Source organism: Phocoena sinus, chromosome 13 (genome assembly GCF_008692025.1).
Source record: "Phocoena sinus isolate mPhoSin1 chromosome 13, mPhoSin1.pri, whole genome shotgun sequence".
Taxonomy (NCBI): Eukaryota; Metazoa; Chordata; class Mammalia; order Artiodactyla; family Phocoenidae; genus Phocoena; species Phocoena sinus.
In genome coordinates, this window is record NC_045775.1 from 30,778,920 (window position 1) to 30,923,098 (window position 144,179).

General features: G+C 41.7%; 1 protein-coding gene and 1 pseudogene across 4 annotated transcripts; one reads left to right on the forward strand and one right to left on the reverse strand.

Annotated features, from left to right (window-relative positions):
• Positions 1-16,663: 16,663 nt before the first annotated feature.
• LOC116764002 lies at positions 16,664-32,173 on the forward strand (annotated as a pseudogene).
• A 4,146-nt stretch (positions 32,174-36,319) lies between these two features.
• Positions 36,320-100,187, reverse strand: ATL2 (atlastin GTPase 2). 4 transcript variants are annotated; one of them, XM_032653167.1, is made up of 13 exons: positions 100,041-100,187; positions 69,348-69,592; positions 52,514-52,648; positions 52,115-52,219; positions 48,759-48,809; positions 48,403-48,459; positions 46,857-46,949; positions 44,635-44,773; positions 43,737-43,864; positions 42,398-42,454; positions 41,398-41,469; positions 40,284-40,715; positions 36,320-38,139 (listed from the first exon to the last, which is right to left on the reverse strand). In XM_032653167.1, the coding sequence occupies exons 1-13, from the start codon at positions 100,156-100,158 to the stop codon at positions 38,020-38,022; spliced, it is 1,752 nt and encodes a 583-aa protein (XP_032509058.1). In that variant the 5' UTR covers positions 100,159-100,187; the 3' UTR covers positions 36,320-38,019. The 4 variants fall into 4 exon arrangements, with proteins under 4 accessions (XP_032509058.1, XP_032509059.1, XP_032509060.1 ...); XM_032653168.1 differs by having other exon boundaries at positions 36,320-38,628; XM_032653169.1 differs by lacking the exon at positions 100,041-100,187 and adding an exon at positions 99,507-99,648.
• Between the last annotated feature and the right edge of the window lie 43,992 nt (positions 100,188-144,179).

Sequence of the window (144,179 nt, forward strand, 5' to 3'; positions counted from 1 at the left end):
AATTGAGGATGCATGGAAGATTCACAGAGTAAAAGAATGACAAAGATCAAACGGGTTCAGAGCTAGAAGAGACCTTAGGATTGGTCATTCGTTCATCACATATTTATGGGACGCTTGCAGAGTGTCACTCTGTGTGAGGCATGGCAAGTTCAACGAGAAGAAGACGGCCCCATCGCAGTAGAGTACTAAGTGAACAAGGTCAAATTATCCCATTTTGATACGTGTGTGTGTGTGTGTGTGTGTGTCAGGGGTGGAGGAGAGCTTAGAGAGGATGGTCACTAAGACAGTAACAGTAGTTATTTCTGGATGGGCTTTATTTCCTTTTACTGGTTCATCTCATTTCGTAGTGTTTCTATGATACGCATGCTTTGCCGTTGTAATAAGAAAATAAAATAATAAAAGTAATTTTTCTTTTATTCTAAAGATGCCACTTTACAGAATACTCCCAGGCAAAGGTGAATTTGGAGCCAGGATTGTGAAAACATACGAATTGGAGTGGGGTGAGTGGGTGGGTGGAGAAAGGTCATTTCTTGCAGGGAAGGTACACAGCGAGAGCCCTGGTACTGCACAGAACTGTCTTTGGTGGCCCCAGAGGACAAGCCCAGTGGCTTCTGCAGTGGATTTCACTCAGTGGCAGCAACCCTTGACCACCACTAACCACAGCCAGCTTTGTGATCCTGAGAGTTTTTAACACTTGATAATTTCCACTGAGTTTCCTCTACCCGTGTTTTCCAAAGGGTGTTTCACAGAAAACTAGTCTCCCAGGTATCAGTAGGTGGATTTCCATGGTTAGAGGCTTTTGATAAATGCTAGATCAAACAAAGAAGAGCACAGTTATTGAGAGCAGAACCTATCAAAGCCCTTTTTGTTCTATGATACAATATGTAACTCCAAAACAGAGTATACAGTATTTCCCAAATTTATTTGAGAAAAAAATCACCCTCTCTGCTTTGTGTGGGGGCAAGAGAATTTTACGGAATGGGCATCATCATTTGTTACACGCTTTGAGAAGTGTTAACCCTGCCATACGTCACATCAGTGATTCATGTGCCATGATTTATCTTCTTTGTCTCTATATCCCCTAGTACCTTCAGCACCAGGCACAGCAGCTAGTACACAGAAGACTCTCAAATATTTGTTAAGTAAGTGAATGAATGAACTTCATTAAGAAAAATTGACTTAACAAAACTCTACACCTTCTGTTTCCCTTCCAGATTTTACTTACACTTCCCTACAGAGACCATCCCAACTGGAGCAATCCACATAGGCGTGGAAGAATTAAAAATCTAGACCCTTTCATCAGGACTGTCTTTCCCAAGTGTTTCTGTCCCTGACAAAAGAAATTCTCTTCCCAGCTGAGAGTTACGGACAAATCAAGGAAGATGGGTCTGTGGTTCATCTTACTGCTCCCCCTTCAACAAATTCAACTTGCTTCACAAGAGTCAGCTGGGAATGGCCTCCAAAGAAAACAACCAGTTGGATTATATGAATTCATGACTGTCAGAGCAATAAAGCCTTGCTCTTTCCCCATCTCCTTCAAAAGTTTAGCAAGGATACGATTTCCCCACATAGCCTGCATAGCCTCATAACAGCTGTCCCAGAGGATGGATTGCACATGGATTACAACTAATTGGGGTCAAGAAGAGATTGCCTACAGTTTTGCCCAGAGCTCTTCTTGGGCTGAGAAAGTGTGTGCTCCCTCAGATATTTTCCTACCGCCTATGGTACTAGTTCCTACCTTCTATGGATTTCTGTCATTGAACAACTAAGAAGCTATTAATTTTATTTCTTCTAAGGACTGAAGGAGCTCCTTAGTCCCTCAAAATACAACAGAGGAAAAATCTGTTCAGCCAAAATTCAAGCCTAAGTTTAAAATCCAAATATTTGAAGTGATCATGATGTCCACATGCTACAAAACACAACTTTCTTTTAAAAAGAAAATCCTGGTGATTGTACTATTTTATGTAGAATGCTGTTCAGTCTAGAGCCATTTCAAACTCTCAAAACTTTATACATGCGCAAAATGAAAGTGAAAGTCACTCAGTTTACTCTTATTTCTAAGATTAGTTTCAACCTCCCTGGTTTTCAACACTCATGACAGTGTCCAGACTACTAGATGCAGCCACAGCAAGGGATTTCCTCAGTCACAAGAGAACCTGGAATAGATTACTCTGGAGGAATGGGTGCCATTTCTAAGTTTGTGGTCGGCTTCACTGTATTTAAAGTAAAGGTTATTAGACACTAATGCTGCACAGATTTCCTAAATACTTTGTATTGCCAATGGCAGAGCCAGATGTGAACCATATCAGGAGAGACATGCATGACAGCGTTTTCCTAAATGCCCGTGATGAATTATAATTTGCAAAGGGGAAAATTGCAGCTGTGTGGTGCCAGGGTAATTTCCTCCAAATACCACTCCCATCAGGTCATTTTCTCATCAGGGAGAGCTAGGGCTCTCTTTTGTGTGAAATCTAACGGCTGGTATTAAAGACCTCAGTCGTCTGCCTGCCCTACCTTGAGACCAGCCAAAAGGATCCCTACACCCCAGGACGACCTCTTTATTCTCCTCCTATATACTCTGCTTGGGTGGCTCCCTCTGGAATCCATAGCTCCAATGTCCATCAAAACCTGGCTCAAACCTCATTAATGTCAAGGCGCCTTCCCTATCCAGCCTGTCTCCGTGTTGATCCTTCTCCTGTACTTGGCATTCCCGGTAGTTATCTGTAAGTTGTCACTATGACTACTGGTGGGGCCACTGGAAAGCTTAGCATGGAATATGTGCCCCCTTAAGGCAAGCGTGTGGAATGGACTCTCTGGTGTGCATTTTTCTGCACTTCCTCCTTACCACCTTCACTGTAAGCCTCACCCTTGATTTTGCTTTGCTTTTTCATCACTTCTAAGTTGTTACTTTGCTTGCATTTATCTATTTTATGTGGTGTCTTCAATCTTTTCTGGATCAAAGCAGAGTGTCAACGTGATTTTTTGGACCTTATTAGCATGTGCTTTTCCCTTAGTACATGTCCTCTTGGAGGGTCTTACCTCCCACTACATCATATGCTCCTCTGAAGAAAAAATGATCTCATAAGCAATTTATCATCTTTTGTTATAGTTTTTTGTTTGTTTTTTTTCTAAGCATGTTAGACACGAGGTTTATTTTAAGTACGAGTGCACTATATGCTATACCGACAGTAGATACAGGGCCAGAATAAGTTTGTAAATATTCATACACGTGTAAAAAAGACTACAACTTACACATGCTTTATTTACTTGACTGAAAGCCTTATTGGTACGTAAAATGCTTTCTATAGTCGATCTCAGCTTTGTTCCCACGGAAGTGAGTTGCGTCTGGGTTTTCCGTACTCAAGGCTGCTGAACTGCTGCTGCTGCCGCCATTGTTTTCTTTCAAGATCAAGGTGGGTACTTTCATATAAAATCTTGTTTTTAATTCCTTCTCTGGCAAGTCTTCCCTGGATTCTTAGCTTTGCATAATTATACCTACAATGGAACCAGCGTCCTAAAGTCACCAAGATAAATCCTCCTACTCCAATGTCACATGACGTAACTCTACCTTCCCCGTCCGGGGCTCCCCGGGCTCCGGCGCAGCCGCCATGGGGATAATCGGCGCCTCCGCCCCACCCCGGCAACGCAGCTCTGTTCTAGTTTTTTGAAACTAACATTTTTTTTTTTGTTCTTCCTTTGATTAAAATATTATATGTACATGGGCTTCCCTGGTGGCGCAGTGGTTGAGAGTCCGCCTGCCGATACGGGGGACGCGGGTTCGTGCCCCAGTCCGGGAAGATCCCACATGCCCCGGAGCGGCTAGGCCCGTGAGCCATGGCCGCTGAGCCTGCGCGTCTGGAGCCTGTGCTCCGCAATGGGAGAGGCCACAACAGTGTGAGGCCCGCGTACCCCAAAAAAAAAAAAAAAAAAAAAAAAAATTATATGTACAAGATCCTTTAAATATATTATCTGAACCCAGAATTATCATCTTTTGTTATACCCGAAGAACCACGTAATCAGGAAAATTAAATGGTTGGCCCAAGTCACCCAGCTAATAAAGACTCAAGACTCAAACCCAGGTCTGCCTGACCCCATATCCCTTGGCTCTGCATGCCCTGAAACTGCCTAGCCCCACAATAGGCACTCAGGGCTCTGTACTAATTGATTTTTGACGTACCACCAGGAAAACATGGTCTAGAAGGCAAAGCTATGGAAAGTTGAACTTGTAAAACTGAGTTGTAAAACAAATCAGCTTCATAAAAAGACTGAAGAAACCCTAAGCAGGTTTCTCTGGGAAAGACAAGTCAGACCTATGAAGGTAACCAACACGTAGGCTGTGGGGTGAACATAATACTGAAAGAGATACCATGTGCTGATGTCCAGGTTTGGATACAGAGAAAAGAAGGGATGGGGCATACTCGTTTGGGTTTAAGTCCAGGGCAAACTGATCCCACCGTGCAACCATCACAAAATTTCTAGGGTTTCAATGAGGGTAACCTTGGTGGTTATCTCCTGAGGGGGTCTGACAAAATGGGATAGACAGACTTTTTACATCTGAAGCCAGAATACAGAATCTTTGTTCGCTGAGAGCCTTCACATATGTTATCTTCTCTATAACACTTTCCCTAGCTCCTCCTCTGTTTCATGTTTATATAATATTTACCACATGGTATTATACCAATGTGTCTGTGTCTGTCTTCCCCACTAGATCATCAGCTATTCAAGGACCATAATATAATCTTTTGGAAACCTCATACATATGCACTTCTCCCCAGACTGCTCTAATGATTGGATACAATGCCTGTAAAAAAATTCAAATAGAATTGTTGAGGAATTTGACCAATAATTCTCAAATTTATGTGGAGAAGCCAAGATCTAAGAGTAAACAAGGCACTCCTGAAGAGAAATATCAAGATTTATTACAAAGCTGAAGTAATGAAGACAGTGTTTGCTGGCACAGATATAGACAAACTGCTCACTGGAATAGACTAGAGAACCCAGAAACAGCGACAGAAAGAGGAGATAGGGGTGGGTGCTTGAGATATGATGGAGAAAGCACTGCAGATCACTAAGGAAACAACGAATTCTTCAGTAAATGGTACAGGATCCACTGGTTACTATATGGAAAAAAAACCAAAAAACCTGTAATCAGATCCTGCTTCACACCATACAGAAAAATCAAATCCTGGTGGGTCTTCAGACTCAGATGTAAAAGGCAAAACTCTAAAGTATTTGAAGAAAATGTAGGCGAGTATCTTTAGGACCTCACGGTGGCAAAGATTTCTTAAAACATGAAAGTACAAACTACAAAAGAAAAAAATTATAAATTTGGCCTCTTTCAAATTAAGAATTTCTGTTTCACAATAGATCCGTGATGAAAGTGATCAGAAAAGCCACAAACCAGGAAAAGATATTTGCAATACGTATGACCAATAAAACATATGTAAAGAGGATTTCTTTTAATCTTCAAAGTCCAATAATTAAATGAATAAATACAAAGCCAACAGCCCAGTAGAAAAATGGGCAAAAGACAGGAACAGGTAGCTCACAGAGTAGTAAACTTGAGTCGTCCATAAATACATCAAAGAACACTCAATCTCATTAGTAATCAGGGAGACAAATTAAGACACCAGTGAGATGCCACTTTTCGCCCACTGGGTTGGCAAAAATTAAGAAGTCGGACACTGTCAAAATCTTGGAGAGGGTGTGAGTCAATCGGAATTTTTATACGCTGTTGACAGGAGTCTAAACTAGACCAACTCCTCTGGAAAACATAAATTGAACGTTCACATACTTTATAGCCTAGTAATTCTACCCTAGAGAAACTCTTGCACACGTGCCTAAGGTTCGTTTGATTCTACTTCTTTCTCAGTATAAACTCTAGAGAAGCTTTTGCACAGCGCTTATGTACAGGAACATTCACAGCAATATTGTAATAACAACCAGACAACCCTTGTCCAAAGTAGCTGGAGAATGAGAACAATTATTTATTCATACTTGTGCAATAAAATGTTACATACCATAGCGAAAATAATGAACTCCTTGCCACATGGATGAACCTTAGAAACATTAATACTGAGTGAAAAAAAGCAAGTGAAAAGAAGACTGGGTATGGTATAGTATAATATCATTTTTATAAAGCAAGCAAAATTAAATAGTATATTATTTGATGTTGTATATGTATGGGCTTATTTTTTAAAACCAGGAGTTTATAGAAATAAATTCAGAATGCTGGTCACTTCTTGGGGTAGGCAGGGCGTGGTACAGGAAAGGAGCCCACAAGCTGAAGCAATGGTATTGGCTGTGATCTCTAAGGCCCACAGATCTTCCTGTTGCTATTCTTGTTCATCATTACCTGTGTGATAGTTACGTTCTTTTGCCAATATCAACTATGACGTAATAGTTATAAAAGGAAAAATCAGGTGGCCAGGCTTTTCTGAGAACACGGAAACAAGATTCTTCCAGTAGGGCTTCCCTGGTGGTGCAGTGGTTGAAAGTCTGCCTGCCGATGCAGGGGACACGGGTTCGTGCCCCGGTCGGGGAAGATCCCACATGCCGCGGAGCGGCTGGGCCCGTGAGCCATGGCCGCTGAACCTGCGCGTCTGGAGCCTGTGCTCCGCAACGGGAGAGGCCACAACAGTGAGAGGCCCGCGTACCGCAAAAAAAAAAAAGATTCTTCCAGTAACTGATGATTTTGCCGGTGCCCACAGGCTTGCCAACATATAATGTTAGAGGTGGACAGGGCAGCAAGGTCATCTAGGCCCATCACTAACTTTACAGATGAGGAAACTGAGGCTCAACAACCATAAGCGACTGTTCCGTGATCACCTGGCAGAGGCAGGAGCCACATCCAGCTCTTCTGACACTTCCTGCCTTGCACCAAGTCCCCAGGCCATTCCTTTGGTCTGGTGGATAATAAAAAGAAAAGGAAGCTCTAATCTTCTTCATCTTTGTCTCTCTAAGACCTGAAACAAGGCCTGACAATTTGTTGGCTCTCAAAATATCTGTTCACTGGATATTACGGAATTCTTGATGGATTGCCCACAAGGTGTCTCTCAAGTGGTAAAAGGTAATTCTCTTTCCTGGTTCAAGAGCTTCAAACCAAAAAAAAATTCCTGGAAGCAAAACAGAAGAAACTCTCAGGCCTGTCATTAGCAGGCATTCCCGGAACTCACATGTGTGGGCACACGGGAGGAGGCATCTGAGGGAAGGGAGGCCAGAGATCTCAGCAGTAGCCATGGATGGATTTCCCAGCTGGTCCCAGCAGGCTAGCCTCGCGTGACTGACTTCTGTAGCTTGAGGTGTAGATTTCAGAAGAAAGAAGCCAAGCCCTGTGAATGTGTCTTTGTTGCCTCAGAGGCAAGGAGTTGCCAGGATCTGTGGTTTGGCTGCGGAATGAGCAGTGGAAGCGCTTTCTCTTCCATTAGATCTGCAATAACAGCCTGGCTGATCGCAGTCCTGTAAGTTCCTGGCAAGGCAAGCGTTTTCCATCTTACTTCACTGATGGCTTCCCTGAACCTCGGGTTTCCCCAGTCCCAGAAGTCTGTGTGGTGAAAGTCCCCTCAGGTATCATCATCATTATACATTTTTTTTTTTGGAAAAGGTTTATTGAATACTCACCTTTTATTCATTCACTTAAAATATTGTTGGAACCCTACTATGTTCTATATGTTTTAAACGTTCATTTGTTAACATGATTACAACCTCAAGTTGATTTTACCCACACATTACAGACGAAAAGGCTGAAGGCACGTGCGTTTTGATAAGAAGTCCGCAGTTGCAGAGTTGAATCAGTTACTCTTGCTGTGGAATAAACTGCCCCGAAATACAGAGTGTTAAGATCATAGAAACACGTCAAGCTTAAAATTCTGTGCATCAACAGCTTAGGATGGTTTCACAGTGTTGGCTAAGTTATGTTGTACATTGGTGGTCAGCTCTGGGTTGGTTAGCCAAGAAGCTGAATGGTTGGCTGGTAACTGGAGTCCCTCGGGTCTCCTCCACAGGATCGCCTATCTTCCAGGAGACTGACGTGGCCTTGTTTTCACTGTGGATGCAAGAATCCAAAAGCAAATCAGCCCAATTCAAGTGTCATTATTCTTCCTCCCCTGGTTTTCCCAGACCTTTCCTATCACCAGAAGGCTGAGACAGGATCCTCGTTTGTGGGGACTTGGCAGCCTCCTGCTCTAACTCAGCAAAGGCTCTTAAAGGCTCTAACTTCCCGTGAATCTTATTTGGTCACTTACACCTGTTTACATTTCAGCAACTTTTGTCATTGCAGCATATTTCCCCCGATCTTTTGTATCTCTACCTTGGGCTCTTGATTACTCTTGAAATTAATTCCAAAATGTTTTGTCATAATTGTTTAAAATAGACTCTATTTTTTAGAGAAGTTTTAGGTCCACAGCAAAATCGAGTGGAAAGTACAGAGAGTTCCCTTATACCCACTGCGCTCACGCATGCGTGGCCTCCCCACTGTCAACATCCGCAACCAGAGTGGCGCATTTGTTACAGTTGATGAACCCACCCTGACACATCATTATCACTCAACGTCCTTAGTTTACATTAGGGGTCACTGTTGGTGTTGTACATTCTATGTGTTTTGACAAATGAATGATGGCATGTATCCACCATAATAGTATCATACAGAATAGTTCCACCACCCTAGAAATCCACTGTGTTCCATCTATTCATCCCTCCCTCCTCACTAGCCCCTGGCAACCACAGATCTATTTTTTACTCTCACCACAGTTCTGCATTTTCCAGAATGTCATAGTTGGAATCATACAATATGTAGCCTTTTCAGATTAACTTCTTTCACTAAGTAATAATATGCATTTAAGGTTCCTCTAAATCTCTTCATAGCTTAATTGTCCATTTCCTTTTAGCACTGAATAACATTCCATTGTTGGGATGTACCACATCCATTCACCTACTGAAGGATGTCTTCATTGCTCCCAAGTTTTGGCAATTATGAAAAAAATCTTCTATAAACATCAGTGTGCAGGTTTTTGTGTAGACATGCGTTTTCAACTCATTTGGGTAAATACCAAGGAGCACAATTGCTGAATCGTGTGAAACTGACAAACTGTCTTCCAAAGTGGCTGTAGCTAACTGAGTCACCTTGCTGTAGAGCAGAAATTAGCACAACATTGTAAATCAACTATACTTCAATTAAAAAAAAAAAATGGCTGTACCACTTTGCATTCCCATCAGCAATGAATGAGAGTTCCTGTTGCTCCACACCCTGTTCAGCATTCTGTACTGTCAGTGTTTCGAATTTGGGCCATTCTAATGAGTGTGTAATGTTGTTTTAATGTCATGATTTTATCAGCTAGACTGTAACATTTCTCTGGAGCTTGTACTTTCCTTGATATTTGTTTTTCCTGTTCCTTTCTTTCTTTCCTCTTATAATATCTTTGTACTTTACAAGATGTTATGGTGGTTCCTTTTTAATTTCTTTTTATAGAAGCAGGTGATATTTTCCTGTATTAGATTTTTGCTTTCTTACGTTACTTGCCTGTGTTAGTCCACCATTTACGCTGAAAATGGTGACGCAGAAGGAAGGGGAGAGATAAGGCACTTCCATAGTTCTTTTCCTTTCAGTCCTTCCTTACTCATCAGGAAGTTGAGAGTGTAGGTAGAATGTGTGCATATCAGAAGTAAAGTGGGGTACTTCCCTGGTGGCGCAATGGTTAAGAATCCACCTGCCAGTGCAGGGGACACGGGTTCGAGCCCTGGTCCGGGAAGATCCCACATGCCACAGAGCAACTAAGCCCGTGTGCCACAACTACTGAGCCTGTGCTCTAGGGCCCGTGAGCCACAACTACTTAAGTCCACGTGCCTAGAGCCCGTGTTCCACAACAAGAGAAGCCACCGCAACGAGAAGCCCGCGCACCGCAACAAAGAGTAGCCCCTGCTTACCACAACTAGAGAATGCCCGCATGCAGCAACTAAGACCCAATGCAGCCAAAAATAAATAAATAGATAAATAAATTTATTTTAAAAAAAAGAAGAAGTAAAGTGAAAAGAGCTGAACTCATTGTGTGCAGTGTTTCTACTGTTCTGGTAAAGACCAAATATATCTGCATGTGTGAGCTACAAAATATGAATTGTGTAATTTCAGTGATTGTGCATATAAGTTAAATGCTCTTATATTTAATAACTTAAAACAGGCATTGCACAACATAAGGATGAATGGTAAAATTCACGCTAATATTAAATTTTAACTTTACTTACGAAAACATTAGTAAATAAAAAAATCATAAGTCGAAAGAGAACACAGGAGAAAGGAAAAGCTTTGTATTTTAGGACCTTTAATGGCACTTTTCCCCTCATTTTTGAACAAGGGTCTTGCATTTTCACTGTGCACTTGGCCCAACAAATTAGGTAGCCAGCCCTGCATAGGAGGTCAGTGCTGAAAAGACCCTACAGATGATCTAGCTCAATCCCTTCACTGGACAAGGAAGATGAGGCCCAGAGAAGTGAAGGGACATCTTGCTCAGGAAATGAAAAGAGAAGGGTAGGTTGGGAGGAACTTCATCCATCTTCAGACCTTGAGGAGTGAGCTAGGGGTTTACTGAAACGCGCTAAATCCAGAGGGACCCACATCTCCCGATCTGTCCTTGTCCAGGTTTCCTGGCGCCCACCGGCTCCCACATGATCCGAGGGTTCCCAGAGCCAGCCTTGTCTCCAGGGTTCAAGGGCAGTGGAGCCAAGCTCCCAGCATTCTTTGCAGCTCTGCGTATTTTGGCCACATTCTGACCATCCTTGATTCCCCCGCTAGGCATCACTCCCACACATTTAATGGCCAGACAATATCTTACACCACCAATTATGTCCCGCCAGCCCTGGGCACCTGGAGACTTTCAACAGACATGTGTTCTGTTCTTGGGAATGTTAGGCTTCTAGTAAGTCCATAAGGCTTTTAAAAGTTTGGGAAATGCTGTATAGCACAAGGAACTCTTCTCGATACTCTGTAATGACCTATGTGGGAAAAGAAGCTTAAAAAAGAGTGGATATATGTATATTTATAACTGCTTCACTTTGCTGTACAGCAGAAACTAACACAACATTGTAAATCAACTATACTCCAATAAATATTTTTTAACATCTTTATTGGAGTAAAATTGCTTTACAATAGTGTGTTGGTTTCTGCTGTAGAACAAAGTGAATCAGCTATACATATACATATATCCGCATATCTCCTTGCTCTTGTGTCTCCCTCCCACCCTCCCGATCCCACCCCTCTAGATGGTCACAAAGCCCCGAGCTGATCTACCTGTGCTATGTGGCTGCTTCCCACTAGCTATCAATAAATTTAAAACAATAAAATAAAATAAAATGGATACTTAAGAAATGAATTGTTCAAGGTGGGGTTTAGGGGAGAACAGGAAGTCCTGATGCAGTGTCCTGAATCCTCCTCCCTTGGACAAATGTCTTCTTTTCTATGAAGAAAAAACAGCAGGGGAATGAAGAGAGTGCTAGGAGGACTGAATTGGGAAAGATGTGAAGTCTTTTCCTGTTTTTCTGGTAAAACCCTTGCTGTGAGGCTCGGAAATGCTGATTTTGAAAGATTTAACAATTACTTTGCTGGCAACTGATTGAATAACACATGTAACAGGAGTCTTTTATCAGCTGTCATGTCATATGATATTCCAGCCGGCACCACACACACACGCACACACGCACACACACATTTTGTTTTCACTTCTACAGGGAATAAGAAGAAAATGGACACTTGCCCTCAAATTACAGTGAGATATTTTTACCCTCCCCTACATCCCTAGAGCCCACGTCATTCCCAAAACACAGCAATGTTTGAAAGGACACCATGTACCATTTCATTCCTTTGGGGGGAAACATGGTTTTGAACTCCACCCGGCCTTCCCTCCACCTTCATTAAAACTCTAGAAGTACATTTTCTTCGAATGATATGTTTTCTGGGATTTCTTGATGTTGCCTGAAAACTACTTCTTTCAAAACATTTTGGCCCAGGCCACGGCTAGCATGCAGTGACAAAGCCAACTGGGACTGGGGTTGCGTAGAAGGGAAAAGGGCCTCCTCAGGGGCCATCACACGCTCTCTCAGCTTTCAGGCTGCTCATACTTTCTTGGGGAACGCCCTTTCCAGCCACCACCAGCCACAGGGTTTACAAACAAGCTCACAGCCTCTGGCTTCCATGCTGGGGGGATCGCTTCAGGCTCCACCCCTGACCCTCGGGCCCTGCCTGGGTCGCACCTCTGCCCCGCAGCCCTCCCGCCAGACCCCTCGCTCTGGTCGGGCTCTTTCTGTCCACCGGCTCCTGCGTGCTGGACTTCAGAATTCTCACTCACTTCCTGAGCTTCCTCACCAGGACTCAGAATTCAGTCCTCCGCCCAGTTCTCCTCGTGCTCTTGCAAGAACCAGTTCGAGGGAATTCCCTGACTGTCCAGTAATTAGGACTCGGCGCTTTCACTGAAGGGGGCCCAGGTTCGATCCTGGTTGGGGAACTAACATCCCGAAAGCTGCCCAGCATGGCCAAAAAAATAAACAAAGGAACCAGTTCAAATGCAATGGCCCCTCCAGGCCTCCCTCATTGCTCCCAGAACCATCCTAGAGCATCTAAGCAAGGCCAGGATTCTAGCAATTATCTTCGCCTCATCTTTGCTTCTCCCACTCCGGCGCAAGGACGTATTTTTCTCTGCCTCCCCGTCCACCCCAATGCCTAGCTCAGAATATGTATGTAGGTGCTCAATAAAGACTAGCTGTACACTACCAAATGTAAAATAGCTAGTGGGAAGCAGCTGCATCGCACGGGGAGATCAGCTCGGTGCTCTGTGACCACCTAGAGGGGTGGGATAGGGAGGGTGGGAGACGCAAGAGGGAAGAGGTATGGGGATATATGTATACGTATAGCTGATTCACTTTGTTATACAGCAGAAAGTAACACACCATTGTAAAGCAATTATACTCCAATAAATATGTTAAAAAAATATATAAAAAAGATAAAATAAAATTAAAAGATTAGCTGTACAAATTAAAAGTTCTCCACTGCAAGCGCAGAGTTCTTTAACATACCTGCACAAAAACTCAGTAAACATGCGTGGTGGGAACTTCGATTTCAGTTCGATAAATGTCTCTCAGTTGTGTTCTCAAACGTGCCCACCCACTCCCCCCAGCATCACTGCGAAGGCCATCAGGGAGGTTGTCACACCTCTGAGATCTGAAAAGTCACGTGGGCCGCTCTGCCCAGCTGTAGGGCGCTCAGGGCTGCTGGTGAGCTTTGAACAAATCCTGGGATTATTTATAATTGAACATCAGTCTCCACGAGCCTCCAGAGCCATGAAGGAGTTTATTATTCTCCACCCCACAGGCTTCCCTCTGTCCTCTGGCCTCCCCCTCCGGCCTGACATCCTGCCGCACTCACAGCAGGCTCTCTGGCTTGCGGGGGCCTCAGGGCACCTGGGCTGGCCAGCGGCCACCTTCCCGCCGGATTGTTCCAGGAGTCCGGAATCGCAGACCACCCGGGACGCCCACACATACCCTTCCGACTGGGATGGGGCATCCAAGGATGAGAATGTCTAGCTGAGGCGGAAACTCCACAAGACTGACTTACTCCAGGTTTATCTCGGCGGGGCCTGCAGAGTCGTGACAGAAACGGACGCCGCTGGGAGGGCCTGGGTGGGAGCTCGCATCCCCTGGGCCTGGGCCTACCCCGCCCGTGAACATAGCAAGCTCTTAGGCCTGTAACGTGAATCATGCCCAGGCCAGGGGACTAGGAAAGTGAAACCATAAAGAACATTAGCCCTGGAGAGGCAGGTAAAGATCCTCTAAGAGGGTGAACGTAAAACTATTCTAAGCTGCAGAGCCCTTTCTTCAAAAGAATCTTACCAGAAAACCCAATGAGCAAAACGGATGAAACCCCAAGAAGAAAAGCCCTCCGCTTTCGCATCTATGGAGCCCAGGTGTTTTGATTTTATCTCCCTTCCATCTTGACCAGCTGGGGCCCCTGACATCTTGGAGCCCACCTACGGTGTGCCCTCAGAGACTCTAAAGCCAGGCCGGCAGGCAGCCTTCTCTTGCCCGTGCAGGAATGGTGTTTATGGAAAGCCGTGGAAGATGGGCACATTGATGAAAGCGTTAGAATGTTCTCTCTTGAGAGTGGTAGAAGCCCAGTACAAACAAGCTTAATTAAGATGCAGCTTCGTTGTAAAGATCCTGGAGCGTCCAGACACATGTCTGGGCTCTCAGTGCCTAGAATTGGGCCTCGACGCCAGGAAGACCCCTCTCTCTCCGCCTCCCCTCTCTCCCCGCCTCCCCTCTCTCTCCGCCTCCCCGCTCTCCTTACCTCTACTCAGCTTTATTACTCCAGTGAAGATGGATTTTCTCTGCGCGACTGAAAACATAGCCTGGGGGGCTCTAGATTCCCAAACATCCCTCCAACCTCCCTGAGTTAGGATGACTTCACCACTAGCTCTTAGAACGGGGCCTCCGATTGGCCCAGATTCTGCCATCCCTGAACCAATCACTGTGGCCCAAGGGATGGGTACATGCCTAAGCCCTGGCCAAGAGCGTGGAGTTCTGGGATTGGCAGCCCCTCAGAACCACGGGGAAGGGGGACTGGGAGAAATAGTTCCCCAAAGAAAGTGGGGGCCCCGTTAGGTTAATGATCGTGAACAGCCCAGATTCTCAACATTTGTGGCAAAGACTCTCTTGGAAACAGGGCCCTAACCCCAAGGAATGATCCCCATGAGTTGAACTTCAAGCATTAGAGACCGGGGCAAAGAGAGCCTTGCAGAGCCCCCGGGACCACCCACAGAGGGAGCCCTCTACCCTCTCTGCCCACACCACCAGCGCTAAACCCAAGCATTAGCTGGGAGCATGTGTGTTACTTTTCCATTTAAACTTAATTCAACTTGAAAGGACTCTTCATCATATCTTGTGCAAGTGAGCAAGGGAGAGTGTTGGTTCAGTGGTGCAATAAATAACCTCTCGTTACGAGACACACGATGCCTCAGTCCCTAAGCCCTTTGGTAACCATAATCTGATATTACAGAAGCTTTTCTTGTGAGACCAGAGATATCTGAGCCACTTCCCTTTTCAAACAACTTCAGCTAATGGCTTTCCATGCTACTAGTGGAATGAGTCCAAGCTCTGTTTGATTTGTGGTCACTTGTTTGGATCCTGAAAGGGGAGGCTCAGATCTGCGAGCAGGGACGCTGCAGAGTTATACAATTCCTGTGGAGTTGGAGGAACCACTCGTTTGGAGAAACCTGACTCCTCTACAGAGATGAAAATATTTGTCAAGGTTTCTCACTCCCATGCTGGCCCCTTCCTCTCTCTGACAGCTCACTTCAGCCCTCTCTCTCTCTCTCTCTCCCCAATGCCCCTGATGCTGAGAATGTTTTCTTAGAAAGGAGGGGGCTCTTCTTGGATCCTACTACGCAATGCCAGAAGCCATTTAGGAAGTGATGCAGCCACCGTACCCTTAGGCAAATGTCAGTCCTGCGAGTGCGCCTAGAACTCTGCCTCTGAATTTCAAACTCCGGTCACTGTAGGGCAGGTAGAGTGGGAGCACAGCAGTGTGTGTGGCCATTAAACAGAGTTTCTCTTTCTAGTAGAAAGAGAGACGCCATTTTGTAAAGTTGCCTGACCACCTGCATGCTTCCGGGCTCACTCACAGGCCCATTTTAGGAGCGCTTGTTCCCATCTGATCTGAAAGAAGATGATAGTAGAACTTGATCCTATACTAAGTACACTTCACAGGGCGGGAGGGAGAACACCAGTGGGACAGCATTTGTTTTGACATGAGAAACCTGCCTTCATTTTCTGAACCATAGCAGCCAGAGGTTATCTCAGGCCTGGAAGGGACTTTTTCTTTTTAATAAGCTTTTGATTTTGGAATAAATTTAGATTTACAGAAAAGTTGCAAATGTAGTGCCAACATTTCCCACCATATACCCTAAGCCCAGTGTCCACTAATGATAAAATCTTTCCTGACCGCGCTGCATTTGTCCAAGTTAAGAAATTAACATTGGTACCCTGACAGCTACACTCCAGACATTAGTCAGATTTCACCCATTTCTCCATTAACGTTCCAGAATCCCACATGGCATGCAGTCATCATGTCTTCTTCGTCTCTTCCAATCTGTGACCGTTTTTCTGTGTTTCCTTGTTTATCATGACCTTGACCATTGTGAAAATTACTGGTCAGGTATGTCATACACTGTCCCTCGATTCAGGTTGTCTGATATTGTCTCAGAATAGACTAAAATTATGGGTTTTGAGGAAGAGACCCAGAGGGGAAATACCTGGGAGGAATTTTTTTAAAGAACAGGTAGCTCAGAAGTTACAAACGAACCCGCCTTCAAATCAAATCATGTTTTGCTCGTTCTATCTGTATCTTTAAGAAATTTTCTGCCAATTTTGTGCCGAAGTTTTTCAATTTAGATTTTCAGCTTCTCTTAAAAAAATAGAAAGAGCTGGTGACTGCAGGCTTCCATGACGGTTAGAGGTGGGTGCCAGGAAGCTACGGCCCGCCGTGGGATGCGTCCTCTTCAGGCGCCATCAGTCCTGTGGCTTCCCCAGCTCTGAGCCTCAGCATCAGCTGCCATTGGTCATCATGTCCACGGTGTTGATTTTCTTACGGTAAAGAGGAGGCGTCTATGTTTCTACTACAGCAGAAATGAACCCAGATGGCCCCATGCTTCAAGAGAAAGAAGGCAAGAGCAAGAAACGTGGTGAGTCGAATCTCAAGGAAACTGCATGTTTCCTAATGACAGGAAAGGGTGTGAATGCACACCCTGAAAACTGCCTGTGATCCTCTGTGACTATCGTCACAGCCCTCACCACTCATTTGGCAGCAAAAAGCAGGGGTGTGGGTCAAGAGGGAAGCCAGGGCTTCCCTGGTGGCGCAGTGGTTGAGAGTCTGCCTGCCGATGCAGGGGACGCGGGTTCGTGCCCCGGTCCGGGAAGATCCCACATGCCACGGAGCGGCTGGGCCCGTGAGCCATGGCCGCTGAGCCTGCGCGTCCAGAGCCTGTGCTCCGCAACGGGAGAGGCCACAACAGTGAGAGGCCCGCGTACCGCAAAAAAAAAAGAGGGAAGCCAGTCAAAAGGGAAGTAGATATATGAAGGGAAAGGATGCTGCCCTGGGTTCCCTTCCCCAAGGTCAAATTCATGTCACTGCCCAGGGATGGCTCTGTTACCTACTGGACACGGCCATGCAGTAGGGTCTACGCAGCTGGGCCTACCCTGGGCAGGAATTTCCAGCACTGCCAATTCCACCTCAGAAGAGGTCCTGCTAGCAGAGAGAGGATCTTCCACATCTTTTGTACCCTCCCTAAACTATGGGCCTGCTGGAGGCACAGTGAGGGTCTGTCTGGTTATCCTCTACACCCCACCCTGCTGTCTGTGAGTCAGACATCCTCTGGCACATCATCTAGAGTTCTGAGCCCCAGCCTTTCCTGCCCCGACAGGTCCCCCAATCCCTCCTGCTTCTCCTCCTCCCCTTTCCTGTCCCACCCCGTCACCCCAGCCTTGAAAGGCTTTAGGATCTGAAGAGTGTGACCACACCAGGTGTTGAGGTGGTGACCAAACCAAGTCTCCAAGCGCTCCACTAATGTGCTGAGTCCTACCTGCTGCATCACCAAAGCAAACCTGGGGGGAGCAGGACCTTGAGTGAAAGGAGTGAGCACTGGACCAGGAGTCAGAGGATCTGGATCCAGTCTTGATTCCAGTGCTGTGCAGTGTTGGGCAAATCACCTAACCCCTCTGAGCCTGAGCTATCTCAGCTATCAAGTCCAGTGACATTTCTGTGATGTATAAATATGATCCAGGAACTTCCCTGGTAGTCCAGTGGTTAAGACTCTGTGCTCCCAATGCAGGGGGCCCGGGTTCGATCCCTGGCCAGGGACCTAGATCCTGCATGCCACAACTAAGAGCCCTCATGCCACAGCTAAAGATTCCACATGCCACAACTAAAAAAGATCTTGCATGCTGCAACTAAGACCCAGCGCAGCCAAATACATAAACAAACAAACAAACAAACAAATAAATAAAGATGATCGAGCCACAGAGTCAGTTTCATGACTTGTTTCCTTTGCTCTCAAGCCCAAGTTATACCTTTCTCTATATGTCCAGAGCAGCCCAACTTTCTCCACCAGTGCCCCAACCTCACATTCCCTGCACCCCTACTCCTAATAGAACTGCCTGAGGACAACATACTCAGATTGGAACATGGGGCCCAGCTCATACATGAGGACTTGCCTGAGGCAGGGGTAGGTCTGAGGGCTCTTTTGTGGCCCAGGACAGACCCTAAATCCCAGAGTTGACAGTGGGAGTGGTGTCTCCCTAAGCTGACTCAAAGATACTTCTCTCAGATGAGCAGAGAAGACTGAGCCATAGGCTTTAAAGATGTTCCAGAGAAATAAACCTTCATTGTTATCGCTAGAGCCGAGGCCCAATAGTTAGTGGCCAGATCAGGAGGCCTCCCAGGACTCTCCATGGACATGGGCTGCCTCTAAAGTGCTGGGAACTTACCAAACCAGGAGATGGCCAAGCTCACAATAGGCAAAAGGGCAAACAAATCATATGAGCAAAGTGACAAAACCAAGAGAGGGAGACAAAGCCCACTTTGGGACTGGCCAGTGGGATCCTGGTAAGAAAAGATTCCTCGTCCAGGAACTCGGATGGTGTTTGTCATAAGATTATGAAACACTGTGGAACTTGTTGTTCCTGTAATTTGTCTGCTTCAGAGGAGCTAATGTTTATTGATTTTCTTCTGTAAGAGGCAGAATCATCAATTTGGGTTGCCACTGTTGAAAGTTCTCAGGTTTCTGGAAGAAGCTTGAACAAAAAGAATTAGGCATCTCTATACTGGTTTTATTCTTAATCACAGAGGTTGCTATCGTGACAGGCTTCGCAGACATCCAAATCCTTATTCTTTTTCAAATTCTCAGAGGTTGAAAGTGTCAGAAGGAATGGACATTTGTGGAACACCGAACATGTGTCAGGCACTGAGCTGGGCCCCTTAACAATACCGCAGGAGGACTTCCCTGGTGGTCCAGTGGGTAAGAATCCGCACTCCCAATGCAGGGGGTCTGGGTTCGATCCCTGGTCAGGGGCCTAGATCCTGAGTGCCGCAACTAAGACTGGCACAGCCTAAATAAATAAATATTTAGGCACTCGGGATCTTCGCTGAGACATGTTTAGTTGCGGCATGCGGACTCTTAGATGCAGCATGCATGTGGGATCTAGTTCCCCAAACAGGGATCGAACCCAGGCCCCCTGCATTGGGAGTGCAGAGTCTTACCCACTGGACCGACCACCAGGGAAGTCCCAGTAAATAAATATTTTTAAAAAAAGCAAGACAGCAGGGAATTTAATCCGTGCAGGATCTCCAAAAATTATTATGATGCCTATTTCACTGAAGAGAAAATTGAATTGTAAAAAATTAAATAGCTTGCCCAAAGTTCCACAGATAAAATGGAGCCAAAGTGAGATTCTGACCCACGTCTGTGCGTCTCAAGTTCCTAATCTTTCCTTGGCTCATACCGCCTCTTTGTGACTGGTTTTTCTCTGACATTTTACATATTTTATTGTCCTACTGCGTTATTTGAAACTTCCAAAACAATACTAAATAACGATACAAGTGGTCAATGCTATTTGTTCCAGATTTTAAAATGGCTTCTCTATTTCATAGTTTGATACAGTCATCAGCATGTCTAAAAAGTTTTATTCTATCCCTAACTTACATGGAATTTTTATTAGTAATTGTTGCTAGATTTTATCAAATGCTTTTACTTTCTACTGCTATAATAATACAGGTTTTTTCTCTTTCAATCTAACACAGTAAATTTTTTTGATGAATTTCCAAATTTGAAACTATCTTTATAAACATGGGCTTAATTTCCTTTCATTCTTTTTGTAACTTTCACTGGATTGTGCTTACTAATTTTTGTTTAGTATCTTAGCTTCTACATTCATACATGAAATTTTCTAGTTTTCTTTTTCTATCCTCATCAAGTTTTAATATTGATATTACTTGGGAGCTATTTCCACCTGTTTCTCTGGCCTATGATGGTTTAAATAGTAACCTACAACAGTTTCATGGATGCTGGCACGAAACTCCTGGATCAGAGACAAAAGGCAGCTTGTTACTCACAGCAATAGCAGTAGTGACAGATCAGCATTTTGGTCCCAATTTCCTAAGGGCAATGTGAAGAGGACCAGATGACACCTGCACATGCAGTGGTTGGACTACAGGAGAGAAGAACCCTGGGTTTAAGGAACCTGATAATTTCACAATGGGCACTAAGCATACCTGCCATTTGCTCCATTGCGAGACACACTCTGTCTTCCAAGGTCATAAGTAACCTGCCCTTTATTCTGAAGGGAACCACCATCTCTACCTTCCACAGTCGTTCACCATCCAAACACCCTGGAAAAGATGGCCCAGTAGTTCACTCGCAAATGCACTAAAAGGTGAGAGACCCATGGAGGACTATATCCCAACAGTGGACAGCTGAGACCAAAAGGACAAAACATTAGTACTTGTTTATTCTTAGACAGTGGGCATGTGAAAGTCATTACATTCTTTTCTATATTTTTTAAACACCCCTTGCCAAAAAAAATAAATAAATAAATAAGGAAAGAAAGAAAGAAAGAAAAAGAAAAAGGAAGAAGAGCTTTCTCGTAATGGAATCACTACTTCAAGATTTGGTGAGTGTTCCAGCAGAATAAGGTGACTTCCCTTTAGGGACATTGCAGAATTCCTGAACTGGATGGGTGGGGCAGGGTAAGGCCCTTCTAATTCAAGGAATCTACAATATTAGGTCAACTTCGAAGGCATTTCAGAACTCCTTAACTATTCTTACTCAGTACCTCTGCATTTCATCATATTCATAGGTGAACAGGGACAGATGATTGGAAATCTCACACACACACACACACACAATTTCCAAATAACTCATGGCTGGGATTATCCACGTTTCTTAATCTCTTTAGTCTTTTCTTAATGAGGTCAGTGGGAGGGCTGTTATTTTTGCTCCTAAGGCACTGGTGTATGAAAAATGTCATGGTCACAGGAAAGTCAGTGGTGAACAAGATAAACGTGACCCTGTTCCACAGAACTTACTATGTACAGGAGAAGAGAAATAATTCAACAGAATAATAAGATTTGATTGGCTCTCAGATTCACTAGAAATTGATTTAGCCCTCTCCCCTCCCACCTCTACTCACCCACTGGCTCTCTAAGGAGCCTTTGCCAGAGGGAGTTGGCGTAGTTTTCCTGTGTTTGTCCCGTAGAAAGTAATAGAAGAGGAGGCCCAGGGAAACCATAGATTCATAAAAGATCCAGTAAGGTGCTGGTTGATTAAAGGTATCTGCTCAGGTAACTCTCTTCTCTTCAGCTCAGATTTTCCTTTTCATAGGAAATTCCAATGTCTAGCTTCACAGCTCAGTTGAATACTTATTGCTTTAAAGGACCCAGCAAACCTAACATACCATTAAAAAGTCCAAAATTAGGATATTCTCTCGACATCTTTGCCCAAAATGCAACACCCCACATCCTCGGTCCTCTCCTTTCTTCTGCCCCTCTGATGCCATTCTTGTGGCCATAACAGTATGCCAAACACACACACACACACACACACACACACACACACACACACGTGCGCACGCGCATGCATCTGCTTTCTCTACATTTCTAACATTTCCTCTTAATTCACTCCAAAAGGATGTAGGAGTGGCTACTATTTCTGAAATAGGAATAAGATTAGCTAATGAGGATGGTCTTTTTACCCATCCTCTCAGCAAAAATCAAAACACAGCTACAGTTCAACTTAAGCAAATACTTAAATAAAAATTCAGATTTATTGAAAATATTAAATTGAATTAATGTTAAATCCACTGAATAGTCTTTATTTTTGAAAGCATTCAGAGTAGAATTCCTTTACTTAGCAAGCGTCCCTCACAGCTATTTCCCAAAAATATTTACTCTGAAAGAGAAAATGTACCTGCAGTTTGGCTTTTTCCCAGATTTGATACCAGAGATACCGAAAGTCGGATAAGCAATGAGCAAAATGCAAAACCAGATTCTAGTTTCCTTCAAAAACTGAAGTGACAATTCTAATGGGCTGCCATCTAAAATGCTGGGCTGCCGCAAATGATTTTGAAAGATGGACTTTATCTGCCCCCTGCTGTATTCTGGGTAAATGACAGGACATCCTAATTTAGCAGCAGGAGACAGAGCCAGACGTGGTGTGTACTAGCACCCCTTACTAGAATAGAAAGAATAGAAAGGCTATGGCAAAAAGACCGTGCCTGGGCTTCACCACTGTGTCTCCAGAACGGAGTGTAGCTGGAATGTAGCAGGCATGACATTAATATGTGCCGAATGCCTGCACATACAGGAAAGGAAGCTGTGCTTACATACTCTGTTTGCATAAGCATAATACCAAGCGCGTATAGGCCCAAGGGGAAAAAAAGATATTTTGCAATTCTCTGTTCGTAAGTGTTTGAAATAAACTGGTGGCAACTGGGCATGACTGACGTCCTCTAATAATTCCACTGGGCTAAACAAAATAATAAATTGGAATATTCAGAGTTAACAACAAAGATCGATTTCCTAAATGTTGCTTACTGCCAAGAAATAAGTCTTTGAGATTTTAGGATCTAAAAGCCACAAGGTTAAAAGACCATATTATTGGGCTTCCCTGGTGGCGCAGTGGTTGAGAGTCCGCCTGCCGATGCAGGTGACACAGGTTCGTGCCCTGGTCCAGGAAGATCCCACGTGCCGCGGAGCAGCTAGGCCCGTGAGCCATGGCTGCTGAGCCTGCGCGTCCGGAGCCTGTGCTCTGCAATGGGAGAGGCCACAACAGTGAGAGGCCCGCGTACCACAGAAGAAAAAAAAAAAAAAAAAAAGACCATATGATTATTTCCAAGATGGAGGACTGGTTGAGATATCATAAAATTCGCTGTGTTATCTCTTTCATCCCTTTCTCCAGAGACGCCTGCTGCTACCAGCCCTCTAGTCATTATCCGTATATCTCTCAAACACTAGTGAAGGCAAGGACAAAAATAATAGGCATCTTCCTTAGTTGGGGGTGGATTTATTGAATACGAAAGAAGTCACGTTAGGGCTAAGATTTAGACATTTGATATACCTCCATACCTACCCTGAAGGTTAGGCTTCTCTGATGACTCAAAAAATCAGTGCAATTTCTCCAAAGAAGATATACAGAATGCCAACAAACACATGAAAGAATGCTCAACATCATTAATCATTAGAGAAATGCAAATCAAAACTACAATGAGATATCATCTCACACCAGTCAGAATGGCCATCATCAAAAAATCTAGAAACAATAAATGCTGGAGAGGGTGTGGAGAAAAGGGGACACTCTTGCACTGCTGGTGGGAATGTGAATTGGTTCAGCCACTATGGAGAACAGTATGGAGGTTCCTTAAAAAACTACAAATAGAACTACCATATGACCCAGCAATCCCACTACTGGGCATATACCCTGAGAAAACCAAAATTCAAAAAGAGTCATGTACCAAAATGTTCATTGCAGCTCTATTTACAATAGCCCGGAGATGGAAACAACCTAAGCGCCCATCATCGGATGAATGGATAAAGAAGATGTGGCACATATACACAATGGAATATTACTCAGCCTTAAAAAGAAATGAAATTGAGTTATTTGTAATGAGATGGATAGACCTAGAGTCTGTCATACAGAGTGAAGTAAGTCAGAAATAAAAAGACAAATACCGTATGCTAACACATATATATGGAATTTAAGGGAAAAAAAAAATGTCATGAAGAACCTAGGGGTAAGACAGGAATAAAGACGCAGACCTACTGGAGAACGGACTTGAGGATATGGGGAGGGGGAAGGGTGAGTTTTGACAGGGCGAGAGAGAGTCATGGACATATACACACTAACAAACGTAGTAAGGTAGATAGCTGGGGGGAAGCAGCCGCAAGGCACAGGGATATTAGCTCGGTGCTTTGTGACAGCCTGGAAGGGTGGGATGGGGAGAGTGGGAGGGAGGGAGACGCAAGAGGGAAGACATATGGGAACATATGTATATGTACAGCTGATTCACTTTGTTATAAAGCAGAAACTCACACACCATTGTAAAGCAATTATACCCCAATAAAGATGCTAAAAAAAAAAAATCAGTGCATGCAGAACAGTTCTAAAGGGAAGATAATTAAGTGTCAATGGATGTGATATAGAAAATGTCGAAAGAGAAATGTTTCCACCAGGGGAATCTTACTACCAGTTGAGACTGGCACTTGGCCATTTCAGGTTCCTTGCACCACGCCACTAAACCAGCAAATAAGATGGGGTGCAGTGGGGAGTGCCGACCATTTCAGCTGAGGCCGTTGATCTTGGGTGTTAGGGAAAATAGGAGTGCTTCCTTAGACAGCACGGAGCAATGTTCACAAACTGAGGGGTCCTCCTTGTACCTCCCCACAGCATGCTGCAAGTTAGCAGGACTAGAGCAACCTTAGAGAAGTAGAGGGCCGCCAAGAACTCAGATGCTCAGGAATAAAGGTTAGGGTCACTCCGCCAGGTAAAGGCAGACCAAGTTGTGGCCGAGGGCAAAGGTAACATGGAGTGGGTAAATATCAGCTCTAGCCTTATATTTCCCCTTGCAGGTGAGTTACGTTATATAAGAATATATGTTAAATGTTTCCCCTCTCCCTTCCCCAGATATATAGTGTATATAGCCTCTGTGGATTTATTCTACAATTTATCCATGGCTAACAGGGCATTAAGAAAAGAGTGTGTTTAAATTAGAAGAATGAACATCAAAATTCTGAATATGGAGCTGAATGCAATCAACTGAAATTTGGGGCTTCCCCTTTTGAGGAAAGAGTAGCATATTTTGTATAAGGGATTGTTGCATTGTGTTCTGCAGGCTAGAGATTTAAGGATGGAGGCAGGGTGTACATTGATGTTGGGCCTCCAGAGGGTGACTGCGGTGGACATCTGTCCCTACCCCGAATCTTTCAAACAGCTTCTTCTCGCTTGGATAATTCTCCAAGTATAAATCCTACCTCCCTCATCTGGAATAACTTTTTAAAAATACATTGAAATTTTGAAATTAACACAACAGGTGTGTTAGAGTCTGCCGATCAGATATACATGTGTAAGACTTTGTTTTGAAAGTGAATTTTCTGAGAAAACAGAGAAGGTCCAGGCCAGCAAAGGCAGCCAGTTCTGAAGTCAAGTGGTGACGGGACTGTCTCCAGCGTCCACAGCAGAGTCCATGTGTTTTGGCTGGGCTCCGTTACATGGTCAAATCTGAGGTGTGGTTCTGAGAGTTGTTCCGAGAAGCTCAACCTAGCTTCTCCAGAAATTCCACAAATTTCTAATAGCCTTTGTGAATCCCTTCCCACGTAGACTAGCTAGAGAGGATTCTATCTTAGAACTAAGACGTCTGATTAGAATAGAAAAAAGTTAGTAGCTATATGCCCAAGGCAGTTTGCTTTGCCTCTCTCAGCCTCAGCTTTGTCATCCTTGAAAACTTTCAAGCACTGTTGTAAAGACCAGAAATAATACAAAATGTCTTATATGTAAAAAAACTCTATGGAGAACCGTACGGAGGTTCCTTAAAAAACTAAAAATAGAACTACCATGTGACCCAGCAATCCCACTCCCGTGCTTAAGTCAAAAAGACACATGCGGGCTTCCCTGGTGGCTCAGTGGTTGAGAGTCCGCCTGCCGATGCAGGGGACACGGGTTCGTGCCCCGGTCTGGGAAGATCCCACATGTGGCGGAGCCGCTGGGCCCATGAGCCACGGCCGCTGGGCCTGCGCGTCCGGAGCCTGTGCTCCGCAACGGGAGAGGCCACAATAGTGAGAGGTCCGCGTACCGAAAAAAGAAAAAAAAAAAAAAGACACATGCACTCCAAAGCTCATTGCAGCAGTATTTACAATAGCCAGGACATGGAAGCAACCTAAATGCCCATGAACAGAGGAATGGATAAAGAAGATGTGGCACATATATACAATGGAATATTACTCAGCCATAAAAAGAAATGGAGTTATTTGTAGTGAGGTGGATGGACCTAGAGTCTGTCACACAGAGTGAAGTAAGTCAGAAAGAGAAAAACGAATACCGTATGCTAACACATATATATGGAATCTAAAAAAAAAAAAAAAAGAAAGTTCTGAAGAACGTAGGGGCAGGACAGGAATAAAGATGCAGACGTAGAGAATGGACTCGAGGACACGGGGAGGGGGAAGAGTAAGCTGGGATGAAGTGAGAGAGTAGCAGCTGTATAGCACAGGGAGATAAGCTTGGTGCTTTGTGACCACCTAGAGGGGTGGGATACGGAGGGTGGGAGGGAGAGGCAAGAGGGAGGGGATATGGGGATATATGTATACGTATAGCTGACTCACTGTGTTATACAGCAGAAACTAACACAACATTGTAAAGCAATTATACTGCAATAAAGATGTTAAAAAAAGAGAAAAAGAAAATGGGGTTAGACTAGGTAGCGGTTCTCAGTCCTAAGTGCACAATAGAATCACCTGGGGAACTTTTAGAAAATGAATAACCGGGCTTCCCTGGTGGCGCAGTGGTTGAGAGTCCGCCTGCCGATGCAGGGGACACGGGTTCGTGCCCCGGTCCTGGAAGATCCCACATGCCGCGGAGAGGCTGGGCCCGTGAGCCATGGCCGCTGGGCCTGCGCGTCCGGAGACTGTGCTCTGCAACGGGAGAGGCCACAACAGTGAGAGGCCTGCGTACAAAAACAAACAAACAAACAAAAAAAAGAAAATGAATAACCAACAAGGACCTACTGTATAGCACAGGGAACTCTTCTCAATGTTATGTGGCAGCCTGGATGGGAGGGGAGTTTGGGGGTGAATGGAGACGTGTATGTATGGCTGAGTCCCTTTGCTGTGCACCTGAAACTATCACAACGTTGTTAATTGGCGATACTCCAATATAAAATTAAAAGTTAAAACAAAAAAAGGAAGAAGGTATCAGTGTTTATCTCCAAGAAGTTCAAAGTATTCAAGATAATTGGTTTTTATATCTTCTAAATTTCTTGCATTTTATAATGAAAGGAAAAAAAGGTGTTTTTATTTAGGGGGATTGTTTAAAGAAATGGGTTTACAATATAGTCCCAATTCCCACTGTTCACAAGTGGAATTTGGTCTGTCTGACCCAGTCTGTTTCTGGTGACAGGAGCATGACATAGGCCCTGAAGTATTAAGAAAAATCATCCAAAACTTGGAAATAACCAAAAGACAGTTATAGCATGTCCTTTCAAGGTCATAATGGTGCTTTGTTTAACATGCCTGCCAGGGTATTTCTTAATCCAGGGCAGTGGTTCTCAAAGTGTAATTTAAGGACTGCTGAGGGTTCCCAAGACACTTTAGGGATTTTGTAAGGTCCTCCCTTTCCAACTACATAACTCTGTGAGGCCAAATTTTCCTCATATACTTCAACCAAAAACAACATATTGCAACATATGAACGCAGAAATTGATATAAGGATTCAGCTGTCTTCTGATAAGCCAATTAAGTGTTCTATTTGCAAAAGTGTAAAACAATGCCTTTTTTCTCAAAATATATCTGAAGTTATTTTTCATTTAAAAATGTTAACATATAATGGGCTTGTCATTTTTATTTTTAAAATACAGTTGACCCTTGAACACACAGGTTTGAACTGCGCAGGTCAACTTATAAACGGATATTTTCCCTTAGATACCAACTGCTGTGCTACATGATCCATGGTTGGTTGGACCCAGAGATGTAGAACCCAAGACAAACGGTGGACTGTAAAGCTATTCCTGGATTCTTGACTGTGGGAAGGGGTGGGTAACCCTAACCCTCACCTTGTTCAAGGGTCCACTATAACTAATACTTAAACATTTGTGTTTTAGTTTCTAATAAGGTTAATGTTGATAGATCATTGGGATCCTCAGTTTTTAAGAGTATTGAGGGATACTGAGAACGAAACTTTGAGACTCGCTGAGCTCCATGCTTGACTTTGCTAGATCATTGGGATCCTCAGTTTTTAAGAGTATTGAGGGATACTGAGAATGAAACTTTGAGACTCGCTGAGCTCCATGCTTGACTTTGCTAGATCATTGGGATCCTCAGTTTTTAAGAGTATTGAGGGATACTGAGAACGAAACTTTGAGACTCGCTGAGCTCCATGCTTGACTTTGCTAGATCATTGGGATCCTCAGTTTTTAAGAGTATTGAGGGATACTGAGAACGAAACTTTGAGACTCGCTGAGCTCCATGCTTGACTTTGCTAGATCATTGGGATCCTCAGTTTTTAAGAGTATTGAGGGATACTGAGAACGAAACTTTGAGACTCGCTGAGCTCCATGCTTGACTTTGCTAGATCATTGGGATCCTCAGTTTTTAAGAGTATTGAGGGATACTGAGAACGAAACTTTGAGACTTGCTGAGCTCCATGCTTGACTTTGCTCTTCACTTTGGAGGGCTCAGATCACTCAGCTCACTCATTTCAAAACACCCTTCCTGGTAGACCGCATAATTCCTGTTCCTCCGATTCTGCTTCAAACCAGCTTTGCCATCTTATCAGTTTCCTCATTAAGGAGGTGAACAAATTTGACTAATACTCATTATATATGTGTAACAGTCAAGTTTGATCTTTTGAAGATTATACTTCGATAGGAGGTGTAATCTCTGCTGATTCATAAAGACATTTACGATTTAGCCCTGGAGTTCTTTTCTTTGCATTCAAAGGTGGATGAAGCAAGGAACACTATGAAAATCTTACTCTTAAACATTTCCCTAATGAAATGAAATAAGACAACTGTGATGATCAGCTGTGCCTAAAACTACTTTGTTCCTCGAGGAAAGTGTTTAAGAGAGAACCAGTCAAAAGCTTGGGAAGCAGAGCGGCAGGGTTTTTTTTTTGTTTTTAATTTTATTTATTTATTTATGGCTGTGTTGGGTCTTTGTCTCTGTGCGAGGGCTTTCTCTAGTTGCGACAAGTTGGGGCCACTCTTCATCACGGTGCGCGGGCCTCTCACTGTCGCGGCCTCTCTTGTTGCAGAGCATGGGCTCCAGACGCGCAGGCTCAGTAATTGTGGCTCACGGGCCCAGTTGCTCCGCAGCATGTGGGATCCTCCCAGACCAGGGCTCGAACCTGTGTCCCCTGCATCGGCAGGCAGATTCTCAACCACTGCGCCACCAGGGAAGTCCAGAGCGGCAGTTTCAAAAGAATGTCTAAAGTTAAAAATGGGTCTGTAATTTGGGAGAGACAATATTCACTTTAATATGGAAGAATATACTTTTTTAAACATTTATTTTATTTTTGGCTGTGTTGGGTCTTTGTTGCTGCGTGTGGGCTTTCTCTAGTTGTGGTGAGCGGGGGCTACTCTTCATTGCGGTGCATGGACTTCTCATTGCGGTGGCTTCTCTTGTTGTGGAGCACAGGCTCTTGGTGCGCGGGCTTCAGTAGTTGTGGCTCGTGGGCTCTAGAGCGCAGGCTCCATAGTTGTGGCTCATGGGCCTAGTCGCTCTGTGGCATGTGGGATCTTCCCGGACCAGGGCTCGAACCCGTGTCCCCTGCATTGGCAGGCAGATTCTTAACCACTGCGCCACCAGGGAAGCCCTGGAAGAATATACTTTTAATCTACTGTTAATAGCTGTCTTTCCAACACAGGCTCCACCTCCCTCTTAGGTAAACAACATAAGAACATAATTTCAGCTGTCTGCAGAACTTTCCTAGTCAGTATAAAATCAGCAGAAATTGATCACCCTACGACCCATTAGGAAACACTTCTCAAATCCTTCAGCTCCAGTGTACATCAGAATGATCTGAGAGGCCTATTAGACATACGGATTTGAGTTCATCGTACAGTGTGGGGCGGGGCAACACTGTGCATTTAAAACAAGCACTCCGGGTGATTGATTTAAAAATACATAAAACCACACTTTGAGAAATTATCTAGACAACTAAAACCTGCTGAACTTCCATTTTTCTAAGAATCACCGTGTATGCTTAACATCTACATGCCAAGTCTGTCTACAGGGTCCGTAAGGCACTTCACAATCTGACTGGTGTCTCACAACTTCCTCTCCCACCACTCCATCCATCTCTGCCCTACAACCGCCTCCCATCCTGGAGCCCAACTGGCCCACGGCTGCAGTCCTCCTTGCTGTTGACCTCTTTCCCTCTCCCTTCCCCTGCCTGTGCAGGACTGTTTATTTTTCACAGCAGTGCAATAGCGTGGACAGTTCCTGGCTATTTGGACTCTAAAGCCGGTAGACCTGGCTTCCAATCCCAGAACCCTTTGGTAAAAGTGGCCGACCCTGGGGGCGCCTGCCCCTACATAGCCATCGAGTCCCTGTACAGGAAGCACTGTCTTGAACAGGGGAAGCAGCAGCTGGAGCCGCAGGAGGCAGACCTGGCTGAGGAGTTCCTGCTCACTGACAGCAGCGCCATGTGGCAGACGGTGGGAGAAATGGGCCGCTTAGAAGTGGAGGCCGAGGCCAGGATGGAGAACTTGCGAGTGGCAGTTCCAGGTCAGTCCCTAGCTCTGACTGCTGCTGGTGGCCCAAAAGCCAGCCAGCCAGCTTATCACCATGACAACGGACCCTACAATGATGTGGATATCCCCGGCTGCTGGTTCTTCAAGCTGCCTCACAAGGATGGTAACAGCTGCAATGCTGGCAGCCCCTTTGCCAAAGACTTCCTGCCCAAGATGGCGGACGGCACCCTGCAGGCTGGCCCAGGAGGTGCCAGTGGGCCCCGTGCCTTGGAAATCAACAAAATGATTTCTTTTTGTAGGAATGCCCATAAATGTATCAAGTCCCAGATGGTGGTGTGGCTGCCCAGGTCAGCTCTGACCCGTGCTGTGACCAGGCACCCAAACTATGATGAGGAAGGCCGCTATGGGGCCATCCTGCCCCAGGGGGTGACCGCTGGCACCATCACCATCTACAGCCCATCACGTGGGCTGTAGAGCCCACCTGGCTCATTGCCAGCAACGCCCGAACTGACCGAGTAGGCAGTGAGTTGAAGGCCATGGTGCAGGCCCCACCCGGCTACGCCCTCGTGGGTGCTGACGTGGGCTCACAGGCGCTGTAGATTGCAGCTGTGCTTGGAGACGCCCACTTTGCTGGCGTGCATGGCTGCACGGCCTTTGGATGGATGACACTGCAGGGCAGGAAGAGCAGGGGCACCAATCTACACAGCAAGAGAGCTGCCACAGTGGGCATCACCCATGAGCACACCAAGGTCTTCAACTATGGCTGCATCTATGGGGGGGGCAGCCCTTTGCTGAGCGCCTCCTAATGCAGTTCAACCACTGGCTCACGCGGCAGGAGGCAGCTGAGAAGGCCCGACAGATGTATGCAGTCACCAAGGGCCACCGCAGGTATCGGCTGTTAGATGAGGGCGAGTGGCTGGTGAGGGAGTTGGACCTCCCTGCGGACAGGATGGAGGACGGCTTGGTTTCCTTGCTGGATCTACGCAAGATCCAGAGAAGCTTCTAGGAAATCACAATGGAAGAAGTGGGAGGAGGTTGCTGAATAAGCCTGGATGGGGGACACAGAGTCAGAAATGTTCAATAAGCTGGAAAGCATTGCGATGTCTGACACACCAGTACCCCGGTGCTGGGCCGCTGCAGCAGCCGAGCCCTGGAGCCCTCTGCTGTCCAGGGGGAGTTTATGACCAGCTGTGTGAATCGAGCGGTGCAAAGCTCCGCTGCGGACTACTTACACCTCATGCTTGTGGCCATGAAGTGGCTGTTTGAGGTGTTTGCCATCGATGGGTGCTTCTGCATCAGCATCCATGATGAGGTTCGCTACCTGGTGCGGGAGGAGGACTGCTACTGTGCTGCCCTCGCCCTGCAGATCGCCAGCCTCTTGACCAGGTGCATGTTTGCCTACAAGCTGGGTCTGAATGACTTGCCCCCAGTCAGTCGCCTTCTTCAGTACAGCCGATATTGACCAGTGCCTCAGGAAGGAAGTGACCATGGATTGTAAAACCCCTTCCAACCCAACTGGGGTGGAAAGCAGATACGGGATTCCCGAGGGGGAAGCAATGGATATTTACCAGATAATTGAACTCACCAAAGGCTCCCTGGAAGAATGAAGCCAGCCTGGATGGTAGCTCTGCCTGGAGGCTCTGTATTTGCTCCCGTGGAGTTTCATCGGGGCGGTGCAGGCTCCTAAACTCAGGCTTTCAGCCGTGCTTTTTACAAGAGGGCTTGCCTAAGGCCAGCCGTTTTTCAGTAGCAGGACCTGCCAAGAATGATTGCCTCTAATTGACGGTGCAATTGAGTTCAGAACCAAGATGCCAACGTTGGTGCAGGCTGTAGGACAAGGGGGCATTGTTGCTTGTTGGGTAAAAAGAAAGCAGAAGCCCCAAAGTTCACATTAACTCAGGCATTTCATTCCTTTTCTTCTTGGCTGGTTCTTTGTTCTGTCCCTCATGCTCTGATGCAGTGCCCTAGAAGGGGAGAGAAGTAATGCTCTAAATGGAATAAGCCTGCTCAGAGGCAGTGGAAATAAAAACAAAGATCCTTTATCTTCTCACCAAAAAAAAAAAAAGTGGCTAACCTCTGTGAGCCTCAGATGACTCCTCTATCAAAACGGAGATTAAAATACCCACCCCAAGGTTATTATTACACCAGCACTGGCGGTATTTCGTTTAGATGCTAAATGTGTTAGTTTGGGGGTTTTGCCTCCTGTAAAACCTTCAATCCTCCCTGGAAGAACTGCTCTCTCCTCTGTTCTAAGCAGTGCTAGCATTTCTAGAGATACTCAATGTATATAAAAACCCTTATCTCCTTACTGCACAGGTCTGTAAACCCAATTCTGTTAAGGACTTAAGAGCAGATACTTAAGCTGCATTAGATCAAATCAGTATACTAAAGTTCTAAAGATAATCCAAATCCTTAAGGGTAACCTAACCTCACTCTACCCCAAAGTTATTATACCAGATACTTTTTACTTAATGATCATGTTCCTTCGCATCTTGAGGCCAAGGGGAAATAATGCAAAACATTGATACTTTCGGGCCCATAGCTGCCACGTAACCACCTCGCTCATGTATAGCGGACGGTATATGTTTAAATACAGAAGGTGGGTGAAGGGGATGAAGTTGAACAGTCCAGCCCATGTTAAAATACTCTGAGGGCTTCCCTTGTGGTGCAGTGGTTGGGAATCTGCCTGCCAACGCAGGGGACACGGGTTCGAGCCCTGGTCAGGGACGATCCCACGTGCCATGGAGCAACTGGGCCCGTGAGCCACAACTACTGAGCCTGCGCATCTGGAGCTTGTGTTCCGCAACGGGAGAGGCCACGATAGTGAGAGGCCCACGCACCGTGATGAACAGCGGCCCTCGCTCACCACAACTAGAGAAAGCCCCTGCACAGAAACTAAGACCCAACACAGCCATAAAGAAAGAAGCTTTCATTAAAAAAAAAAAAAAAAACTGAGCATTTACCATATACAAAAATACTAGATAATATGAAAGATTAAAAGATGCATGAAGTATGGTTTCTTCTTTCCAAGGTGCTTAATCCAGTTGAGGAAAAAAGAACTTAATGATACTGCTTTTCTCCATAGACAAAATAACAATGACCACCACCCTCCAAGATTCATCATGTTTTTTCTCTTCAGGAAGCAAAGGGTGTAAAATTAAGTACGTATGGTTTGGAAGGATAGATGCACGTTTCACAAATATCATCCCCATAAAAGGGATTCAGAAGAATGTCTACCAGGATTTTGATATATGTTTTCATCTCATCCTCCTCACAACCCTGAGAGGTAGGTATTATCTCCATTTTATAGATGAAGAAGGTGAGGCTCAGCTGTTACCTAAGTATTTGCCCAACCAAGTTCACAAAGCTTGGAAGTGGTGGTGCTGGGAACAAAGTTCCGTTTTAACTCCAAGGTCCATCTCCTTTTCCTGGAGTTGAAATTCAAGTATTCTTCCAGTTCTAGATTACATAAGTGTTTACGGAGTCTTCACGTTTTGTGTTTGGGAAATCTAAACTATGCCATTTTAGATGACCTTTCTTGCTTGCTCTGTCAGTAGCTATAGACCCATTTTCCTCCACAATGACTGTGTTTGCCATATAAACATATTTGTCAGAAAGCTTAAAAATAACTTATTTAAATAACAGCCCAAATTACTCCCATGCCCCACCAAAAAAAAAAAAAAAAAAAAAAAATCGTTATGGACAAGCTTCAGGAAGTAGTTATCAGACAGACTATTGGCCAAATAGAGCCAGCAGATGGAGACTTAAGACAAGCAAAACTGAGTACAAATTTTCTATGCTACCTGCTCCTTTTCATATTTGATTCTCTCACCAATCCTGTTGAGAGGGCAGGAATTGTCATAAAAAGTAAGGAAACTGTTAGCAGAGATCCAAGGTCTACTGCTCTCTCCTCAAAACCCCTCTTACCCTCAGAAGGGTCAAAGCAACCATGTGAGCATTAAAGACTTACTTAATGGCCTAGAATGTCAGTTATATGAAAAAAATATATCACGTACAGGGTAATTCTATTTTTGTGTAAAATAAAAATTGAGTATGTTTTATGCAGTATAGTGACGTGTCAATAAGCACAGGGAAAGATTTCCACAGCACACACACCAAATATACGGTTACCTCTGGGGTGTATCAAAAGGACCGGAAGATTTTCACTTCTTGCCTCATGTGACTTGTGTTTTTAATGTAGTATTATGGGTAATTTTCACCTTGTTTCAGTATTAACAGAATCTTTTTTCTCCACATTTAGTACTTTTCAGAATGCAGCTAAGACAGAGCTTTGAGTTAGGAATGTTACTCATCTGTGTCTGAAACCTTCCACTGACTCAAAACCCTTGGAGGTGTGGAGTTGCAGAATCCTGGTTTGCAAGCCTGAGATACCCGAGACACTTTTTTCGATAAAGTGGTTTCCTACCACACGACTGTTGTACAAAAAGTGCTAATGTATATTTAAGCGCTTGACTGAGCTATGCAAAGGCTATGATCCCCTCTTCTCCTAAGCTTTTTTACAATCTTTAGGCACTTTTGACCTGGTCAACTGCTAGCTTTGGCACTGAAGAATCGAAAACGTCACAAACCTAAAGAGAACATAATAGGAGCTGTATCGCACTCAAGTATGTCAAGGGTAGATCAATTCTTCAGCCTAAATTCCAGCAAACTGCAAATCTGGAGAGAAAAATTCCTAGGATCTGATAGAAGACTTAGGTAGAGAAGGTGGCATTTCTCTGTCCTGCTTGGGAAAGCTCTAATGTAGCTTTGTTTGCCCAAAAGCCAAGTGGAAGGATTCTCTCTGACAGAGGCTCCACACTGAATCCAAGTAAGACAGTCATTTGATTAGTAAACTCTGGCCAAGTTAAGATGGCTGCCTGGAACAGCTGCCAGCTCTCCAAGCTGGCTCTCACCATCACCCCACAACCAGGACACAAATGGAAAAACATTTAGGTGCACAGATCAATTATGGTCAAAGTACGGGAAAATTCAAGCCAGGAATGGAGCTGCTGAAACCTAAAAGTGTGTGCAGCAGACCCAAGCAACCCGCACTAGCAGAGAAGCAGCTCATCAGAAAGCTTTCCGTAAGGCCGTCTGACCTCAGTGGACCAGTAACAGCAACGTCAGTGTTTTCTGAAATTTCATGGTATATTTTAATAGGTTCTTAACCAAGTTAAGACCAAAAAAAATTTTTTTAATCCCACAATAATGAAACAATGTAACTAACTCCAGCAGCACTCACGCCTACAGCAAGGTCAAGTCCCTAGTAGCTAGCCCAATTGTGGGAGTAAAATAACTAAAGGAAGTCCTGCTCAAAGTTCACCGAAAATATAAACCCTCAAAAATTAAATTCTGCTCTTCAGCTTCACAAGTAGAATATGTTCAGTGAAGCAAGGATGACTAGCTATCTTCATTAGAGACATACAAGGCATACTCAATAGTAGGGTCACAAATGACTGTCCCTTCCACAAAAGTAAATTATTTATGTCTTAATTAGGAAGATAGACTGTTTGTTATTGGGTTTCTTTTTTAAAAACCTACCTTATAATATAAATTACTAAAAAATTATACCACAGAAAATATACTAACACAAAACTTATTTCAGCAAACAGTTTTGAGTTTGTCTTTATTCCCTTTTATTGCTTCTTGTGTAGCAATATTCAGTCTTCCAGCTGAAACCAAAGTACTTTCTTAGAATCCTTTATAGAATTGTGTCTTTGGGGAAAACACTCTTTCCAACAAGAAATACTAAGAAATCCAATGGTTTAGATTTCACAGCACTTTTGCTTAAAAATAAATAAATAAATAACCAACCTGTCTTTAATTACAGAAGAATTGCTATTATACAACAAACTTTTTATTTTTTCCATTCATAAAAGCAGTCTACGGCATTCATAAAACAGGGTGGTAAAAGAAATAAAAAGAGACACATTTCAGGTGGATTCTGTTTAAGAACAGATGAGTTGGTAGCAGTTTAATACAGATGGAAACAAATACAATCCATATAAAAACAGGGTTTGAAGCAGGAGGCAGATATATCAACCAAAGTAAATTTAGAGCTTTCGGCCATGCAACTCAACATCTGAGTTCTCTTCACTTAAAAACCAAACTAGACGCTTTAATAGGTGTTCATAGAGAAGGCTACAAAAGTATTACAGAATGTTAGCCTTATGTACACCACAAAAAAGAGAGAAACAAAATTAATAAATCCCCTAGGCTAATCACAACAAGTTTTCCCTAACAGAGACAGACACAGAAAAATAACTTTTTACAAGCTTAGATTCGAGGTATGAGGTACGATACCTTACAGCTCTCACTTGGGTGTTTCCCACTCATGCTCTTTTCAGTATAAACAAATAGGTTTATGTAATGGAATACATATTTGAAGAATTCCTTAAAAAAAAAAATCACAAGTTCCATTTTATATATACAAATTTTTAATTATGTACTGAAAATAAATTACAGTAAGGAACTTTAAAATGCAACAGAGGACAAAGTCACGATAAACATTCCCATTGAATTCCCCTGGGGGGAGGGGGTGGGGGGAGGGTGGTGAGACTGCAGTGCTCAAGAAGATAAATATCACAAATATATCAAAAACTTCAAATTGTCTATGCATTCACACACTGACATGAGCCACAAACATTCCTTCACAGGGACTGTACTCATTAGCCTACCACAGAACCAGATTTTGTCATAAACTACAAAACTTTTAATACAAAATCGTATTTATATATTTATAATTCATATACATGCCCTACCTGTGATTTTAGAAAATAAAAGCTACACACTGTATAGACACTCTTAACTCATAGCTGTAGGCAACATTTTTGGATGGAATTTCTCCCCCAATAAATTAACGGCATATTTTATGTACATGAAGGCTAAACTGCATAAAGACAGTTCAGTTTCCCAGATATGCATCTCCTTTTAGGGCAGGTTTATAAATTTAAAAAGGCAAGACAAATGTACACCTCAGAATCACTTTCTTAGCTACAAGAGTTGTCATGTAATTTCTGTGAAGTTTCTGATACATGCATTTATGTAATACTGGTATTGAAGGCAGTAAAGCAATATATACTTTTAATGTCGTGGCTCAATAAAGGCTTCATTGTCATTCCAATCTGATTCTTGATACAGTGATTCAAAACTTCTCTAAAAATTAAAATTTCAATGGGACACTGTGTTAAAGAGACTCTAAATAGATTTCTTAAAATATTTCCCTGAAATATCCTTTACATAAGACAAATTTCACTAACATTAGATTATGTAAAAGGGGGAAAAAAAGAATTAAACATGGTACAAGTGTGCATGAAAACTAATGCTCCTCAGGCAGTCTTCATGCCTTAGGAGCCATGAACAGAATGCTTAAAACCAACAAACAATTTCACACTCTGTGGCAGCCATCTGTGAAGCCAGTTAGCTAAACTACTTCTACAGTTGATTGTAAACTTTGGTTTATTTTTATTTGAGTTCTCATTGTACAGCAAGCATGAAAAAAAGAAAGAGTGGAGTCCATGAGGAGATGAACTGTCAGTCTGTCTTTAATCTGGCATGATGAGACACCTGGTCAGTCAGGCCTGCTTTGATAGAGTTTGTTACAGACTGCCTTATGTTTTCCTCCATCAAATTATCACCCAGGGGCTTCAATACCTGTGGTATGAGAAATGTGCAAAACAAATAAAAACATGAGGTAAAAAAAGAGCTACATATAAAAATAGATATAAAAATTCAATTCAAAGCAATGAAGAAAATAACCAGGAATGTGGGAAATAAAAAGGTGCTTCTCCCAAAAAAAGTTATGATGCTACAAATAATGCAGTTAGACATTTTATAATGCAACAAAAATTACTTTCCTCCTATTCAAACCATTTACAATTCCTATGAGATGGATGTGCAATTCCATACCCTATATGCAGCATCAAATCTGGTATGTATACAGCATTTATGCAGACCGGCCCAGACGGTCCTGCTTATTGTCCTACATGTGTAAGTGTGAACACTTCGGATAGAGAAAAAAGTTAAAAATACTGTCTAATTTTTCTTCTTGTTATTGTTCGATGACAGTCTCTGTCGCTGTGCTGATGAAAGAGCACGATGAACCATTCGACGTCTAGTAACTTCAAACAGTTTGGAAAACACCTAAAACATGGAGTGATTCGTTAGGAGAATGACTCAGAGTGCCTTGAAGTTAAAGAACTTAAGACTACAAGAATTTGAGACTTTGTAGGTTTCTCACCTTCCTGGGACTCCTCTGAAGCAAAAGAAAAGAGAAATGCAAAAAAATTTAGACAAGTGTTGACACAGCACAGATCTTCTGACTAGTGATCATCTTACCTCAACTATACTGAAAATAATTTTACACACTTTAGATTCTTCCGTTTACTTGTTTTGTAATAATGGCACTTCTAAACTCCTAAAATCAATGCTGCATGGGAGATGAGTGGTTTTCAAAAGAAGACAATGTACAACTATCGAAATTCATGTTGCACAAAATTAGTAATGGTCCAACATTTTTAAAGTAGGTAATATTTTAAATGACATTGTGATAGCTTTTTTTTTTTGAGGTTGTGATAGCTTTTAATCCATCTTCGGTCAGAAGATATCAAAGGAATATAAAGAATGAGATTATTTTTGATATAAAAATTTAAATTTTACAAATATCCAGACACAAGTTTCCAAATCAGATCTGAATAAATAGAGCATTTCTATAAAGAAGAAATATAAAATCCAAATTAATATAGTGGGTCACTGTATAAAATAATAATGACATTATTAATAGAAAAGTCAACATCCAATCAACTTCAGTCTTTGAATTTAAAGCCAGACCAACATGGACCTGCATATCTTAGATCTTCAAGTAAGCCCAATACTTCATCAGCCCAGAAATGGTATCTGAAAACACCTTTTATAACTGTCCAGCGGTAATAACTGCAGTTTTCACTCTGGTCCTTGACATGATGCTCAAGTATTTCACGATGATCATTTTAATGACAACATCCTTAAATGAAATTTTCTGAACACAGGCAATTCTAGACAACAGTTGGCTGATATACATACAACAAGGCTTTCCTTAGTAGATACTTGTCAGGCCCAACTTTGAATTCTGGTTTGAGGTAAAAAATCATGATTTGAATTCTGGTTGAGATAACGGATTATGATTAAGAAAAGCTGGTTCTCTGTTTGTGGTGCTTTGCTTTGTTCATTAGTATTTCCACAGTATAGAGGTCAAACAAAGTTTCTTTGATGTAAGAATTCCCTATAAGATTGTTCCTTGTAGTACATCAGTAAATCACTACTAACTTCATGGAAGGCAATGAAAACACAATATTTTTCCTGGAATATAAGCATGCCTTGGTTCTTGCCAATATTAGTAAGAAACTTCTTTTGCTTTCCTAAAGCAAAAGAATTACACTTCCAAACTTCTTTCCTGACCTTCATAACTCTTGCACTAATTATATTTTCTTTTCTTAAAAAAAAAAATCCTTAAAGACTCTGGCCCTGCCCACTTGTCTGGTATAATCAGGCCTATGACTAAGAATCTATCCAAAGGATATTACAGATGTAAGCCAACCAAAGCACACTATAATTACAACTTTAAAGGGGAGAAGAAACAGTTCATACTTTATATTCAAATTATGCATCTAAACGAAAAGGAAAATATCCTTTTACCATTCTCCAGATAAAGGAAAAGTAGGTGTGCAAATACTGGGGGTGGGGAATGGGGGACTGGAAGGAGGGGTGGGGAGTCACAGGGATAAGATTAGTCACTGAAAAACCAAAAGACAGATACCAACCTGTTCCCATAGTGTTTCAGCAATCTGATCAATCATTGTTCCAATTTCTCTGAACTCCCCAGAGTATTTAACATATGCCCAAGTACAAAGAGACGTCAGTGCTAACCCCATGACAAGGTTACACAAGACGGCTATAGAGTTTAGGCCAACGAAGCCAGTCAGTCCTGAGATTATATACATAGCAAACATGACTGCAAATAGTGTGGCAGGGGTACGAGCAGCATAGAAGATATTTTTGCCATCATTGTGCTTTATAAAATTTGCATAGGTTTCTTCTATTTCAGCCTCAAGCTGGTCCTGATAACGACGGCAGAATTCATCTCCACCCATTTTTTTTACTGAACGAAACTGTTTAATCGCCATTTCCTTGAGATCCAGGTGTCTTCGCTCCAGATCTGAAGGTGCAATGTAAGGCTTGTCCCCACCACATACCTGTACAGGCAGGGTGACATTAGGACAGATTACATGCTGGAAATAATTCACACTTGAAAGAAATTCCCTGATCATAATTTTTAATCTCAAAAAGTCAAACCACCTACATGGTTTAGTTTTACATCTGTTCATAATACTTCACACATTATCATAACCTACTTATTTCTTATATGTTTAACTGACTCAAGCAAAATAAACTTTCCAAAATTAATTATATTGGTATTAATTATATACCAATAAAGACAAAAAGAATTACACTGCAATCTGTACCTGACTTCACCTGACCCAGCAATACACCAAAAGAGTACAAAAGATTGCTGGCAAGAAAGTGGGTAAAAGATAACATAAAAAAGGTACTTTAATGTTTGAGTTAGCAAGCTTAGCAAAGAAGCTGCTATTGCCCTTAAGCTGATGTTGCTTGCATCAGAAGCTACTAATAACAGCACTCTGAATCATGTGTCAGAAAAGATTTCAGTGTGGTCTATGTAATAACTTACTACCCATATCCTGCACTCTAACCATGGGAATTATATTCTTAGTTTATTTCCAGCAGAGATGATAAAGGGAAATTTGGGAATGATGTAACATGACAATGTAAAAGGAGCACAAATTGGTTCAATTATTTTAAATATAAAAATCTTCTATCTTACTCTAGTGTCAAATTTAAATTTTAGTTACAAACCTGCTCCATACTTTTGCAATAGATCTCTCTTGCTCCTGCAACTGCAGCAAGATTATTAGCTTCAGCTGTTGCCTAAGAAATAAAATAAAATGTGCCAATTTTATGTGAAATACCTGATAACTATAAATTCTGATTAAGACAATAAATTATGTACAATGACCAAGTCTGAAAATGAATCAGAGAAAATATTATCAACTTCCAGTTTCCCTTTCTAATTGAAGGAAACACCAGTATAAAGGACATAATAATTGCTTCTAATAGGACTACCTGCTTAATCTTGTTTTGCTTAGGTTTGTTAAAGTGGGTTTGTAGAAAATACCACATATGCCCAGGAAATTATAGAAAATTAAACATATACAACCCTAAAATGTGTCAAGTCCCCAGGTGCAAAGAATCAAGAATTACTCATATGGTCCTCTCTCTCATAATCAGTATTACACACAAGATACATTTTTAAATCCACAAAACTGCTTATTGTATGGGTTTTATGAAAAAAAGTTTAATCTACTATAAAACTGAGAAACTGCCCAAAGTAGCAAATTTTAAAAAAAATGAATTAGGTTAAAATAACATTGTCCCTAAAGAACACCTTTTTAAAAAAAATAAAAACAAAATCTATATTCACTAGAACCAGACTGGGTGAATCATTAATATCAAGAGAAAATAAGCCTTATTTCAAACAACATTCGTTGTCAAAGACTCAGAAAGCAGAAGCAAGGCTCTTGGTTTGGCAAGGCCCATATGAAGCTATCTTCTGAAGCAGAAATTCTCCTACACTTTTTGAGCAACTGAAGAGAAGGCACCGAGGACCCTCATTTCTGGTGTGCAAGGTGTGCAACTTGTAGTTACAAAAACTCATTAAAACTTCAGGACCCATGCCTTAAGTATCTAAAATGTATTTGCATGGAAAGAAACACTACCCCATTTCCAGCATTTATCTCTAAAGCAAAGATTTTTTTTCCTCCTTCGTAAATAAATGTATGTACAACACACACACTACCTGAAGCATGGACTTTGGATGTGGAAGTTCCTCTCCTTGATAAATTTTAATGTAAGCCTAAAAATACAGAAGACTCATTATATTCATAGGTTATGCAAGTTGGCTCCACATCCCCAAAGAAAGAAAAATCATTAAATAGAAAAATGATTCACACTATTATAAGGAAAGTCTAGGCTTTAAAAATCATATACTCTCATTCCAACAGAGTTAACCCTATTCTCAACATTATTAAGTGTGTATGTTGCTAAATAATATCCTAGAGAAATGTCTCTAAATATAACTCCAACTTGGCATAAAAATTATGTCTCATATTTAAAAGTTATATATAAAATGTCATCTACTTTATGAAAAGAAATCCATAATTCTCCCCTAATGCCAACATTTCAAATAAATATGTAAGAAAATATTTTAACTCAGTATTCTACTTTGACCAGCTTAAAATATACTTCAGTTCAAGGGGAAAAAAATTACTGAATTTGTGGTTTAAGAGTAAGAAAGAAAGATGAACGTTTTTAAGTTAAGTTCTACATAGGAATCTTTCACCTCAACTTTCTACTGACTCTAAATTAATTCATAACTGAACAAAGATAGTATGAAAGTGATCAAGTGTCCATTAAATAATACAAAAATACACTCTTAGTTAACTGTATTTCCCTTCTATTTACAACTACAATGAATAAATACAAACCTCTACAATAGTCTTGCTCTGGCAAGCAAGCTATAAAGACTAGAGAACAGGGCTTCCCTGGTGGCGCAGTGGTTGAGAGTCCGCCTGCCGATGCAGGGGACACGGGTTTGTGCCCCAGTCCGGGAAGATCCCACATGCCACGGAGCGGCTGGGCCCATGAACCACGGCCACTGAGCCTGCGCATCCGGAGACTGTGCCCCGCAGCGGGAGAGGCCACAACGGTGAGAGGCCTGCACTTGAGCTCAAACCCAGTCTGGATACTTTCAGCTGCTCTTATCAAGTCCCAGACTCTGAGAGAAGGCTTTTGTGAGAACTCAGGATACAGAATTATGCTCCCAGTACCTATTATCATTCTCAAATGATAGAGTGGTATTGTAATACTATGGTGAATGGTTCTTCTTTCCATATCAGAGCTGGAGAAAAAGTAGGATAACTCTACAAAGAATAAAATCACTGTCTAGAAGATACATGTTGTCTGCGACAATGTTAAATATTCTTAAATACTGATACATCCAATTCAAGGCAAAAAAATATAAATTTTACTTTTTTGCTTTAAAATAAAGGTAAGAAATTTCTTGTACATATAAATGAGTTTTAAGTCAGCTATATTTCTAACTTAGACAAAGCCATTTAATGTAAGAATTTTCCTACCTTAAAGTATTCTACAAGATCTCTACAAGTGACTTTAGATCCACTTATCTCTTTTTCTACCAAATTTTCTGGGGCAAGCAGCAATGGAACCAGATTTCGAAGCTCTCGTTTAAACTCTTCATCAATATCTAGTGGACATGAAGTTAGTCAATATGTTAGTAAAAAAAAAAGTAAAGTCCCCATTGGTAAGAGTTAATAAAATTCTATTTCATAAAATAAAAATATGCTACTTAAGTGTAGATTCATTTCAAAAAACTCATCCAAACACGTCACACTGTCACATCTCCTAGGAAAATATATAACCACCCCTCCACTCTACTACCCCACTTCCCTCATCTCCCAATAATTCTTTCAGCCCAAATAACAAATAAAACTGTGGCCTACCAGAACAAATTCCACATCAAGTATTTTAACTAAACTATCCTTTCCAAATGGCAAGCAATTCATGAAATTGTATTAAATTTTAATACTAAATTTTGTTTCTCCAGCCATACTGTTAAAAGTTTTGTCAATCCTCAAGCCTTTTGCCATCATGCTCAAAATAATCCTAAAACATACACAAAAAATTACACCATCACCCCCGAACAGACTTAAATCTAATTACATCAATATAATATATTGGTGATGCTTTTTAGCAGAGTGCAATCAGATGAAATACTGACATGTTCTTAGCCTTCAGTATTTTTAGGACATCAGTGCTGAGCAACAGACCACCTTATAAAATGTTAATCAATATGCCAGGTGTTTGCAAGAAACCAATACATTACAATCACACCATTAATAATGCATCAAAATGTCCTCCAGTATAAAAGAAAAAATTTAAGGAACCATGTATTTTTTTTTAACTTTCAGCCTCTAAAACTTAAGTTCTGATTTTAGCAAGAATGGGAATTCCCACCTTTCAATCTCCCATCAAAACTAGGATTAGTTGCAACTTTAAGACCAGGATGTGGCAAAAGGAAGCAACCAAGATTTGAGAAACAATTGTGAATGTGCTTCCTTACATTCTGTAGCTCTTCATGTTGATTTTGTTTTACCTGGGGACAGAAGGAGGCACGGTGAAGGTGCAAACAAGAGAAAAACACATTTTTTTAAGAAAACACACATACGTACTCACATGCACACACATTAACTCAGATGCTAGTCTAGGTGTGTGTTTCTTGACAATAAAATTTTACTATAGACCCATTTCTAACCATTTGATAAGACCCCACTCTGTCTTAAACCAAAAAAGACTTTTTTTCCCCATGTTAGCTGCCAAGGATATAAATAAATACAAATAATAATTAATCATAATATCTAACACCAGAACAACAGGTGTGGTTGTGATTTATAAACCAGTAAATAAATTAAGAATTTGCCTTTAAAGTACTTATAATGGCAAAGAGAAAAACAAAGTACTAATTTGCCTACAAATAAAAAGGTCAGCCCCTGAGCAAAACAACAGATAAGGCGAAAAGCGCCAATGCAGTCCAAAGAGCCTTAAAAGTTTATTAGGATTTCGGCACTCACTCCAAATGATTATTTATGATTTATGCTAGTTTATCAGTGTTTTGCAGAAGAGAGACTGCTATATATTTTCTGGAAGGAAATCCTAATGTTAGATTTTTAATAACTCCTTATCCCAATATAACTCACGTATTCTCCCAAACTCGTCTCAAAAACCATTCTAAAAAACATGCACCATTCGTAATCAACAAAATCTGGAAACTACCTAAATCTCCATCAAGAGTAGAATGGAAAACCTGTTGCCTGTTCATACAATGGAAGACTGCATAGCAATGAGAATAAGTGAACTAAACTACATGCAACAATGTGGATTAATCTCAGAAATGTAATACTGGGCAAAAGAAGCTGGACACAAAAGAATACATACTGTATATGATTCCTTTCATAAAAAGTCCAAAAACCAAGCCTGTTGGAGGTCAAAAGAGTAATGAAGGGTTGGGGGGGCGCGGGAGTTAGTGGATACAGGCAGTTGCTTCTGGGTGGTTACGTGGCTATGTTCAATTTGTACAAACTCCTCAAGCTGCACACTTATGATCTGAGTACTTTTCTGTATGGCTTCAATAATATATTTAAAAACCTCCTTATCTTTGAAGTACATAATTCTGAATTTAGTTAATATGCCTGATGTGCTGTGGGTTAATTTCTTCTGAACAAACCAGAGAAAACGCTGATGAATGAAATTATCTCTGACAAGTCTAGAAATGCCTTTCAAATAATCCAAGAAATGAGCAGTTGGTTTTGATCTTATTTTAGGATTAAGAAAAATTACATTATACCCTAAGTCTTTGAATGTGGCTGCGAAATGAAATGCATTTTTTCATAGGAAACAAACAAAATTTTATTACTCCAAAGAGCTAAACCTCCTACTTATGAATACAGGTATTTTTATGTATCTTTTGTGGACGTCAGTAGGTAGGTAGTATCTGACCTGAGGGTTTCCCAAAGTACTTCCATGTTATTTTCCAGGAATGACTTGGTGTGGCATTTGCACAGGCCAGGCCAGGAGCTTGGACATTTGGGTCCTACTCCCAGTTATCTATAATTAGTTAAGTGACCAAAGACAAGTCACTTTTCTGGGTCCCAGTTTTGTGTGTGTGTGTGTGTGGGTGGGTGTAAAGGCTATACTAGATAATGTTTAAGATCCCTTTTTTCTCTATATGCTGCCACTCTACGAGATAGTATCCTTGGAAAGAGAGTCTCACATCATCTGTGTTCAATGCATCCACACTAGATTATCCAGCCTGTCCCAAATGCTCAGAAGCACAGCTGGGCCAGAAAGAGAAATGCATGCAACCTGAGCAGATCAAAAAGTTAGTCTACTTCAAACTTTTATCCTTTGAATATTGATTTATTGAAGGGGCAGTTGGCTCTGGAGAGAAATATCCATTCCTTAACTTCTACTTGAGGGCATTTCTATTGTCCTCTTTCACAGGAGTGCTATACCAATTTACTTCTCATCAATTATGTATGCAGTTATCTGGGTTAACTTGGGATACTCAATTTGTCCCAATGACACTCAGAGGTTGGTAGTCTAAGCAGCAGTCCAGACAGTCCACACCTTCACCTGGCGCTTGGTGCTTATGCTCTCCTCTCTAAGAAATGGGGGCTTACCTGCAATCTCTTTTCAAGGAATTGTTTTCCACCTTCCAAACCATATGAATGTTCATAAGGATAACTCCAGTCTCGAATCAAAAACATTAGTGTCTACAGAAAGAAGGGGAAAAAATTGAAATCATTTCTTATAAAACTTTACCAAAAATTACTACTTGAATAACTGAAGCACCCCTTACTCCCCAAAAACAATCCTTATCAAAAGTTATAGTAACCAAATGGCTTAATATTACTCATAGTTATAACAAGAGCCTACATAAGCCAACAATACTCCCAGCTCCTATACCAAGAAACTGCCTCCATCTGAGAACCTCACTGTGTATAAGAGTCACCACAAGCAGTAATACAGGATATTTTAAAAAGAAACAAAAGACATATCAGGGTATACAGATCATAATTTTAAGTCAAGATTGTGTAACTAGAAGACCAACTAACCTAATTCTAGACCAATTAGTTCTTTTCATAGAATTTTTAATTCCTATATGCTTAAGTTCCTCAACTCAGCACTACTGACACTTCGGGTCAGATAATTCTTAGCTGTGCACGGCTGTCCTACATTTTGTAGGATGTTGAACAGCATGTCTGGCCTCTATAAACTAGATGCCAATGGCATGAGCTTCCTCCCCAAAACTGTGACAACCAAAAATGTCTCCAGTCACTGGTAAATGCCCTCTGGGTGGCAAAATTACCCCAGTTCAGAAAAACTGATAGAGGCCAAATAGAGTATATTTCATCATATACACAAAATAACACCATAACCTGCCCAAATATTTCATAAAAGTGATCACCTGAGCCAGACAAGACTGAGGCAGAATCAATGTAACCCACTAACAGAATCACCAGTGATGCTATCACACAGGAAGGACTTCACACACTGATGAGCAAACAGGGTGGAGTCATTCTCACCTACTATAACACAACTAACCAAATAGTACAATGTCTACTTACAAATTACACTTGTTTCAAAAAAGAATCTATCTGAAATTAGATCTGCTTTTTAAAAAATCTCTAATGATAAGACTCCACAGAAGCAAGCAGAGCATATGCTTCTAAATCAAGGTTAATTTCTGACTTAATATTCTGTACCTAGCATTTAAAAGTAATGAAAAAACACATGGGGGAGAGATATAATAAATTCTGAAACTTTTCTATTTGAAACAAAAATAAAGAATAATAGGTCTAACCTCAACTTGTAATATACCACACACACACACACGTGTACAACCAATAACATTTTCTAGTAGTGTATCACATATAAAAGAAATTTACATGACTATCTCAAGTTTTGGAAGTAATATCCAGTTAAAAGAAATGTTATTAACCTTTTAAGTAAAAGTATTAAGAACCAGCCTATATTCATTTGTTCTATTTCCTATCCTGTAAGCTGCTACTGATGAGATGGTGACGACATTACCATAAATTAGTTTCAATTCCACTAGATCTTTTGCTAAAAATGAGTTTCGCATAATGTCCTCATATCTCCAGAGATAGAAGATGATAGCTTTTCATAGATAAAATTTTTTTTAATGATAAAATATTTATTTACCTGAAATGGCTTCTGGTAGATTTCTTCCATTGCAAGTCTGCCGTATTCTGTAAATAACTATTAAATCAAATTATTTAAAATAATGCCCCTGAAGAGGTTGAAAGAAGACCTCTGTAAAGCTATTCTATATCAGACGACTAGATGTCAGAGCCTTTAAAATCATTTGAAAGCCAAGCATTTAATTTTTTAAGACTGCATATACTTTAAAATTTCTTCTAGTTAAGAAGTCGTACATCTGTTTAAAACCATATAATAGTCAATCTTCTTACAATATTACAGGTTCTTGATGTAAAGTCACAACAAAGTGGGAATTAAATTTTCAATACTTTGGCATACATTCTTTGAGACATACATACTTGCAAGTGTTGAAGATCATCTTCTTGAATATTTTGAGACAAATTATACACCTGTTAAAACAAATTTTTGTTTTTATTAGTGTTTTACTTTGAATACCCAGCTGTGTATAAGTTTACTTGTGGAAACGAAGGCTATTTTACACCTGAGCACAAATGAATGACTCAGTCACTATCTTAACCAGTGGTCCATGAAAAGAATTTTCTTTTTTCCTAACAGGATAAAACATTAAGGGGGAAGCAGTGGTGGTAAACTGTGTAAAAATCATGAATATACACATATGGGGCCAAGAAGGCAGCAGACATTAAAAAAAAAAAAAGTATATTACATAGTAAGTTTCTTTAATGTTATGACATGATTTTTTTTTTTTAAGTGAAGAGTTCCCCCAACTACCCAACTGTTTTTCTAAGTCAATGAATGTGAAGGGCATAGTTCTATTGGTTTGGCCAAAAAGTTTGTTCGGGTTTTTCTCTGTAAGATGTTACAGAAAACCCAAACGAACTTTTTGGCCAACCCAATACAAAGATAAATTCCTCCCTGGAGCATTCATAGTACATAGTTTATGGTTTATTCAGTGGGTGCCTCAACTAACTTGACTGTAATATTATGGTTATCGTTTTACTTAAGCAAAGTCAGTCTAAATAACATGAACATTTTACCACACACACACACACACACACACACACACACACACACACACACACACACAGAGTAGGTAGCACTCTTCCACTTTCCAAGGCCCACAGACCAGAGCTGGTAACGCAAACTTCACTACTGTCAAGAAACAGTAATTGGAGAAAAGATTCGCTAGGTCCAATCCTTCTGAGTCAGGTCTTTAAAAGATGACCTGGACCACCAAAGGACAAAAGTGGATGTCCATAGTTGTCACCTCTGCTGGGAAATAACTTATATCTAATAAAATAGTGTTACTCCAAATATAGAACAATTTGTTCTAACAGCAAATAAGTGATAATCTAACTTAATCACTTGGAGGTCAAGAATATAAACAGCCAATATAGCCTGGCAAACCTAAAATGATAATTCTCAGTTGACTAATTCCAAACAGGTTCTTAAAAAGTAATTAATGATGAGGTGATTAAACTCTAGATTTAAACTCAAAAACTGAAAGAATAACCAACCTATTCTCACTCATATGGGCCTTACCTTTTAGAAAATAGGACCAGATCCCTACACTGTCAGGGCCAGGTTTTAAATAGCAAACAGAAAAGATTTGTTTATTGTAGATCATTAGTACTTAGCATATTGTGTTGTACTTAATATATGCTCAGTAATTATTTTTTGAAAGAATAAATGACAAAGGGATCAATTTGTTATTGATCTATCAGCCAGATAACTTATGTAAGGAAGGAGAGAAATCTAGCCTCAAGAATCAGGAAAGAAGCAATAATAAAAACTAATATTAGGGACTTCCCTGGTGGTCCCTGTGGTTAAGACCCTGCATTCCTGGGACTTCCCTGGTGGCGCAGTTGTTAAGAATCCGCCTGCCAACGCAGGAGACACAGGTTTGAGCCCTGGTCCGGGAAGATCCCACATGCCACGGAGCAACTAAGCCCGTGTGCCACAACTACTGAGCCTGTGCTCTAGAGCCCGTGCTCTGCAACGAGAAGCCAGAGAAAGAGAAGCCTGCGCACCACAACGAAGAATAGCCCCCACTCGCTGCAACTAGAGAAAAGCCCACGCACAGCAACACAGCCATAAATAAATAAATAAATAAAATTTTAAAAAGACTCCACACTTCCAATGCACGCAGGCATGGGTTCAATCCCTGGTTGGGAAACTAAGATCCCATATGCCGCACGGTTCGGCCTTAAAAAAGAAAAAAAAAATTAATATTCTTGATTATTTAGTTTACAAACCGCTTTCTTATGCATTATCTCATTTGTATCTCATTTCTGACTGCACACAAAACCACATGTGAGATAGGCAAGATGGGCAAAATCTTTGTTTTACGATAAGAAAGTGGCTGAATGGCTTTACGTGGTTGTCCAAAACCAGTTCTCTTGCTATCATAAAGTTGAATAAACAAGAGAACACCATGGTATAAGTTTTAGGACAGAGAACTTATAATTTAATGCAAGCCACAGAGCCAGCTAATCTGAAGGGCTGTAATGTGATAATATAAATACAAAGATGTGGCTTCTGCTCGCCTCAAGAAAATGGCAGTTGTGCTGCCCTGCGAGATCAGAGAAGAGGTAGGACAAACTGAAAACAAGAGACTCTGAGAGTCCCCAGTAATATCACTTAGTTTGTAGTGACAGATATTCCCATCCCTATAATAAAAAGAAGCCACTTCTCTTTTATCTCATAATAATTCCAAAACTTGTTTCCACTCTGACAGCTAGATACTTCAAATTGAGGAAGAAAGGAAATGGGAACTTTAATAGAAACTGGTCGTACATTCCAGATATTAATGGAAAGCACAAAAATTCCAAGACACTGTGATGGTATCACCTATAATCTACCATCCATAAGAAATATTTATCTCAGGAGAAGCACATACTTTTTAAAATATTTGCAAATATACATCTTGATACATCATCAGCTGGATCGAACCACCATACTTCAATAATTCATTTTTCAGCCAGAGAAGTATCAACCACAGATGAGCTCAGGAAACAGAAAGTAATGAAATAAAAAATGACCTGTGGTGGTTTAATTCAGTGCAATTAGTCTAAATTATACAGAAAAGAGATAGCCTAGCTTGAAGAGACTAGAACTTGATAGAACACCAAACATAACTCTAGGGTACAGCATAAGCGAAAAAACAGAAAGGATTTTACCCCTTTCTAAATGAAACAGGTGCTTTAACTCCTTAGTTTATTATATAAACATCATTAAGGTTTCCTAAATAAGAATTATTATGCCTCTACCTCCATTAGTTCAAATAATCATGTACTAGTTGTCATACATATTGCGTAGAAAACTAAATTACTTGGTTTTGTTGTTTGGTTGGTTGGTTTAGCCAAAAAATAAAGAAACACCCTATACTTTACTGTATATGACTGAATTCAATTGAATTCAATATCAACTGAATATCCTTGAATTCAATTAAGGATAACATGCAATAATACATACTCCTTTAAAAAGAAAAAAGCATAGATGCTATACCAAAGGGATTGGCTATTGGTTCACTGTTTCCCTGGTAAGCACTAAAAGTATGAAATTTCACATTGTAAGCCAGAACAGCAAGCATAGAAATGTAAGTGACCAATACTAAATGTAAATAGTTTCTCTGATTTTAATCCTTTTTTTCCCTTCAATCAAAAGGCATTTTGAGGAAGAGCAAAGGTATTAGGATTGTCTGACCTGATCATACCACAGGATCTCTGTATCTCACCTGGACAGAGCTAGTCATAGTGCTCAGAGCAAACACTGTTGCACAATCTTTGATAGTTGACTGGCTATCAAAGGCACCCTGGGTATCCATTAGCAGCACAGCCACCTAGGAATTTAAAAGTTTAAAATACTAAGTAAAAAATTCACCAATAGTGGCTATAAAAGTCAAATATAAAATGGTTAATATCAAAATCAGTAATTAAGTCAAGAAAAGTCCTCTAACTTAAGTATCTCACACATTTTGACATAATAATCCACATGTTAAAGTTATCAGATATTAATAGTTCTGTGTTGTTTTGCTCAAGACAGAATATGGAAGAAAAAAACCTAGTTTTTTTAGTAAAAAGCTATATATATATATTTTACTATATATAGTAAAAAACTATAAAGAGAATCTCACTTTTGTTCCATTAGGTCTGTCGATCACAAACACTTCATTCCAGACTTGTATGCCTGTAGTCTCTCTTTCGCAACCACCTCTCCATGTAAAGCCAGTCAATGGTTCATTGTTTCCACCAATCCAACTTTGAGAATCCTGTTAAAGTTAAGAATAAACAGAAAATAAAACACACAAAAATAAGGACTCAAAAGGAATATAAGAAATCACCCACTCTTCACAACATTGTAAATCAACTACACTTGAATAAAAATTAAAATAAAAAAAGAAATCAGCCACTCATTTTACAGATGAGGAAGGTACATCCAGGGAGATAAAATATACTGTAACATTACACAAGTAGTTACAAAAACAGTCCCAAATCCCATCTAGGGTGTTTTGACTAAGAGAGATGTGGTCTTCCCCCAAACCTGAACCTTCTTGAATAGCTCACATTTTCATACTCTAGGCTTCTAGATAAGTGGGGTCACACCCACTTCCCCCATTTTGGAAAGATTTCCTATGTTTAAAAATCATAAAAAATAGATACTAGCTATTTCGATACCTCCTTGTACAAAACTAAGTTCCAGACAGAATGGCTGTCAAAACAGCATTGCTCTCTTAGAATAGCTTATACTAAAATGTTTTCACACTGCCTTAATTTTCTCTTTAAAAAATATCAACTTTAAAAATAACCACAAGACTTGTTTGAAACCTGATTCAAACAATCCAGCTATAAAACTCTTTTTCGAAACCAAAAGGGAAATCTGAATCCAGACTGGGTATTATATTAGATGGTGTTAAGTTGGGGTAAAGATGATTGCTTGGTGTGATAATGGTTTTGTGGTTGTATTAATAATAATAATAAAGTCCTTAACTGTTATATATTCGAGTATTTATGGTGAAAGAATATGCTTAGCATTTGCTTTAAAATATTTCAGCAAAAATAAAAAAAAGAGTAAAAGGGCAGAGAGAAAAACAGATGAAACAAGACCAGCAAAATGTTGATAGGTATACTGGGGTTCATTATACTCTAGTATTTTGGGGTATATTTAAATTTTTCCATAATCAAATGTTTTAACGTACCTCACAGGGCTAGACTGTTATAATTAAATATCATAAAATTTTATTAGTTACTATACCATAAGGTAATTTATCTAGAAAATTAAATCTGGAATATAATAAATGAGTTAACTTTGACATATATTAAGAGCCCTAGGGACTCCCCTGGTGGCACAGTGGTTAAGATGCAGAGCAACTAAGCCCATGTGCCACAACTACTGAGCCTGTGCTCTAAAGCCAGCGAGCCACAACTTCTGAAGGCTGCACGCCTAGAGCCCGTGCTCCACAACAAGAGAAGCCACCGCAACGAGAAGCCCGTGCACCACAATGAAGAGTAGCCCCCGCTCGCCAAAACTAGAGAAAGCCCGCGTGCAGCAACCAAGACCCAACACAGCCAAAAATAAATAAATAAAATAAATAATTTTTTTAAAAGAGCCCTATACTTTAAATATACTTAAAGCCCATATACCCTTTTCTCAAAGTACCTCCCCCCACAGGAAAAATTCCTTTGTTTCAGAAATACTTCTAATAAGCTTTACTATATAGTCCAAAACAGACATCAAAGCTCAAATTAGGGGTGGAAAAAAGATGGGTATGGTAGGCTCAATGAGGGATGAAGCAATTTATGAAAACGAGATACAAGGTGGGGGAAAAAAGTGTTGTCCAGACCATCACTACCTAATGTGAAGATCCGTCTTAAACTTCAAACCATCTATAATTATTATTATCCCACAAAACTCCCATCCCCAGTAGGTTACCAATCCTATTAACTACAAAATTCTCTTGGATTCTCTTCTTCACTTTCAGTATCTTCAACTTTTGACCCTCATCCTTCTGTTGGTCACAAGGCTGCCTGCCACGTGGCACAATTCTATTCACATTATATACTATGGACTTGTGCTTCAGGAGGCACCCTTACAGGGATTACGGTCTTGCCCCTGGGCTATACTTTAGATGCCCCAAATAGCCTGGAACCTCCCTGTCATACTCTCCAACCCATCCTTCCCATAGTCACTTAATTTTCTCAACAAGAAATGTAATCTTGCCACTGTCCTACTAAAAAGTCATCTGTGGCTCCCCATTATTTACAGGACCATCTAGAGACCTGCTGCATACAATCCACCTTTAATTTACTTTTTCTATCTCTGCTCCTGATACTACTCATAAGTTCCCCAACACACACACACACACACACACACATACACACACACACACACACCCCTCTTCCAGTTTCTACCACTCCAAAAAGGTCACTATTCCCAAATATGTATGTTGTTTAGCATCTCTATACTTTTGTTCCACCCGCTGTCTGCCTAGACTGAGCCAGCTGTCAAGAAACTCCTACTTTTGTGGACTCTTAAAGCATATTACCGACACTGCAGGTGGTTATTTTTAAATAGCTTTGCACTGCAGTTCTTGTGTGAATACTGAGAGCACGGGCTGTAAACTCCATTTTTGTTTACAAAACTGTTCCTACCAAAGTGCCTTGCCCTATTCTAGGCTCTCACATGTGGCATCTCATTCCCCAACAATGTCAAAGTGGTATTTAATGAACTGATTATTTTTAAAAGGTCCAACCTACAAAAGTAACTTAAAAGAATCTACCCTATTAGAGAAATCTGTTTTTATTCTACATCTTGTTTCCCTATCTCTCCTATGAGAATGTAAGTTCCATGAAGAAAGAAAGTTTTGTCTTTTTTTTCTCTCAAACATAGAATAGTACTCCCAGAAGAGAGAATGGTGCCTGGCTTGCAGTAGGCACTCAAAATATTTGCTCAATAAATAAATACATTAAAAATTTTAATTATTAAGCTTCACTGTGTTCCCTTTTGAGCATGTGTAAGAGATACCAAAGAAATAAGATCCTTTTAGGGACTTCCCTGGTGGCGCAGTGGTTGGGAGTCTGCCTGCCAATGCAGGGCACACAGGTTCAAGCCCTGGTCCGGGAAGACCCCACATGCCTCAGAGCAACTAAGCCCGTGCACCACAACTAGCCCGTGTGCAGCAACAAAGACCCAATGCAGCCATACATACATACATAAATACGTTTACTAAAAAAAAAAAAAAACAAATATGATCCTTTTAATTATTCCTAGAAACAATTACATGAACAAAAGAGTAAAAACAAATTTTAAAAAGTATAGATGACTGATATCATAGGCTAAGATGTTTGTTAACCTTACCCTCTCCAAAGAAACTTTAAAAAGAACTGGTGTCTCATTTAAAAAATCTATTGACTATATATCATCTCTTCTTAGTTTACCCTGTAATGGAAATGTTTACTAAACTGATTAGTCAATAAAAGGACGAAAGAAAAAGTAAGTCAGAGAACCTAGCTAATTAAAACCACTAAGTTTTGATATTTCAAAACATGAAATTAAGAAGTCTTGCTATTTCTCTAACATATTGAATACTGATAAATTTAATATACTCATTCAAATATTTATTGAACCCCTACCATGTGCCTGCCACTGTTTTAGGTTCTAGGGATACAGCAGTGAAAAAGAACAAACATTCCTGCCCTCAAGGAGCATTCTAATGAATTCTAGAAGCAGCCTTGCTGATAACAAATACTATTTGCTGTCATAAGTTAGTAAAAGCAAACTTAAGAACTTGAAAAACAGTAATCTGATACCATTTACTACTGTAGGGACAAAACAGGCCTTAAAACTCGAAACTTCTAAAATGATTTTAATCCTCCAGTAAAATAAAAAAATCTTATTGAATAAATCTCAGTTGCAAAAGGCAATATGAAAACACCTGAACTTTAAATGTAGTCAAATATTATAGTGAATAAACATAAACTCTTGCCAAGAAGACTTACCAGTGTAATATAATTATCAACAATAAAGAACCCGGGCTTCCCTGGTAGCACAGCGGTTAAGAAACCACCTGCCAATGCAGGAGACACAGGTTCGAGCCCTGGTCCAGGAAGATCCCACATGCCGCAGAGCAACTAAGCCCGTGAGCCACAACTACTAAACCCGCATGCTGCAACTACTGAAGCCTGCGCGCCTAGAGCCCGTGCTCTGCAACAAGGGAAGCCACTGCAATGAGAAGCCTGCGCACTGCAACGAAGAGTAGTCCCCCTCGCTGCAACTAGAGAAAGCCCACGTGCATCAACGAAGACAACGAAGACCCAACACAGCCAAAAATAAAATAAATAATTTTTTTTTTTTTTTTTTTTTTGCGGTACGCAGGCCTCTCACTGTTGTGGCCTCTCCCATTGCGGAGCACAGGCTCCGGACGCGCAGGCTCAGAGGCCATGGCTCACGGGCTCAGCCGCTTCGCGGCATGTGGGATCTTCCCGGACCGGGGCACGAACCCGTGTCCCCTGCATCGGCAGGTGGACGCTCAACCACTGCGCCACCAGGGAAGCCCAAAATAAATAAATTTTTAAAAAATTAAAAAAAAACAATAAAGAACCCCTACCTACTCTGAATAATAAGAAACAAATTCTTATTTCACCATAGGAAAGATAACATTCTGTAGCAACAAAGTGAAACAACAGCTGGTAAACTTGAAACACAGACTTGGTGGTCCAACCAGGTTTACATGTATCAGACCATATACCCTGTTCCCAGTCTTACTGACTCCAACAATGGGCAGGCCAGAAGAATAAAGGCCCATTCAAAAGCCATAGTAACTCATCACAGCGAGGAGGAAAGGGACAAAAAGGATGAAATTAAAGACCCAAGTAACTGTACAATGAAAGAGCAGATCCTTCCTAGTTATGAAACATTCCCCATAAAAACGTAACAGATGGGACTTCCCTGGTGGTGCAATGGTTAAGAATCCGCCTGCCAACGCAGGGGACACAGGTTCGAGTCCTGGTCTGGGAAGATCCCACATGCCGCGGAGCAACTAAGCCCGTGTGCCACACCTACTGAGCCTGCACTCTGAGCCACAACTACAGAAGGCTGTGTGCCTAGAGCCCGTGCTCCGCAACAAGGGAAGCCACCGCAATGAGAAGTCCGCGCACCGCAACGAAGAGTAGCCCCCGCTCAACGCAACTAGAGAAAGCCTGCATGCAGCAACAAAGACCCAACACAGTCAAAAATAAATTAAAAAAACATAACAGGGCTTCCCTGGTGGTGCAGTGGTTGAGAGTCCGCCTGCCAATGCAGGGGACACGGGTTCATGCCCCGGTCCGGGAGGATCTCACATGCCGCGGAGCGGCTGGGCCCATGAGCCATGGCCGCTGGGCCTGCGCGTCCAGAGCCTGTGCTCCGCAACGGGAGAGGCCACAACAGTGAGAGGCCCGCGTACCGCAAAAAAATAAAATAAAATAAAATAACAGATGAAAATCTTAATCTGTATAAAACTAGTACCTAATTCTGGAGATAGGTTATTAACATTAAACACACAAATCAGTGGATAGAATGAGTTAATATAAACATTCTGACCACCAAACATAATTTACAGTTTTCATTTGAATATGTAAGAATACTCTACAGGTCCTGGAACAAATTAAGCAACATCAGACTCTTAAAACAGTTTTAAAACTGTCTAACATCTTAACCACCCCCATGTCCAACTCCTCCCTTTTGGGGCTGGACAAACTGATAACATTATGACTGACCCAAGGCACTAGCTCAAACAAGGACAACTATATCAACTTAGGTACATACCAAAGAAATGTAAATAACCTTTTTTTTAAGGCTCTGGTTAAAAGGTGACCTTGACCTGGAAGACATTATGCTAAGTAAAATAAGCCAGATATAAAATAACAAAATTGTATGATTCTACTTATATGAGGTACCTACAGTAGTCAAACTCATACAGAAAGTAGAAAAGTGGTTATCAGGGGCTGGAGGAAGGGGAGGAATGAGGAGTTTAATGTGTACAGAGTTTCAGTTTGGGAAGGAAAAAGTTCTGGAGATGCACTGGTGATGATGATTGTACAATAATATGAATATACTTAATGCCACTAAACTGTACACTTAAAGATGATTAAAATGGTAAACTCTGTTATGCATTTTTTAACCACAGTTTTTTTAAGTGTACTTGAGTGCTACTCGAACAGAAAGGCGAAACACCTCTAGTTATTAAATTAAGGTTTGGCATGGAGATTTGACTTCACAGTCTTCCACTGGACTTCCAGCCTCAGTGCTCCCATATGTAAAGCTAATGTAAAAAGCACAGTGGCCTCACAACAAGAAAAAAGCTCAATACGAAAATCAACAAACTTTCTTTCTTAGATCAGAGAATTGAGGTCACAGGGCAAATTGCACACCAAAATCTGAGAGACAGGCAAATACAAAGAATCACAAGCTGAGGTCAGTTACCAAGGAGCAGAAGCTGCTGGAGCAACTGGAAGAAACACTTAAATGGTAATTTGGACAAACTGCTGGAAGCTAAGAGTAGACTAGCTTGAGACCTAAGACCTCTCATGGAGGTTCAGGCTTCATAGGCCCCCACTTTCTTGGGTTTTACCTCAAGGAGCTCCCTGAGGTTTTCTTTTTTTTTTTTGGCCATGGCACACAGCTTGCAGGATCTTAGTTCCCTGAGCAGGGACTGAACTTGGGCCACAGCAGTGATAGCACTGAGTCCTAACCACTGGACTGCCAGGGAATTCCCTGCAACCATTTTCAAATACACTCAGGAAAGTAAGCACTGATAGCAGTCCCCATTAACAAAGACCTGCCCTCCAAGACAAACTACCTTATCAGAGCTTTATCTAAGCCTGGAAAGGGCAATTCATCAACTCCAGCCCCCTCTATCCTTCCTGTCTCAAGTAAGGGGAGAAAAAGAATTGTTAAGGCTAAGAAACACTTCTGAAGGTCACAGCCCAGGGACTCAGGTCCACTTACAAAACTGAGATTTAATCGTAAAATGATATAGCTTTCCTCTCCCACACCTTACCACCACATCAACCAGGCTCCACTACGATGACAGTGGATTACAAATGAGAGAGCTGCAAGACACATTCTATTTAAGGAGTTCTTAGAGAAACCCAAGGATAATGGGGGAGGGGGAGAAAACTGAAGTCTCTGGGACCTAAAGCAGCAGAAAACATTAAACACATCTCTGAGCTAAAGCTAGATTAACATAACACCTCACACTAAAAACTTAACTGTCAGTTCCTATTTTCTGATATTTCATGCCTAACTTTCAACAAAAAAATTACAAGCCATGCCAAAAGGTAAGGAAAAACAGACTGACAAGACAAAGCAACCATCAGAACCAAACTCAGATATGATGCAGATTTTGAAATATGAGGTAGTAAATTTAAAATAACTAGGATTAATATCTTATGGGCTCTAATGAGAAAAGTAGAAAATGTGCAAAAACAAGTAATGTAAGCAGAGAGATGGAAACTCAAAGAATTAAAAGAAAATGGTAGATATAAAAAACACTGTAATAGAAGTAAAGAATGCCTTTAATATACTTATCCACAGACTGGACACAGCCAAGGAAAGAATAAGTGAACATGAATATATATCAATAGAAACTTCCCAAATTGAAATGCATAGACAAAAAAGGATAAGAATAACAGAACAGACCACTCAAGGACTGTGGGACAACTGCAAAAGGTGTAATCTAGGTGTAATGGAAATAGCAGAAGGAGAAGGGAGAAAAGCATAAAAGAAACATCAGAAGTAATAATGGCTGAGAATTTTCTAAAATTAATGACAAATACTAAAAAACATATCCAATAAAGTCAGAGAACACCAAATAGGATAAATACCAAAAGATCTATACCAGGCATATCACAGTCTAACTGCAAAATAACAAAGACAAAAAGGAAATCCTGAAAGAAAACAGAGACAAAAAACACTTTACCTGTAGAGGAACAAGGAAGGATAAGAATCACTTTGGACTTCTCACACACAAACAGGAAGAGAATAGAGTGAAATATTTCAAGTGCTGAAAGAAAAAAGCCACCAACCTAGAATTCTGTATCCAGCAAAGTTATCCTACAAAAGTGAAGGAGGGGCTTCCCTGGTGGCGCAGTGGTTGAGAGTCCGCCCGCCAATGCAGGGGACGCAGGTTCGTGCCCTGGTCCGGGAGGATCCCATATACTGCGGAGCAGCTGGGCCCGTGCGCCACGACTACCGAGCCTGCGCTCTAGAGCCTGCGCGCCACAACTACTGAAGCCCACTTGCCTCAATTACTGAGTCCGCGCGCCTAGAGCCCATGCTCCGCAATGAGAAGCCACCACAATGAGAAGCCTGCGCACTGCAACGAAGAGTGGCCCCCGCTCGCCAAAACGAGAGAAAGCCCGTGCGCAGCAGCAAAGACCCAACACAGACAAAAATAAAATAAATAAAAAAAAAAAAAAAAAAAAAAAGTGAAGGAGAAATAGTCTTCCTTAGACAAAAACTGAGGGAGATTGTTACCAGTACACCTGCCTTGAAAGAAGTGTTCAAAGTTCTTCCAAGGGAAAGAAAATAATATAGGTCAGAAACTCAGACATATATATAAAAGAATGTCAAAGAAAGACAAGAAAGTAAATCTTTTATTCTTCTTTCTCTTAATTCATCTAATAGACAACTATGTGTATGAAGTGCTAATAGCAACAATGTATTGGGTGATTGTGTACATAACACAGAGGAAATTAACATCATAAGGCACAGGAGGGAGGAATTGGGAATACTCTGTCATAATGTACCTGCTCTACCGATGAAGCAGTATAGTAATATTCTAAAGCAGACTTAGACTAGTTGTAAATGTACATTGCAAACTCCAGGCAACCAGTTTTTTTTTTTTTAATGTTTAGAGAAGTATAATAGATATACTAAGGAAGAACAGAATGTAGAATCATATAAAATAGTCAATTAAAGCTAGAGAAGGCAGAAAAAAATAAAAAAGAACAAACAAGTACAACAAATAGAAAATTACAAACAAGAAATAACAATCCAATCCTATCAAAAATCACTTTAGATGTGCATGATTGAAATAAACCAATTAAATGACAGAAACTGTCACTGTGGATTAAAAAAAAAGACCCAAATATTTGTTGTCCACAAAAAACCCAGTTTAAACATAAAGAAAAGGAATGGAGGAAGATATACCATACTGACACTAATCAAACAAAAGCTAGAGTAGCTATACTAATTTCCGACCAAGCTGACTTAAGGACAAGGAAATTATCAGGATAAAGAGTGGTATTACATCACTTTGTTATAAAGCAGAAACTAACACACCATTGTAAAGCAATTATACCCCAATAAAGATGTTTAAAAAAAAAAAAAAAAAAAAGAGTGGTATTACATAATAATAAAGGGGTCAATTCTCCAGAAAAACTTAACAGTTATCTTTAATGTGTATGCACTTAACAACAAAGCATCAAAATACGTGAGGCAAGAACTGAACTGTAAGAAGAAACAAGGCAAGTCCACTATTACACTTGGAGACTTCAACACCCCTCCATCAGTAATTGACAGACCCAGAAGACAGAATATCAGTAAGGATGTAGCTGAACTGAACAGCACCAACAATCAGGTGGATCTAATTGACATTATACTGGGTTGGCCAAAAGGTTCATTTGGTTTTTTCCATAAGATGGCTCTAGTAGTGCTTAGTTGTCTTTAACTTCATTCGAAACAAATTTTGTTGGATTGTATTGTGACAGCTGTCATACCAGCATGCCTTTAAAAAAAAATTTATCAAAGTTGGTGAATTTTTGTGTAGCCATTTTAATACTGAAGATGGAAGAAAAAAAGCCACATTTTTGGCATGTTATGCTTTATTACTTCAAGAAACGTAAGAATGCAACTGAAACGCAAAAAAAGATTTGTGCAGTGTATGGAGAAGGTGCTGTGACTGATCCGACGTGTCAAAAGTGGTTTGTGAAGTTTCATGCTGGAGATTTCTCTCTGGATGATGCTCCACATTCGGGTAGACCAGCTGAAGTTGATAGTGATCGAATTGAGACATTAATTGAGAACCATCAACGTTATACCACGCGGGAGATAGCTGACATACTCAAAATATCCAAATCAAGCAATGAAAATCATTTGCACCACCCTAGTTATGTTCATCTCTTTGATGTTTACGTTCCACATAAGAAGCAAAAAAAACCTTCTTGACCATATTTCTGACGTGATTCTCTACTTAAACATAAGGAAAATGTTCCATTTTTAAAACAAACTGTGACAGGTGATGAAAAGTGGATACTGTACAATAATGTGGAACAGAAGACATTGTGGGGCAAGCGAAATGAACCACCACCATCCACACCAAACACCATTCTTCATCCAAAGAAGGTGATGTTGTGTATATGGTGGGATTGGAAGAGAGTCCTCTATTATGAGCTCCTTCCGGAAAACCAAACGAAAATTCCAAAAAGTACTGCTCCCAATTAGACCAAATGAAAGCAGCACTCGACAAAAAGCATCTGGAATTAGTCAACAGAAAATGCATACTTTTCCATCAGGATAACCAAGACCGCATGTTTCTTTGACAACCAGGCAAAAACTGTTACAGCTTGGCTGGGAGGTTCTGATTCATCCGCCATATTCACCAGACATTGCACCTTCGGATTTCCATTTATTTTGGTCTTTACAAAATTCTCTTAATGGAAAAAATTTCAATTCCCTATAAAAGGCACCTGGAACAGTTTTTTGCTCAAAAAGATAAAACGTTTTGGGTGGATGGAATTGTGAAGTTGCCTGAAAAATGGCAGAAGGTAGTGGAACAAAACGGGGAATACGCTGTTCAATAAAGTTCCTGGTGAAAATGAAAAATGTGTCTTTTATTTTTACTTAAAAACCGAAGGAACTTTTTGGCCAACCCAATAGAATCCTTCATCCAACAACAACAGAATACACATTCCTCTCAAACTCATACACAACATTCCCCAAAATAGGACATATACTGGGCCTTAAAACACACCTTAAAATAAATTTTAAAGAACAGATCACACAAAGTATGCTCTCAGACTACAACTGAATTAAACTAGAAACCAGTAATAGAAACACAGCTGGAAAACCCCATAATACTTGGAGTTTACACAATACACTTCTAAATAACACACGGGTCAAAAAAGTCTCAACAGAAATTTTAAAAGATTTTGAACTAAATGAAAATGAAAATACAACCCATGAAAATATGTAAAATGCAGTGAAAGCAATATTTACGAGGAGAATTTATAGCACTGGGTGCATATATTAGGAAAAAAGATCTAAAATCAATCATCTAAACTTCTACCTTAGGAAACTAGATATAACCTAAAGAAGCAGAATAAAAATACAGCAGACACCAAAAAAGCTGAACACAGAAAACAGGATGACAACACAACAGGGAAAAAAAATTAATGGAACGAAAGCTGGTCCTTTGAAAAGATCAATAAAATTGATTTGACAGAGAAAAGACAAATAATAATATCAGAAATCAAAGAGGAGTCAAAACTACTAATTTCATGGACATTAGAAAGATAGTAAAAGAATATTAAGAATAATTCTATGCCCACAATTTTGATAACTTAGTTGAAATGGACCAATTATTTGAAAGACACAACCTACCAAACCCACACGAGAAAAAAATGGATCATCTGAATAGACCTGTATCTACTAAAGAAATTTAATCAATAATTAATAACCTTCAAAAGAGAATGAACCAAATTCAGACAGTTTCACTGGTAAGTTCTACCAAACATTTAAGAAAGAAATGATGCCAGTTCTCTCTAAGCTTTTCCAGGAAATAGAAGCAGAGGGAACACTTCCTAACTCATGCTATGAGGCCAGTGTTATCTTAATACCCAAACCAAATAGAGACATAACAAGAAAGGAAAACTAAAGATCAATATATCTCATGAACATAGATATAAAAACACTCAACAAAATATTAGCAAATTAAATCCAACATTGTATAAAAAGAATTATACACCACAACTAACTATTCCAGGGACACAAGGCTAACTCAACATTCAAAAAATTAATAATGTGATCCATCACATCAACAGGCTAAAGAAAAATCATATGATCACATCAACAGATGCAGAAAAAGCATCTGAAAAAATCCAACATCCACTCATGATTAAGAAAACAAAAACCCTCTCAGCATGCTAGAAACAGAGAACTTCCTGAACTTGATTGAACTTCCTGAACTTGATGAAAACATATACAGAACTATTTATTCTACAGCTAACAACATACATAGTGTGAAAACCTAGATGCTTCTCCCTAAAGATTAGGAAAGAGATAAGGATATTTGCTCTTATCACTTTGTACTCAACACTGTACTGCAGACTCTAGCCAGGAAAATTAGCTAAGAAAGAGCGAGATAAGAGGTACTCAGATTGGAAAGGAAAAAGGGAAACTGTATTTACAGGTGACATGATCTTATATATAGAAAACATTAAAAAGTCCACTAAAAAACTATTGGAACGGGGACTTCCTTGGGGTGCAGTGGTTAAGAATCCGCCTGCCAATGCAGGGACACAGGTTTGAGCCCTGGTCGAGGACGACCCCACATGCCGCGGAGCAACTAAGCCCATGCGCCTAGAGCCCTTGCTCCGCAACAAGAGAAGCCACCGCAATGAGAAACCTGCGCAAAAAAGAGAAGCCCCTGCTCGAGGCAACTAGAGAAAGCCCGTGCACAGCAACGAAGACAAAACACAGCCAAAAATAAATAAATTTAAATAAATAAATAAAAATTGTTCACTTAAAATGATTTTAAAAAAAACTATTGGAATGAATAAATGAGTTGAACAAGGTTGCAGGATACAAGACCAATATAAAACAATCAACTGTATTTCTGTAAACTTGCAACAAACTATCTGAAAATGAAATTAAGAAAACAATTCTGGGGGGCTTCCCTGGTGGCAGTGGTTGAGAGTCCACCTGCCGATGCAGGGGACGCGGGTTCGTGCCCTGGTCCAGGAAGATCCCACATGCTGCAGAGCGGCTGGGCCCGTGAGCCATGGCTGCTGAGCCTGCGCGTCCGGAGCCTGTGCTCCGCAACGGGAGAGGCCACAACAGTGAGAGGCCCGCGTATCGCAAAAAAAAAAAAAAAAAAAAAAAAAAAAGAAAGAAAACAATTTTGTTTATAACATCAACAAAAAATGAATAAATTTAACAAAAGAAGTGTAAAACATACTCTGCAAACTACAAAACATTTTTGGAAGAAATTAAAGAAGATCCACATAAGTGGGAAAACATCCCATGTTCAAAGATTGAAATGCTTAATATTAAGATGGTGACACTACCCAAACTGACCTTTTAGATTCAATCCAATCACCAACAGAATCCCAGCTAACCTCCCATAGAAGCTGATAGACTAAGTCCAAAAATCATATGGAATTGCAAGAGACTTAGAACAAACAATCTTGAAAAAAGAACAAAATAAGAGAACTCACTTCCTGTTTTGAAAACTTACTACAAGGCAAAGGTAATCAAGACAGTCTAGTACTGGCATGAGAACAGACATACAGACCAATGCAACAGAACTGAGGGTTCAGAAATAAAGCCACATGTCTATGGCCAACTAGCTGTCAACAAGGGTGCCAAGATCATTCAATGGGGAAAGAATAGCCTTTCTAACAAACAGTGCTGGGACAACTGGATAGGCATATACAAAAAAAATGAAGCTGAACCCTTACCTCATACCATTATCATTCATTATTATATATTAATGTATTATATATAATTAGTGAATATATGTTATATTAACATATTCATAGAATTATAGCATTATTCATAAGCCAAAAGGTGGAAACAACCCAAATGCCCACTAACGATGAGGGGATAAATAAAATGTGATGTATGTATACAATAGAATATTATTCAGTCTTGGGCTTCCTGGTGGCACAGTGGTTAAGAATCCGCCTGCCAATGCAGGGGACACGGGTTCAAGCCCTGGTCCGGGAAGATCCCACATGCCACAGAGCAACTAAACCCGTGCACCACAACTACTGAGCCCATGTGCCACAACTACTGAAGCCCACATGCCTAGAGCCCGTGCTCCACAACAAGAGGAGCCACTGCAATGAAAATCCCACACACCACAACAAAGAGTAGTCCCCACTCGCCACAACTAGAGAAAGCCCACACACAGCAATGAAGAGCCAACGCTGCCAAAAATAAATAAATAAAATAAATTTATCTTAAAAATAAATAACCGATTAATTTGAACATGACATGAAGGAATTTTATTCTAGAAAAACTTTTAATTCACTTCTCAAGTTTACAAAAGACTGATTTCTTTCCTTCTATATTTCAAGCAAAAACAACCTATTTTCATAATACAAGTAGCAGCTTAAGAAAAAAAAATCTGTGTAGGAAGCTATTTACTTTGCAAGAAAATGAGACCTAAAGATCAGAATTTCCCCTGTAATCTGGAAATGTTTGGTAACAATCTCAGAAAATTCTTGGTTTTAAGAACTTAGCTACTGAAGTTTTTGTTTTTATCCAACAGAAAAGAGCTCACATTCAGCTTTGTTATGATTCCTTTACTAACTAATCAAAATTAAAACATATCTATTTCTAAATCATGAAGTAAAATATTTACATTTGGCTCCTTTAGTGAACTGCTTTACATAAATTGACTCAAGTCAATACCGAAGACATACGAAATCAGTACAGTAGGTCCTCCCGATGTGAAACCCACAGATACAGTGGGCTGACTGTACTATGCCATTTTATATAAGGAACCTGGACATCCAGGGATTTTGGCATCCACTGGAGGTCTTGGAATCAATAGCCCCCCCAATCCCGCCCCCACTCTGGGATACCTAGGGACGACTGTATAAAGCCACTGTTATCTCCTACCTTCTTCAACTACCATCCCATCTTTGCAGGCATATAGGTTAATGAAATATTCCAAAACCATCCCACTGTTTTTTCTCCTTTACTTTCATCTCCTAGGAAAAGCATGACCCACCACTAAGTCAGTATAAGTAGAATCCTGTTATTCCTCCAAATCAAACACTGTTTAATGTGATTTTCAATTGACAGAATAAGATTATTTACATCAGGAATCCTATATGGAAACTTTATGAATGAAAAGACATTTAGCTTAGAAACCACTAACTAGTTGTGTAGCCTGAGGTCCTCCTTACCATTCTGTGCCTTCAGTATCTTTACCCACAAAGGAGGAAATTCTATTAGTTCAGAGATTACAAATATACGACACATGTGGGCTGCTACTCGCCCTCTGAACAGCCACTACTAATTGATAAGAGATCAAATAAGAAATGGCACCTAAGGTGAAACTTGCTAGACAAGTGATCTAAGCTTCCTTCCCCTTCTAACATTCTGTCTGTGACCTACTTGGAATCAAATACATTTGCAGTGAACAGCTCAGACACAGATAGAAACAATATACACAAGCTAACTTAAGGAGCCAGAGCCTCAAAATACAGAAATTCTTTATCATCTTTAAATGTACAGACTTTTTTTTTTAAAGAATAAGTCACAAAAAAAAAGAATAAGTCACTATTTATACATTTCTCTATTTCAGATGTATATTTCTGGAAAATAATCAAGTCTAAGTAGAAAAACCTTAAAATACTATATCTTTCTCAATTTCCAACTTGTGTAAAATAGTGTTCTTTATCATGAACTACATTCTTGATACTCAGGCATGCTTGGACATGCCTGATGAGATCCCTATGGAAAGAATATTGAAAAGCTTCCTGAAAATCAACTAGGAATGTTTGCCTTATTACTTATCTCAAGTAGGATGCATATCCAGTTACAGATTTACACAGAACACGTAAAGGTGAACACCCTGACAGATGTTTAGACAATTATGTAATTCTGTCAAAGTGTTATTTCTAGCACCGTCATGTGGCCTTCTGAATGTCTAAAGCCTACTCCTATAAAGCCCTTCCCCTTAAGTGCTCCACTACAAATTTCCAATTCCTCCTTCTTGGTTCCTATCAAACTCTCATTCCCTCAGCCCAACTTTCAACTGTTAGAAAACTACTCTGACTCAAGCGGGAAAAAAAAATTTTTTTTCTTGCTTTTGTTCAGGGGAGAAAGTCAAAGTCAGGGAGGGGGAGGGAAATAATTGTCTGGTACCACCAAAAAGTGAAAATGTGTAGAGAAAGGGTGATCCATCAGTCAAAATAGAAAATAAGTTCTGACTATGGGCCAATTATCGTGCCAGGCATCGGAGATATGGTAACCAAGATAAAGCCCACTTCCTGACAGTAAACTAGCCAGGAAAAATAAGTAACTAAAGTAGTATCAATGAAACATAGGACCTGTGCCATATGGTCATAACACAGCCTTAGAAACCAAGGAAGGCTTCCTATGAAAAAAGATTAGCCAACAGTACAGCAACATTTGAGAGATAACACGACATACTCGAGGAACTGCAAAAACTACAGTATACCTGACATACAGAGACAAGGGATGAGGCTCAGAGATCATGGAAGACCATGGAAGTCACTTTAAGGAACCGAACCTTATCTCAAAAAGTAAGTCTCTGCAGGAGACTTATTTGAGGAGCATAAGTATACCTTTACAGAAGTCTCTATCAGCCTACTTCACCCACTGTTGTAAAGGCGACTGAGAAGGGGAAGGAAATAACAAAAAGCGAGAGACTGAACAGTGCTTCAGAGACTTTAGAGTCTACTCAGACATCTTAGGTTAGAGCTACGATGCTTGGAACACAGGTGCTCAATCATATGCCTCAATATGTACTACATGCAAAAAGGAATTATGGAGATGAAGAATCAAGAGCTCAACCTTACATTACTGTCTTAACTGAGAAGTCTTATCAAGAACTGTATTTTCATAAAATTAAAGATACAGCTCTTACTGTTTTTTGTCTATTATTTTTAAACAATATTGGTTGGTAATTTTTGTTTTTAACTCAGTTCAATTTAAAAGACACTATTCACCTTGTTATACATATATCTAAGCATGAAGTCCAGTAGAAATGATTTCCCTTTACGAAAAGCTCCTGCCACGGATACCACTACTATGTTAAGATCTCGTATGTGCTCCTGTAGCAATATCTGCTCCAAAGCTTCTTCATCAAGCTCAAAGTTATGGTCATCTTCATGTGCAAGAACAATCTGTACTGGACATGGTTTCTTCATAACCTCATCAGAGTTTACTAGGTCATCATCTTCATAATTCTCACCTAGAGTTAAAAAAGAGAAAAAAAGGTTACCTTAATTCCTGCATTCTAAACTTTTCCTAAAGGATCACAACTAAAGCAAAATTTCAAATAACTTCTCCTCCATTATAGGTCATTTGGAAATAGTTACAAAAAGTGATGCTCAAACACACACTGGATTTCTCACTCCCTCTATAATAGGACCAAGAATACCAGTCAGTTTCTTACTATATATAGAGATAAGCAGGAATACTAAGTAAGGCCTCTATCTCAATCAGGTCTTAACAGCTAAACGTGCACAGCAGCTGTTCTTGAACACTGTATGATTCTATAAACAACTTTTGCTACTGTATGCACACACAAACCAGATGTAGTGAATGGAAAATCAATTTCACCTAATAATTCAGATTCCAATTTCCCTATAGACATCACCTGGAAATTACTCCAAGTTACAAAGATTAAAATATACATATAAATTGTAAACATTATTTTTCATTCTGAAACTTCAAGGGTTAAGGTCCTAAGAAATTTCCAAAAATGACACGATAAAGCTAATGGTTCCCTAATTTAGTAAGAGTTACCTAAAAGTATAGCATTCCTTATTAAAACAAAGCACAGGATTAATGTTTTAGTGGAAGACATAAGAAGAACAGTCAATGAGGTGCAGAGATTCATCTGTCTCTAGGGCCCTTTTTCACCAAACACCACAGACACCCCTTCAAAATTATACAGCTCCTAAAAAACAGCTATATAAACTCTTTTGTTCACCCAGCACACCAAAAGAAGTTAACCTTTGCAGAAGAACTTTACTGAATAGTGATGAAGAAATAACTATAGAATATGTAATAGGTGAGAGAGTTTTTTAAAGTTTAGGTTTGTGTTTTGTTTTCTGTTTTTTGTTTGTTTGTTTGCGGTACACGGGCCTCTCACTGTTGTGGCCTCTCCTGTTGCGGAGCACAGGCTCCGGACGCGCAGGCTCAGTGGCCATGGCTCATGGGCCCAGCCGCACTGCAGCGTGTGGGATCCTCCCGGACCAGGGCACGAACCCGTGTCCCCTGCATCGGCAGGCGGACTCTCAACCACTGCGCCACCACGGAAGCCCTGTTTGTTTGTTTTTAAACCCACTTAATAGCTAGTTTCAGAGACTATGTACCTTGTCTGCCTTTCTTCCCTATCAATTGCTTGATCCCACTAGCAACACTCCTGGGGATCTTATCCTCTCCCACATCAACATTTTTAAGACTCTCCCCTTGAGATTGTCTACTAAGTGCCAGTTTCCAATCTAAGGAGACATACAGTATCTACTGTGTTCAATGCAATGACAGCCCCTCCTCACCGAGGAGACAGCCAGTCCACTGAGGAGTGGCACATTATTAGTGCACCAATACCTTATCCACACAAACACTATTCTCATCACGAAGATTATATACTTACATTAATGAATTTTTAATTTCTTTACAGAAAGAAACATCTAGCTTATTTGATTTGCAAAGACTATTAGAGTCTTTACCTTCACATCACAAGGCACATTTAACTGTACAAAGCAAAATCAACACTATTTCAAAAGCTGTTGCAAACAGTAACAATATAATGTAATATAAAGAGCAGTCAGTTTCAAAGGAGAATTTTTTAAAGTAAAAGCAAACAGTATTTAATTAAAAAGGATATTATCACTGCTTGTTTCAATGCTATACAGATATAGCCGGGTATGCTACTTGAATGCACAAAAAGTAAACCTTCCAGGAAAAGTACAACATAGTTAAATTCCAATTTAATATATTACCAAACAGTACGCAAATTGTGTGATTAAAACCTTCCAAACCTATTAGTGTTTAAGAATGAACCAGGAGGGGCTTCCCTGGTGGTGCAGTGGTTGAGAATCCGCCTGCCAGTGCAGGGAAAATGGGTTCGATTCCCAGTCCGGGAAAATCCCGCATGCCGCAGAGCAGCTAAGCCTGTGTGCCACAACTACTAAGCCTGTGCTCTAGAGCCCACAAGCCACAACTACTGAGCCCACGTGCCACAACTACTGAAGCCCACAGGCCTAGAGCCCGTGCTCCGCAACAAGAGAAGCCACCGCAATGAGAAGCCTGCGCGCTGCAACGAAGAGTAGCCCTCGCTCACCGCAACCAGAGAAAAGCCCGCATGTAGCAATGAAGACCCAACGCTGCCAGAAGCAATAAATAAATAAAATAATAAAATAAATAAATTTTTTTTAAAAAGAATGAACCAAGAAGCAAAACTGCCTAGATGCGTGTCATTTAACTTCTCTATGCCTGCTTCCTCATCTGTAACATGGGGATAATAATAGCACCTACCACGTTAAGTTGTCATCAGGATTAAATGATTTGAAATATGCTTGATATATCGTAAGCATTACAGGTGCTTGTCATTAAGGTGACAGTAATTTTAAAATAATCAATCCTACAGAAAACCTTTTATTTACACCTTAAAATGCTAAAACTCTACAGTGACCTTCAATTGACCTGTGTAGCTGTGTAACATCACCATCTACCCATTTGCAGGCACAAACCTGAGGGCTGTCCATGATACATCCCTCCTTTTCCTTACCCCTAAATCTAACCAATAACGAAGTCTTAAATTTGTCTTCATTCAAAATCTTCTAATACCATCCCTATTCTCATCATCACCACCATCTTATCTCACTTAAGGTGGTATCGAACTGGTCTCCCTTCTTGCCCCCTCCTCCAAACCAATCCTCACAGAGTAGAAACTGAATAATACGGTTAAATGTAAATGTGATTAAGTTACTCTCCTTAAAATCACTGCTACAGAGCATTAACAACTAAAACCCTACACGTGCCTCATAAAATCCTGTACTCACTGCCAAATCTCTCCTGCCCCATTTGGTGCTATTTTCCCCTGTGTAAACTACCAATAGACAAGCTAACCTTTTTTCAGATCCTTATGCTATTAAGCTCTTTCTAGACCCTTATTTCACCCATGATATTTCTCTGCCTGGAATACTCTTTCCCATGCTGTTCCCCTAATTAATTCCTTAAATCTCAGTTTAAACGTCATGTTCTCAGGAATATCTTCCCCCAAGGTTCCTAACCGAATTCAGTCCTCCTACACTCCCCCAATTTTAATCCACCCATCATTTGAATATTTATGTAAGTACTTATTTATTACATGTCTCCCCTCCTAGACTGCCAATCCTCTGCTTAAAACCCTCAATTAGTTCCCCACCATAACCAGAAAATAGAGGGGAAAAAAAAAATCTTCTAAATCCCTTACCATAGTCTCCCCAGTTCTGTGTGATCTGGCCACTGCAATCTGCCCTTCTTGCTGTTCCTTGAACAGGCCAAACCTGTTTCCCACCCCAGAATCTTTGTCCTGTGTTCTCCCCTGTCTGGAACGCTCTGTCCCTAGAAATTTACGTGGCTTGCTTCTCCATCATCTAGGTCTCAGTGCGAATGTTATCTCCTCCATGTGGCTTTCCTCAACCACTCAGTCTAAGTTACAGACCCCTCTCCATCACTTTAACAAAACAGGGTTTTTTCCCACAGCCCTTTCCAGTATTTAAAATAACTTTTTTCATTTGTTTACATGTGTGCCTTATATCTCCCCCTCCATAGAAAGTATGTGCCACAAAAATAAGGATCCCAGTCACCCTACTGACCACTCTCTTAGAACACGCTTGGCACCTAGCAGGTGCTTAATAAATATTTCTTGAATGAATGAAATTTACATATTTTACTCAGGAGTTTTACACATGTCCCTACCTGTTTTATAAGCAAATTTGACATTCACATAATTAGTTTGGGGAAATACTTGTAGCAACTCAAGAGTAGTATATTTATCACGAAATTACAATTAAAAGTATGAAGTTCTACCAAGTAACACGTTTTAATTAAAAAGAACTCAAAATTAATAAGTGCTAAAGTATCATAATGACCAAATTTGGAGATTGCTGATTTTGTTAAAACCAACAAGTAGTCTTATTCTTAATGTAAAGAAAGCATTAGTTGGTTTCTTAAAAATAAAAATAAACCATTTGGCAGGAAATCTTTGCTACTTTAAAATTTCACCTAAATTAATTGACTACAGTGGCCAGTTTTCTTTTATTAGCACGAATAAAGATAGATACTGCAGATATACAGGCAGCATATTTGTCACTATTTCTAGTCAACAGACCTCTAAAGGGAAGTGTAGCGAATATGTTTCACAGGTATCATGGAGTACAATGACATGATTCAGCTAAATTTACTCCCCCATCATAATTTCCCTACTAAATTTGGACGAACTACAGATAAAGTACTTCATTCATCAAACACTGATATAGGCCACCATATAAAAGAGAATTATATGCAAATTTCTTTAGAATACCTATAAATATTAATACTCTGTGATCACCTACAATTGGAAGTCTTTTTAAATTTAGCACTAAGATCTTAAACTGAAGTTAAATTCTATGTAGAGAATAGTGATTTTATTTCCACTCTTTAATGCCAAGAGATTGCCGGAAAAAGAGATTTCGGCCCTCCAATAGATTTTCCTAATTCACTGTTCCAAGTCAGTTCTCCCCGACGTGGATCTTTCAGGGTCAAAGCTGAAAGACACATACAGACAATCAACTCAAATATTTCTCCATACCTTAACACTGAGTATACTTAACCTATTTACCACAAGGCCTACAAAAAGACACCGTCTTGGTAAAAAAGTGGGGAAAGAGAGATGACTAGGTGGAACACAAGAGGATTTTTAGGGCCATGAAACTATTCTCTATGATGCTAATGGTAGAGCTGTATCATCATACATTTGTCAAAACCCATAGAATATACAACCCCCAAAGTGAACCCTAATGTAAACTACAGACTTTGGGTGATAATCAGGTGTCAATAAAAGTTCACTGATTGTGACAAGTGTACCACTCTGGTGTGGGATGCTGACAGGGCGAGAGGCTGCAGGTGTGTGAGGACCGGGGGTGGGGGGTCAGGGGTTGGGGGGTGCGCATGCGTGCGGCCAGACTTTACTTTGTGCTCAATTTTGCTGTGAACTTAAAACGGCTCCAAAAAATAAGTCTATTAAAAAAAAGAAAAAGACATCTGTCTTTTTTTATTGCTATTTAATCATACTTTATCTTAATTCATACATTCAGCACACATTCCAACAGGAAAATTTACACTTCAGGACCAACCTAGGTATATTTGCAAATTTCAATCTTAATCATAAACTATGACAATAAAAAGGTGCTACAAATCTGCATTACAATGTTACTAACATTAGATTACATCAACCCAAAACTAAACTTGTAGAAAGAGAAACAAAAGTATTTCACTTTTATTATTCACATTCCAAATAAAAACTTGTAACAAATTTTTATGGATAGTAGCCTGGACTCAGTGCACTCAGTCTATCTATAAAAATTAGCTATTCAGCGCTTCCCTGGTGGCGCAGTGGTTGAGAATCCGCCTGCCGATGCAGGGGACACGGGTTCGTGCCCTGGTCCGGGAAGATCCCACATGCCGCGGAGCGGCTGGGCCCATGGGCCGTGGCCGCTGAGCCTGCGCGTCCGGAGCCTGTGCTCTGCAATGGGAGAGGCCACGGCAGTGCGAGGCCCGCGTACCGCAAAAAAAAAAAAATTAGCTATTCAACAAAAGCAAAGTGATATTTTGATGTCTGGTACTTGGACCTCAACATTTATACTCCATAACAAAATGATAATAGTATCTAAGTATTCAAAAGTTGAATCCAGCACATATTTTAAAAAGCCTTAAAAAGGTTATACCATGGCAAACCTATTTGTAGATATTTATTATAAGAAACAAAGATGCTAACACAGATATATAAGTTGGTTTATCAGTGTTATTTATGGTAGTGAAAATTAATGTTCAATGTCTTTTTTAATATTTATTCATTTATTTATTTGGCTGTGCCGGGTCTCAGTTGTGGCATGTGGGATCTTCACTGCAGCATACGGGATCTTTTTTTTTTTTTTTTTTTTAAGTTGTAGCATGTGGGATCTAGTTCCCTGACCAGGGATAGAACCCAGGCCCCCTGCATTGGGAGTGCGGAGTCTTAACCACTGGACCACCAGGGAAGTCCCTAATGTTAAACTTCTTAAAACTGGAAATTGGTCTAATATATTTTTTTAAAATAAATTTATTTATTTTTGGCTGCATTGGGTCTTCGCTGATGAGCGCGGGCTTTCTCTAGTTGCAGTGAGCAGGGGCTACTCTTCATTGCGGTGTGTGGGCTTCTCATTGCGTTAGCTTCTCTTGTTGCAGAGCATGGGCTCTAGGTGTGTGGGATTCAGTAGCTGTGGCCCACGGGCTCAGTAGTTGTGGCCCACGGGCTCTAGAGCGCAGGCTCAGTAGTTGTGGCGCACGGGCTTACTTGCCCCGCGGCATGAGGGATCTTGCCGGAGCAGGGCTCAAACCCATGTCCCCTGCATTGGCAGGCGGATTCTTAACCACTGCAACACCAGGGAAGTCCCGGCCTAATATCTTTACTACATGTTGACATATTATGCAGCTTTAAACCACATACACACATTTAAAAAATCAAAGATAGTCTTCAACTCAGTATAAAATAAGTGGGGAAAAGGCAAATCACAAAGTAGTACAAATCTTCCCCAATTCTGTTTTGCCTTGTTTTTAAAAACACAGGTACACTTGGGAGTTGGGGGGGGAGAGAGAAACATTTGAGGCTTGAGGCTTGTTCTTCCAGTCATTAGAGTAACTGCTACCAGACTGGTCCTGTGCCACAAACTATAAATCTAAACAAAATACACAAGGCACCTTTTTTCAAGCACTGGACAACAGGCAGAAGAGGGTAATCCTTGAGAAAAGGTCACACACACACATGCCTCCCATCCACACTCTGCTAAGAACAATTTCCTAAACAGCGTGGGGAACCAAAGCACAAGCAAAGATCTGAGTTCAGGACTACTAAAAGCAGTTGGAAGCTGTGCAGCAGGACAGAGAAAAAGGAACTATGCAGAGGTAGAGCCCAGAAGTCCTTGGCCAAGGGCGATAAGCTTCACAGGTGCAGAGGAACACACTACGCAAGGCTTACCAAAAAGCAGCAACTACAGGGTTGTAAGAGGAACAGAGATACCAGAAGTCAAACAGTACTGGGACACTGTGGCATTTTGGCCCAGCCATGATGAACAGATGAACACTTCAGGCATCAAGCTGAAACACCAGAAAGGCCACATCTACAAATCAAAGACGATGTTCTAGAGTAAGGCCTACTGAAGATCCACCCAAACAAAGCCTAATACTAAGACTTGAAAAGACGGGAGACAGTTTGGAGATTTAGTCCCCCCCAAGTTAGGAGGATTGCCTCTAAGCTTCCCACAGATCCACACTAAATAGTATAAAGCCAAGACTCCAAAAGCTCAAGAGCAATTAGTAACTGAACTGCAAGTAACAACAAAAACTAGATAACAAAATCCAGAATCTCCACACTGTGTAACATAAAGTATATGAACAGAAATTATTAGAAATGCAAAGAAAGAAGAAAATGTGGCCCACAGTAAAGAAAAAAAAGCAGCTGATAGGGCTTCCCTGGTGGCGCAGTGGTTGAGAGTCCGCCTGCCGATGCAGGGGACACAGGTTCATGCCCAGGTCCAGGAGGATCCCACATGCTGCGGAGCAGCTGGGCCCGTGAGCCATGGCTGCTGAGCCTGCGCATCCGGAGCCTGTGCTCCGCAACAGGAGAGGCCACAACAGTGAGAGGCCCATATACCACAAAAAAAACAAAAAAGCAGTTAATAGAAAGCAATCCTGGGACTTCCCTGGTAGTGAAGTCGTTAAGAATCCGCCTGCCAACGCAGGGTACAAGGGTTCAATCCCTGATTTGGGAAGATCCCACATTCTGCGGAACAACTAAGCCCACACACCACAACTACTGAGCCTGAGCTCTAGAGCCCGCAAGCCACAACTACTGAGCCTGCGTGCCACAACTACTGAAGTCCGCGTGCCTAGAGCTTCTGATCCACAACAAGAGAAGCCACTGCAATGAGAAGCTCACGCACCACAACAAAGAGTTGCCCCCACTCACCACAACTACAGAAAGCCTGCACACAGCAACGAAGACACACACAACCATAAATAAATATATAGATAGATAAATAAATAAATGCAATCCTGCAATGGCTCAGATGTTCAACTTAGCAGATAAAAGCTTTTAAGACATTATAAATATGTTCAAGGATTTAAAGGAAAATAAGTTCTTAATAAGTGAATACTTAGGAAGCCTCAGCCAATAAACCGACTACTAAAAAACAAATGAATATTCTAGAACTGAAAAGTACAATAATTAAAATGAAATATTCACTGGATAGACTTAACAGCAGATTGTAAACAGCAGAACAAAGGGTCAGTGAACTTGAAATCAGACCAAAGTTCTCTAATTCAAAGAAGAAAAAGAAAAAAGAATGAAGAAAAACTAACAGGGCTTCCCTGGCGGCGCAGTGGGGGCTTCCCTGGCGGCGCAGTGGTTGAGAGTCCGCCTGCCGATGCAGGGGACGCGGGTTCGTGCCCCGGTCCGGGAAGATCCCACATGGTGCGGAGCGGCTGGGCCCGTGAGCCATGGCCGCTGAGCCTGCGCGTCCGGAGCCTGTGCTCCGCAACGGGAGAGGCCGCAACGGTGAGAGGCCCGCGTACCGCAAAAAAAAAAAAAAAAAAAAAAAAAAAAAAAAAAAAACTAACAGAGTCTCAGGGACCTGTAGAGCTATATCCAATATGCAGTTAGAGTCCCAGAAGGAGAACAAAGAGAAAAAATACTGAAAAAATATTTGAAGATATAATAGTCAAAATGTTACTAAATTTGATGACAGAGACTTACAGATCCAAGAAGCTCAGCAAACCTCAAGTAGCGTAAACACAAAGAAAACAACATCAGTCAGACTGCTAAAAACCAAAGGTAAAGGGAAAATTTTTAAAGAAGTGGTGTGGTGGGGACTTCCCTGGTGGCACAGTGGTTAAGAATCCACCTGCCAATGCAGGAGACATGGGTTCGAGCCCTGGTCTGGGAAGATCCCACATGCCGCGAAGCAACTAAGCCCATGCACCACAACTACTGAGGCTGCGCTCTAGAGCCTGAGCTCTAGAGCCTGCGAGCCACAACTACTGAGCCCACATGCTGCAACTACTGAAGCCCGCGCACCTAGAGCCCGTGATCCGCAACAAGAGAAACCACCGCAATGAGAAGCCCATGCACCACAGCAAAGAGTAGCCCCCACTCGCTGCAACTAGAGAAAGCTCAGGCACAGCAACAAAGACCCAATGCAGCCAAAAATAAATAAATAAATTTATATTTTTTTTAAAAAGTGGTGTGGTGGAGGGAATAATTCAAATGACTGCTTCTCATCAGAAGCAATGGAAGCCAGAAGACAATAAAATGATATCCTTAGAGTTCTTAAAGAAAAAAAAGAATGTCAACTCAGACTTGTATATTCAGTGAAAGTATTACTGAAAAATGAAAGCAAAATAAAGACAATGAGCAAAAGAGCTAAGCAAATTTGTCACCAGCAGATGTGTACTACATGAGATGCTAAATGATGTTCTTCATTCTTCAGGCTGAAAAGAAATGATACCAAATGGAAAGCCTTTTCATTCCCTCCTATAGTATGCAAAGTAGTAAATAAATGGGTACAAAAATAAAAGACTGGTTGTTTCCCCCAAGTAATTTCCTTAAAAGACAACTGATCATTTAGAAGAAAAATAATAGATTGTAAGGTGGGGTTTTTAAAAATTAAGACAAACGTTGTGGGGACAAGTAATTAAATTCATTCTAAGGTTATTATTATTTTGAAGTGGAAAGCGGTAAAAACACTGATTCTAAATGGACTTTGATACATTAAAGATACATACTGTTAGCTCTAGAGCAATAACTAAAAAAATAAAGAGATATAGCTAAATAAGCCAATGAGGAACCAAAATGAAATATTAAAAAATATCCAATTAACCCAAAGAAAAAACAAGACAAAAGGAACAAATGGAAAAAAAATAGGAAGATGGCAAACTTAAACCCAACTAAATCAATGATTACATTAAATGTAAATACACTAAACATTCAAAAAAGACAGAGATTGTCAGACTGGATAACAGAAGCAAAACTATATACTGGGGCTTCCCTGGTGGCGCAGTGGTTGAGAGTCTGCCTGCCGATGCAGGGGACGCGGGTTCATGCCCCGGTCCGGGAGGATCCCACATGCCGTGGAGTGGCTGGGCCCGTGAGCCGTGGCCGCTGGGCCTGCGCTCCGCTGTGGGAGAGGCCACAAAGGTGAGAGGCCCACGTACCGCAAAAAAAAAAAAAAAAAAAAAAAACCTACATACTGTGTATAGTAGGGGCACTTTTTTTTTTTTTTTTGCCTTACGCGGGCCTCGCACCGTTGTGGCCTCTCCCGTTGCGGAGCACAGGCTCCGGACGCGCAGGCTCAGCGGCCACGGCTCACAGGCCCAGCCACTCCGCGGCATGTGGGATCCTCCCGGACCGGGGCACGAACCCGCGTACCCAGCATCGGCAGGCGGACTCTCAACCACTGCGCCACCAGGGAAGCCCGAGCAGGGGCACTTTTAATATAAAGACAGAGATAGGTTGAAAGTAAAAGGTAGGAAAAAAGATACATATGCAAATAACCATAGGAAAAATGGTGCTGCTATATGAATGTCAAAGTAGACTTCAAGAGTAAAAGTATTTCTAGATATAAAATGGGTCAACATCAGAAAAACATAATAACCCTAAATAAGAGATTTAAAATACATGAAGCAAAAATTTAGACAATTAAAGAGAAAAATAGACAAATGCATAATCATACTTGGAGATATTAACAACCCTCTCTCAGTAACTGCTATAAGGAGACAAAAAATTACCACTAAGACTATAGAACAGATAGCCCTGTCCACATGATAGATGAGCCACGTGTAACTTTGTTTTCCTTAGTCACTAAAAAGTAAAAAGAAAACAATTTTAATATTAGTTTATTTATTAACCCAATATATCCAACATACTCTCATTTGGACTCAAACTCAATATTTTAAAATTAAGATATTTACATTCTTCTTTCATACTGTCTTTAAAATCTACTGTGTATTTACACTTACAGCACCTTTCAATTCAGACACTAAATGCTTATCAAAAACACATGATCACTTAGATTTCATAAAATTTACAACTGAAGAGGTAGATTCACATACACAAGTTGTTCCAAACATACTTAAGTTTTCCAATAATTGAATCAAACACCTAAAAATCATTTTCCATTGATATGTGCATCCATACTGACAAAATTACTTCTGTTTTTTAAATATAAACTAAAATTAAATTTAAAATTCATTTAATTAATTTATTTTTGGCTGCATCGGGTCTTCGTTGCTGCGCACGGGCTTTTTGTGGCGAGCGGGGGCTAGTCTTCATTGTGGTGCGCGGGCTTCTCATTGCGGTGGCTTCTCTTGCTGCGGAGCGCAGGCTCTAGGCACACCGACTTCAGTAGTTGTGGCGCATGGGCTTAGCTGCTCCGTGGCATGTGGGATCTTCCTGGACCAGGGATCGAACCTGTGTCCCCTGCACTGGCAGATGGATTCTCAACCACTGCGCCACCAGGGAAGGCCCCATTTTGCTTTAACATGCATATAATTGACCGACGCTGACCATTTTTCCATGTATAATGTTTGTTTCCTCTAGTATGAACTGTCTATTCATAATCTAGGCAGCTTTAAGAAAACAAAGAGTGTAGTCCCTTTAGTCCCAGAAGTCCCTTTAATTCTATAGTAGCAAATTATTAAATGCTTAAACAGTGAATTTTGCAGATAGTTTTCAAAAAAAAATGATGTGCTGCTTGCATATTTTAGAGTACAGTGGGGTACCTTGTATACAGTACATAATTTAATGCTGGAAACTAATCAAAAAGGTTTATAGTTCCTATAAATTTGTTTACATAATATATCTATGATATACTTCTTAGAGAATGCTCAGTCAGGAACGTTTTGTTTAAGTTTAACATTATAAAGCAAATTGTGTTTTTCCTATAGGAATAATGTGGTTCTCTCAACCGAATGGGGGTAAAAAAGCTGGAACTGCCTATAAACACACAACAGATAGCAAAACTGGTTAAAGCCCCATTGCTGCCTCTCTTATAAGCACAAACAGGCAAAGCCTCAAATTGAAATGGCTTTACTTTCAATAACCCTACCCTGCTTTCATGACCTTTATTACAATTAAGATTCCCACAATAAAGGTCAAAATTCAAATTTATAACTATAAACACTATGACCAACTCGAAATTAAGGATCATTGGCTAATGAGCTGACATTAATAATCGAGCAAAAAAATCTGGAGTCAGTGCTTAGCACAAAAAAATGTATTCTACTTTCTACTTTTTTAATATTTTCTTCAAATTTTGGAATTTTCCTTTAACTATGATCTCAAAAAAAGTATATCACCAAAAGTCAAAAAAAATTGTAAGTAAAAAAATTATCACTCTAGAAATAAAGCATGGCATTTTAAATCTAGAGAAGTGAGGAATAAAAGAGTACAGGTTATATTCCAGGTTCAATCTATCATGTTCAACGAAGTACAGTTGTGAAAGACAAGAAAATATAACTGAAAGAAGCATAGATCTCTAGGTCAATACAATTATCCGTCATTTTTGTTAAAAGGGACAGATTGATTAACAATGTGGGAAAACTCTGATAGAATGTATGTATCAGCAAATCCATAAAACTCTGAACCAAAGAGAACATTTTCTTAAAGGCACTATGTACAGTCTTCAAAATGCTTAAAAACTGGGTAAGTGAGCTATCAAAGGAATAGGTTTTTAGCTTCAAAGATGATTTGAGAGGTTTAGAAAGAAAACTGATCAGCACTGAAAATTCAGTGGGAACTGTTAAATGCCATTACAGATGGACTGAAAAATTTTCCAGTAGTGTTACCTGGAAGTTAAGAAGGAATTCACTATTTGAAATCACTATCAACAAAACAAAGTTTTTCAGGAAGTGAATGCATAAGTAAAGCCAAGAAAGAGACAGCAATGCATAGCTTCAAGGCAAACTTGACCTAATTGTTAGAATCTCACTCAAAATAGTTCAGCAACAAGGCACTTTCAAAGTGGAAAAAGCAAGGAATCACTGAAGACAGCATTTGCTATTCAAAGTTCTAAAGTATCACCAAGCAAAATATGAACCAGATGATAATAACTTTGGATATAAGGTCTTTGGAATATTGTAGACCTCTTAAACTTGCTAAAGCAAATTCTACCAGGGAAAGAGGGTCTCCTGACTTGCATTTTTATCTTGCTCTTAAGAAGAGGCTCTAGGGAATTCCCTGGTGGTTCACTGGTTAGGACTCCGAGCTTCCACTGCAGGGGGCACAGGTTCAACCTGGTCAGGGAACCAAGATCCCACAAGCCCTGTGGCATGGCCAAAAAAAAAAAAAAAAGTCAATCAATTAATTCAGCCAATCTAGTTCAAGAAAAAAAATAGTCCTTAAAAGGTTGTGTTAGTATTAAGTATATAATCATTACTAAGTAATAATATATTTATATTTATGCTAGATATCTAATTTATGCTCAATAAATGCCTGAAATTATCCTGTCCAATTTTCTCTTCATTTATTTTCAAGATCAAGCATGATATAGAATGAAATAGATCCCCTAAAACAAAACTCAATTAGAAACAATGCAAACTTACAGGAACTAATGATCTGACTTAACACTGTTTACCCAGGAACCAATTAAGTAGTAAGGTCTAAGGTCATGCATAAAGAGAATCCAGGTGGTCTTCACTCCCTAGAAATGGGGACTTCAAAAAGGCAGCAATGCACAATGACTACTATGACTACTAAGACTACTGAGCGAAAAGCTGATGGGATAGATTGTAATGGCTAGATTAACGCCTAACCTCCTGAATCAGTCTTAACATTACAAAGAGACAACCAAAAGTTTTGTGGCTCCTGATGTGATGCATCAGGAAGCATAAGACACCATCAAAGATGTATGTCTGAGGAAAAATTTTTAAAAACATGAAACTGATCAAGCCTCTAGATCTAACTATGGGAAAGGAAAGATAAGAGACACGTTCACCACCACAGAGATGGAGTCAGAAAACTCTAGAACATAGGAAATTCCACTGGAAAAACAAACCTGGACAAATAAATTGCAAGAGCAAAGGGGGGAAAGCAGGTAAAAAGGGGGGGAAAGAGACTCAAGAGCCGTATCAATCAAATGCAGTGTGTGGGCCTTGTTCAAGAAAATCAACTATTAACAAATTTGAAACAATCAGGGAAATATGAAGTCCGGATATTTGGTATTAAGGAATTATTTTTCTAGCATGATAACAGTACCACGGCTATGTTTTTTAAAAATCTTTAATCTTTTAAAGACACAAAACATTCATACAATCTGTTATTTGCTTCAAAATAGTCTGGTAGGGAGGCTGGCTATGGAAAATAGATAAAACAAAGTGGCCATTATATTGATAATTGTTTAATTTGGGAGATGTATATACACAGGTTCTTTATGTTGTTCTCTTTACTTCTGTACATATTTGAAAATTCCATAAGAGTAAGTGTGTTTTTTTTTTTAAGTGGTGAAGCTAACAAAGGCTTTATTAAGAAATGTAGATCTAAGTTCGAAAGATAGAGATACAGGCTACAGCTATTAGAAGCGAGAAAAAGTCTCTCAAATATTCCAGAACACTGCTTCTCAATCTTCCTTCTGCTTCCACAGCATTTTAGTGATTGGGAGGGGCAGGAGGGTGCTGTGAAGGAGCAAAACAAAATGTTTTCAAAATATACAAGGTCAAGTGACTATAAAATTCTGAACCCACCCCATCACTCCCCTCACCCCACTTCTCCAGAAATACAGTTCTAAACACATATCAATTCTTGCCTCCTAAAAGCTGGAAGAAAAAACCCTATTCTAAGAAATGTATTACTAGTTGGCTAACTAAAAGAATATACTCAGGGCTTCCCTGGTGGCGCAGTGGTTGAGAGTCCACCTGCCGATGCAGGGGACACGGGATCGTGCCCCGGTCCGGGAAGATCCCACATGCCGCGGAGCAGCTGGGCCCGTGAGCCATGGCCGCTGAGCCTGCGCGTCCGGAGCCTGTGCTCCGCAACGGGAGAAGCCACAACAGTGAGAGGCCCACGTACCGCAAAAAAAATAAAAATAAATTAAAAAAAAAAAAGAATATACTCAGTCTTTAGAAAGGAGAACTGAAAAGAATCAGGTTTAAAATCAAATGCATTAAACCCCTAAAAAGAAAACTTTAGGCCCAGATGGCTTCACTGGAAATTTGGTGAACTACCAACCATTTAAGAATGAAATTATACAAATTCTACACAGACTTTTACAGGAAAAAAAAGGAAAGGAACATTTTCCAACTCATTTTATGAAGCCAATATAATTATCCCAATATCAAAACCAGACAAAGACATTACAAGAAAACAAAACTACCGACCAACATCCCTCATGAACAGACATAAAAACCCTTAATCAAAATCCAGTATTCAGAATACATAAAGAACTCTTACAACTCAATAAGAACAATTTTTAAATGGGCAAGAGATGCTTCAAAGAAGATACATGAATGATCAAATAAGCACACGAAAATATACTCACACCATTAGATGCTAAGGAAATACAAATTAATACCACAATGATATACCACTACATACTCACTGAAATAGCTAAAATTTACAAGACTGACAAAAATAGAATTGGTGGGAAACAACTAGCACTCACATATATTTCTGGTGAGAGTATAAAACGATACAATCAGTTGAAAAAACCTTCTGGCAATATATTATATAAAGTTAAACACATACCATACAACCAGCAATCATGCTCCTAGGTACTTAAAAGAGAAATTAAACATATGACAACAAATAACTCAAACACATATGTCTGTATATTGGAGAAGGGGTCATTTTTTAACTCCTACAAGAGTTTTAAGTTTTAAGCATCAAGAGACTATGCATACACTCCTTAGAATGTCAAGAAATTTTAGGACATTCAAGTTCTAGTGCAGATGCTTGAAAATTAGCCTCAATAGAGCTGGAAGAACTGAGGCCTGGATATTGCCCCACACCACCAAGGTGACCCAGCAGATCTGTGACAATGTGCATGCTGTGAGCCACAATAGTGCTTGAGTCTCAGCCAGTCTTCCCAGCGTAAACATGGCTGCTGCTTCCCTTTCCACCTTCTAAATCTCGAATACCTTTCTCTTTCAGCCAATTCCAACTCAAATCATTCAAGGAAACATGTTTCTGGCTCAGCTGATCTCACACAACCCCAAGTCACCATAGTAAGTAGCAGACGTTACAAAATCCTATAATCCATACAGTCATAAATGTATATTTCTTTGAAGCTCATTGATTCCAGATAAACCTGGGTACTAATTTAGACTTTACCTCCAAACAGCATGTCAACTTTAGGAAGTCACTTTAACACCTTGACTTTAAGATATTGCACTGGCTAATTAAGGACATTTCAATGATATCTCTAAATTGCTTTCCAACTCCATTATGTCCTGACTCTAAGATCTACCTTCTTATTATTTAATTTAAAAGAACTGAGTAAAGAAAATTCAACCAATAAACATGATCTTTGATCGTTGTGCATACCTGTATGTTAGTTCTAAATGTATGAAGTTTTACAATACTTATTTTTTAGAGATACATACTGAACTCTTTGTGGAGGAAGACATGATGTGTGGGATTTGCTTCAAAATAATAAGGGAAAGAAGGAAGTGCCTAGGAAGAAAGGGAGTAAACATGAAACACAATAGGCCATAGGGACTTCCCTGGTGGTCCAGTGGTTAAGACTCCACACTTGCACTGCACGGGGAGCAGGTTTGATCCCTGATAGGGAACTAAGATCCTACATGCCACACGGTGCGACCAAAATAAACAACAACCAAAAAAGGGCAAAACAATATAAAAGGTGAATTCTAAAGGGTTTCCCTGGTGGTGCAGTGGTTAAGAATCCGCCTGCCAACGCAGGGGACGTGGGTTCGAGCCCTGATCCGGGAAGTTCCCACATGCCATGGAGCAACTAAGCCCGTGCACCACAACTATTGAGCCTGCACTCTAGAGCCTGTGAGCCACAACTACTGAGCACACACGCCACAACTACTGAAGCCCGCGAGCCTAGAGCCCATGCTCCGCAAGAAGAGAAGCCACCGCAGTGAGAAGCCGTGCACCACAACGAAGAGTAGCCCCTGCTCACCACAACTAGAGAATGCCTGTGCACAGCAACAAAGACCCAACACAGCCAAAAGTAAGTTTTAAAAAAATCAATAGGCCATAAATTAATAATTGCTGAAGTTCATAATTGTTGAATGTGGGTAATGGGTTCATTACACTATTCTCTCTACTTCTGTGTTTGAAATTCTCCATAGTAAAGTGTTTATAAAAAAAAAATTAGCCTCAATACTTAAAATTAAATCTAATATATCACTCACAGGGGCTTCAGAGATTATGCAGCCAAATTCACTCTTTTTAAAGATAAGGAAAACACAAGACTAGACCGCTGTTTTGAGGGAGAACTGGGCGTAGTCTTATTAATTTAATGTTATTTCCTCTACATTAGTGCTTCTCAAACTTTTAAAATGCATATGAATCACCTGGGGATCTTGTTAAAATGAATATTCTGATTCAGGAAATGTGGGATGGAGCCTCAAACTGCATTTCTAAATAACTTCATGGAGATGCCAATGTCCTCTGTCCTCTGAACAGAGTACCAAGGATCATGATATTTTACAGGTATTTAGTACATAAAGATCGTTCAGTTTATTTTACTTCATGTAGTTTCTAGTGATGCTACTGTTTTCACTGAAGGAAAAAAAAGTTTTCAAGCTAAACTATAATCCTCCATTTTTCCTAGGAGACTGCTAATACTCTGACAAAACTAACCACTCCAGTCGAAGTACTGTGGATTCTATATAAAGTGAAAAGAGGCAGTGTACATAGACATCCCTACTTTAAGAATATAAATGTACAAATTTGGTCTGGAGTCATCATCGGTCACCTGGGTGAGCTTTTAATAGCAGGCTTCCCTCTCCCTGCCCAAAAAGATGCCACCTGGAATAAGAATACTGACAAAGACACAAACTTGGACTTCAAAAAAATTTAAGGAGAGAAGCAGCTACTACAAGAAAGGGTTTAACTATTTGCTCCTATAAAATAATGTTATTAATAACTTAGAAAGTTAAATTTCTCTCATATAAAACTGGAACTATGATGCAAACTGCAAAAATAAAAACTATAAAGACTCCAGAAGACCTACTAATAACGTCAGATATCAGATACTTTCCCCCATCAGCTTTGGCCACTTGACCAACAAGACCATCCTGAATAACCAAGCTTTAAAAATATGTTTAAAGAGCATATAATGTAGTTCATATTTCCTTCTTCCATTACTATCAAATCAGGAGATAAACAAAAAGTTGTTTTCCTATAAGATTCAAACATTTTTCACTTGAAATCTACTCTGTTTCCACAGTAACCAGCACTGATGTCACAGAATCTTTGCTGTTCCCATTTAAAAAATACTGAAGATAAAAATGCTTTTATGCATTTATCTAAACAGATGAAGAAAATTGTAAAATAGATTACAAAATATTTTCCCCAAAGTTTATCATCAAGTATTAACCAGCTCTTAAAGCATACATTGAAATAAGAAGTAAGTATACTCCATAGAATAAATAATGGCTCAGGAGACTCTAAGCAACAAGACAGAAATTCAGAAAAATTATATTTAGGTTCTGCAACTTAGAGTCCTCAGTAAGGTTCTTCTCTATTTTCTTCTAAAGGAAAGTCTTGCAGAAAATCTCACCCAAGTCACCCAAAGGGTCCGACATCTTTTGTACCTTTTTTCAAAGGGTGGGGAGACACACTCTTGTTCTGTGGTCCAGATTTTTAAAGAATTAGAGTACACAATACTGAAACTTTTTAAATTTAATTTTTAGACAAGTTATTTATATGCTAGAGGAATTCCTACACAAATGCACAGAAGAGACAAGGTTCCTTGTTCACTGAAGTATTGTTTGTAACTGCAAAAAAAAAAAAATTGGAACCTAAATATCCACAGATAAACCATGAAATAGAGAATTAAAATTAATGAATACGATTAAATGTGTACACATAGATAAAACTCAAAACCAATGTTGAATGAAAAAACAAATCAAGCCACAAATACATAGTTTGAGTCACTTTCTAAAAATTTTTAAATATAGCACTATACCATATATTGTTTATGAAAAAAATAAATATATATATTATAGGACTATTAAAAAATCAGGAAACATACATACTAACTTCAAGATAGGTGTATATCTAAGGAGGGAGGGAAGAGGAAAAAAGAAAGATGTCAGGAGAACACTAACTGTACAGTAACATTTTATTTCTTTTAAAAAAAAGGATTCAAAACAAATATGGCAAATATTATGTATTAGATCTATGCAATGGGCACTTGGGCATCTATTATATTTTCCTCTGTCATTTTTGTAAGTTTGAAATACATTACAATTGTTTCTAATGAAGTATTTTAAGTTGCTTAAGAATTTACTTCCATAGGAAAGGAACTTATTTATTGAATGACTCTGTAACTTTATGCTGGGCACTGTGAAAGGAATCCTCTCAACAACACTGTGACTTAGCAGTTATCCCCATTTCAGAAAAGAAATTCAAAGAAGTTTAAAAAAAAAAAATTCTTCCAAGATTCTACAGCTAAAAAGTAGTAAAGGAATCAAGATTTCTATTTAAGTCTTTTTATTAAGCCCCCCATGCTGTTTCCTCTATACCAAACTGCCTTTCAACGTTACAGGATAATTCTTATAAAGATCAATCTTTGTTCTCCAGTGGTATAGCCATAGAAAGAAGATGCAAATCAGTCCATATTTTTAAATGATGCTTATCACTTAAAGTAAATCCCTGATATTAGCTCATCTATTCTTATGAGTAAAAAATAACAAGTACAGATTATGTATGGGTTTAAAGGGTTTGGTTTTGTTTGGGAAAGGTGGACTGATAAGCATCCCGTATTTGAGATTTTAAGGTCTGGATTAAACTGGATTTCTGGACAAAAACTAGAGTAACCAAAATAATCAAAACTACAAAAATACATAACTATTCCTTGACATAGCAACAGGAAAAAAAAATGTTTGCTACAGAATAGTCGATTCATCTGAAATTTAATTATACATGGGTCTGAAACCAAGTTATACTGTCAATATTTAATAAGCCCCAGCCACACCGTAAAACACTGAGTCCCATGCACTAAAGCTTAAAAGAACCACCTGGGTGGCTTGTTTGGAATACAGACTCTTGATTCTCATCTCCAAAGTTGATTCAGCTCAGATATGGGGTCCAGGAATCTACATCTGTAACAAGCACCCCACTAACAACCACCAAGGCAATTCTGATGCAGGGGTGAAAGGACTAGAGGTGGGGATGCATAAGCCTTTATTCCTTCAATATTCACTGAACACCTATAACATGGTTCTAAGAACTGCAGATTCGGTATCAAACAAAATAAACAACAAAGAAAATCCTTCCCTTAGGAATTTATTACATCCAAAAGGTGAGGAGATAGAAAACAAATATATGACATCAGCTGGTGTTAAGTGCTACAGAGAAAAATAAAACAGGTTAAGGGAAATGAAAGCCGGGGTTGCCATTGTACAAAAGAACATTCAGGCAAGCCTTCTCTAATAAGGAGACATTTGAACAGAGAACTGAAAGAAGTGGCTATCTGGGAGAAGAGGTGAAAACATTATTAGGAACTTTCTCATTCCTTGAAATAATTTAAGATGTTGTTCCTTTTACTATAGAAGAGAGAAAAACACTTAAGAGTGCTTACTCTATACTAATGACTATATAATCCTCAAAATCACTTTGTAGGATTAGCTAAGAGTTTCCTTATTTGTATAAAGGAGGACACTGAGGTTTAGATTAAGCAGTTTGCTTAAACAAAATTTAACATTTTGTAAGTAATCGGATCATGACGTACACCCAGGTCTTTGTAATTGTCAGATCCATCATTTTCCAACTATGCACGTTCGTTAAACAAACTCAGAAGTGAATTCTTATGTGCTCAAGATTTTTAGAAAGCTTAAAAAAGTTAACAAAAATACAGTTTGTTTAAAAGCAGAGAAGTTTATTTCACATCTTCATAACAAATCTTGGCAACAGCTATTTTTCTCTTTATTTTTTCCAAAAATCTCCTTGTCAAAACTTAATGATTTATAGTCAGCAAATCATTTATACAGTCCCCCAATATTTGGGAAACAATTTTTTCTTCATAAGCTATGTAGAAGGGCAGGTTTTAAAACTGCAGACTTTTGAAACATAAGATGCAATAAAATTATACTTTCCCATATTTAGTAAGATATGCATATATATGTAAATAAATGTGCAACTCATTGTTTCATATTCGCTGATTCCAACAAGGCTCAGTACACCTATACAATGTGTCATGAATTGAGGAAGGTTCCCCACCATACCTACTTCAAACTAGTAATCAGAGAGCAAGGCACTATGCTAGATACTAAAGTAGTACAATTTGCTACTAATAGTCCTTACTCTCAAAGTTCTGACACAAACAAGTATAAAAGGACAGTACAAAGAAAAAGAGCTATACTGGATTATTTAAACTAGGATTATCAGTGAAGACACCCTGGAGAAGGCTGTATCCATGAGACTCAGATTAAGCTAACCTTAAAAGTTTAGGCTAAGAATGCTAGGCATTATCCTGAGGAGAGCCATGGAAAATTCTGAAGCAGAGTGATAGGATCAAAGCTGTGCTGCAGAGATAAACTGAAAGTGATGAGTGAGTAAGAAGTATAATGAGAGTCTAAAAACAGGGAAATCAGATATAAGGCAAATGGAAGAGCCTGAATGTAAGGTGAAAAGCCCAAAGTCAAGATGTGACAGTAAAAATAGAAAGCGATGCATGCAAGAGCTAGCTAGTTCTTCAACATCCTTCTTTGGAGTAGGCAACAGATAACACTAAATTATTCCGTATACATTCTATTTTCTATAGGCCTTTATAAAGCGACAGTGTACTAAATTTCCACTTCCAAAAGTATTGTTGGTACTGACTCCAAGGTTTTGTAACACAGCAATCGGGAATCCAACAAAACCAGAGTACATACGTTGCCTCGATTTAGGCAAATAGTTTAACCATTCTCTTTGTGGCCCCCAAATTAACTCTGTAGTAAGTTAAAAGATATTAAACTCATAGAAGAGCTATTGAAATTTGGGATAACCAGCTAACAAAGGAGTTACTTTTTTAAAAAATACATACAAGTTTAAATTTAGAATAGCGTTTTCATGACAAATCTCAAATAGGTATCTGCCAAGACTCTGGAAATAAGACACTAAGTTCCACTTTGCTCCAGCTCTCAACCTCAAATGACTTGTTACAGCTGCAGTTTAAAAAAAAGGAAAGAAAAGTAGAGCATATACTCAAATCCCAACCTTGGCTCAATACAGGCAAAATTCCTACTAAGAGAGCAGTTGTAAAAAAGAAATAGTGCCAAAAAGAGACAATTAAACATCCTTCCAGCTAGATAAAATGTGACTAATTTGAAAAAAACAAATGAGATAAGAGAGTCAGAGGTTCTCACTATACTCTCCTTTTGTCCTTTCCTAAGGTTGGCAATTTTAGAGTATGTGTCAGGATTCCTTGTGGCGGAGAAATACACATGCTCAAAAATAGGGGCAGGGAGGGAACACACATTTTTACCGTTTTTAGTCACATTTGAGGGACTATTCAGTTTTTCTAGGAATTATTCAGTTATTTAAATCAATTCTTTGCTCTACTTGGCTACAGGAAAACTCATATTCCTTTTTTTAGTAAACATGCTCTAACACATTTGATTTTTCAATTGTTTCATCTTATTGCTTTCAAATACTTTTTAAGCATCCCTTTTAGAAATATTCTTAGAAAGCAGGAACAAGGGCTTTAACTATAGCTTCCCAACATACTGCCTATCTTTCTATCTTCAAACAAGTGGTATATCCTACAACTCTGCTAAGACCCACCCATTCTTCAAGGATTGATAAGCCCAACCTCCCCTATGAAGTCTTGCTCAACAATATTAACACACATTACTTTCTACTTCTGAAATTATAAACTTAATGATAAACTTTACTCACAAATATGCATAAGGTCTATCTGATCTCCCATCTACATAAAAGCTTAGAAACAGGGATCTGTTCTACACTTTTCTATGTAGGTATTAATTACAAGCAACAGAGAAGAAGCCCTTTTACAAGGTAGGTGCTCAATACAGCAACATAACATCAAGGGGACAAAAAAGGTAGTTCTTTGTCCAAGTATGGTCCTCCATCTGCCTGTCCTACTCCATCTCTTTACTCCCAAAAGAAAACTAACCTCAGCCCCTTCACGTTCTCCTTTACCCTTGAGAAGGAATAACTTCCTTTGTACGCTCAATACACGTCAGGTGTTTTAAGACACTATCTTTTAACCTTAAATTTCTAAAGTAGATTTTTTTGTTAAGGAAGCCAAAGCTTGGTGGTGGTGGTGGTGATCTGAACCCAGCTCCTCAGCTTGGAAACTTCTACCACACTACTGGGCACTGAAGCAGATGCCCATACTCTGGCATTATAAAGAGACAGGAATAAATATTCAACATCTCACAAAGAATTTAAAACAATAAAAACAGAAAAAGAGAAAAGAAACTCCCAACAGCATACCTAAATATTCAAAAGAGACTAGCACTAAGTTATTAAGTTGAGAGTTGCCAATTTATTTAAGAAAAACACCCATATGGAACCATTTTAAATATTTTTTAAAACAAACTATTCTATTTTTTATATACTAGTATACTATTTTTTAAATAATAAATAATATACAAATAATATAATAATAAATATACCATTTTTAAAACATACTATTCATGTTTGTTAAAAAACAGACATAAAAAAGAATTTCTTGTATACAAAAGAGTTTTCACAAAGATAAAAGAAACACTGAGAGCTGGTCAAAGAATACAAAAATATAATTTAAAAAAGAATTCACGTTCAATTACCATATTAAAATTTCAACATCAACTGTAATTGAAGAAATGCAAATGAAACAAACAGTGAGATCCCCATTTTTCCTATGTGTTGGCATTTATTTTTAATTAACACCCACTTGTGAACAAGCACAAATCTAACCTTAATGGAGACAGAATAAATGGATACAACCTTTTTGAATGGATTTGCTGATGCATGTCTTCAATTTTGAAAATGTAAAGGCCATGTGACCCAGAAATCTACTTTTAAGACCTTACCCTATAGGTCAAGGTTTATCTATAAAGATGCTTAGCTGGCATTATTCACGAGAAACAATTCCATAACCAAAAGGAAGATTAGTTAAGTAGTAGAATAATGCCATTTAAAAAATCATGTTGTAGAGATTTAATCATATAGAGAAATGCAATATGAAATGAAAAAGTAAATTACAAAATTACAGTAAGATCCTAATCTAGGAAAAATTAAACTATGCATTTTAAAAAGGATGTATACTAAAATGTTAGCAGTGGTTACCACTAGTTGGTATGATTTCTACTCTCTTCTTTTTTCCTTTATTTGTATTTTCCAAAGTGTCTACAAAGATTTACTGCTTTTGGAATTAAATTTTAAACTTTTATAACAAAGCATAAATTACCGTATTACTCAATTAGGTTAAGAGCTGTGATCACAAGTCCTGTTAAATCACAAGTTTAGCTGTAACTTAAAAGGCAGTAAATTTCTGTCTTAATATCCAGTTGTAAGACATTTGTTATCTGGTACATTGCTCAACCTTCACAAGAACTTTTAGCCTACGTCAGAATTTTTTGAGAAACAATATCCAAGTGTATGCAATAAAAAGCTTCTTGACTCTAAACAAAAATTCCACATAGCCTGCTCACATTGTCAAATCTACCTTAAAATTAAAGGGCTATAAAACAGCATTTTCTGATGATTAATAACTGTTTTGTCAAAAAAACTAAGAAGAGGGGTGATTTTCGTGTCAAAATTTCTCTCCAACTTATCATTCAAAATTCAACTTCCCCCCACCATTTCAATAAAAGTGAACTTAATCCAGCTTTTAATATCTCATAAACCCATTCATTCAAATACAAAAAGAGCAGCTCGCTGAATGTGCCAATTTCACCCCCTTTACAGAGTTTCTTTGTAGAAGGCTTTAAAGTTTCTAAAGTGCCTTCATAGATTATTATCTATTTAATAACCCAAAAAAAGACCTACAAGCTTGCTAGGGTAGATATTAACCATCAGGAAGGAAAAAATGTTATTCCATTCTGAAGGCCATAGGAAGTTTACAGTACTCAAAATTAAGTCTTTAGTTAAAATAAGTATGTTCTTATCACTACCCATGACTCTTCCATAAATGACCATTACATGAAGGGGAAAAAAAGCTTTTTATGGGATTCACGATTAGTGTGGTTTCAAGTCAATCACTTTTTTAGGCATTCTTGTGCATAAGAGACGTAAATTAGATTTTGTACCTTTACTGTTTGAAAACCCAATGTGCTCTACTGGAAAACTGCCATGACCTTAACTAAGAAATTAATTCACATTGAATCCTGTAACTGAAAGACTATTTTGCCACATGATTAAATGATTCAAGTTTATTAAAATAAAGATAGCTGACAAGCGTGAATGCTTGTTTTTATCTTATAAAAACTGAATAAAACGGGCTTCCCTGGTGGCGCAGTGGTTGAGAATCTGCCTGCTAATGCAGGGGACACGGGTTTGAGCCCTGGTCTGGGACGATCCCACATGCCGCGGAGCAGCTAGGCCTGTGAGCCACAACTACTGAGCCTGCACGTCTGGAGCCTGTGCTCCACAACAAGAGAGGCCACGATAGTGAGAGGCCCCCGCACCGCGATGAAGAGTGGCCCCCAAGAGAAAGCCCTCGCACAGAAACTAAGACCCAACACAGCAAAAAATAATTAATTAATAAACTCCTACCCCCAACATCTTCTTTAAAAAAAAAAAAAAACTGAACAGAGACCTTTTAAATCACTTATTTTAAAAATTAAATGTTTAGTTCAAAATCTCTTAAATAACCACATATTATAGTAGTAAGTACCATCAAATAGAATGTTTGCCATTGGGTTAAGCATTTTAATCACATTTAATACAATAACTCTAATCATGAACACGTTATCAGCATTTTACAGATAAAGTTAAAAATTTACCCACCATCCTCACCCACATTAAACCTTTGTCCACATTATAGGGAAAAAAAATTAGAAGAGACTTTCTGATTGCAAATATACACATATATAATAGAACAAGTAGTCAAACTGGCACATTCTTACATACATATTACTGTGTCTTACAATTTACAGAACACTTGTACCCTATCACCTCATTTGTTCCCCCTACAGCCCTTATGGAATTATCATCACTACTGTATGTGAGGGGTTTCAAGCTCAAAGAGTTTAAACCAAGTCACTCAGCTTTTGATTCCTCATTCTTTTTCCACTACACGATCTTGATTCCCTGTGATTAAAGAAACACTACCCTCACAATCAGAGTATTACACAATAAGCAGGTAAAATGTGCTACAGAGCCTAGATAAATAACGTCAGTTACACATTTCCCCAAGTTATTAGTTACTGCTTATTTTGATGCCAATCACAGAAATACAAGTTATACAAATAATTTTATTAAACTGGTACCTTAGCAAGGGAATCCCCTAGATTCTACTTGTATTGCCCAGATTAACCCCAAAGCCTACTTTATTAATTCTTCTACTTCTTTCTACAGTATCCATCTTTTGCCTTCTTTAAAATTTCCCACTCCACTTAGTGACCTGCCCTATCTTTACTTTTTAACTGTCCCATCTTCTCATTAGTATGATTTCAGACTTCATTCAACAGTTTTACCCAGTCATCTCTAATGATATGTAATAATTTGCAATGAAGAAAGGCCCCCACCCTCCTCCAAGTCTGGTGAGGAGCAGTAAGAGTACCTCTGAGTAGTTTCTGTGACTGTAGACCAGTCACAATCACTCCCTTCAATGGGAATAACTTAATTCCCTCACAGGAAGGTTTTAAGAATAAAATCAAAGCAAGGTGTTTAAAGTGCTTTATAAAGTATCAAGTATTATCCTAATTACGGGAACATATGTATAACTGATTCACTTTGTTATAAAGCAGAAACTAACACACCACTGTAAAGCAGTTATACCCCAATAAAGATGTTTAAAAAAAAAAAAAAAGTATTATCCTACTGACATATTTTCAGGTTGGTCTTTTTTTCTGGATATCCACTTTTAAAGCTATGAAGAAAACCCTCAACAGTTCTTCTGTATTATGGGTGGTGAAAGAGTAAAGGATAGGAAGAAACTTACATGAGTAATGAATTAATTGGGGGATCAAGTTTAGTTATTCTATATTCACATCTCTCTTCCTTAAGTTAAATAATACCCAAAAGAGTAAACAATACAACTGTAAAATGGCTAGACAATCAGAATATGTTTACACTTAAAAAAAAAAAAGAAAAAAAGAAAAACTGTTTCCCTGCACCCACTCTGGAAAAAACTCCTTCTGTAAAGCTATAAATCACTACTACAAAAAAGTTTAACTTCTATTCCCATCCCTTACATTTCTGGCTCTTTGACAGCCTGCCAAACAGTTTTGCTTACAATCCTGTGTGTCAAAAAGGTCTTCCAATTGAGCATAAACAACTTTTTAAAATGTATCTTACTACTAGGTCTCACAATTTTAAATATGTCTTGAACTCCAGCATCAAACTACATGACAGTCCTCCAGGTATACTCTTAGCAGCTGCTTAATAGCAGATGAATGGAAAAGACACAATTTTGGAAACAGTCTAACGATTTCAAGAAAGTTACTTTCACTTGTGAATACTCAAAAACTTTATCCTAAAGTTAAAACACAGAGGTAAACTAAAAATGAATCCAAAAATAGGTGCCTTGGACTTAAGGCCAGAATCTCATTTTAACTCATGGTTTATTTGCCCTATAAGAAGTACCGCTTTACTGTAAGGAAGCTCTTTCTTCCCCAAATAAAGAATTTCAAAGGATTTCAAAACACTTTACTAAATACTTAATCATATCCACAGATTCTTGGCATCCGACAAAGTCATTAGAAGAGTTCATAAGTGCTTTATAAAGGTCTTACAATATAACCCTAGAAAGCGTAAGCACTTCTTTTTAAGAGACACAAAGCATCTTCCTAAGACGAAACTACTGGAGTGGCACCTGACTCACCCCAACTCAACTCTTATGACTTTATCCAGAAAGCAGAGGGAGACAAAGAGTTTCTACAGCCAAAATCAGATGAGTCCCTACTCATTCACAGCCCTCTTACTTTAAACACAAATCTCAAAAAGTTCACTTTGTTTTTAATGTATTAATGGGTGACTCAGAGCAAATGAGCAGGAAGAGGGACTATTTTAGGCAGTCGTTTGATAGGAATGGCTATCAAGTGAAGGACTAACTCCACACACACACACAAAAACAAAAACCTGTGAGTAGCAGACGGAGCATTTAATAAATGATGACCCCTATTTATCAAGTCTTAAGAATAGCATCTCGGGGCTTCCCCGGTGGCGCAGTAGTTAAGAATCTGCTTGCCAATGCAGGGGACATGGGTTTGAGTCCTGGTCCGGGACGATCCCACATGCCACAGAGCAACTAAGCCTGTGCGCCACAACTACTGAGGCTGCGCTCTAGAGCTCGTGCTCCACAACGAGAGAAGCCACTGCAATGAGAAGCCCACCACCACAATGAAGAGTAGCCCCCTCGCCGCAACTAGAGAAAGCCCACACGCAGCAACAAAGACCCAACTCGGCCAATAAATTAATTAATTAATTTTTAAAAAAAAGAATAGCATCTCTTCTCACTGTGCCACAGCCTAAAAACGATGTTCATAACCCTGAGTCATAAAGCAATGCTTTTCCTAATAAGGCAAACACGTAAAACGCTTTGAAACTACATCTAAAACGGCATAAGTAGATAAGTAAATAAATACGCACAACCCTCCCTCTCCAGGGTCCAAAAGAGCTAAATTAACCAATCCATCAGCATTCCAGAACAACTTATTACTTGAGAATTCCAACCAGAGTAGGTCTAAGGCAAACCTCTCTCCTCTGGCAGCATTTTCTTCTGTGTAAACAGTTCTGTCAAGTGCTTTGGTTGGCAAGCAATAATAAAATCAGCTTTATTTCCTGTTCTTTTCCCTTAGCAAAACTTACAGTTTGTCATCACCTCTGACATACGTTCCACACGTCCAAGGTCTACCATGAATGACGAAGTACATTTCACATAAACTTTTCTTTTAAAGTGAGTCTTTTATCAAAATGTTTTACATTTTACCTCACAAAACCTTTATCAGATTGTGGAGAGAAATTTGAAAAACACAGTTCATACTTAGTATAGTTAATAAACTCTTATCTATGCCATGGCCATACTTACCTAACCGTAGGCTTTTACTATTTATAAGCCTTGGAAAAACTTTATGTCTTTAAGTAACATCAAAATTCTCAATCAGGATTTCAGGCGTTCACTTCACACCACAGTGAAGGATCAAATGCTAAACTCCTAAAAATAGGGCGTTGTGAGTGAGAGGGACACACAACACTCCGCCGCCAAGGCAAATGCGTCTTCCAGGGGACAGGGGCGCTCCTTGTACACGTACAGTAGGAGCTCACATTCAGCAAAACCGGGGAGCGAAGGATCAGGTGACTTCACACCACCGACACTTTCAGTCCGATCGGGCCTTACTGTTATCTCAATATTAGTAAACAGCTCATAACCCCAGTTTCGATAATTAAATCTGAACTTGCATCCTAAACACGCGCTATCCGCATGAATGGGTTCGGCAACCGAGGGTCCCCGGAATCCGAGCCCCCGGACACAACCCTGGCCTGCGGACCGCGGTTCCCTCCTGGAAGGGTGTCTGGAGAACCTTCCAACCTGGCAGCGAGGTGTCTCCTCCCCCCGCGAGCTGCGCGTCCTCCTCCTCTGCTGGGCCCATCACGACCTGGTTAACCCTTCCTCCCTTTCCGCGCGAAGGACAGAGAACAGCGAGTGCCGGCCGGGTGACAGGTCGCCCGGAGCTCCCTAGGACCTCCCCGCGCCGCCGCCAACCTCCCCGCGCCCCGGGTCTGCGACCCCTGCTCCAGGCCGCCCCCTCTGGGGGGGAGGACGCCGCTACAACCACGCGGCGGGCGGGAAGGCAGGGGGCCGGGCCGGGCGCAGACGCGCGCGCCGCCCGTGCACCCGACAGCTGCGGGAGCCGCGGCCGGAGGACCGCCCTTTCAGGCCGCGCGCCGCGGGAGCTCGGGGGCGCGGCGGGGGCTAGGCGCGGCGGCCAGACGCGGCGGCTGGAGGAGAGCCGACCCAGCGGCGGACGACGACCCCACAGCCTGCGGCCGGTGCCAGCGAGCCCGAGCGGCCCGCGCCCTCTCCCCACCCGGGCCCTGCAGCCTACACCTCGCCGGCCCGTACCTAGGAGGGTTGTGGACGAGACGTGGTTAACCCCGGTGTTTGGGTCGCTGGTTCGCCTCCGGCGCCGCAGCCCCTCGTGCAACTGCTGCCTCCGCGCTGCCTCGTCCCCCTCCGCCATCTTGTACCGATTTAAAATTAACTCCCCACTGACGTCAAACGCCGCCGCCGCTTTATCAACCTCCCGGGAGCCGGCGGGGCGCCGGCGGGTCCTAGTGCCGCCCTCACCAGGGCCTCCTTTTCCTCCCCACGCCCGCCCTCGTCCCGCCCCTCGGCGCCCTCGCTCCGCCTCCGCCCTGCTTGCCTTGCAGCCTGCCGCTCGGTTTTCCCAGCCTTCCACCTTGGGGAGAAATTGGGCGGCGCCTCCACCGCAATCGTCTCACACTCCTACTGCCGTAAGCCCAGGACCACACCCCCTTAGCGCTGAGCGGGTCTGTGTAAAAGCCGAAGGGCTCTCCAGAGAACCAAGTCCCTCCTTCCCAATCGAGTAACCCAATTCTCTTTGCGGCTCTTCTCCATAATCGTTGACTCGTGCACTGCACGTGAGGTTGCTTTCATGCTCCTTTCCTTCTCTCCTTTTTACCTCCTCCTCTGCTATTCTCCCCCCTCCCTCCTTCGCTCCCCCCCGCCCCGCACTCCCAAGCTATTGCTGGTGCCCTGCTTTTCCTTTTGATCTTTCTTTGCACAGGTCTCTAATATTGTTTCCCATCTAGAGACCATCCTATGCTTTGTTTGGCATAGCTTCCTTCTACTTATGAGGCCCTCCTCCTGTCTTCTTACTGTGCACACCCTTCCCCTGCTGCTCCTAGCCCCTTACAGGTTCAAACCAGAAAGCACTCTAATCAGAAAATGAATTGTAGCTGGTCCTTTCCTAACTGTGATGAACCTTCTTGTGGGGATCCAGTGACATCCTATAGAAAGTTCAGGTCACTTTTAAAAATAAATATCTGCCTGTGGAAGCTTCTGTGAAACATGGCCCCTATTCTTTTGGATTTTTTCCATTATCACCAGCTGCACTAGAAATTCCTTCTCTCTGGTAAAGGCATGTGTCCAGGTGTCCAAATCGCTGCCTTGTGCAGGTCTTCTCACAGACTTTCATCCAGCATGACCTCTGGAAAAGCACTGTGTGTCACCAAAGCTTGCAAGGTGCCATTCTAGAGGGGTTTTGGGGGCTGTTTATTCATCTGTTTTCTGTATTCATGGAAAGGGATTTGGAGCTCCTCCCGGACTTCCTAAGTCCCTGCATCCTGGATTGATGCCCCGGGACAACCTAAGCCCCAAGCCATAAGCCCTGCTTGATGATGGATTTCCTTTCATAATCTCCCTATGAGGCATCTATTTAATATTGCCACAGTCTGCTTTATGCAGGGTATCATCTAAGGTGTGAGACAAAATGCAAAGATGAGTATTTTTGCCATCAAAGAATAAACTTCCAGTTACAAGTTAGCAGTTAACTTAGCCCTGAGCACACCCCATTAGGGACCCCCAGAGGGTTAAGGCTGCACTACTAGTCAAGTGACCTCCTAACCAGTGTCCGTTCCACTATCAGACAGTTTATCCCATATGCTACTACAGTGCCCTGACAGGTCCAAATCTCCTGACTCCATGGAGTGTAAAGAAGCCAAACGCAAATACAGTCAAGAGATTGAGCGTTGTCCCATGGTCACCTCAAATCCCTATGTTTAAAAGGCCTTCCTCCATTTTCCCCCATCAGCCATCCCTCTTCAATTTCTTATCACAGTGAAACCTCAGTGTTACTGCAGACTTCTCCCTCCCTCTACACCCATCAAGTCCCAGTGAAGTCAATTCTGACTTCTAAATTTCCCTCCAGCTCACCTCCTCTCCATCCCCTCAACTTCCCTCTTGATTCAGACCCCATTATCTCCCACTGGACTTATTACAACAACCTCCCTGCTGTTCCCCCTTCTCCTGTGGGTCCTCCACACAGACTGGCTTGAGTTTTCTTAGATGCAAATCTATTCATGTGATTTCTCTGCTCAGGATAAAGTCCAAGCTCTTCAAAATAGTTAAGACCTTTCATGATTTGGGCCCTACCTATGCATCAAGCCTCATTTTTCACTACTCTGTCATTTATTCCTTTATTCTTTCATTTAACAAAAGAATTTTGACACTGTTGTGTGTGCTGAACAGACAAGGACAAACAAGACAGACAAAATTGGTTTCCTTGGTTTTTGTTTCTTTCCACACCCACACAGGCCGCCCCACCACAAAAAAGTGAGCATCCAAGAGCTCAAATATCTGTCTTGTTCAGGCTATATCTCCAGCACCTAAGCCAGTGCCTAGTACATAACAGGGTCTCAAAAAATAGTTGTAGAATAAATGAATGAATAAACGAATGAATGAATGAATGAATGGGTTACAACCTGATTCTACCACTGATTCACCTAATGTTTTTAAACTTCCAGGTCCTCATTTTTATAACTAACTATATAACAGGATTCTTATGGGATCAAATCAACATATTGAGAGCATTTTCTTGGCTCTAAAATAGCCAACATTTATGGAATGTTTACTGCTTAAAGTACTTTACATATGGTAAGTCATTTAATCCTAACAGTAATCCTAAGCGGTAAATGCTAATGCTATTCTCATCTTACAGATAGAGAAACTGAGGCACCAAGTGGTGAAAAACTTGCTTAAGTGGCAGGACTGGCATTTGAAGGCAGGCAATCTGAGTCCAGATATTATGCTCATATCCACCCTAATAGTGTTCAGCTTATAGACTGTGGTTTTTTGTCTTTGTTCATTTTTTCTGGTACGTGGGCCTCTCACTGTTGTGGCCTCTCCCGTTGTAGAGCACAGGCTCTGGACGCGCAGGCTCAGCGGCCATGGCTCACGGGCCCAGCCGCTCCGCGGCATGTGGGATCTTCCCAGACCGGGACACGAACCCACGTCTCCTGCATCAGCAGGCAGACTCTCAACCACTGCCCCACCAGGGAAGCCCAGCTTATAGACTGTGAATTCCTGGAGGGCAGAATCCATAGCTTATCCACAGCCAGGTCTTTGGGATTCTGCTTTCAGTTAATGTAAATTGTATTAAAAGCTATTTCTACCAAATAACTTAAAAATTTTTTAAATCCTATTAATAATTGGGCAAAGACATCCACAGGCAATTCACCAAAAAGAATTAGCAAAGTGGACCTTAAACATGAAAAAAGGTTCAGTTTTACTCATAATAAGAGAAATGCAAATTAAAACAACACTGAGACACCATTTCTCACCCGTCAGGTTGGCAAAAATTCAAAAGCTTACGATTACACTCTGTTGGCAAGGATATGGGGGAATGCAGGCACTCTCCTACATTGCATTCTCGCTGGGAATGCAAAATGGTATAACCCCTATGGAGAAGAACTTGGCAACATCCAACAAATTTCATTCCCATTTACACTTCGACATGCCAATCTCACTTCTGGGCATTAACCCTGAAGATACAACTCCAATAATCAAAAAAAATTTTTTTTTGCAGAAGGTTATTCACTGCAGCATTATTTGCAGTTGCAAAATATTGGAAACTATCTAAATATCCAAGTGTAGGTGATTGGTTAAATAAACTATGATAATTTCTCATGATGAGCACTTTTTAACTGTAAAGAAAGAAGAGGAAGATCTCTATGAACTGACATACAGTGATTTCCAAGAGACATTCTTAAGTGAAAAAGCCAAACTGCAAAAGAGCCTATGTAGAGCCTACCTTTTGTGTGAGAGGAATAAGGAAACATACAATATCTACTTGCCTATCCAAAAAGAAACTCGGCGAGGTTAAATAGTAAAGTTCGTGGCCTCCAAGGAGTTGGGAGTGGGGGGAATAAGATAGAAGTAACACAGAACACAGTACACCTTTTTATGTCGTGTTGACTTTTGGAAACATGTTCTACATGATAAAAAAAATAAAATTAAATCAACAAGAAAAGGAAGGGGGTACTAAAACTGAAAGCAAACCAAATAAATGTTAACAGTATTTAAATGAATAACAGAACCAAACTGAAGAGGGAAGAAAAGAAAGCCAACTAATCCAAGTAACCTACAAACATAGTATTGAACTACAAATATTTCTTGGTCCTGGTCAGGGTGGAGGGAGAACAGCAAACAAGTCCTGAACTCTTTTTAGTAGGCTTGTTTTTGTAGAGGTATGGGCAAAGCAATTCTGAACCTATTTTCAACGTTTTATAGAAGTAAACAAATGAGTAAGTGTGTTTTATTGTTGAGAGCCAGCGTTCTTGATGGGAAAGAAGGGACATACAAATAACAAAAGGGGGAGGTAAGATAAACTATATGGGATGGATTAAATTGGAGGTGTTGATACTGACCAAAGGTTTCTAAAATATGTATGAATATGTGTGTGTATGCAAGTGTAAACATTCATGTATATGTGTTGCATATGTACAGATGTGTATATACATGCATATATTTCCTAGCTCTGTCCACAGAAAAGGCCTAAGCAACGACACCCGGGTAGTAATGATCATACCTAGTGCCCACTCTTGATCTCTAATACTATTCCCTTCTAAAAAGAAGTGGAGTCATTGGAGAAACAGCTAGTTCCAGAGCTGGGGTAGGGTAGGTACAAGGCAAACCATGAGCATCATCTTTGTGGCAGAAATTAAGGAGGTAGTCCAAAATATGATGGAGCCTACCTCAGAGAGACTTTCTTTCTGAGTCTTCTAGGGAAGGAAAGCACAGGGTACTGGGGATATGAGATGTGACTGGAACCAACCCTAGGATCTTTTTCACCTTTATGGAAATGGTGTAATATAGAAGGAATCTTCTCCCCTGTAAGAGCTAGAGATTTGAGTATCTATTAATGGAAACTATTACCTTGATTTAGGGGCATCAGATGGATAGGGCAGGGTGAGAGTAGGGGAACAGGTAAACAAATATAAAACAGTGACCACCATAGAAAAGACGTTGAATATTGCTGTGGCTAAAAGATAAAATGCTCTCTGAGGATGAAAAAGGTTGTGTTAGGGGCAAACTGCATCTTTGTAGACCTTATCCTTTCAGTGATGTGTTTACTGGAAATATAATTTAAGGTAACCACCATGTTTGCATACCATTGCTCCTTTGTGTGAAGAGATGTGCTTTTTTGTCCAAGAATGGTTGACAGAAGATGAATGAGCCATTTCCAGAAGGCTATGTGAGACCAGATCTGGGCACAGGCAGGACTGCTTCAGGGGCCAGTAGACAAAAAGAAGAACAAAGCTGGGAAATTCCCTGGCAGCGTTGGGAGCACTAGTGAGCTTAATCCAATCATAGGCATCTCTTGGTGGACTTTGCAGGCGCCTCTCACTGACCTCGGGGGCAGTGGCCACTGATTGATCCCAGAAGTTGTACAGTGGCTGTGGCTAACAAACCGATTTGCCACATTGGCTTTGGCTTTCTTTGGGATTACCATTTTGAGGGAGGGGCCAAAGAGGAAATTTTTTTGCAAGGAAGGAGGGAAATCAAAGTTCTTGCTGGAGTAGCTGTGAACAAGAAGAGGGACTCTGGGGCTTCCCTGGTGGCGCAGTGGTTGAGAGTCCGCCTGCCGATGCAGGGGACACGGGTTCGTACGGGTCCGGGAAGATCCCACATGCCGCGGAGCGACTGGGCCCATGAGCCATGGCAGCTGAGCCTGCGCGTCCGGAGCCTGTGCTCCGCAACGGGGGAGGCCACGACGGTGAGAGGCCCGTGTACCGCAAAAAAAAAAAAAAAAAAAGAAGAGGGACTCTGAATTATTGATTGGCAGGGAAATTTTATTTATATACAAAGCTGATATGCCAGAGTCATTGAATTACATCTTATAAAGGAGATCAAATCATGAACATCAAGGGTTCCTTGAGGCTAATACTAGTAGCACCCCGGACGTGGGTGCACGCCTCTCCGACACAGCCGTGCTGAACTCATGTTGAAAATTGTGGACATCTTGAAAGGCACTTGCTCCATATGGAACACTGTGGGCAGATGGGTTTCCATCCAGCTTGCTGCTTAATATTAGGTGTCCATTGTTCTCTGAAGCAAGGGACAGCTGTCCCTCATGAATGTGAGAGGGAAATAATGACCCTTCCAATCCATATTCATCCTCAGATGTAATTATCTGAACTGGGTACATGAGCATCAGTGTCACTTAGTGAAAAGAACACCAACTCTGGAGTTCAAACCCCAGCTATGCCACTTGGTTTTATGACCCTGAGAAAGTTAAGTAATCTCTTCGATCCTCAGTTTCCTCTGCTGTAAAGTAAAGGTCTCTTCCTGGCATTTTTTCATGATTACAGATAATATAGATAAAGTATTTAGCCCAGGGGCTGGCACATGGCAATAAATGATAACCATCATGATTATTACTCCAATCAAGTCTAAGAAGAAACTGAAGAATGAGAGCATAATTAAAAATGATAATACCTGTTCATAATTTCATTTAATCTATAAAATACCTCTATGAGGCAAGCATTACTGGTACCATCAGCCTTTTACAGAACAAGAAACTGGGGCTTTAAAAGGTGGCATAATTTGTTCAAGCCCACATGATTAGTAAATTGAGGAGTTGAGATCTAAACGCAGCTCTGTCTGCCTCCAGAGTCTATTTTCTTAACTGTCTAGCTCTGGATAACACATGGTCTAGGGGCTAGATGCTGGAAACGTTATAATCATAAGAACCATTTATGCTGACCACTAAGTAGCTAGAAACAGCTTCTGGATATCCAGGAAGCTGTTTCAGGTAGCTGGAGTGGAGGTAAACATCACTCAAAGTCCAACCCAAGAGACTTCCCTGGTGGTGCAGTGGTTAAGAATCCGCCTGCCAATGCAGGGGACACGGGTTCAAGCCCTGGTCTGGGAAGATCCCATATGCCACGGAGCAACTAAGCCCGTGCACCACAACTACTGAGCCTGCGCTCTAGAGCCCACGAGCCACAACTACTGAAGCCCATGCGCCTAGAGCCCGTGCTCCACAACAAGAGAAGCCACTGCAATGAGAAGCCCGTGCACCACAACAAAGAGTAGCCCCTGCTCGCCGCAACTAGAGAAAGCCCACGCGCAGCAATGAAGACCCAACACAGCCAAAAATATACATAAATACGTAAATAAATAAATTTATTTTCAGAAAAGTCCTGCACAAGTGTACCCATGAGCACCATGACAAGCACTCTCCTTGATGCAATGGAAACATTACTTGCTGATCGACTTCTATGGAATTCAAGGGTGTCTTGTGGTCACTAAAATCGTCTAGTAGTGGGAGTAACAAAAATCCCAATTCGTGAACTGAACTTGCTTGAGAACATTTTGAGAAGTAGATAGTGATTGGTTTTTAAATTATGATCAGCATACAAAAGAACACTGGCGAGGGCTTCCCTGGTGGCGCAGTGGTTGAGAGTCCGCCTGCCGATGCAGGGGACACGGGTTCGTGCCCCGGTCCAGGAAGATCCCACATGCCGCGGAGCGGCTGGGCCGTGAGCCATGGCTGCTGAGCCTGCGCGTCCGGAGCCTGTGCTCTGCAACGGGAGAGGCCACAGCAGTGAGAGGCCTGCGTACTGCAATGAACACTGGCGAGAACTCTTTAGGAACTATACTATATTCAATAACACCTTTTCAAAAATAACGATGAGGGAGTGAATGCAGCCACTAGGATACCGAAAATGTGCTAGAAGCTTGAAGCAAACACTGCCATGTGCTTTCAACTCCTCTGAGAACGGGGCAGTGAATGATATCCACCCCAGACAGCCCATCCAGACACACCTAACAGCCCCCTGCATTACAGCCCCCCGCATTACTCCCGCCCTCAGGAATGCCTTTGAAGTCAGTGGGAAAACCATGTTTCACAGAAGGAACTACACATCTTAGCCTCTTTTAAGATTAAGACAATATCCACTTTGGCCTTGTTAAAATCAACATATTGTATTTGTAACGGGAGAGCAGCGAAATCTTTCTATCTCACACCCAAGCTTAATTCCAAACTCCCCAAAACTAGCTGGCTAGTTGGCAGGCAAAACACTCCACCTTGACGATACCCTTAGAATTAATTGTCCCTCTTGTAACCTACTTAATCCTTGGATTCACTGCCACCAGTGTAGTTTCATCGTCATATTTTGACTGTTAAAGCTGCACCTCACCTCAAACACTTCCCCCCAGCCCAGTGCCATTTCTCCACACCCCCAATCTTCTTGAGGTCTGTCTTCAGGTATAAACACTCAGAAAGTGAGTTCCTTCTTTCTTTTCCCATGACAGTTCCTTGCTCAAGCTGATATATCTGCAGGTGATACCACTGCCATCTGGTCTGACTGGTGAATATTTATCTTTCAAGCTTGTCCTGATCACCCTCTAAGAAGGTGAGCTATTATAAGACATAATGAAATGATTGTTATTTTAACATTCAGTTTTGGGGTAATTTGTTATAAAGCAATAGATAACCAGACCACATGCCCAGAGCGTACTACCGATGTGTGAACATGAACATATATACATAGAAAAGTATAAACTAATATCAGTACATAACAATAATAAGCATTGACTTCAGGACAGTGGTTATCACTCTGGTATAGTTACTCGTTTGCTTTTGCTGTCTTGAGCAGTGGGTTTGTTTTTTTTAACAGATCTTTATTGGAGTATCATTGCTTCACAATACTATGTTAGGTTCTGTTGTACAACAAAGTGAATCAGCCATATGCATACATATGTCCCCATATCCCCTCCCTCTTGAGCCTCCCTCCCACCCTCCCTATCCCACCCCTCTAGGTCTTAGCAAAGCACTGAGCTGATCTCCCTGTGCTATGCGGCTGCTTCCCACCAGGTAACTGTTTTACATTAGGTAGCGTATATATGCCGATGCTACTCTCACTTCGCCCCAGCTTCCTCCCCCTCCACGGTGTCCTCAAGTCCATCCTCTATGTCTGCGTCTTTATTCCTGTCCTGCCACTAGGTTCATCAGTACCATTTTTTTTTTTTTTTTAGATTCCATATATATGTGTTCGCATACGGTATTTGTTTTTCTCTTTCTGACTTACTTCACTCTGCATGACAGACTCTTAAGTCCATCCACCTCACTACAAATAACTCAATTTTGTTTCTTTTTATGGCTGAGTAATATTCCATTGTATATATGTGCCACACCTTCTTTTTTTTTTTTTTTTTTTTTGCAGTACGCAGGCCTCTCACTGTTGTGGCCTCTCCCGTTGCAGAGCACAGGCTCTGGACACGCAGGCTCAGCGGCCATGGCTCACGGGCCCAGCTGCTCCACAGCATGTGGGATCTTCCCGGACCGGGGCACGAACCCGTGTCCCCTGCATCGGCAGGCAGACTCTCAACCACTGCGCCACCAGGGAAGCCCCACACCTTCTTTATCCATTCATCCAACGATGGACATTTAAGTTAGAGCAGTGGTTCTTAATTTGTTGTTGTTGTTTTGTTTTATTTGACAGTGATACAGATAACAAGTGGCATTCATTTACAGGTCGTGTTCCCGTAGGCATGCACAAATATCCCCTGTTGGCCACTGTCAATTAGACTACTGGCTGTGCAACTCCCAACAGGAGCAGATCCAGGATCTGTGGGGTCTAAAGCATCTACAAATTTGGGGAACTTCTTTAAGAAAACAAATTATGAATCAAAAGTAGATTTGAAAGTAAATATTTAGAATAAGAAAAGAAATCACAAATTTTATAAAGTTAACATTCCACAAATGTACAGAAAATTTATATTTTTATTGATTAAGCTCATGGCATACATCTCATACTTTTTTCCTGACTTTTTTGGCTGCACGGTCTTTGATTGGCTTTTCATATTATGTGAATTGGGATATCATTTTCTGAAGAGAAAATAAAGACAATTTAGTTTTTCCTCCAACATAGTTAATAAAATTTTCATTTATTGATAGCTTAGAAAAGTCTCTTTTAGCTTCATAACATTTTATTATTGATATGTAAATTTTTAGGATTATTGTCAAATTTGGGAAAATATCAGGTCTCTTTCATGTAGGAGCTTCAGATTTCAGGGCATATCAACTTTTCTTTTCAGTGACTAATCTCACATACTCTTTTTTTTTTTTTTTTTTTTTGCAGTACGCGGGCCTCTCACTGTTGTGGCCTCTCCCGTTGCGGAGCACAGGCTCCGGACACACAGGCTCAGCGGCCATGGCTCACGGGCCCAGCCGCTCCGCGGCATGTGGGATCTTCCCGGACCGGGGCACGAACCCATGTCCCCCGCATTGGCAGGCGGACTCTCAACCACTGCGCCGCCAGGGAAGCCCTCACATACTCTTTGAATTGAAAATGCATGGGGCGTTTATAATTGTATGTGCTGCATTTCGCAGTAGAGGCTTAACAGGAGAGAAATTCCATTTTTCATCATCACTGATGAGTACAAAATCCTCTTTTTACATTTTTACCCATCTAGTGGTTGGAAGAATTTTCCAGAGGCTAGTTTCTGGCTACATACTTTTCAAACATTACTTTCCCTCCACTCCCCACATATACACTGTCGACACTTTTACTCCTGACCTTGCACACGTTCCTCTCTCCTCTGAGTCTGAGAGCAGGAAGAGAGACAAAGGGGACATGGGATCTGGTCTGCCCCGCTAGGGCTTATATCAGGAAGTCGATGTTAAACAGAAAGCAGAGAGAGTTTGTGCCCTCTCCCCCATTTAGTACTCAGGGAGCAAACTGCTCCACTAAGTGTCCTTGCTCCTTCAAGAAATGGTCATAGCAGATTAAAAACGATGGTGCGGGACTTCCCTGGGGGTCCAGTGGTTAAGACTCCACGCTTCTATTGCAGGGGGCTCAGGTTTGATCCCTGGTCAGAGAAGAAGATCCTGCAGGCCGAGTGGTAAAGCCAAAAAAATAAAAAATAAAAACGATGGTGCACAGAGGTTAAGTGGAAACAGGCCTTATTTATCGCTTCTGAGCTCCCCTTGGCTGGGGCCTAGAGGCCACCACACACACAATGGAGGACTAGGAAGGTAGCTGATTTGGGAACCAGAGGTCATCGTTGTGAGTACAGAGTGTTCACCCTAAGCTAGGAGTCAGATGGAGGTTGTAGGCGAGATTCATACAGGTATGCCACTCCAAGGTGCCCTGAACCAGAAAAAAAGAGCACTGGGTCCTGGACACACCAAAGAACAAAGCACAGGCAGGTCAGCTCCAGCTCTGCAGATGAGTGCAAGGTGCCTAGGGACCAGACTAGCCAAGCCACCTCACAGCAGAGTCCAGCAAGGCCCCGAACAAGACCACTGGGATCCAGATGTGTATCTGGGACCCTCCCCTTGCCAAGTGGTCAACCGAATAAGCTCTCCACTCTGTCTGCAACCCTCTGTGTTCCTTTAGCTAGTGCTTTAGGAGCAAGTAGAAACAATGGAACCTAACATACTAGAATTGGATTTTCAAGTCACAGGGGAAGATTCCTGGAATCCTCTACTAAGACTTATAAGAGCACAAGGAAAAAAATTTTTTCTATTTCTTTAATTTTGTATCTATATGAGATGATAGATGTTCACTAAACTTATTGTGACAATCATTTCATGATGTCTGTAAGTCAAATCATTATGCTGTACATCTTAAACTTATACAGTGATGTATGTCAGTTATATCTCAATAAAATTGGAAGAAAAAAAATAAAGTGCATTTCTTGTACACAGCACACAAAAAAGTAACATTTATCAGGTACTTGTATGTGTCTGGTAATTCATGTTACCATAATAAGTATATTTATATTATATTACTTTTTATTTTTAGTTAAGTTTCACAATAACTCCAAAGCAGAGGTACTATTACTATTTCCATTTTATACCAAGAAGCCTGAAGCCAAGAGAAATTAAATAATTGGCCCAAGGTTACCCAGCTTATAAAATAGTGGAGCTAGGCTTTGAACCTACTGGTAGAACTCAGGAGTTCACACTTGGAACTACTAAATTCTGTTCTCCTGTAGCAACTTGAGGAATTCCAGGTGTATGATACCACTAGCTCCTTGGGGTTGGCCTGACTATCCCCCACTACATGTCACCACGTGACATCAATGGCAGATCTCAGAATATAAGATTGCTGCTCCAATGTATCAGGTGTAGTCTGCTTCTCAAATCCAGAGCCCAGACTGCTTTGGAGGAGGGTCCCCTGTTGCTGGAGAAGAACTACACATCAGCTGTCACCACCCTGTGGATACCACACTGGGGCATGCTGGCAGTGGCTGACCACGTCTTCCATTCCAGAAGCCTATGGTGCCTTTTAAAGACACGCTCACTTCCAGCACAACCATGTTTTAATCCATGGAAATTCATCCTTAAAAATAACCACACTTGCTAAGGATAACCCAGAAAATGGAGCAGCAAGGGGTCTGGATTGCAATTCTGACTCCGTGATGAGAACCCTTGAAAACATATTTAACCTTTATGGACTTTCATTTCCACCAAACTGAAGGGGGTGCAACATACTACTATCATTTATAGGCTGGTTGATTTGTTTTTTCTTGAGCAAGTATTCGTGTTCAGGGTTCTTCTCTGCCCAGCCTTGCCACCTCCTCCAACACCCATCAGCATCTGCTTTCTTCAGAGCTCTTGAGGACAAAGCCATATCCTTGCTGGCAGAGAGAGCTAGGATCTGTGCCAAGCCTGCAGACTACTGATGCTCCTAGAGCCTCTGGTCTACTGGGTACCATGGCTGAAAGATTCCATACAGAGACAGCGAGATCAGCCTCCAACCAGCCCTGCTATGCTTTGCTCTAAGCAGTTCTGCGTGTGTCTAAAGATTCCCAAAGTCTTTCCTGAAGGGAGACTTTGCAGTTTTTTTCCTCCCACCTCTTGCTGCCTCCAAGTGCCATGAAGCCATTTCCTCAGTTTCTGGTCTCACCCCTCTAACCAAGGTCTCCAGCAGCTTCCAAGAAGACAGGCAGGGAGCAGATGCTGTGCCTCTCCTCTACCTCCTGCCTCTCAGGCCCTACTCTCAACTATTCCGACCTGTCCTCCCATCAAGGGCACTGGATATTTGACCAACCCAGCACAAAACGATGCACATTAGTGATGACAATGGGTGCAAAGCTGAAAAGGATTTGAAGGAGAAATACTGTCCTCACTAACTGTATTTTGGCCCCAGCTCTGTACGGCAAAATTGTCCTGTAACAGATGTTAAAAATAAACATACTTAGGAATTTCAGCATGGATTAGATACTTTCCTCCTGTTCTTGTTTTACTGATACAGAACCAAAAAAGGGTATGTCCATCTGGGAAACATCATTTAAAAATTTTAGATCATGGACGTATTTAAATCTGGAGGTCATGACCAACAGCACCCTGGATCCCATGCTGGGACTCTCTCCTCGAATACATTCATGTTTTCTTTTATTTCATCCTTCACTGATGATGACTGATAGGATTTATCAAATTCAGGTCAATGGAAAAAACCATGGGAAGCTCACCATGACTGGAGGTAGGGTACTCGTTCTTTACAAGATAAGCAGGTTATTTCCCACAATAAAACTTGTAGTTGTAGAAGAGAACACAAAGCCTCTCAGTGTAATACTTTAACAAGGAAAATGATTACAGAGTGGTTTTAATATCTTTCATGATGCTTACTTGAGGCCTGAGGAGCTGGTAGTCATTCTGGGGGGAGGTTAAGTAGTATGTACAGAAGACTAATACACGGCTACTTTCCAAATTAAGTCAGGAGAAATTCCACATGCACACACAGATGCTTCGGGGAGAGTGGAAGGAAAATAACGGGCCTCTGGTGAAGAGAAAGGAAAAGGGATATTAGGGGATAAAAGAGCTAGTTGTCAGCAGTCAAGAATGGGAAAGTGAGGCTAAGAGGAAGTTAGACTTATAAAGGTGAGAAAAAGCCCATTGTGGGTCAAGAGTGAAGAAGGAGAAATGAGGCAACAAAAATTCAGGAACCAGAAAAAAAAGAGAGAGTATAAGTGGGATATACTGGAGTCCCATGTGAGTCTGGTCGATCTGCACCTGCTCACTAAATGATGGTGTTCCCAAGCCCCACAAGCAAGGAAATGAAGAATAAGAAGATCTTGGTTTCTAGTCTATCCTCTCCAACACCCACCAAAGTCTCCAACATCCACCAAAGCAATCTGGCCAGCTATTCTCTCTTGGGTGGCAGGGGAAAGGAGAAGGATGCAGACCGCAAAGGTGGGAAGGAAATATAAAGGACAACAGGCAGCAAATATCTTAATAAGAGAGACTTGGGAGGTGCTGCTGGGGAAACACGGAGAGACGAGTGCAGGATCTACAGTGAGCTAGGATCTGGGAGACAGCCTCAGGGCGGCTTGCACTGGGCTTGCAAATGGAGATCGCAGCCAAAAGGCAACTTCCTAGGCTCATCGATCCTTTGATCATTTATAGATCATTTGCAGTTCAATGAGTGAGGGGGATTTAAATCTAGGACAAAAATTTCCCTTAGGCTTTCTCTCAATCTCAAAGCTCAGAATTGCTACCCATGCTGATTTCTAAAACTAATCTCTGACAAGGAAAATGGACTTACCATGACTGGTTTGAGGTAATTAAGATCCACCATGCTTTGGGCTGGGAGCAGATTTCTCTGAAGCCCATAAATTGCCGGATACCTGAACAAAGTTGGGATATTGTTAGCAAGGATGAAAGGAGGTGTGGTCAATGGAGAAGCAGCTCTGTCTGTCATAGATCAGAACATGGGGCATGACTTCCAAATACACCCTGAGCAGCAGCTCCTCCTCCTCTGCTCCAACAATCCACTTGCCACAAGGAAAATAAACTTAGCCCCACACCCCCCAAATTTGGGCATAACTGAAGTAATGAAGCTAGGAGCAGGCTGGAAGCCCTGAGACTCACTCAAGAAGTCCACAATTACCAGAGAAATTAATGTAGTCATAGGCAGCTTATATTGAAACGTGCCACCAATCGAGAAGCGTAAGTTACACCACTGATGGTGACAAAGAACCATCCAATTCTCAGTAAGTACCAGTTATGTGCTGTTCCTATTCAGCCCTTGACCTGGCATGTTTATAGAGTTCTTGGCTTTCTACGAGACCCTGCCGTGTGGTTGAAAATCCTGTTTATCTTATTGTCACACGTATCCTTATAATACAGATCTTCTTCCACTCACGATGGAATAAATCCATGATAAACCCATAAACCTATCTTAATTTGAAAGTATCATTAAATTGTAAAGGCATTTAATACACCTAACCTACAGGACATCATCGCTTAGCCTAGCCTCCCTTAAACGTGCTCAGAGTCCTTATATCAGCCTACAGTCAGGCAGAATCATCTAACGCAAAGCCTATTTTATAAGAAAGTGTTGAATATTCATATAATTTATTAAATACTGGAAGTGAAAAATAGAATGGTTGCCTGGGAACAGAACAGTTGTAAGTGTATCGGTTGTTTACCATCATGATGGTGTGGCTGCTTGGGAATTGCAGTTCACTGCCACTACCCAGCATCACTGAGAGAGGACGGTACTGCACATCACTAGCCCAGGAAAAGATCAAAATTCAAAGTACGGTTTCTACTGAATGCATACCACTTTCACACCATCATAAAGTCGAAAAATCATTAAGTCGAAACATCACACATCAGGTACCATCTATATAGCCCTCTATAACTTGAAGTGACTTGAATAAGTTGGGTTTTTCCCACCAGAAAATCAGTTTAACCTGGAGGCTGAGGCTTGGGAACTGGATAAGACCTGCAGATTTGTTTTGTTTGTTACACAGTTGGCCTGCAAAATGATTTTTTAAAATTTTGAATTAATTATAAACATTGGAAAAATCAGCAAATTACACACTTTTTTTTTTTTAATCTGGATTTCAGGCTTTTCTTGAAAAATCAGAAGATCTGGCCCCCTGGGCCAGCCTACCTACATAGTTACCATTGTCTGATGCTGACTAGTGTATCCCCCTTTGGAAGAGAAATAGATTCTCCAGCTCGCTACAAACCCCACTTCATATTCATGCTGCCTGCTTGATCTACCCCAAGCATTTGAACTATGGCACCTGGCTACCTGACAAATATACCCATGGAGTAACCTAATGGACCTGAATTTAATAAACCCAAGAGTCAGAGCCAGTTCAATCTGAGATTGAAAAGCAAATACATACACGAAGGGAGAAACGTATATGTATGTGACATGTGATCTCCTATCAGGAGATTTGAGACATGAGGCCCATCCCCAGAGGAAAAACATTCTGAAACTCATAGCCCCCCTCCCTCTCCCCACAAATCTTGGGAAGCTGCCCAGCCCGGATAAGAGAGAGTCAAACAGCCCATTGTTTTTGAGTCTAGTCTACAACAATCGCTGTGTCGTGGGAGGCCCCAGAGCACTAGATCTGATTACCTGCTGATCATGATTGCAGATTGCAGAACAAGCCTGTTCCCATTAGTGACTGTATACAATTACAATCTGATATGCTTTGGGGATCTTACCACAATATTCTTTTCAGGGATTTCTCATTTCTGCCACCATCCCCCAGACACAAGCACACACACTCTCTACCTTGATATGCCTGACAGCAGGGGGCCCAGATGGAGTCTGGAAAACTGGCTTAGTTTGATCAGCTATATATGTTTCTCGAGATCCATCTTTTCTTCCTTCTTTCATCCCCCCTTCATGACCACGCCCTTTAAAACCCATCTTCCCAATGAGAGAGTCCAAAACTGAAAGAAAGGGGGTGGAGGGTGGATATTTCCACCAATTGTTTTCAATAAGTGCCTAATTCCAAACTCAATCAGAACAGTTAAAATGTACTAACGTGACATCTCAGGATCTCAGTCAGAAAGAGCCAATATTCGGTATGAACAAAAATGTGCATAATGTGACACACTGCTGCGTGTTGAAACAGAAAACCGAGTACGGATCCTTCAGCTGATGAGATGACAGAAACAGTTCTTAACAATTAGGACAGATTTTTTTTAAATCAGCAAAAAAAGGAACTAAGTATCCTAGAGATTACTGTGGCCTTTGGAGAAATTTCTTTCAAACTGGATGCAGCCATAGGGAAATCAGGTTAGTGTAATAAGATCAGACATTTTGAGTCCAAAGCACCCCTTCAAGCATGGAAGGGCACAAACAATGCTCTCTCCTGACAACCCGGGTAAAACAGTCTTCTGTCTGTTCCGCTTTCTAGTGGACTTAGGTACGTGCCTCAGGAAAATCCTGTTGAAAATAGAGGGGCTCATTCTACCTAAAAAGTTTTAGCGCTTGGAATGCAGGCTCTAGAGGAACATGAAGGAATTGGACATTTTCTAGAGTTCCTCTCTCTTGGTCCTTTTATCACCCTAGGAAAGTGGAGTGACTAGGCAGGGAACCATGAACAGAGAGACATTGGTGGGTCTGCCTCCATCACTTAGTTCAGCTCAATTCAATCAGAATTTACTGGGCGCCTACTCTGTACCCAGCACTGTGCTAAGGCTATAACAACTATGAAAGGAGCCTATGACAAAGCCCTTGACCTCCAGAACTTGTCATCTTTTGGGTGGGCTGAACCTATACACATTAAGGAATTAGGGAACAACATAAGAATATAACTGAGCATTAAAATTGATCTAAAGTAGTAAATCAACTATACCCCAATTAAAAAAATTTTTTTGATCTAATGTCTACCTAATCTCAGGTTCCTTAGTTACCATTTCACAAATGTATTTACAAAATTATAACAAATTAAATTAATTATAATTTAAATATATTAAAATCCATCATAGGTCACATTCTAGCAGAGCTAAAACAAGAAGATAGATAACGCCAACTGTTAAGAAGAACATGGGGACTTCCCTGGTGGTGCAGTGGCTAAGACTCCGTGCTCCCAATGCCGGGGGCCCGGGTTTGATCGCTGGCCAGATCCCATATGCATGCTGCAACTAACAGTTCGCATGCCACAATTAAGGAGCCCACATGCAGCAACTAAGACCTGGCACAACCAAATAAATAAATAAATATTAAAGAAAAAAAAAAAAAAAGAAAGAAATAAAAGAAGAACGTGGATCATTTGGACATCTCATACTTCAACGATGGGAGAATAAGTTGGTAAAACCACTTTGGAAAACTCTTTGCCTATATCTACGAATATATCTTATGATCCAGCAATTCTACTTCTGGATTTATGTGCAAATGAAATCCATATCTATTTTCACCAAAAGACATGTATAAGAGTGGTCACAGCAGCACTGTTTATAATAGCCCCAAACTGGAAACAACTCAAATGACCATCAGTAGCAGAATATATGTGCAGCACAGCCGGGCAAGCAACTATTATAGAGCAGTGAGAAAAAACAAACTACAACCGTATGTAATACTATGGATGAGTCTTACCACCATGATGTGGGACAAAAGAAGCCAGACAGAAAAAGATGACTACATACTATATGATTCCATTTGTTTAAAGTTCAAAAGCAAGTAAAACTAATCTATTGTGGTGGAACTCAGGACAGTGGTTACCCTTATTCCGGGAGAGTAGTTATTGAGATGAAAGCCAGGAGGAGGATGCTGGGGTACTGGTAATGATCTATATCTTGATCTGGGAGCTGATTACATGAGTGTGTTCACTTTGTACAAATTCATTGCACTCTATATGATTTGCACATTTTTGTATGTAATTTGTCAATTAAAAACTCCATACAAGGGTCTCATCAAGTATCACAAATGCACTGACATTTTCCTAAAGATTTCTATCAGTGGAGAAGTAAAGCCCAAAAGAGTTGTAGAAATTGACTTTCAATAGTCTCTGACAAGGACCAGGAATTTCAGGATTCTGAGCTCCCTGTTCTGTCACTGATTCTCCAGACAGTTTTAGGAAAACATTACTTCCAATGCCTCTGTTTTAAAAAAACAGCAAGGTTGGCTTTCATTCTTCATTCACCATCTAACAGATTTACCTTTATGGGTGAGATATGTGAAATTGCCCAGCAGTCAGTACTTTTGACAATAAATCAAAATGAAAATTCAAGTCCCTCATCATTTTCATGATAGGTAACAAAATTCTACTGCACCTAAGGGATGTATTGTTATTGTCCAAACTTAATCATTATCACTACATAATAATTGTCCTGATTCTCTGCTGAACCCACAGGTGAAGACTGGGCTGTCTGCCATGAACCTTTATGTGGAAGCCAAATCCTTTGCTCCTTCCCTCTCAGAGGAGTGGGGAGAGGTGCTCTCTCATTCCATACATGGATAGATTCTTTGGTTCTGAGGGGCCAGGAGAAGTAACAAGTCTTAGGAATATAAGCCAGCATGGAAAGAGAGTTGGTTTTGATGGAAAGAGACCTTGTGCTATCACTTAATAGCTAGAAAATTTTAGACAATTCGTCTCACCTCTCTAAATTTCAATTTACTCCTCTTTAATTTGGGGCCGTATCAATCCCTCTCCTACTTACCTCCTTGGGTTGTTTTGAGGTGGAAGTGAGATCATGTATTTAAATTTTTTTTGGAAACGAGAAAGTGAAATACAAAGTATTATAATTATGGGAAAATGCTCGCAGTAAACTCTGTTGGGTTCTTTTTAAAATGAGTGTCTATGTGAACCACTGCAGGATATAGCACAGTGAACAAGACAAACAAGGTCCCCGCTATCAAGCAGCTCATATGGGGGGAGAGGACAGACAGGAAAACGGCAAACAAAAAGATAAGACGACTTTGATTAGTAAAAAAAAAACAAAATGCTATGAAGAAAATAAAACAAAGCCGTGTAATAGAGAGTGACTCGGAGGTTTCTTTTTTTTTTTTTTTTTTTTTTTTTTCGGAGGTTTCTTATTTGTTGATCAGGGAAGGCTTCTCTGAGATGGTGGCATTTAAGCTGTGTCCTGAATGTGACAAGGAAGTTCTGGGGAGTGTTCCAGGCAGAGGGAACAGTAGATGCGAAGTTGCTGAGATGGGAGGGAGCTTGACAGTCTGAGGACCAGACCGAGAACCAGTGTGGCTGGAGCTGGAAGAGAGGCTCGAGATGGTCAGAGGGCGGGCAGGGGCTTGACCACAGAACACGTGGTGAGGGCGCGTCCCCTAGGGAAAGGGTGTAGGTAGAAAAGAGGGCACAGGACCAAGCGCTGTTTATAGCAGAGGAAGAACTGGCAGCAAAAGACTTTCCTCCCAGGGAAATAGCTGTGAAATCATAAAATCAGGCCTTCCTTCTGCCTTGCACAATTTAGGACAAACACCACGCAGGTTCCAGAGGTGGCGTCACTGAGAAGCTGATGAGTATAAGCTTCAGGGCGCCTCACTTGTACCAGGTTCTTCCAAAGCCCTGGGAGCCACCCTGGCATATTTGCCATCAAATTTTATACTCTTTTTCTTTAAAAGATCTCCCCAAATCTTCCCCTACCACTGAATGCATCCAAATGCCATGGCAAACTTCTAGAATCAGAGCTGCAGCAACAAGTCAGGACCCTGAGGGTTGGAACTCTGTCTCCCTTTGGTTGCCTCAGGGTCCTCCGTCCAGTCCCGGAAGTCTGAGATGCTATTTCGCCTCTCTTTTCCTTACGAGGCCCTGGAGCCAGCCTTTCCAGAGTCTGGCCTCACTTAGCCTTTCTAGCCCGGTTCCCTGTGGCTTCTCCCAGCCGCCTCCTTCCTCCATCTCCACAGCCTTCCCCGAGCCTGTGCGAAGCTCTACCAACTTATTCCTCTTCCAGCCTCACGCGGGTCCTCTCCTGGCTCCGTCTCTTTGCATGTGTTCTTCCTCGTGCCTTGAAGGCTCTTTCCTCTCTCCTCCTGTCACACTCTTGCTGAACGCTCGTGCTCTGTAAAGCATCACGGTTCAGCTTTAAAGCTGTAAAGCATGAGGGTTCAGTCACGTCTTGTCCCCCTCCTCTGACTGCTGCTCCCAGGACACCGTGTGTATCACTCGATGAAGGAAGGCACCGATCTCACATACTGGGGCTCTCATTTCCACGTCTGTCCTCTCCCGGATGCCCACCCTACACTGCAAGGGTGGATTCCTTGAGAACATATTCTGTTCATCTCCCGCTTTCTCCTGCCCATCCCAGGACCCGGTACAACAACAAGTGGTGAATCAGTGGATGGCAACTTCCCAAATTCTTGGCAGGAGAGAACACGAGGGTTTGAGGAAACTTCTAGTTTTGCCAACAGACCTCTAAGCATGTAACACATTTATTTCATTTCATTTTAATTTTTTATAGACGCATGCATCCCATCAAGCCCAATATCTAGTACATACTAGGTGCTCAATAAGTGGTTATGGACTGCTTGGTTGTGCACTTACTCTCGCAGGCGAGGCTGTGGGCACTCAGCACCCCTGCTCCTGGGAGGAGCCCACACTCCAGTGCCAGGTGGAGCACGACAATCATTCTAAACAAAAATAAGTAATAAGACCATCTCAGATAGTGGTAAGTGCAATGAAGACCATTTTAAAAGGACTACAGATCGGGAAAGGGAGCTAGTTTGGAGAGGGCGTAAGGGATGACCTCTCTTGAGGTGTAAATGATAGATGAATCTTGTCCTTGGGGAAACTGCTTCTCTAAGGGGGTCTGGCTTGGTGAGAGCTTGTTCTCCTGGAAGCTTTTCCTGACGTCCTGCAAGAGGAACAAAGCTTTCTTTTCCAGAGCAGTCACTGGCCATTTGTCAGGCCGCTGGATTGCCGAGCTGGCCTCAGTGTTTACTAAACAAACCAATGTGATTATCCTGTCAAGATCTGAAAGAGAAAGACAAAAAAACTTACACAAATACAAGGCCACCTATTCAATTAAAGCTGCAAACCAGGGCAGAGAAAAGGCTGAATATAAAACAGTCAGGGAGAGTTTTAATAAGAGTGAGTTACATAACTTGAGACTTGCTTGAGACTCGAACAAAGGCGTTCCTATCTCAAGGTTAAAGAAAGGGATTAAGACTAGGGGCAGCTTCCAAGCACTTTTCCTATATACTTTCTGCCAACAATGAAGCTCAGCGCTGGGAACTAGGGGTGACAGAGGCTACACGGCTAGCCATTCCCGGGGGTTAATTAGGGCATCTTCTGGGCAAGTCATGGTTCCCCCGTGGTGGTAGAAGTATGGGGTTCTAAAATCTTTACCATTCCACAGTTACTACAGGACTGGACCCGCTGCCGTCCAGGCTGTGGCCACTTCCCCTCCACCACACCACCTGCACCTTCTGACACCTCCATGGGCCCGTGGTCGGCAGGCGATGGCTGAGGTGACAACTGGGTGTGCCCCCTGCCCCCAACAAACGACACTAGCCCCCAACCTGCCCACCTGAAGCCTTCTCCCTCCTCCCTTTCCTTTCTCTTCTCCTTCTCTCTTCTCTCTCCTCCTTCCCTTGCCCTGGATATGTCCTCAACCCGCTGGTGGCACAGAGGCACCTTAGCCATTGCTTTCTCTTCTTTTTTTTTTTTTTTGCGGTACGTGGGCCTCTCACTGTTGCGGCCTCTCCCGCTGCGGAGCACAGGCTCTGGACGCGCAGGCTCAGCGGCCATGGCTCACGGGCCCAGCCGCTCCGTGGCATGTGGGATCTTCCCGGATCGGGGCACGAACCCGTGTCCCCTGCATCGGCAGGCGGACTCTCAACCACTGCGCCACCAGGGAACCCCTGCTTTCTCTTCTTGGCGGCGCTGGAAGGCAGTGTAGTCCGGAAACAAAATGTTTCTTTCTCTTTCAGCCTCCTCTTCTCTCTCTCTTCCGGTCCAAGCCTTGCCCCACCTAGTGGCCCTTCCTCCACCCCCCGGCCTTCCCCCCAACCCCGACCTCCTCAATTATCAGTACAGTACTAGAAAACTAGTCAGGTTTAAGGCAGAACCCTCCCCAAGATAAATGCATTTCAATAGGGCACTCTTTAACACCTAACAGCGTTCAACAAGAAACAGAGTCGTGACAGTGGACACATTTAACAGATAAAAATACTCGGACACTGGGCTGTCCTGACCTCCCTTAGATGATAGCTTAGAGGCAGTCCAGTCTCCGTCCCGCTGCTCGAAGGGCAATCAGAGCTACCCAATGCCCCGCACCGTCTCCTTCAGAGACCAGTAATCCCATCCTGGGGTCCATCACCTGCCCTGGCCAGACTCTTCCTTTAGTGGAACCTATATTTGCCATGCTGTAATCCGAGGTCATGCCTTCTGGTGTTATTCTCCTTGGGGACATACAACACTGGTCAGCTCAGAAATCCTGACTTACACAAAGAGAAAAGGGCTACTTCTGAGCCACCTGTGCCAGTAGGTGGGTGGCTTAGCGCTTTAAATCCAGCAGAATGGTCCAAGCTGGTTCTATGGACAATCAAGTGCTTCTTTGTCTCAGGGACCTGCCGGCCCAGGTTACAGTAGGAGGCAGGCTCTGGCAGGACTGGTAGTTTCCCAGAGGTGTTGGGAATTACACAATCTCTTGCTGGATGGACAGGCCGAACTGGCAGGCTCCCTGGAATGGAATGAGGCCTTGGGAAAGAGGTTTTTCCCTGCAACTCTGTCAGCATCCCTAATCATTCTGGCTCTAGATTTGGGGGCTTTAAACGACAAAATGATAGGTCTGAAATTTACTTTGCCACTCCAGAGAAAATTGTAAGACTCCCCATAGGCTTCAGAATTTTAGAAGAGTTAGTTTTGAATAACTGGCTTTTCCAAAATCCTGCCACATCAGCGAAGCGCACCGGAGAGAATGACAACTTGCATTTCTGAGCGACCAGGTCCTGCGCTGCCCTTTTCCTCTTTACTGAGCAGTGGCCGTCTTAGATTTGCATCAAAACAAAGGATACAAGCCTCAAACTGGGTGGCTGTTGCTGGGTTGTTTTGCATTTTTCCATCATCTGATGTAGAAAGCACTAAGACCTTTCTCGTTCCTTTTGGCTCTCTCCAAGTGGAATGGTCTTTTAGGTCCAGCATATTTTGAAATAAGTAATGGGGTCAGAGAGAGTGTGTGTTTAAATTTCTAGTGCTGCTTTTAGACCAATCAGAGAATGAAATCTTCCCAGGGTGCCCAGTGTTCCCAGAGGGCAAACCCATACTATGAGTCAGCCAGGAAGAAGGGATGGTTAAAATAGGGAGAGGGCTGCTTCTCCAGCAACATCTGGGCGCGGCGCCTGATGGCTTCTGATGGAACTTCTGAAAACTGCCATCCACCTCTACTGAGTGTAGCCATAGGAAAGCGCCACAGAATATCTCCATAGTGTCTCTTGCATGAATGTCCTTGAAGACATGGTGTATTCATTGCGCAAGACCCTCTTTTTGAGGATCCTCAGGACAAATTTCATTCTGGTCCTAATACTGAGGATAGACATACATCTCTTGAACCATAATGCTACCTTATAGGATTTCTTGCAAACAGTCTTCAGAACCCAGGTATATACCCTGCGTGGATCCTGCATCTGTGGTTTATCAGGGCTGCTCTGGGGAGAAACTGCCTGTCCAGACTCTCAAATCGCACAGGACACCTCCCATGGACAGCCAACCCAGACCCAGGGCTTCAAGAAGCCTGACCTTGGCCCAAACATATCCCTGGATCTGAGTTTTTGTGGATATATCATTCATTAAATAACAAATAGTTACTTGACAAATATCTATAGAGCACCTACTATGTGTCAAAGGATATGGCCATGAACATGACAGGCAAAATTCCTTATTCTCATAGAGTTTGCAATTTGGTAGATTTATCCAGCTGGATCCACTTGAATTTATAGATACAACAATGAAATTAACAGGCAGCTAAGGTGGAAACCTCAGAAAAAGACCAGAGGAGCAAAATAACAACAGAAAGCTGATCTGAGCCAGAGTGAATAAGAAAGACACTTAGAGGAAGTGAAAGAATTATATTTCTATTTGCTGTGTAATCTCGAGCAAGTGACTTAAACTTTCCGAGTCTCAGTTTCTGCATCTAAAAAATGATGACGCCGCAAAGGCTTATCATGAGAAATAAGTGAGATAATATTGATTAAGCTCTTAACACATATTGATAAAGCTCGTGAATGTGCTCCATAAACACTGGCTCCCCACACCTCTAATATTATCCAAGGAGTGCTGAGAGGAAAGGGGCCCTTTGCATGGTATTTTGGCCACATGGCCCATTTCAGTCCTACCAGTGGTAGAAATGGAAAGGTGGGGAGGAGTGAGGTGGCCATTCTATAGGGACCACGCCCGTGATGTCATCCAAAGCCCCATTATTTCCAGTATACTCACACTTCAATTATTTCTAATCACAATCCCTCTTTTTAGGTAAGACGGTAACTTCCATTGTCCTTTCCATTTACTGATGAGAGCAGTTTCCATCTTACTGATCTTGGCCAATGTTAGAGAATTTTAGCACAGACAGAAAGTCCAGACCTTCTAACTTGCATCCCCTGTTTGTGTGTTATTTCTTTCAAAGGAAGGAAAAAAATCAATTTGCGTTACCTTTGTACTTTTTAGGCAGTAGCAAGCAGTGTCACATGCCATGGACAAAAGTCTGAACGGTGCACATTCTAATTTTGGAGTTCTTTGCAACTGGCTTTCGTTATTACTTCTATAAAGTTCCTAGTCAAAATGCCGCATTAAATGTAACATCTGAGGGACTGTTGGTTGCAGCCCTGGGACGCACAAAAAGGAAAGTTAGGAAGATTCCAAAAAGATATGGTTCCCTCTTTGGCTCCCGTCTCAGCCTCAGTGAATAGCCCACTTCTTTGAATATTTGTCTATTTTTTATTTTATTTATTTGGCTACAGCGAGTCTTAGTTGCGGCACTTGGGATCTTCGCTGTGGCATGCTGGCTTCTTAGTCACAGCATGCAGGATGCGGGATCTAGTTCCCCAACCAGGGATCAAACCCGGGCCCCCTGTCTTGGGAGCGCAAAGTCTTAGCCACTGGACCAGCAGGAAAGTCCCAGAATGGCCCACTTCTATTTCAAGGGGTTGATCTTCAATATACAATCTGGGCAATGAAAATCACATTTTGAATCCACAAGATACTAAAATCCCAGGATCTTGAAAACCCAGTCTCCTCAACTTCTGTGCTTCATCATACCCACTAACCCCCACCCATACTCATTTCTCCATCCCTCCCACACCTTAGTGGTCCTGAAGAACCTTCTCCAAGGCCAAGCAGAGAGGAGCTCTGCAAACAGAGTGGTGAGTGAGAAAAAATACCCACACGCCCCACCCCTACCCCTATCCCCCCAGGAGCTGAGGGACACTTAAAAGAAACGGCCTTACTGCATGCAAACCAGGAAAGGCTAGAAGATGAGGGAGAAACAGCATGCCACCAGTAATTTCTACTCACGGAAGACAAGTAGGCCAGTGACATAAATAGGAGAGGGACAAGTTTCAAGCCCTCATGCCTTTATTCTCCATAGACCTTATGAGCTGATCATGGCCTGTCCTCTGTTAGCAAACAGGCCAACCAAGTGCTGGCCTCTCTCAGCTGGCTGAGTTCGGGCCGGGTACCTTAGAGCAGAGGGCTCAAGGAACCCAAAACATCCACTGTCTTACTGGGGCCTGAAGCTTGGAGCAATTCCTTCCAGTTAATGTGCTGGAAGGCAAACTTCAGGGCGCCAGGTCTAGATACCCTTGGCAAGCACTTGTCAGAGCTCTCGAGCAGGGATCTGAGCCTAGTTGTCAAGTGCACAGGAAAGGAGAAAACCAGTCCCAGGAAACAGTCCTCTAAGTTCTCCAATTTTACACTATTTCTGCTCATCCGGTGGCTCTGAGCTTGGTGTGAGCATTGTGCTGTGTCCTGTACTTCTGGTCTACTAGATATTATACAAGACAGTTCTGTGGCCTAATCTGTAGCCCATAGGAGCTGCAAAACCTCCCAAGTGTGCGTCACCTTATATATTGTCCTGCCTATATGCCCTTGTAGATGTACCCAGGCTTATTTCACCTAGAAAGATTATGTTATAAAAACTTCTGGGAAATCTCAGAGTATTATCACGTTGACCTAGGTGATCTTATAATCGCTATACACATTGCTTTTTGAATGCAGAATGTATACTGAATATTTTTTTCACATCCAAAGCTCTGAAAGTTAGTCTCTATTTGTTAGCATGCTTTAACTATCATGTATTCTAATTAAGTGTGAATCTGACCTGAATCTGATTCCCTTGATATTACCCTAACCAAAGACCGTGAAAAATATTCTAGCCCCCATGAATTGAGTGTCTACTATGTACAGGTCAGTAAATGCCTCAGGTACTTTACATACATCATTTCATTTCATCTTCACAGAAGACTTGTAGTATTATCTCCAGTTTACAGATATCAAATCTAAAAGGCGGAAAGTATAAGTAACATCCAAGAGCACAGCTGCAAGTGGTAGAACCCAAATGCAAACTCAGATACGTCTGATTCCAAGTGCAGTGATAGGACATACTGCTTCGCCTGAGTAGGAACAGCCAGGACATGGAAATTCCTTCAACCTCGCTTTCTCCACGTAAATGCTGAAAAGAACTCGTGGAGCCTTCCTTCTGAAAAAGGCTCATGGTGTCCACAAGATGATCCTACTCTACTCCACACTGGTGAGGCCTCACCTGTGGTGTTGTGAACACTTGTAAGAGCCACAATTTAATAGGGATACCGGCGAGGGAAGTTGACAAGTCTAGGCGGGTCTGAAAAATGCAAGAGACTATTGAAGGGTAATCAGCCTGTTAGAAAAAGGCAAGATGGGGAATAGGAGAGAAAGTCTAACAACTGTGTTGTAATACTTGAAAAGCTGTCATGCAGAAAAAGAATTGAATTTTGTTCATTCATTCGTTTAGTCATCTATTCATCTAACAAACATTTCTCACACACCAATCACGTGCCAGGCACTGAGCTAGGGGATGGGCAACAGTGAGAGACAAGCCAAATATACCTACACAGTGTAGCAAGGAAGACAGATTTTAAAGAACTCATTGCAAGTATAACAATTTGCATGGTAGTAAAGGGAGATGACAAGGAGTCTGGGTCTTAGTCCTGAGTAAGACAGAATGAGTCTTCATGGGTAGAAATATCAGCGGGTAGAAGTGAAAGGGAGGCAGATTCCGGGGCAGAATAAGAAGAGCTGTCCTGAGCTCCCAACAATGAGGCAGCATCATGAAGAAGTGAGTCCCTGTCACTGGGAGGGCTCAACTGGAGGCTGGATGACCACCTGACAGAAACACTCCACCAGGGATACCCACACAGGGTAGGAGGTTAGCTCTACCAGCTCAGATTCTCAAGTCCCGTAGTCTTGGACCTCACCCCCAACAGAGTGAATAAAAGCTCTCTGAAAGAAGGGCTTTTTCACACTTTCAGGGGATTGGTGGTCCCCTCAGACCCACTGCTGATGAAAACTTGGATGAAGGAAAACTCATTGGGCATAAAATGTAGCATCCAGGACGTGGAGTTAGCTGAGCCTATTGGCTACAGTTTTGGGACAGAGACGATGTTTTTAGGAACCTACTCTATCATTGCTCTGAACCAAAATTCAAGAGCCCCTCCCCCCTTACTTCTCTTAATCTCCTCAGCCTTGCCTCTTAAGAACCACTGAGTGTTCATCAACTATTCATTCTGGTTGAGTGATAAGGAGGAATCCTCTTGTCTTCTGTGATAAAGCCTGTTTTCTGCTTCCCCGATTGGGTAAGCAGCCACAAGCCTGGGAGATTTATCAATTTATTATTCATGCCAATTTTGGAAGCTTACAACTTAGAATCAAACTAGGGAGCTCTACTATTATACAGACCTAGCTAGCCAGTGTGGAAACCTCAGGAGAGAAATATATATATATATATATATATATATATATATATATATATATATATATCCCCTTTTACCAAATTATTCAAGTTGGCATCATCTCATTTCACAGATCAATTGCCCATTTAATCATAATGCCTTGTAGTCACATGACATTGCATGGAGCGCTTACAAAGCATGTCTCATTTGGTATCTCTTGACCCTCTGAGTAGTCCTCTGCAATGGGCTTGGCTGGTGCTATCACAGCAGGCTCTGGACTATGAGTCAGAAGGACGGGCTCTGGCTCCAACCGCTTCCTTGATTGATGTACTTAGGCAATTTCACTTAAGCTCTAAACTTTAAGTTTTCCTTTCTGCACAAAGGAGCTTAAACACCTACAGACAGGTGAAGCCAACGAAGCTTTAGATTTAGGACATGCCACTTGCACAGGCTGTGAGCCTAATTCTGAATTCAGTTTTGTGTCCTTTTTCTTTTTTTAAATAAATAAATAAATTTACTTATTTATTTATTTATTTATTGGCTGTGTTGGGTCTTTGTTGCTGTGTGCGGGCTTTTCTCTAGTTGCGGCGAGCGGGGGTTACTCTTCCTTGCGTTGTGCGGTCTTCTCATTGCAGTGCCTTCTCTTTGTTGCAGAACACAGGCTCTAGGCGCGCGGGCTTCAGTAGTTGTGGCACGTGGGCTCAGTAGCTGTGGCTCGCGGGCTCTAGAGCGCAGGCTCAGTAGTTGTGGCGCACGGGCTTAGTTGCTCCACAGCATGTGGGATCTTCCCAGAACAGGGCTCAAACCCATGTCCCCTGCATTGGCAGGCGGATTCTTAACCACTGCGACCCCAGGGAAGTCCTGTGTCCTTTTTCTTTTTTTTTTTTTTTTTTTTTTTTTTTTTTTTTTTTTTAAATTTTATTTATTTATTTATTTTTGCTGTGTTGGGTCTTCGTCTCCGTGCGAGGGCTTTCTCTAGTTGCGGCAAGTGGGGGCCACTCTTCATTGCAGTGCGCGGGCCTCTCACTGTTGCGGCCTCTGTTGCGGAGCACAGGCTCCAGATGCGCAGGCTCAGTAGTTGTGGCTCACGGGCCTAGTTGTTCCGCAGCATGTGGGATCTTCCCAGACCAGGGCTCGAACCCATGTCCCCTGCATCAGCAGGCAGATTCTCAACCACTGCGCCACCAGGGAAGCCCGTCCTTTTTCTTTAAAAGGGATCCCCAAATTGTAATAAGCTTCAGGACCCACAAAACCTAGATCAGTCTCCTAATAATAGCTGCTCAGGCTATTACCAGAAAGCAGGACTACGACAAGCATCTCTACAACTTCAGCTCTGTCAAACGGCCTTTATTGATCACCATTTATCCCTGTGTAGTCAGTGGGCTCTGTTGGTGCCCTGCTGGATGGCTGCAAAGGCTCACAGCTTCCCCTTCTCTAGAGAACTGCCCTCCACTGCATAGGAGCCCCTCGTCCTGGAGGCTGTTCCACCACCCTCAAGCAGGGCAGCGAACCAATGTCTGAGTGATGGAGAGTGGCCCCCTCCCTGTAACAAAAGGCTGCAGTCCTGTCTCAGGGTAGGACCAGCTCTGTGGTGCAATCCATGCTGCTTCTTCTTCTTTTCTTTCTTTTTTTTTTGTAATTGAGGTAGTTGATTTACAATATCATATAAGTTTCAGGTATGGAACACAGTGATTCACAATTTTTTTGTTTCTTTGTTTGTTTGTTTTTTGCGATATGCGGGCCTCTCCCCGTTGCGGCCTCTCCCGTTGCGGCATGTGGAATCTTCCCGGACCGGGGCACGAACCCGTGTCCCCTGCATTGGCAGGCGGAGATTCACAATTTTTAAATCTATGCTTCTTTGACTGAAGCTTGACTCCAGCTGAGATATCTTTGCTTAGCTTCTCCCTCTGTCTCATTCAGCTTCTCTCACACCCTTTCTCCTAGAGCATTGCCCCACCAAGACATGCACACTTGAACCCCTGCCTGGGGCTTGGCTTCCAGGGTACCTGACCTAAGACACAGAGTGATAAGAAAAGTGTCATTTCTTTCCTATCTCAAATCCTGTCTGGTCCACTTTCAAACACAGTCAAAAAGCCATGAGCCTCCAAGACCCACTGCAGCTGATGCTCAGGTGACTGCAGAGATGTGATCCCATGACCAACATCCTGGCATGAGGCCCAACCTGGGCCCTGAGCAAAGTCCACAGATTAAGAGCCGTATGTACCTTTGGAATTAGGCAGTGGGAGAGTGAAGTACTGAGTACTTCACTGAGTACTTGGTAAAACCCTACACTGTGACCATATCACCCTTAGAATCTTCTCTAAAACATTTGCTTTGGATGTTAGAAAAGAACCAAGAGATGAGAAAAGAATGACCGGTAGCATCGTGTCTCTTTTGATCATTTTCTTGACACTTTTTACTGCAGGAGATTTATAACTAGCTCTTTGATCCCAGCTGAATAGAAGAAGAATCCGGACTCTCCAGTGTTGTCTGTCATTTTAGAGAGAGACAGAGTTTAGGAGTAAAGAGATTTACAGCCTGTTTCTGTCTCATCTCTGACTTGGTTTGTGACTTGAATGGAATTCATCATCACCTTTTAGCACTCCCACGTGTGGCGCGGAGATTTACTTACACATCCCACAAAGAGCAAAGAGTCTCTGAGGAGAATCACCATTATAACCACATTTGGCCCATCCGTCTGATTCTCCTCTGCCATAATTTCTGGCTCCAGTTCCCTCTCCAGCTCCCTACTGGGACCAGGGCCCATCCCTGAACCTTGGTTCCCCTGGCTGTGGCCCTGTTCATTCTAGTCTCTTCCCCAGGACAAATGGACCCTTGCATAAACACATTGGATACACACAGGGCACCCGAACTCTCCTTAGAAATGCCACCCTGTGCTCTGCCTGCTCCACCCAGATAGAATCCCCTACCAACCAGCCCAGCCTGGAGCAGACTCAGCCTCACTCCCCAAGCTTAGTGGTTTGGACCATGGATTCTGCTCCTGGTGGGGATAGGTCTGCGGCCATCTCCCCCCACCCCCCAGCTAGTTCCCCTCCACCCTCAACTTAACATCAGTTGTAAGTCTTTCCCTCCTCCCCTTTGGGAGCCTACAGTATGTACAATGACAGTTTTTAATACCTTTCTCTAAAACTATCAGCAAAGACAAGCAAGGCACAAGATAAAAGGCTCAAAAGAAATATGAAGCATGTACTTTAAAATTTTTCATCCTTCAAAGGAAGAATCAAAGATAATTAAAATATTAGTGAAGGGAGCATAGGTAAATAAGAATTATATTTGCATATTAGTGTGTTGCCCCTGAGCAGGGGGAGAAAAAGGCTTTCTACTTCAACAACTTAGCTTATTGAAATGAGAAAGTTTGGAGAACCCTGAAAGCCTGTCAAATAACTGCACGTTGTAAGCACTACGCGTATCATTGATGATTTTATATTGTATAAACTCCGTTGAGATGGTGGGTGATCCTCAAATAAGCACAAAGAAGATAACAGGCTATTAGGCCAAACAAAAGATGGCCTTTGTTATTCACCTAACAGTTTGCAGATATGGCATGGGATGGCTGTTTCTCTGCTGGGCCAGGCAGGAGTGGGCTGTGGGTGGCTGAGCAAGGGGACGGAATGTCCCTCAAAGTGTTGTTTCTGGAGCAGAGTGATCCTGGAGGCTTCATCCTGAGACCTAACGTCCCCCACCGATGCCAAACCAGGCTGGTTGGAAACCAAGTGGTAGCTGGTGATAAGTAGCTTCAGGACGTTGGATTGGACACTTGGGAGGCAAACTAGGAAGACAGAGGTAAGTGCAGAGACAGGAAATTGTCTACTTGGGAGAGGAGCTGGGGCACCTTTCGACAAAGCCGTTGTGGCCTCGACACACGGCCAAGGAGGGAGCCATTTAGGCATCAAGTGGGTCTGGATCATTTCTCTTCCTCCTGGAATCGTAACTCAATCTACTTATGTCTAAAATTCACCGATCTTGCAACACCAAGGAGGGGCACACCCCAAAACTTAGAATATCTAAGCATCTGGAACAGGGATTCACACTTTGTTTTCTTTCATGGGAAGTCTCTACTTTTTTGTGGGGGGCCGCACCGCGCAACTTGTGGGATCTTAGTTCCCCAACCGGGGATTGAACCAAGTCCTAACCACTGGACCGCCAGGGAATCCCCTACTTTTTTTTTATCTTGACCGTAAAGTACTGTGGTTGACTATTTGGGCCGAGTCTGGTAAATAAAGCAGGTAAGTATCATTTGGGACTCAAAATCATGCAGCCTCTGTGATGTGAGCACACGGTGATCAAGCTGACAGAGGTGGAACCAGCATAAAACAGGAGACCAGGGTCCAAGGTCCTGGCTTTTCCACTGACTACCTCCTGTGGAATTAAGGAAAGTCACTTCATCTCAATTCCTTCAGCTTTAAATGTAAATGATAAAGTGTTCTTTAAAATAGTAAATAAACCAGAAATTGATCTGCCAGTGTAAGGTACTGTTAGGCATACATTGACCAATTTCCCAAGAATGAGCCTCAGATATTATACTGAGCAAAAATTGCACCTTTCTTTGATGATTCAGAAGGTATTTCAGCAAGTGCTTCAGGCTCATTATAAACATTCTTTACCATTACACCATAAATCTGTGAAAATACCAGTTAATAGAAAGTTCCATTTGATAGAATGGTATGTAAGCCAACTTCTGAATAATACTGTATTGTTTTCAAATTGACACACCATGGAAAGATCTAATGAGTTTATCACCAAAACAGTGTTAAGGTTTCACAAATTAAATGCAGACTTAGGGCTGGAAAGCTTCGTTCCAGCTCTGTCAGTTTAATCACCGTGTATGAGTCCCCAGTGGGTTTAAAGGGATGGTATTAGGCATTACGCTGTATGGTCAGTGATTCACATGCAAATCATTGTTTTCAGGCAGGAAAATCAAACATTTGGGCAACAAGCCTTGTAAGATTCTCAGTGACAGGGAGGTTAGGCAGCCTTGGTGATTAGTCTCATCGAAAGAGAATTTTAAGGGCTTTCATCACCTGCAAGTCTGAAAATTCCTGTTTACCACAGTAACACAGAAACTGCATTCTAGGGAAAACATCTGTCTTCCTCCAGACTTTCTGGAAACCATATACTGTGGTGACCATTACTTCATGAAGAAGTGGTGTGGGAGCTGAACAAAAGTTGTCTCGCCAAAGCCATAAACTGAGTCTCATCTAAATCCATCCACTGTTAGGAGATTCCATTTGTAATTTTGCTCTGAGGCAGGACAAGAAAGAAAAGGTGGAAGCCTGTTCTTGGTGCAAGGGCTGTGCGTTAAAATCTCTAGAGAAATAAAACCAGGCGTGGTAGTGGCAGGAGGACAGAAGATTTGATGTACGAGTGACTCAAACCAGGAAAGGACTGGAAATGAGATTGAGAAATAAGAATCAGGCTGCGGTGGGGGAGGGGGGGAGGAGAAGCTACTGGAGGGACTTTGAGAGTGAAGGTGACTCCCATGCAATGTTGAGAGAAGCTTTGTAAATGCTTCCTCATTTTTGACACGAAGACAAAAAAGCATCATTAGTGATGAAGGAGGTAATTAACAGGTGTGAGAGAGAAGCAGCATACGAATAGCAGCAGTGAGAGAACACGCCTTTCCACCAGTTCCCAAAAGGTACAACCCAAGCTAGAGCCTTGCTTCTCAAGGGAGGTCCATGGGGCTGCAGCCCTGGCCTCACCCAGAGCGTGTTAGAACACGCAGACTCTCGGGTCCCACCCCAGACCTACTGAATCAGAATCTGCATGTTGACAGGATTCCTAGGGAGTTGGATGCACAGTAAATTGAGCCCTCGTTTTTTTAGAGCCCTTGCAACCTCATCTCCTCCTTTTCTTCGTTCTCCTTCTTTTCCTTCTTCTCCCCTTCACCTTTCATCATCTTCTTCCTCAAATTCCCAGAACAAGTTACGTGTGAAAGTCGGTATCTACTTGTCTACTTTGTCCTAATTCAAATATGTAAATACATCTCTACTTGGTCCTCATTCAAATCACAAACCAGCCTCAATCCATAAACATGGGAACAAAACAGTTACACTGGGCCCCAAGAGAAAGAGCAAACAACAGCCCTCCCCGACAAGATCTATATTAGTGTTATTTATTTAGACAGAGCCTTAAGTGTGCACAGTACTTTGTGTGGGAACATGCCAAGGAGACATTACAATCCCTGACCTTTAAAAAAATATTTTTCTTTTTCTCTCGTAGCCCCAGGGAATAGCCAGGGTGGGGACGGAATTATGAAATCTTTGTACCAAAATGTATGAAATGAATAGAAGGAAGCCATAGGTATTTGTTAGGGCCTCCGGTCCTCTCTAAGAAGACAAGCAAGATTTTCCCAAACAATATGCATGATCCTTGCTGTGTGTGGTAGCAAGCCCTCGGTTAACTGAAGGAGGCTCAACCACACACACACACACACAACAGAGAAAGGTAATTTTAAAGGCATTTTGGACAAAAATATCCATTTATTTATTAGTTTTTAGTATATTTATTTATTTATTTATTTTTGACTGAGTTGGGTCTTTGTTGCTGTGCGTGGGCTTTCTCTACTTGCGGCAAGTGGGGGCTACTCTTCCTTGCGGTGCGCAGGCTTCTCATTGCAGTGGCTTCTTTTGTTGCAGAGCACGGGCTCTAGGCACGTGGGCTTCAGTAGTTGTGGCACCCAGGCTCAGTAGTTGTGGCATGTGGGCTCTAGAGCGCAGGCTCAGTAGTTGTGGGGAACGGGCTTAGCTGCTCTGTGGCATATGGGATCTTCCCAGACCAGGGATTGAACCCGTGTGCCCTGCATTGGCAGGTGGATTCTTAACCACTGCACCACCAGGGAAGCCCCAAAAATATCCATTTAGAAAGGAAATTTATAAAAGGAAATTTTTAAAAAAGGAACAATATTTCGTGATACTTGTAAGAAAACAGGTAACTAAAATATGGAACAACCATATGATAAAATATTATGTAGCCACTCAAATCAGGATTTCAACATCTAGTGCAAAACATTAATAGTAAGTGGCAAAGCAGGATACGAAACTTTTATACCCACCATCATTCCACCTTTATGTAAATTTTTAAAGGGGAACTAAGTAAACCGAAATGTTGGTAGTCTGTATCTCTAAAATTGATAATGTGAGTGATTTAAATGTTATTCTTTGTACTTTTCTGTACTTTCCATATACAAGTAGTACACGTACTTTTCTAAATAGTCACATTTGTTTCGGGAAAAGTTCTTTCTTAACCCCACTAATTCTTCCTTTCTCTCTACTGCCTTACCCAAGTCCACTTAATTATCCCTCCTAATCCAGAAAAGATTTGGTTCAGAAGCATGGTGATTCTCTCCACTTGAAAACTCACGCTGGCTCTACACACTAAGAAGAGAGTAAAGCAGAGTTGGAAGAAGTCAGAATGAGGAAATTTAACAACTTCCCAAATCCTCCTATATCAGCCCTTTGATGTGAGACTTCCAGACTTCATTTCAGAGTGTTTTGAATTCCCGAACACACCCATTATTGCTTGATATGGAAATGCATTCTAAAGTCCAAAACATAGTTTCTGCTCTACCCAAAAGCTCGAGAGTGGAAAGGCTTATGAAGACCATCTAGTTCACTATTTCTCAGTTTTGGTACACATTAGAATCACCTAGAGAGCTTGAAAAAAAAATAATGCTAGGGTCCTACCCTTGGAGATTCTGATTTTATGGGTCCAGAGTGTGCCCTAGGCATCTGGGGTTTCTTTTTTTTTTTTTAATTTATTTTATTTATTTATTTTGGCTGTGTTGGGTCTTGGTTGCTGTGCACGGGCTTTCTCTAGTTGCAGTGAGCGGGGGCTACTCTTCGTTGCGGTGCACGGGCTTCTCACTGCAGTGGCTTCTCTCGTTGCAGAGCACGGGCTCTAGGCGTAGTTGTGGCACGCAGTCTTCAGTAGGTCAAATTGAGCAGATTGCTGCCGTGGGAACAGCAAATGGAACCCTCGCACAGCTACTAGCTGGGGGTTCCTGGGCAAGGCACCCTCTGCTGGAGCTCATCTACGGATACTGTAATTTAGGAGACTGGGGACTGAGGAAGAAGACAGACGCTAGAGCCTCTGAGATTTCTGACTTAGGAAAGAAGTGAGAGAGCAGGCACGTGGTCCAGAGGGATCTACTTGGCAGAAAAGAGCAGAACACACAGATGGCTGCTCATCGCTCCGGCTCATCGGACACCCTGGACATCCGAGCAGGGCTAACGCCTCAGAATTGCCCTTAAACTCCTCAGTCCTAATTTTCTCATATGAAAAGGGATCTTAATCACCAAATGGTTCTAAGCCTGACTACACATTAGCATCACAAGGGGGCTTTAAAAACACCGGGTGCCTGAGCCCCACCTCGGGAGGTTCTATTTAATTAGTCAGGTCCGGCCATCAGCACTTTTTAAAACTCCTCAGCTGGTTCTAATGTGTTGTCACGCTTGAGAAACCCCACAGTAGGTGAGATCTAAGATTCCACCTCTGACATCCTATGATCCTCTGAGAAACAACAGGTAACCTTTTTGACTTGGCTTCTCTGGACAGAACGCCGTTCAAGTGCTCCCACTAAAATGAGTGTGAGTTTCAAAAAGGTTAAAGGTTTTTAATTCAGTCCTTGGCCCCCTGGCAGAAGGGGGTTGAGCAAGAGACAGCCATGATGACAGGGTTAATGAGTAAATTTTCAAATAGAAACTGCTACCGGGGCTCACGGCCACAGTGGCAGCCGAAGTCCAAATTAAGTTGCTTCACATGCTCAGGAGCCAGTGGGCCTGACCTTGGGCCATGGCCAGGCCACCCTCGCGGTTATGCAGTTACTCAGCTCCCCCAAAGCGGACACGAGGCCTTGGGTAATCAGCCGGCAACCTCAGCTCAACCTCCTGCGAGGACACCAATGCCAATTAAACTAGAGGCCGCCTGAGCCTGCTGAGGGCGGCAGCCAGCCTGGCTTCCAGGAGTGGTAAGTGAACAGTAGACTCTGCTGTGCAGCGGCTGTTAGGGCCTCAGTAAACTGGTCACAGGCTGGCACACGGTGACCGAAAGGTGCATGGGAGGCTGGGCAACGGTGGATTGCAGGACCAAAGTCCCAGGGCAGAGGTACAGACGTACCTCACGGTAGACAGTCCCAGTGTATTACCACAGGCAGGCTCTTATCCAGAACAGAAACATGCTTTGCATTCCCTTCCTACTTTTTATTACTCCCCTCTGGACTCGCCACGTGTACTGTGGGTGCTGAGCGCAGTGAACACCGGCTGATGCTTTTGAAGAGGCCGCCTCCTCTGAGAATGCCATGAGAAGCTTTCCGGGGGCCTAAGGGGGCAGTTCTCAACCCCAGCTGGCTTTAGCTGGTCTGGAGTGGGGTCTGGGCATCAGTATATTTTTCAAGCTCCCCAGATGATCTGAATGTGCAGTCAAGGGAGTTCCCTGGCCGTCCAGTGGTTAGGACTCCGAGCTTTCACTACCGAGGTCCAAGGTTCCATCCCTGGCTGGGGAATTAATATCCCACAAGGGGTGCAGGGTGGCCAAAAAAAAAAAAATTAACATCTAATGTGCAGTCAAGGGTGAGAAGAACTGGGCTAAGCCTTGCTTGGCCAGTTTTCAGAAATCACCTACTGATGCCTATTAAACCTAACGCTTTTCAGTCACCCATTCACTCACCAACACTGATGGTAGTTGGTTCCAGGGATATAAAGATGAATGAGATCCAGTCCCTGTCTTGAGGGAGCACACAATCTAGTAGGGGAGACAGACACATAAATGTAATTGTATAACAGAAGTTGGTCATGGACTTTGTATTAGTTAATTACTAGGCCCCAAAAGGCAGCCCAATCTGTGGGTGAGGGTCAGGCTCTCTCCACTGTCAAGCATGCTGGGAAGAGGCAGAAGCTAACATATCCAAGGAGAGCTTGGAAGGAGGGCCTGGGACAGGGAAAGGCAGGAACTCCCTGGCCTTTCTGGGCTTACTCTCTAGAGCCTGTATCCCAAGGAGTCTGGGAAACAGGTACAGTCAGAGTTACTCTATTGAACAACCCCAGTGGGTGCCATTCGTGTTGTATTTTATGAAAACACTGCCTGCTAGAGTTGTGCACTGAGCTGGTCTTGCCAGTGGTGGTGAGGGAAGCTGGCTCTGAGCAGGGAGCCCACGAGGGGAAGGCTGGGAGGTCTCTCTGCCATTTGACAAGGAAGCCCCTATAAGGAAACATGAGAACAGATCTGGGCCTGTGGGCTCTGAGAGCCAACATGTCTAGAAGCCAGGACGAGGGCTGTCTATTTTCCTTCCCATTCTCCCAGAGCTTTCAGCGAAGTAGAACTAAGGACAGGCCACCCTGTGGGCTAGCATGGTACCCAGCACCAGCATCCCCTGGGGCCAGGGCAGTTGTGGTTTCCCCAGAACTGCAGGAGGAGATACTGCAGAATAGGCAGTGACCGAGGGTGATGGTCCCATGACACCTCACCTGAAGACCCACTGAAGAGACTGGGTGGAAGGGGACCCAGCAAGGTGACTTGAGGTCCTGCCACCATCCTGGTGGGGCTAGGCAGCCAGTGGGCTTTGACTTTAAATATTAATGTGACCTCATCTGTGCCCATAACCTAGTGAGGCTGGGGAAGTGTGGAAATGGGTTGGGGACATTCAGGTGACAGTTAAGTACTGCATGAGATAATAAAGGACTGTGTATGAGCAAGGAGAAGCCCCAGGGAGAATGGTATCCCTGGGCAAAGGGTCAGGAGAGTCAGGGAAAGCCTCTCAGCAACACACTCTGAGCTGGGTCTTAAAGGACGAATGGACCCCAGCCGAGCAGACTGAGAGAAGCAATCCAGGGACAGCATGCGCAGGGCATGCGGCAAGAGCCTTCTGCGGCTTGGACCTAGACGGGCAGGTGGGGCCTCCTGGGATGGAAGCTAAGCGTACGCCCGCTTAGCAGTGTGGACCTTGTCTTGCACGGAACCCCAAAGAATTCTAATCAGGATCCTGATGTAACATGAGAGGTGGAAAATCTGTCCAGCAGCCGTGGGGCCCTGTGCCAGGTTAGGCGGAAGACTCTGAGAAACGTCCCTTGCCGCCTGTGCCACATTCTGCTTTCTGAGGGAAGAGGAAGAGAGGTGGGTGTTTGCTGACCCGCCGACCAGCCGCTGTTTCTCCACAGCTGACAGAGGGGTTGGCCGTGGCCTCTAGTGCCCTCTCCTCTGCTCACTACCATCAAACAAAGGATGGGGCTTCCCTGGTGGCGCAGTGGTTGAGAGTCCGCCTGCCGATGCAGGCGACACGGGTTCATGCCCCGGCCCGGGAAGATCCCACATGCCGCGGAGCGGCTGGGCCCGTGAGCCATGGCCGCGGAGCCTGCACATCCGGAGCCTGTGCTCCGCAACGGGAGAGGCCAAAACAGTGAGAGGCCCGCGTACCGCAAAAAAAAAAAAAACAAAGGATGGCTTTCAATTTCCAGGCAGTGCAAAAACCTCGCCTTCCTTCCCTCTGATGCACCTTATAAACTACCTCTCTCTACAGTCAAGGGTAAAACAAAAGCAGCTAAGCTTTGAACATCAGGGGTCTGCTTCGCACATGGGGAGTGAGGGGCCGGCTGAGTGAGTTCCTCGTCCACCTCCCACCAGCGCGCTCTGACTTTCCTTTGATGGTCAAAGTCATTTCTCCAGAGCTCCAGAGTGACTCCCATCACTGTCTGGGTCAACCTGCTGCCTCCTTCCCCACAAGAAAGCAGCACGGAGGCCCTGGGTTTGTTGATTCAACAACCATTTCTATACTTTATTTGCTCAGATCAGGAAAAGACAAAAAACAAACTAAACTCTTTGAGACACAGATGTAGAGAACAAACGTATGGACACCAAGGGGGGGAAGCGGCAGGGGGTGGTGGTGGGGGTGGGGGTGGGATGAATTGGGCAATTGGGATTGACATGTATACACTGATGTGTATAAAATGGATGACTAATAAGGATCTGCTGTATAAAAAAATAAATAAAATAAAATTCAAAAAAATTTTTTGAAAACTCCTAAAAAAAACAACAAAGACTAAACTCTCTGACTGTGGAAAGACAGACACACACAGACACCATGCTGGATAAAGTGAATGTCAGTGAGAAGCATTATTTATTCAACCGTCTTGATTAGTGGGTGTCAGACAGCTATTAGAACAAAACTCATGCTCTGGGGCAACTGTGTCTATTTATGTCATGGTGAGCCTCCACAGAGAGCCCAGATAAATGCTTGTGATCTTCACCCACACGAGCCAAATATTTGGATAAATAAAGATGTTGTATGAAATCCCCTATCTGTCACTTTTACACAAATTGACATATAATGGAACGCTATTTGATTGTGTTCCATTTCATGGCTGCACGGCTTCCATGGCCAAGGAAAGGGGAAGGAGGGGCTTCCTGGGACTAGGGATCCATGGAAGAATCTCTCTGCTTAACCTGCTGCCCTCCTCTTTGCCTTCTCTGTGTGCACCCACCAGGTCCTCCCCCGAGTCCATGGGTCCTTGTCCATTAGGTAACCTAATCCTGAGTGGGTGCTACAATTGTCCACCTGCAACCAGTGTTTTAATCTAAACAGACCTATAGGGAATTCCCTAGAGGTCCAGAGGTTAGGACTCCGCGCTTTCACTGCCGAGGGCCCTGGTTTGATCCCTGGTTGGGGAATTAAGATCCCACAAGCCGAGAGGTGTGGCCAAAACAAACAAACAAAAACAGATCTATATACACAGGTCAGCGTACATCAGTCAAAGGGAGCCTCGGGCACACCAGTCCCACTGGCAGCCACTTTCTTAGATTGTCTACCTTTGCTCCATTTTGGTGTCACATCTTTTCTGAGCCCCTTTGGGTTTTGTGTCTTGTTCCTGGATCCCTGGAGAATATGATCTAATTCAGTTCTCTTGCTTTGATTGCCAGCACTGGACTTGCACTAACCCTGAAGCTCCCCTGGGAACACACCCCGGCCTACAGGCACCAGTGAGCCCCTTGCTGGGCAAGTTCTAGTTTCCCACGTGGAGGGCTGGACAAAAATGGAAAGTAAGTCAATTGTTACAACCAGAAAGGGCAGCTACTGAGCCCTTCTTACAATCCCACCTCATTCAGATATCCAGCTACAACACAGAGAACCAAAAGTAGCCAACTTCTTTCACCAGTCAGGCTACATAGACTAATGAGCCCCACTAAGGTAAACCCTCTTTTTGAAAACCAGCTGCAAACATGGCATAAACATGTCCTCTTGCTGAGAGTTTCCCTACTCACCTGTTTGAACCTTTATGTGTAGTTGCCCACACTGAGGTGGTCTTACCACCTAGTGGTCACTTTTTATCTCCCCCAAATCATTCTCCTTTTGAAACTAGGGGCCAATTACTATTCAGAGAATTTGGGATGAAGTTGATGAATTAGTTAGGACCAACTCAAACTAGCTTAAATGAAGAACAGCTTGTATTAGAAGGATACTGGGGGGCATTTATAGGATCCAAGGAAGAATCAAAGAATCTAATCTTAAGAAAGGCTGGGATGCAGCTGAGCCTCAGAAACAACTAAAACCAAGGACCCTATCTCTGCCAGTCTCTGCTTCTTCTTACAGGAGATCAAGTTCCTATTCCTCTCTGAAGTCTCGCTCTCACCTCATGGTAGAAAACCTGGCCACCAACAGCTCCTAACTATTTCATCTCTTGGCCTCCTCTACTGGAGAGAGGACCTCCATCCCACTCCCTTCTGGTCTGCCATCCTAAATCTTCAGAAGATCATCAGTCCATTTTGTAACACGGCTGCTTCTACTACAGGCCTTTGATGGGGTTGGGGGCACAGCATGGCACAATAGCCCCCCCAGAAAAAGGGAACTGCCACAATTGATTAGAATAAGTGAGGGTTATCACCTCAACTTGTTCCTGAGCTCTACCAATCCCAGCCCCATCTAGCAAAATAATAATTTCTCTGTTGTGTCTCAGCTACATCAAAAGATAGAGGCTGCAGTGTGTTTTAGATAAGCCACTGTGGAATCCTTACCACTTATTGGCTTGTAATACAGAGGATCCCTTTTCTATCACTATGAGATGGAGAAAACAATTCGAGCTGCCCAGTCTGAAGAGTCCCTGTGTCTTAGACAAAGAGCTTGTTTTGTATTCTGGATGAGGCCAATCCTCGACAAAAGGCAATGGATAGAGAGGTTAAGCTCATTGGTTCTGAAGTTAATTAAGGGCTGAGTTCAAATGCCTGCTCCAACATGTATAGCTATGTAAGCCACAGTCTCAGTTTTACCATCTACAAACGAGGATGGTTGACATCCACCGCCTGGTGCTGGTGTGACGATTGGAGACAGTGCATGAAGAACACGTAGCACGACACCTGGCATACAGAAAGCTTGTCATGACGCTGGATAGACTCGGTCTTCAGTGATATTCTCTGTCCCTTTCTGATGTCTTCTTCATTCCCCCTCTGGCCACTCCCCAGGGTACGCAGGGCTCTGCCTCCAGGCTTGCTCCCTATCTACTCTTCCTATGTATGATTTTCAGAGGTATCTTCATGAAATATACATCCCCACCCCGATTTAAAATCCTGCATGACTCATTAAAACAGTCTAGCCAAAGTTACTCTTTAGCATGGACCCCAAGGCCACGCTCAGTTTGGACCCTACCTTCCTCTGCCACCTCACTTTGTCTACTCTAAGCTCTCACCAAGCTAGACCACTTGCTATTGCCCAGATCTGCCATGCTTTTTCACAGTAATGCATGTCCACACATGCTGTCCCCTCTTCCTGCAGTGCCTTTCCCCTGGCTGTCACCAACTAGCCTAGCTAACTAGTTTTCAAGATTTGTGTGATCAGGAGATTCCTGGAAACATTTGCTGGCCCCAGCTCCCATTCTGAATTAGATGTGCTTCACCTGGCTCCATTTATGCCCATGTGTGCCTCTATCAAAGTCCTTATCACACTGTATTTCCTTGTTTGTCTTTGCTACTAAATCCTGAGTTTCTTGAGGGCAAGACTACATTTCCAGCACCAAGCACAGAGCCTGGCATAAAACAGATGTTCAATAAAGTTTGATTGCTGAAACACCAATGATGTATTTGTGAAACCATGTGCACTGGAAGGAATGAAGATGAAACATACAGTCCTTTTCTCCGGGTGGCTAAGTGAGCCAGCTAAGCATACAACCCATGACCTTGGCCATAACAATCCAATTGGCACATCTAGCTGCTCCACAGGAAACAAAATCCAGCATCATGTATAAATAGTGGATTTTAAAGCTGGAAACCTACTTGTAAAGTCCCTATGTCCTGTGATCTTGGTCGAAATGCTTAATTTTGCTTTCCTTGCCTACAAACAGAGCTTATAACTCTGTAGAGAATAAATGAGACAATGCCTATAAAATGTAAAAGTATCATTCAAATTCTTACTGACGTTCTCATGATTACTTTCAGAAAATGCTGAATATCCCCACCTCTAAGCAAAAGTTAGTCCTCGTTCCTAAATATCAAATCATTGTCTGTTATAAGATAATGCTGGGCATTATATGTGTTTGTCTCGTGTTTGGGTATTGCATCTCAAGTGGATACCTGGGTGTACATTTTACACCCCTCAGGA

Coding starts and splice junctions, on each gene's coding strand:
- ATL2 (XM_032653167.1), bottom strand. CDS start 100,158: ATGGCGGAGGGGGACGAGGCAGCGCGGAGGCAGCAGTTGCACGAGGGG. Junction 48,460..48,758: donor ATGATCTTCAACACTTGCAA/GTATGTATGTCT, acceptor TTGATTTAATAG/TTATTTACAGAATACGGCAG. Junction 43,865..44,634: donor TTTTGATGGGAGATTGAAAG/GTGGGAATTCCC, acceptor CATGTCCACTAG/ATATTGATGAAGAGTTTAAA.